The 110,661-nt window shown below is 34.4% G+C and overlaps 6 protein-coding genes across 10 annotated transcripts; 4 read left to right on the forward strand and 2 right to left on the reverse strand.

Annotated features, from left to right (window-relative positions):
* The first annotated feature begins 3,420 nt into the window (after window positions 1–3,420).
* Vhaac39-1 (V-type proton ATPase subunit VhaAC39-1) lies at window positions 3,421–6,091 on the forward strand. Of its 2 annotated transcripts, XM_071718516.1 has the most exons (7): window positions 3,421–3,462; window positions 3,632–3,915; window positions 4,270–4,620; window positions 4,740–4,897; window positions 4,976–5,152; window positions 5,316–5,393; window positions 5,495–6,091. In XM_071718516.1, the coding sequence occupies exons 2-7, from the start codon at window positions 3,795–3,797 to the stop codon at window positions 5,654–5,656; spliced, it is 1,047 nt and encodes a 348-aa protein (XP_071574617.1). In that variant the 5' UTR covers window positions 3,421–3,462; window positions 3,632–3,794; the 3' UTR covers window positions 5,657–6,091. The 2 variants fall into 2 exon arrangements, with proteins under 2 accessions (XP_071574617.1, XP_071574618.1); XM_071718517.1 differs by lacking the exon at window positions 3,421–3,462 and having other exon boundaries at window positions 3,623–3,915.
* Window positions 6,092–9,484: 3,393 nt separating this feature from the next.
* Window positions 9,485–16,701, reverse strand: Thg (tRNA-histidine guanylyltransferase). Its single transcript, XM_071718515.1, has 3 exons — window positions 16,017–16,701; window positions 13,086–13,330; window positions 9,485–9,989 (listed from the first exon to the last, which is right to left on the reverse strand). Exons 1-3 carry the CDS (start codon window positions 16,366–16,368, stop codon window positions 9,534–9,536), a joined length of 1,053 nt encoding a protein of 350 aa, XP_071574616.1. The 5' UTR covers window positions 16,369–16,701; the 3' UTR covers window positions 9,485–9,533.
* Window positions 16,702–21,879: 5,178 nt separating this feature from the next.
* L(2)gd1 (lethal (2) giant discs 1) lies at window positions 21,880–49,989 on the forward strand. 4 transcript variants are annotated; one of them, XM_071718503.1, is made up of 13 exons: window positions 21,880–22,020; window positions 22,093–22,371; window positions 22,607–22,751; window positions 23,559–23,671; window positions 23,758–24,124; window positions 30,947–31,318; window positions 34,419–34,799; window positions 38,747–39,108; window positions 39,289–39,464; window positions 40,190–40,456; window positions 47,729–47,767; window positions 48,195–48,285; window positions 48,365–49,989. In XM_071718503.1, the coding sequence occupies exons 2-13, from the start codon at window positions 22,312–22,314 to the stop codon at window positions 48,482–48,484; spliced, it is 2,493 nt and encodes an 830-aa protein (XP_071574604.1). In that variant the 5' UTR covers window positions 21,880–22,020; window positions 22,093–22,311; the 3' UTR covers window positions 48,485–49,989. The 4 variants fall into 4 exon arrangements, with proteins under 4 accessions (XP_071574604.1, XP_071574606.1, XP_071574603.1 ...); XM_071718502.1 differs by having other exon boundaries at window positions 21,924–22,371; XM_071718505.1 differs by lacking the exon at window positions 48,365–49,989 and having other exon boundaries at window positions 21,923–22,371; window positions 47,715–47,767.
* A 6,436-nt stretch (window positions 49,990–56,425) lies between these two features.
* On the reverse strand, window positions 56,426–57,082 carry LOC139779961 (uncharacterized). Its single transcript, XM_071718495.1, has one exon. The coding sequence runs from the start codon at window positions 57,080–57,082 to the stop codon at window positions 56,426–56,428; it is 657 nt and encodes a 218-aa protein (XP_071574596.1).
* Window positions 57,083–65,018: 7,936 nt separating this feature from the next.
* Window positions 65,019–68,036, forward strand: LOC139779962 (uncharacterized). The gene has a single exon (XM_071718497.1). The coding sequence runs from the start codon at window positions 65,019–65,021 to the stop codon at window positions 68,034–68,036; it is 3,018 nt and encodes a 1,005-aa protein (XP_071574598.1).
* Window positions 68,037–70,423: 2,387 nt separating this feature from the next.
* LOC139779963 (uncharacterized) lies at window positions 70,424–71,341 on the forward strand. The gene has a single exon (XM_071718498.1). It carries the CDS (start codon window positions 70,424–70,426, stop codon window positions 71,339–71,341), a length of 918 nt encoding a protein of 305 aa, XP_071574599.1.
* The last annotated feature ends 39,320 nt before the right edge of the window (window positions 71,342–110,661 follow it).

Genomic DNA, 110,661 nt, shown 5'->3' on the forward strand with positions numbered 1-110,661 from the left:
CAGTTCTAGCATCGTGGACACAAGGCTTTAGGCTGGCAAATCACAGCTATTCCCTTCTTCTGAAGAATGAGTGTGATTGGCTAGTCTAAGAACTACCGGGCCAGAATTCATAGACTGCGTTTACACGGCACCGTTAATCGGGTTTTATAACATCGGTAGTTCTTAGGCCGGTCAATCACAGCTATTCCATTCTTCTGAAGAATGATTACGATTGGTCTTCCTGACAACTACCGATGTTATAAAACCCGATTAACGGTGCCGTGTAAACGGAGTCATAGACGAATCTTGAAAGTCAAGACGGGCTTAAGGTGCGATTTCACGATGACGCTCGACGCTGGATTCGAGCGTCAAACAGCGCCAAAAAGCTAAACTGTGTTTAGCTTTGACACTCGACGCTCGAATTCAGCCAATCCAGTGGTTAGGTTATATTTTGCGTCTCTCTGAATCTATCACGTGACCAGATTTGACGCTCGAATCCAGCGTCGAGCGTCATCGTGAAATCGCACCTTTAAGCTTGTTCTCAAGACTACGATCGCTTCATAGTTCTTGCTTAAGGGGATGCTAAAGCTGTCTGTAATCCCGACACTTGTTTTAACCTCAATTTGCGAAAACATTCGCTTTATATAAAAATTCTACAATGTATTGTTATAAAAAGACTGTGGCATGCCCTGCGGATTACATCCAAAAATACGATACCGTTGTCAGAATTAGGTTTAGACTCTAAACAAAAAAATTTACTGTGAAAAAGCATTATTGCAAACTTACACTTTAAGTGTAAGTTTGCAATAATGCTTTTATTAGTACTTACTAGCTTTTATTAATACTTACACTTAAAGTGTAAGTTTGCAATAATGCTTTTTCACAGTAAATTTTTTTGTTTACAGTCTAAACCTAATTCTGACAACGGTATCGTATTTTTGGATGTAATCCGCAGGGCATGCCACAGTCTTTTTATAACAATACATTGTAGAATTTTTATATAAAGCGAATGTTTTCGCAAGTTGAGGTTAAAACAAGTGTCGGGATTACAGACGGCTTTAGCATCCCTTTAAGACCGACTTTTAAGTTTAAACTTGAGCTCGGTCTTAAGTAATGCTAGGTCTACAATGCGAGTCGCAAAGTCGTGAGTCGCAAGAATTGACCAATCACAATCGAATTTGAGGAGAATAATCGACTGTGATTGGTCAATTCTTGCGACTCACGACTTTGCGACTCCCATTGTAGACCCAGCATAAGCAAATAACGTTGCATAGATAAATCTTAAGGTGGTTCTTGCAGTACTTTGAAGTCACAAAAACAACTATTGTTACATAGTGACAAATATGAATGATTTAGTATGTATAAATCAGCATACATTAAAATTAATTATTCCTTAAGGTTTTTTCTCATTTAACCGTTGCTATAAACTGAAAATATCAGAGCAAAGTCACAAATTTGACTAGAGTTGGTGATACAACCATAAATATGATCACGCCGGTAAAGAATAAAATATACTAAAATAGAAAAAATATACGTCACAATTTCTACAATTCCGCGATAGTGAATATATTCATACAACTGCCGAAAAAGATATGTTATCCTTATAACCTCCATTCGACGGTGGGAGAATGGTAGGACACGTGTCTTGTGCATCAGCTGACGCGTGCGACGTTGCCAAGCAGCCACTCAAGACGGCCACCATGACTCTTGTGTCGTGTCGAAACGTCGAAAGTTTCCGAAAGTTTGTCGAAAGTTTCGCTTTATTTATATACGGTACGGTCAATCAGTTTGGTGTCGCGTCAGTATCTTTAGAAATGTTTGTTGCATCGATTAAACAGTTTTTTATTCTTTCATCTATTCGAGAAGTATGAACGTATTCCATAAATGTGCGATCTGACCCTCCTTTCCCTATTATCACCATGTAAAATTTGCAAAGTTTACGGACATATATCTCCGGAACCAAGCGGTAAAAAAATTCGAAATTTTTCAGACACACTCTAGGAACGTTAACCTTTCATTTAATATCATATTTTCCGGGCTATCTACATTTGACCTAAATGCAAGACCTTCGGAACCACCTTGTAGGGTCCGATTCCCCACCTGGGTGCTGAAAATCTATAGTGCACGTGACGTATATTATAGGATTTTTAGCACTCGGGTGGGAATCCGAACGCAGCCTTAAGGGTGCGGTCACATGGATTGATATTTTCCGCGTAACGCGTATCGCGTAACCAATCAGAAGCGCGAATATGCGTAACCGAAAATGCGAAACGCTTCTAATTGGTTACACGTTACGCGGAAAATACATGCCATGTGACTTCAGCCTAAGGGCCAGTTTCACAAGTGTCGGTTAACTTTTAATCTTAGATTAACTCACTCTTCGTCTCCTTCTAACGTCCCCCTTAGAAAAAGACGAAGAGTGAGTTAATCTAAGGTTAAAAGTTAACCGACACTTGTGAAACTGGGCCTAATGCTGGGTCTACAATGCGAGTCGCAAATTCGTGAGTCGCAAGAATTGACCAATCACAGTCGAATTTGAGGAGAATAATCGACTGTGATTGGTCAATTCTTGCGACTCACGACTTTGCGACTCGCATTGTAGACCCAGCAAAGGTGCGATTTCACGATGACGCTCGACGCTGGATTCGAGCGTCAAATCTGGTCACGTGATTAGATTCAGCCAATCCAGTGGTTAGGTTATATTTCGCGTCCCTCTGAATCTATCACGTGACCAGATTTGACGCTCGAATCCAGCGTCGAGCGTCATCGTAAAATCGCACCTTAAGGGTCGGCAGGAGACACGGTGGAGACCTCTGTCGGGTTGGCTTAGCTGCGACTTGCTGCGAGTCCGTATTTTATTTATTATAAATTTTTAAGAGCAAAAATGCAAAATCGAGCTCTTTACCTCCCTGTATTATTATATAAAGAGTATATAAAAAAAAAATTCACGAATCTATGTAACTTATTTTATGAGAAATCTGGATATTACGAATCCGTAATTCGTAATATCCATATTTCTCATAAAATAAGTTACATAGATTCGTGAATTTTTTTTTATATACTCTTTATATAATAATGCAGGGAGGTAAAGAGCCCGATTTTGCATTTTTTGCTCTTAAAAATTTATAATAAATAAAATAGGAGTTAAAGTGCAGTTTAACGTGCTCTTAGTGCATAAAGTGCACCTGAGTGTACCTGAGTTTGCCTGGGTCTCCTGCCGACCCTTAAAGAGTATAAAGGTTATTCTACATAGAAGTCGTAGTCGTGAGTTGTAAGAAATTGACCAATCACAGATTGAATATTCTCCTGAACTAGGAATGTGATTGGTCAATTTCTTACAACTCACGACTACGACTTCTATGTAGAATAACCTTAATATAATCTCCGCTTACGCGGAGTAAATTATTATAACGATAGAAGTGCAGTTTTAAATGAAGATCGAATGTCGTCGAATATATGTTTTTACGAAATATTAGGATAACGGTAAATCATAACATTAATATTACATTACAATCTAACTATTTAAATTAAATTCTTCACGTAAACATCCATAAGATAGTTGTTAATATAATACCTCGGTAATATAATCAAACATTTCACACAACGTATTTATTGGAAGAAGATTGTATTTAAAAATCGCGCTCGTCTCCAGAATCGAATCGAATTGTGAGTCATATCGCCAGCTGCACGTGAGAACTCGCGGCAAACTTCTGTTCACTCGGTCATATGATTTTGTGGAAAAGGGCGAGTCTGAAGGAGCAGTTTGACACATCGGTCTTTCGTTCGGACATATTTGAGGAGATTCTCGTCGCAAAATGAAGGGGTGTCTATTCAACATCGACGGCGGCTACTTGGAGGGTTTATGCCGTGGTTTCAAATGTGGTATACTTCAACAGAGTGATTACTTGAACCTAGTTCAATGCGAAACACTCGAAGGTACTTGTTCGATTCCCTTTGATCGTTCAACCAGCATAATTTTCCCAAAGCATTTTAAACGCATATTTAATAAAAAAAAAGATATCTCATGTTTTTATAACGTGTAACATCCATTTTTTTACATTTGTAAAAATGTAACTTGAAAATTTAAGAGAAAACTGAAATCTATTTGACGTGCAAAAATTCAGAGTTTTGATTCAATTGTTACTCTTTATAAATCGTAAACTTAATTCTTTCTTCTTAGAGCCAAAACATATAACATTGCGTAACTATATATGACTATCATATGATAGTCATATATCGCTATGCAATGTTATGTGTTTTGGCCCTAAATGTGATCAATTGTGTATTTAGATTTGAAACTACACTTGGCCGGTACAGACTACGGCAGCTTCTTGGCCAATGAGCCGTCTCCGCTTTCTGTCAGCGTGATTGATGACAAATTGAGGGAAAAATTGGTTGTAGAGTTTCAACATATGCGCAATCACTCCGTGGAGCCTCTGTCTCAATTTTTGGATTTCATCACTTACAGTTATATGATTGACAATATTATTTTGTTAATTACCGGTACCTTGCATCAACGGCCTATTTCTGAATTGATTCCAAAGTGTCATCCGCTTGGCAGCTTTGAACAGATGGAAGCAATTCACGTTGCTGCTACACCCGCAGAGTTGTACAATGCTGTACTAGTAGATACACCTTTGGGTATGATCCTGATTGGAATATATTATATTTCTCATTTATATTGTTCTTTATCCCATGTTACATATAAGTATTGCGATATAATTACTTTCTTCAACTGTGCAACAATTATTTTGTTATAGCACCTTTCTTCGTGGATTGCATTTCTGAGCAAGACTTGGATGAAATGAATATTGAGATAATAAGAAACACGCTTTATAAGGCTTATCTGGAAGCATTTTATAAATTCTGCAAAGATCTTGGCGGTACAACTGCAGACACTATGTGTGAAATACTTGCTGTAAGATATTTTGCTCCGTTAAAATAATGAGAATACTTTATCGTACTTCATAAAATTATATCGTTCTTGTGTTTATAGTTTGAAGCAGATAGAAGAGCGATCATTATAACCATTAATTCATTTGGCACTGAATTGGGTAAAGATGATCGTGCAAAATTATATCCTCGTTGTGGACGTTTGAATCCAGATGGATTGGCTGCCTTAGCAAGAGCCGATGATTATGAACAAGTAAAGGCAGTAGCAGAATATTATGCTGTGAGTAAAGTTTTAAAAAATGTATTTGATTAGACTTATGATTAGTTATGCTATTATGTAGCATTAGCATTTTATAAGTTTTCTTTGTCTTATGTGTTCTACTAGGCTACACTTTTTATTACCAGATATTTCTATTACACAATATTTATCAATATTTAAACAGGAATACAGCGCCTTATTTGAAGGAGCGGGTAATAATCCTGGTGATAAGACCTTGGAAGACAAGTTCTTTGAACACGAGGCAAGTACACTTGTAATATAAAAAATAACAATAGCATACAAATATTAGTAATTTGTATATTATATTATCTATATTAAATAATTTTAATTTTTTATACACAGGTTCGTTTAAACGTCCATGCATTCCTTCAACAATTTCATTTTGGAGTATTCTATAGCTACTTGAAATTGAAGGAGCAAGAGTGTCGTAATATCGTATGGATTGCGGAATGCGTTGCTCAAAAGCATCGTGCTAAAATAGATAATTATATCCCCATATTTTAAACCAATTATTTTAAACATATTAAACTCGATTACTTATATTTACTTTTCCAACGATAATCCAATTGTCTTTCACATAGCACAAAATTATGGAGTAATAGTCTAATTGTTATCAGAAAGGCTTTTGGAAGTTGTTTTTGTGGAATAATATTGCCACAAAAATTGATTTTAGAAAATAAAGTAGATATGTGCAAATATATATTGGTCGAATATTGATAGGCTGCATGCATGCATTAATAATTATAATTTAGAATTGTTACAGAAGTTTAGGTGAAGCAACAAAATCTGTATGTGTACATAATGTAATGTATGTGTATCTTATTGTAATCTTCAATGTAAATCATTTTCATGTATTATTCTATATTGTAATTATTAACACGAATATATATATATATATATACACACTATAAAGTAATAAAAATATACTGCATTCCATAAGATTAATAATAAATACAACCAGTAATTCTATAACTTTATACAATAATATATATCATAATTTTAAGTCAGTGATAGGAAAAAATGATTAATGATTATTAACTAATTAACAGCAGCTTAATCAAAGCTGTCAATGATTCTAGTGAAAATTGTTAGTCCTTTACATACTTTTGAAGATACTTCTAATAATATAAAGGATCATTGTTTTAATTTATCATTAAATTCATCAACAAAATCATTTACCAGTCTATTTGTATTTATACTCGATTCTCGTATCTTAATTTTTTAACATATTTCTTATTATGTTGCATTTTTTTAAGGGGATCCTATAGTGGAGGCCGAACTTTCTCGACGTCGGTAATGTCAACATTTCTAATCCTGTTTTCTATTGTTATATATCTATATCTGTCCTTGTCTAAGAGACATCTGTCTTTGTTCGATTGCTGCGCCATCTCTCGCTACACGCAATACTGCTCTTCCATGTCATCAATGCTAGTGCACGTTTGCAATAATGCTTTTTCACAGATAACTTTTTTGTTTAGAGTCTAAACCTAATTCTGACAACGGTATCGTATTTTTGGATGTAATCCGCTGGGCACGCCACAGTCTTTTTGTAACAATACATTGTAGAATTTTTATATAAAGCGAATGTTTTCGTAAGTTGACGCATTGCTATATGCAGTTCCTAAAATTATTTTTATTCTCGGTATAAAATCACGTGGTGTGCCCTTTATTTCCGAATATGCTTCAACTTTGGAGAAGGATTTTTAAATTCGTAAAGCCAAAAAAAAGATATCTGTGCAAAACAAATGTCGGTATTACAGACGACTTTAGGATCCCCTTAATCTTCAAAGATTAAAAAAATATTCTTAAAAGATATTAAAAAGATATCCTTATTATAACACTCTTTTATTGACAAATGTATATTAAGGCTCTGAACAAAGACAAAATTAACTAAATAATGGGCTATAAGAGCCGACGCAAGATCTAATATGCGGGAAAAATTATATTTAACAAATTTTTAGTCAATACATTAAAAACACATTAAAAATCACATTAAAAAATCTGTCTCTGGCTATCACACTCCTACTTAAAAATGGTTATCCATTGGACTTTGTTTTCGCGATAGTTTTGGAAAAGCTTAAATCTCTCTTTAAGGGGATCCTGGAGTGACAGCGACAAGGCATAATCGGTCTAAGCAATATCTTTGAATTGGCTGAACAGAATGGAAAATCCTTTTACACGATTAAAGTACGCACAAAAATGTAGAGGGCTGTACATGATTTTTTCTGATAAACTAAAAAAAAATTTTATTTTTATAAATATTGTCTTCACCTGACGACAATATTTGCTTTATACAAAAATTCTGCAGTTTTTCTATATAAAATAGTGATGCAGCCCTCTACAAAAAACTGTCAGGAATAATATCGTGCAATTAGAAGTAAGATTTGAAGCCTAAAAAAAAAGATATTACTTAGACCAGTGGAAGATGCAAGGTTAGGTGCTATCCTTGTCTATATCCTTGTCTATACAAGGACAGATATAATCGGTGAGCACTTCTTTATCGACGCTGATCAAGTTCGCCTGCGGCTCCAGCATCCCCTTAATAGATCTCCTTCGGGGCCTCCAGACGATGAAGAGCCAACCAGCAGGTCTTATTTGTCTGTCCCGTATGTAAAAAACATTTCAGAGAAGTTTACTCATCTCGCTAGTATTATGGATAAAAAATTGAGTTTATATGGTTTTAACCGACTTAAAGATGTATGTCGCTTATGTCAAAATAAAGGGATAAAGCTGAAATTTACAGAGATTGTGCACTTATATATCCCAAAAACCTGTGTTAAATTTGCGATCGATTGTCCGACCCGTTTCTGAGATATTTGCTTTAAAAGTTACAGAAATTGTATATATATAGATATACAATTTCCCATGCGTAAATATCATAATATGTATCTCTGCTCATGTACGGTAAAAATGAATGAAATTTTTATGGTACACTTCTATGACATCGAGAATTGCAATTACGGTTTTTTAAGATTTTCTGTTTATATTATTTTTTCAATTTTTTAATGATTTATTTAAACAATATCAAGTACAAAAATGGGACAAAATTGCGATTTTTACGCTTTTTCTGTCCCAATGATATCATATTGTTTATGAATAATTTCTGAGATTAGCTCTACACTGTTTAATCAAGAAAACAAAATTATACTACATATAGCTATAGCGACATACATCTTTAAGGGCCTTATTAAAGTACATAAGGACACTGTCGATAGTGCTTCTCAGAGCAACGTTGTGTATCGTATTAATTGCTCTGATTGCGACGCTTCTTATACGGGACAGACGGGTAGACTGCTGGAAACCCGTATCAAGGAGCACAGGCGGGTGGATCCTGGGGGACATTCGGTGGTACAGATGCATTGCGTGGATCGTAATCACACGTTTGATTTCGGGAGTGCTGCAATTCTCGATAAAGAACCGTTCTATGTCAGACGCTTGGTTTCTGAAATGTTGCATATCGGTTTGCAACATAACGGTGTCAATTTACAGACAGACACTGCCTTTTTAGGCGATTCGTATCTCCCGCTAATAAATAAAATAAAACATCGCTCTACTGTTTGAGTAAATCCGTGGATCTCTCTTGGTGCGGCCGTTTGTTTTCGACGATATGTTTGTTTCTTAACCATACGTTCGCGTGTTCTTGAGATCCTCTTTGCTTGAGATCACGGCGTGCGCCGTGCGCCTCACATTCGTAGTTTAGACACCAACGACTACGTATCGCTCTCTCCAGACGGGGAATGGCTATGGACGCCTTCAGAGACGCCTGACCGCGGTTCGCGTAGCACGCAGAAGTCAATTGAATTCTATTTCTTTTTAATGTTCCTAACATTCACGGCATTCTGTAGTTCTGTCGGGCCACAGTTTGCTGCCTTTCGTCTCCTTCTACAATAGAAGACGACATGATTCTCGCTGTAGATTGCTGCGCGGATGCGCGTCGGACATACGCGCCTTAACATTGTCATACTTCCAGAGATATTCGGAACGCGCATCTGACGCTCTTAAAATGCGAACCCTTCCAAGATCTGCGCTTGCGTTTCGCGCCAGCCCGTTGCGATGCCATTATATGCGTGCATAATAATTCTTTGTACACTGTATATATGCATTTTCGACTTATTATCACTGAAGAGGGCCCGATTTAGGGCCAAAACGTTTGATATTTTTAATTTGTTTTTAATGTATTGACTAAGAATTTGTTAAATATAATTTTTCCCGCATATTAGATCTTGCGTCGGCTCTTATAGCCCATTATTTAGTTAATTTTACTCTTTTATTAGTTTCTCAGGATTTTTTCTCTTGGAAAAATTGCAATAGATCCTTACCATCAGATATAGATATAGTTTCAAGTTACTTTTATTGTATAAAAAAAGAACAAGGTACAAACTTATCTCTTACAAATACGTTCGCTTTCACACTGCATTTGATCTCCGTTTGTCTCTCTGCCTCTACTAGGATACACTTCTTCATTAACTAAATTTACATTGGTCACTTGTGAAGATGGAGAAACATTGTTTCCCAGTTTTGTCATGGTAGATGAAGGAGGAGCGGGCACAGGCATTGTATTGTTAATGCTATTCGTTAAGTTTGGTTGTTGATAAGTTGCTAAACTTTTCAAACCAATTACTTCGGGATTCTCTTTCCAGAAACGATCACCAATAATATCGTCTACCAAAGAAACTACAGCAGGTTTCAATCTTCCTGTACCGTCGGACACCAATTTCCGAATAAGCGTTGTACCCTTTCGAAACAGAGGCGGTTCATTATTATAATTTATACCAAATTCTTGAAAAAGCAACTCGTTCTTATGTGATGCCAGCGTGCCTCTAAGTTTTTCATCTGCCTGTAATATCCATAAATAAAAGTATTAAAACAGATAATTCTATTGCATATTTTCAAAAATGATCATACATTATAACTTCCTACTATACATATCTCTGTGTTTTTGTCAAATATCATATTGTATTTTATAAGGACAGAATATAATATAATATTTGCAATATCTTAAAACTGGCAGTCAAGTTCTAAACAAAATTTGTATAAAAATTTATCGCTAGAGATTGCTGAGAAATTAAATTTGCTATTTGTAAATTTAAAAGTAATAACTCTGTTATTGAAAAATAACATAGTTGTCATAAGATGTACTTGATATTGTACAATGATAGTAAGCATATGACAATTGCTATATAAGATTTTTATATATACTTTACACATGATGAAGGATTGCAAAGAGGAGGTAAAAGAACTAAAAGAAGAAGTAGAGAGGTTAAAAGGAAAGGTGTACAGAATGGAGCAGAGTACAGGTAAAAGGAAGAGGGATGAAAGTGAAGAGAGGAAGGATAAAGTATATAGGAGAAAATGGTGGTCCGAGAAATACGAAGGGAGCGAGGATGAAAAGAGAAGGAAGAACCTAATAATTAGAGTCGAGAAAGAAAGATGGCAAGGAAGTGACTCGAACTGGTACAAGGTGAAGCGACTATTTGCAGAAGGACTAAAAGCGAAGACGGAGGTGAAGGAGGTAAACATGATAGGGCAGAGAGGAGACTGGATAACGATATTGGTAAAGATGGGGAGTGAGGAGGATAAATGGAAAGTACTGGAAGCAAGGAGAAAAGAAGGAAACAGAATGAAGGTGAAGATAGATGAAGACAAGTCGGTGGAGAAAAAGATTAGAGAAAGAGAGGAGAAAGAAAGGAGAAAAGAAAGGAGAGAGAGGAGGAATATGGGAGGACAAAGAGATCGGAAGAGGACGAGATTGCGAAAAGAATGGAGGAAAAATTGTTAATGGACACGGACGAGGACGAAGCGGACAAAAGGAAAAAGGAAGGAGTATAAAAAATGATTCTTGGTTTATTTTGTTCTGTGTTGTTATGTTATAAGTGTAGACGGTTATGAATGGAAGAAAGAAAAGACAGGAGACAGTGGAATGGAATGATAGAAAAGGGAAGGAAGGAGAGCAACAAATGAGGAGTCGATGGGAGGACCAAGAAGGAAGGCTGGAGGGAAGTTAAAGGAAGGGGCGGGGAGGGTGTTAGTATGTGAGGTCGCCCAAAGGCCAGATTTTGTCAGATAAATAGCATGTGAAGGTTTGGATACGTTCCTCAAAAACGCCTTGTAAACCCGAGAGGGACACAATAAACGATTGATTGATATATACTTTACACATTATATGAGATGCATTTCAAAAATAAGAACCAGTCTTTTACTTAAAAATCAATTAAGATAAAACAAAAAATATATACAGGATGTTTTAAAAAAGTATCCATATTTTGAGAGTACTTATCAAAATAAGAAAAAAATATCCAATAAATATGGGTCCTAAATCAAATATCTCTTGAGATATGGACCAATCTTTATCGTATACTATAGATGTTCTATATAGTTCCATTCATTGTCACATATTTCAAAGTAAAAAATACATATTTCTACAATGTTTGTACATCGTCGATAGGTGTTGAATACACCAAGGTCTTCAAATGATAAACATTGTCCTCTTCTTACATTAGTTGTGTTATTCTGTAGTACAGTAAGGTTTGACCGCTAGTCATTATCAGGTATCAATAATGTACAAACATTGTAGGAAGTGTATTTCTTTATTTAAAATGTGTGACAATGAATGGGAACCACATAGAACACCTCTTATAGTATACAATAAATATTAGCCCATATCTCTGGGCGGCAGTGTGATCTAGTGGTAGAGCGCCAGACTCGTAATATGAGGAACCAGGTTCGAGTCCACTAGAGCCATGTAGTATGGAAAAAGTTTTTTTCCGAAGAAACTGCGCCCTCCGTGCAAGATAGGATCTTGTGCGGAAAAACTGGGCTCCGTCTTTCGGAAGAGACGTTAAACCGTTGGTCCAAAGGAAAGGGATGAGTGGGATAGGGTTGGGTACGTCCCTTAAAAAACGCCGTAAGATACTAGACTGTAAACCTACGGGGATATACAGTAAATAATAGTTTACGAGAGTTTACGAGTTTTAGTAGCCCATATCTCAAGAGATATTTGATTTAGCACCCATGTTTACTGGACATTTTCTTCTTATTTTGATGAGTACTACCTGTTCTCAAAATATGGAACACTTTTTTTTAAACACTCTGTATATACTCTCTTTACTCTTTTCTATATATCATCTCTTTCCACGTTTGGACCGAGGCATCAGTTTTGTCATGTCTTTTCCAAAAGAATCCTTCGTTTGGATTCTATTTTGCCACTTCTTGAAATAAAGAAAAACGTAGAATTTCAATGTCAGAAATGGTTTACCATTACAACAATACATGCTCACAATACTGTGGCTCGTATAATACAAAACAATTCAACAATTTAAGTGAAATGAAAATTTTTCAAACCTATCTTCCGTTTAGCCTTGAATGTACATTTTCAAACTTTCCTTTATACCAAGAAATTATATCAAGAGATTATAACAAGAAATGCTTTGGTCCTCAATAATTTGAAGAGATTGAAAACAGTAATGCTGAAAGCAGTGGATTTCTATACAGAAGACATAAAAAGGCTAGGACTCTGGTATAAATATTTAGAAAGAAACGATGACTATGTAGAAAAGTAAAGTAGATATATAGATCAATCGAAGAAAAATGGAGCGTTGAGCCGTAACAAGGTGTTGGTGTTCGTATATTCTATACTTAAGTAAAGAAGTAACGTAAGTATATGTACAGTATGTACATTATAATTCGTTACTTCTTTACTTAAGTATAGAATATACGAACACCAACACCTTGTTACGGCTCAACGCTCCATTTTTCTTCGATTGATTTGTAATCTTGTGAGCCTTACTATTATAGATATATAGATGTTTTTTCATCAATAATAAAATTTTTTCATTTAATTTACTCCTTTTTAATGATCAATTAACCCTTACATTTGAAACAATCTTCATGCGTAATTTTTTAAAAACTTAGATCCTTTATTATTTATGTTTACCTGATTCGGAGTTAATTTTCCCTTCTTAATAAGATTCCAAAAGCAAGTATTATACAAGTTATTAACATGTACATCAGCTTGTCGCCAAGCCAGATAATCCCTTAAATTTTTATCGGTTGGATATAATACAACACGAGCGTCAAATGAAGGTGGATAATATAATTTTTTGTCACTGAAAAAACTGGGCCAGTGATAAACGTACGCCGAGGCAAATAACGAATTTACGTTTGACATTAATTTTGACGCTGAAACAAATATAAAAATATTAAGTACAAAAAAGTTTTTGCAGATATGTAGTTACTTGGCAATCAATCATATAAAATTTTAATTATGTACTACCATACAACATTTCCATATCTTACTTTAGAAAAAAGGATGTCACAAATCAAACTAATCAATTTTGAATGAATTGCAGAATTCAATTAATGGCCTATAAAATAACAGTTAATTTACAATTCAATTTTATTATATTGCACTGTTTCATTCAATAACACATCGAACTAATTGTAAGTACAATTTACCTGTACTTTCCAATATTAAATATAATGTTAAATAATCAATTTATTCAATTATTATATATTATATTATCATAAAAAAATATTTGATATTGACTTTCTTTGAAATCTTTAAAGAGATTCTTGTGATTTCTTCTTTCATAATACCGTGTTTATAATACACTAATAATTTACTAAAGTATTATAAAAATAAATGCTTTTAAAATACAACAATGCATTTACGATATCTCAAGATTGACAAGTGGATTAAGTCCTATAAACATATACAATATATGACTTTATTATATCGTTCTTTGAAAATTTTTAATTTTTGACATACAATATATTTTTAATTAATCTACAAATAAATAAATTTTGAAGTAAAAATTATTAAAAATTAAAAGCAATATCTATTTGTTTGAATCTCAAATTTTTAGAAAAATTTTTTACGTTAAATTACTTATTTCAAAAACTATTAATTGCACATTTTTTCTTAAAGAGAAATTAATTCTAGATTATCATCAGAAGTAATCTATATATAAAAAATAGCTTGACAGATAATACTTATTAGTCTAAATATTTAAATCCTCTTAATTTTCTAATCAACTGTGACTAGTTAATAAATTAATTATTGCAGAAAACCTGATAAAAATCCAGTAAATAGAGTTTAAAATTTAATGGAATAGTCTCACGTGAGAAGACAAAAATACAGAGTCTACAAAAAGATTCAAAAAGTACAGCAAAAATATATTGTTTTAATCATAGAACAGTAAACAATTGTACTTAAAATACTTTAAAATTAATATCATAAATTTACAGTACTTAAGGAGGGTGGTTAGTAAAATCAATTTGATAAGAATTAGTTCAAATTTACGGAGAATATTCGTCTATGGGAATCTGTCGTCCATGCCAAAGTTGAAGACAATCGTCTTCATGGTTGTCGAGTAATTAATTATTGAAGTTATACTCTTGTCTCTCTCTTATACACGGGCGACACAGCAGAAATGTTACCTAACCTGTAATGTAACTCTCGAAAACATATTAAAAATGATAAGAATTTAGTGAAAATAGGTGCAAATAACTCTTTACATATTTAGAAAGAACTTTCTCGAAGACTGAAATGATTCGTCTTTATAGTTATCAAGAAATTGTAAAAATAAAACAGGACCACATTTATTATTTCCACATTTCAATGTGGATAATAACGTATTTGGGTTTCAATTGTACAAACAACTCTTTTTAAACCTTAAGGCGTCTCGCTACGTGCTAGTCATGTGACTGTTTGTAGGTTTTCACGTTCAGAAATATATTTCAGGCAATTTTTGCTAAGGGAAAAATAATTTTATGAATTATGGTGTAAAATTTCATACGTGACAAAGTATGTTACTTTTTCCAAATTCTGTGATTTTTCTCATTTGACTCCGTTTTGATCAGCTGATCATGCGAGTCGTCGAGAAAGGTTACAAGTGAGAAAAATAGATTGAATTTTGACAATTACTGAGAAAGGGTTTCAAAACGCATAACAGGGGTGTCAATCACTATCCAATTCGGCTAAGAAAGACGAGCCCCATAACCTGCAACTACAGTGATTAGCCAGCGGCGTTGCCAAGTCTTCCCAACCTCACCTCGACCAAAAAATGTCTGCTCGATTACCGCATTTTCACTAAAATAAACTAAAAAATTAGCAGCGAAATCTCCGGTAAACTATAGTATATATTTTATGGTTGCATTGGATTCTTCGAAATCTAATGTACAAAAAGCAATGTTTTTTCTCACTTCATCTAATCGAAAAATGCGAAAATATGTGATTGAAACCGTGATAGAGCCTTCTTTTTCTGGCCGTCTGTATGAAGTAATGCAAAATTTGTGATTTTCGAGATCGATTTTCTAGAGTAAATAGTCGGTAAGGAGCCACAGAAAAAATCGACTGCAAAGCTGATCATATAATTTGATATAAAATCCGAAATCGAAAACTTTATCTAATACATGCCCTGACGAGACAACTACCTTAAGAAACAGCAATTAAATGCATTCCACATATTTATTTGCTAAAATTCGTTTATTTCACGCGACGAAAATCTAACCTATATGCTTTTCCCCTGCCGCGTGTTACCACTGGGTAGAAGACACCTGACCATCCTCACCCGAGGAAGTTTGAAACCCCCCCCCTGCCGCGCGCCCCTTCCCCACACAGAGAACAAACCAACCTCCTTAATAATTGACTAAAATAATAGTGTTTAATAATACCTAATTGTTTAATACTTAAAAAACTTGAAATTAACTACTAACATTATTGAGATACAAATCCTAAAATAGAGACTAATTATGTAGTTAACATTTAATGCAATAATGCCGTAATTTCATGCATGCAAAAGACGAATCAATTCTATCATTCTGGGTCCGACAAATCTCACTTGTCAAGGCACGTGACAAGTACCTCTGCGTTTGTAAAGCTGCGTGTCTTTTCGGAAGACAAATGAGTATTCGTCGCTCTGGCCAAAACCCAATATAATCTCCTTGAAATCCTCCATAACGGTGATAGCGGCGCGATTCATCAGCTGGAGTGCGGCCACGTCGTTCGGCTTGTCGAACTTATGCGTGTCACAGAACCTTGAGAAATTCCTGCCGTCTATTCGAATCACAATCCAGCAGTTCGGCAGACAATTGTCGTCTCGCTCAAACTCCTTCACGTACTCGAACTTGCTCTTGGCCATCGTCGTCAGGCTCAAATACCGGCGCGAAACCACTCGTTTGGCCCGGCTGACGATCCGCGAGAGAACGCTCTTCATCCGTACTATGCCAGAGGCACATCACCTTCTTCTTCTTCTTCTTCCGTTTAATGGCACTTAAGTTCCGATCGGATAGTAACGGCCATTATTCAAGAGGCACATCACCGTTGAAGCATTGCCGCGTGGCGAGACCGTCGAACGGTCGAACGAATATAATTGAAATCGCAATCGTCTTCCAACCGGAGCTCTCACTTCCGGAACTACGGACAAGCGCTGTGCACTAAATAAAAATAACTTTCAATTATTAGCAATCTTTAAATCTCGGCTACTGTACACGGTCTTAAAACCATGCTATCATCAGAGAGAAGAATGAGAGACGACACGGCCCGGTTTTAGGTGATCCGCGAACGCGATACGCCCTCTGGGAACGACGTATAAAACGTGCACATGAACTACGTAGCCAATGCGCACGTTTGGGCCACGGGGTAACACATATGTGCACGATTTAGGTTGCGTTCCGTGCTAATGTCGGTAACGCAAAGTTATTGATTTTTCGTTATGTGAGCGAGCGAGAAGGTATAAGAGTGAGCGAGATGACAATAAGAGCGAGCGAGACAGTAATTGGAGTGAGCGAGATGAGAATAACACATGCAGAAGGCTCGGGGGTGGGGATCTGATCGAGGATCGAGCATCGAGTCTTTTCCTTGCGCGCCGTTGTTCTTATCTCGCTCACTCCTGTTACTGTCCTACTCGCTCTTATTGACGACTCGCTTACTTTTATACCTTCTCGCTCGCTCACGTAACAGCTGTGTTTTAAGACCGACACGCTTTAGAATTTATGCAAATTATCACATTTAACATTTTTTATATACACCGGGATACACATGTATAATTATATTATAATAAACGATTTACGACAACGAATCGAGAATAATTTTGTTCAATGCAACTCGCTATAACTGTTACTCATTATTACTTATAGTACTACTGTGACACTTAATTATATATTATACTGTTTCTAACGCGACGATGTATGTACACGCAATTTTTTTTTTTTTTTTTTTAGCAGGGAGGGGAAAATGCCTGACGCACACCTGCGTCGGCCGTCCGGCGGGGTAGTGTGGGGCTTGCACCCACTAAAAACCATAATTTTTTAAGGCTATGCTGTATAAACTATTTATATTTAGCTGATGTGCAATTTAAACATAGAACGCATTTTAAAAAAAATTTATCAGAAAACGCAGAAAAAAATTTAAACTTAAAAGTTTTATTTCAATACTTTGTGTTGCTGTTAATGAGCATGACGTAAAGACCACAATTACAGTTGAAATAATTGCATAAATCTTCGACTAACAGGTTTCATCACGGGGAAATATACATAAATGTAGGTTTCCTTTAATAAAAATATCAGTTGTATTTTTGATGTCTTTTTTTCTCATATTTATATTTTACGACGTTTGTTATTGCGAATGATTGATGAAAATCATTGATGTATAGTGCGTGTGTACGTTACTTTTTAGTTTTAGTAGTACTTTTAGTAGTAATACTTTTAATAGTTTAGTTATTATAGTTGTAGAATAACGTGCGCAACACTTAATATGCTTATGTTAATAGCAGCATATAATAAATCTAAATATACTTTTTTAAATCTTTATTATAATTTGCATCTTATTACGCATCATTGATAACAAGAAAATGCATGATTTTACAATTTCGTAGCATGATCACATATTACAACTTTTTATATATTCCGTGATAAGACCTGCTAGTCTACGATTTATGCAATTATTTCAATTGTGATTGCGGTCTTCTATATGAAATTGAAAAATTTATGCTTATTTTTCTCATTACTGGAAATTCATACTCGTTGCAAAGTAACATGACTTGCAAACATATATGCCTCTATTGAGACATAATGGATGCAATGTCATGATACAATGTAGAAAGTATTTCTGTCCATAATGACGGAACGATAAGATGCAATAAAACAATAATAGATTTAAAAAAGTATTGTATTTCATATTTTCTACAAAATTAATATATAAAAAGCATTATTTACATTATATTTTAAAATGATTCTGCGTTCTATGTTATTTTATTGCTTACTTTTTTACGCTTATGTATTGCAGTTTTTTTTATTCTATATCTTGCTACAATCTTGTAATTATTTCTTATTTGTTTAACAAATTACTCATTTTTCTACGGGTATTGCCTTTTTTTATAGCACGATTGTTATATCTCGTGCGAGAGTACAATTTTATCCTTCGTCATAAATCGCAACGCTTGCAGTCGATGATTATTGTAGCACGCATTATTTTTGTCTAGCCATTCACAGTGTTTTTCATTTGTTGCATTTATACATTCATTCGTTATCTTTTCTAGAATTTGCTTTGATGGCCAATAATGTAGCCATACAGTTTCCGTCACGTTGGAAATTCTGTGCCTATTGCCTGTTGCCAACCAATCATAGCATTCGAATTTTTTAGGTTGTAATTAACGATTTTTTGGTTATTTCCTGTTCCTATTGCCTGTTGCCTGGCATTGTGCAAGGGGTTAAACTCTGTATCTATTGCCTGTGTCACTGTTTATTCTGCATTTATACATGATTTCTGATTTCTATTCCCTGTTCCTATTGCCTGTTGCCTGGCATTGTGCAAGGGGCTTAAAGCCTGTGATTAGCCAAGCTTTTGTACGCCATACGCCGGTACGTCATACGTTGGCTCCATGGGACTTCACCCTTACCTCTTACTTCGTGCTTGACATACATTGACAATATTGACATATATGACCGCTGTTATGCTGGGTCTACAATGCGAGTCGCAAAGTCGTGAGTCGCATGAATTGACCAATCACAGTGGGATTTGAGGAGAATAATCGACTGTGATTGGTCAATTCTTGCGACTCACGACTTTGCGACTCGCATTGTAGACCCAGCATTACACGTCGGGTTTAATAACATCGGTAGTTCTTAGGCTGGCAAATCACAGCTATTCCCTTCTTCTGAAGAAAGAGTGTGATTGGCTAGTCTAAGAACTACCGATGTTATTAAACCCGATTAAGGGTCGGCAGGAGACACGGTGGAAACCTCTGTCGGGTTGGGTTAGCTGCGAGTGGCTGCGAGTCCGTATTTTATTTATTATAAATTTTTAAGAGCAAAAATGCAAAATCGGGCTCTTTAGCGTACTACAGATGAGCTTACTGATTAAGAATATCCTAAATTGAATAAGATTCATTCGATATTTTGGCTAAAATCTTGTTATTACGAATTACGGATTCGTAATAACAAGATTTTAGCCAAAATATCGAATGAATCACGAATTACGGATTCGTAATAACAAGATTTTAGCCAAAATATCGAATGAATCTTATTCAATTTAGGATATTCTTAATCAGTAAGCTCATCTGTAGTACCCTAAAGAGCCCGATTTTGCATTTTTGCTCCTAAAAATTTATAATAAATAAAATACGGAGTTAAAGTGCAGTTTAACGTGCACTTAGTGCATAAAGTGCACCTGAGTGCACCTGAGTTTGCCTGGGTCTCCTGCCGACCCTTAAGCCCCGATTTCATTGACGCTAGAAACCAGCGTCAAATATAGTCACGTGAAGGTGCGATTTCACGATGACGCTCGACGCTGGATTCGAGCGTCAAATCTGGTCACGTGATAGATTCAGAGGGACGCGAAATATAACCTAACCACTGGATTGGCTGAATTCGAGCGTCGAGTGTCAAAGCTAAACACAGTTTAGCTTTTTGGCGCTGTTTGACGCTCGAATCCAGCGTCGAGTGTCATCGTGAAATCGCACCTTAAGGATGCCGTCCCATGCAGGACGGAATTTCGGAAAACGGAATCTCGGAATCATTCTGATTGGTTAGCCTCATGGGGCTTGTACTGTGCCCCATGGGGCTAACCAATCAGAATGATTCCGAGATTCCGTTTTCCGAAATTCCGTCCTGCATGGGACGGCACCCTAAGGGTGCTGTCACATGGCAGTCAGAAATTCGGAAAACGGAATCTCGGAAAAGTCCGAAATTTTTGTGACTGGGCTTCCCATAGACTGATATTTCCGGAATAAGTAAAAATTGAAAAAATTATTTTTATTGTTTTAGAAGAAAAAAGATACTTACCGTAGTAGTAGAGTCTATTAAAAAATAAAGCTTCGACGTATTTTTTATTATACTCTAAAATTATATAGAAATTTCTTTAATTTAAAAATATGTTAAGGTTAGAATGCCATTTAGTTTTCCGTAAAAGTCGTTCCATGGGGAGCCCGGCCCTTGAAAAATCGCACCGATCGAGCTGACTCTGATTGGTTGACCCCCTCTCCGTTACTTTTCCGAGATTCCGTTTTCCGAATTTTTGACTGCCATGTGACAGCACCCTAATTTGTATAAATAATTCGTATAAATAATGTAATAAAATTGGATGTTTTGATTGGTCGCGACGGATAACGCGACCAATCAACACATCCCATTTTATTACATTACTTGTGACGGGATCAAAATGGGATGTTTTGATTGGTTAACTCGGATGACGCAACGCGTGACGCGCTCAGTGGAAACTCAGCTTTACGCGTTGTACACATCTTACGTCGCATGAGGAGGCAGCCTAAAGTTAATCGGAGTTTGGTCGAAGTGGCCCTGGAAATCTATAGTATACGTGACCATACGTGACGTAAACTATCTGGGGTCCCATGGAGCGGATTACGCGGAAGCGGAACGAGCGTATCACCAATCACGGCATCATTCTGATAGAACCCTTTCAAAGATTCCGTCGAAACGGTCCCGTGATTGGTGATACGCTCGTTCCGCTTCCGCGTAATCCGCTAAGGGTGCCATTACATGGAGCGCGGAAACGCGGAAACGCGGAAACGCGGAAAGAAAGTAACTAGATTCCGCGTTTCCGTCGCTTCTTTCTATCCCATTTGAGCGGAACAGCGGAGCTTCACGGCTATAGGGCACTTATGCATTAGCGCTTGTTCTACCGAATAGTTTATAACAATTAAATCACTTTTCCAATTTCACGGAGAACTGTCCACAGTATTCTAAGCGGGATAGAATATATTATAAAAATACATAACCTATCTGAGGTATCTGAGTGCAACAGTACAGAGAAAAAGAACGAACATTTGACGCGCTCGTTCCGCAAGTTTATTTCTCCTTATATTACATGGAGCACAATTTGCGCGGAAAAGCGGAACAATATGGTGATAACTAGACATTTATATTCCTTTATTAAATGTGTGTTGACTTAATTTATTGCAATTTGTATTAGTATGCTTATCTTTTCAGTTTATTTATTAAATACAAGCATTTTAATCAATAAATACCGCTAAACATTCTTATTTTATAATTCCCTATTCCGCTTTTCCGCGCAAATTGTGCTCCATGTAAAGGTGCGATTTCACGATGACGCTCGACGCTGGATTCGAGCGTCAAATCTGGTCACGTGATTAGATTCAGAGGGACGCGAAATATAACCTAACCACTGTATTGGCTGAAATCTATCACGTGACCAGATTTGACGCTCGAATCCAGCGTCGAGCGTCATCGTGAAATCGCACCTTAAGGCTGCGTTCGGATTCCCCACCCGAGTGCCAAAAATCCTATAGTATATGTTACGTGCACTATAGATTTTCAGCACCCAGGTGGGGAATCGGAACGCACCCTAATATAAGGCAATCAAATGAACGGAACGGATCGACGGAAATCTAGTAAATTTTGTCTTCCGCGCTTCCGCGTTTCCGCGTTTCCGCGCTCCATGTAATGGCACCCTAAATTTTCAGTACGCAGTGAATTATATCGAAACGCAAGTGATGTCAGTGTGATGTCAGTGACGACTGTATTTGTATGATTTGTGTTTGCGCATATCAGTGCGCGATATCGTATAAGGTACAATACATGCACACATATACAGTAATTGCAGTGAAGTTATTGTGTCTTTAATCCTTTGGTTTCTGCCAATATTGCTAAATATTTGCATCACACTGCGAGTAACGAGTAAAATGTTTGGTAAGAAAAAAGAACAGCCGAAACAGCCTAGGCCAGTTGGTGGCTTAGAACAGGTATTGCTTTAGTCTTTTTTAATAAGTATATTGTGCAAGATTTCTTCTTTCTGATTCTTTTTTTGGGAACTTACAGTTTACATTACATTTCGGGTTATAAGTTTAGTTTCTATGGTTAGAAATATGTAAACGTGATACATCTTTATTTTATGATTTTGGTTTTTATATGTATATGGTATTTTATGACGGATTTATTATTTATCCTTTTCACTTATAATGGTCATGCTTTATATAGTACGGCATTTTTGAAGTACCTGATATAAATATTGGCAATATTAATGATAACGTGATGGAAGATGACGACAATGACGAAAGTTTGGAAGCTGAATTAGCTGCTTTGGCGGCTGGCAATGATACAGGTTACAAAAGCAGACGCAGCGGTAAGTTAGCTTTACAAATCGTGTATTTTATAGGTGTTTCTTGAGAGAAGTCTACAAGATTTCAAAATATATTATTCAATGATATTATGAATGTACAAACAATATAATTTAAGTAATATTATTATATTACTTATATTATTAATTATATTAGACACAGCAATTTTGAACAATTAGTTTTGGAAAAATGGATCTGAAAGCATCTAGGGATATATATCAATAACAGACAAATAATAAAAGATTAAAAGATTAAAATTCTTCCTGAGTCATTATGATGTCTAAAAATATAAAATGATACCCTTACAATTTTTGTACGGTCTTGATTGATTTCTTTTTATACATACAAATTCTAATTATAAAGGCAAGAAAAGTATCTTTCAGATTATCTAAAGAAGTATAAAATTAAATAACAAAAGTTTGCTCTCTAATAATAGTTGCAACTTTACAAAAGTCATAGATGTAATCTCTATATTCACATCTTTTTTTCATTGGAAATATTTCAAACAATATAAATATATTGTCAAATTCCTCTTGAGATATATATTTTAAAGTGGAGAGCATAGACTTCTGCATAGTGTATAATGCATGACACATAAGGAAATGACCTCATCCTTTATTTTTATCTCCACTATAGAAAAGAAGGTCTCTGATTGGTTCATTTCCTTATGTGTTATACATTATGCAGAAGTCTGTGTTCTCCACTTAACTCTTGGATTAAAAGTAGCATAATCTGTATTCTGTATTACATATTCGTAAATTATATATATATATATATATATATATAATATAAACGTATAAATAAAATTACAGTTGCACGCAAAGCTATTAATGATGTAAACTTGGATGAAATGGTAGCTGATTGTATGAAAGATACAAATTCTGATGAAGAACCATCTGAAGGAAATGATGATCCTGCATTATTGGTACGTCATGTAATACCTAGTAATATTATATTACTATTGATATAATATAAGGTTTAATTATATTTAAATCTATTTCTTTGGTTTAGAAAGAGTTGCAGATGCTCACAGGAAATGAAACTGCAACAGAAAGGACGGAGACGCCAGAATTAATCAAAGAAGAAGAAGAAGAAAAAGCAGAACACGGTGAACATGAATCTACTGAAACTAAAGAGGAAAATAATTCTATGCAAGAATTGATCCAATTATTGCAAGAGAGACTAAAAATTTATGAAATAGCTGAGGAAAAGGCCAAAAGAAAAGATGAGACTGGTAGAGCTAGAAGGTATAACAGAGGTGTAAAAATACTGAAGGAGATGTTGGTTTCTGTTCAATCAGGTAGAAACATAAACGAAGCTGACATTCCTCCAGCTTTGTCTCCTTCAGCTATCGCTGAACCTACTGTTAAAAATATAGGTAGTATATATTCCGTTATGCTTGTTTTCTTATCGATATCTTATCTTTCTTATTTGATTATCTGTAATTGGGCTTATAAACTCCTTACAAAAATTAGAGGAACACTAAATTTTTCTTTAAAAATAGGCAAAATTCAAGCAACTGTAACTTCGTTAAAAATGAACGAAATTAAGTTAAACAAACGCTTCGCGTATACTTGGCGCGAGACACTGCCGTGTCTCTTGATATAGAAAACTACGAGCTGGACAAAATGGAAAATTTTCTTTTCACGTTGTGGACCTGTTACGTGCACAAAAAAATCTGCGAAAATTTTCGACTTTTTAACGTAAAAGCTTGAAGTTTTTCTTGCAAAATCTTTTTTCAAAAATGTTTCAACGATTTTTCGTTACTGAGTTATCGCGGGTTGAATAAGAAATGAGCATTTTGACTTTGATTGCTCATAACTCCGTTAAAAATCATCGTACTGCAATTAAAAAAGCATTTGGGGAGACGGCTGGTCTAGCGGATAGAGCGCCAGATTCGTAATCCGGGGAACCGGGTTCGAATCCCGCTAGGCCGCTGAGAATTTTTCTCAGCCTTAAGCCTTGTGTACACGATACTAGAAATCGGTCCGAGTTTCGGTTTAAGCCAATCAACTTGCAGCTCTTACAGAAAAGCAGCAGTTTCATTGGCTTAAACTGAAACTCGGACCGATTTCTAGTATCGTGTACACAAGGCTTTACAAACGCTGCCCCCCCCATCTGGCGGATAGATCCAAAGGATACAGTATCCCTAGATGGTAAGCTGGGCTCCGTCTTTCGGAAGAGACGTTAAACCGTTGGTCCAAAAGAGGAAATAGGAATGGAGGAATAGAATGGGATGGAGTAGTGAATAGGGTTGGGTACGTCCCTTCAAAACGCCCTTTAAGGCCCCTTAGGGGTAAATAAAGTATATATCTTTATCCTTTTTATCCTTTAATTAAAAAAGCATTTTCTTAAAGCTGAAACTTTGCTCTATCGAATGGTATAATTGCCAAATTGTTTTAAATAACATGTAGATATGATACAAAGGGATGAAAATAATGTAATGTAAATTAGAAATTTTTTCCTTTTTTGACCCAGAAAACAATTGTGCAGAACAACACAAATTTATTCTTTACGTTTTTTTGTACTTTTAAGTACCCTATTTTAAAAAAATTTGCCAAATAGCTATGAAATTTTTTTTCAGGGTATGCAAAATTGAGGTTTCTGGAACTGTTAGGGGAACGAATAAATCTTATGTATTCTTACGTACTTTGAGTCGTAGAATCCGAAAATGGCCATAAAAATTACGTCTGTAGCGAGAAAAATGTGAAAAGTAAAGGAAAATAGAAAAAAACATGAAATTGTTTAAATCCCCAGACGTAATTTTCTTACGTTTTTTAATGTATTTTGAGTCTTCCCAGATAGCTGGCTCAAGATTTTGAGCAAAGTTTTAGCTTTAAGAATTTGTTTTTGGAATTGCGGTATAATGATTTTTAACGGAGTTATGAGCAAATAAAGTCAAAAAGCTAATTTCTTATTCAACCCGCGATAACTCGATAACAAAAAATCATAGGAACATTTTAAGAAAATATTTTGTAGGGAAAACTTTAAGCTTTCACGTTAGAAAGTCGAAAATTTTCACAGATTTTTTTTGTGCATGTGACAAAAAGTAAGAAGAAAATTTTCTATTTTGTCCAGTTCGTAGTTTTCTATATGTAAAAATTATGTAACTCACAGAAACTAAAAGAATAATAGTGACTTTTTGAAAGTAGAGATTTTAAGCTTTAAAATCCTTTTTTAAACTTAAATTTTGTTCATTTTGCTTCCTTATAGAGGAAGCTTTGTTTTCGTAAACCTCGTGTATGGACCTTTGATCGCGTATAAAGCTAGGTTTAATCAACCAAATTTTAAAGAATTATATATGAAATAGGGGTAGAAAAAACCGAAGAAAAAATTGTTTTTTTAGTTTTTGATTCCAATGTGTTCTGAATGTTCTACGTCACGAAAATTGCTTTAAAAAAAAAAGTCTATGTGTGTATGTATGTACACATTTTTATCCATTACTCAAGAACTAATCTACCAAATCTTAATGTATTATATATGAAATAGGGATAGAAGAGACTAAAGAATATAATAGAATTAGAAAAATTGCTTATAATATAAAGGGGTTACCGATTTCTATTTAAAAAAAATCTACGTGATTGCTCTAATTCCTGCAAATTTTGAGATATCAAGCTAAATTTTTTTTATGGATAGAGTTTTGGCAAAGATCGGTGAAGAAGTTACCGATTTTTGCCTAAAAAGTGTAAGTTATATATCTAATTTTATATAAAGTATCATTAAAGAAAGTCATTTAAGGAAGGTTGGTATTGAATTTGGCGAGGATCGGTGAAGGGATTACCGATTTTTTGCCTATGTAGCCTGAACTCCTAAAGTCGACATCGATTTGACACTGCGTCGATTGTAAAACCCCACTTGTGCTACTAAGCTAACCTTCTATTAATTCATAAAAAGATTAAATTTAAAATTAAAAAAAGTGCAAATTAGAAACTTGCACATTGCTTCCTCCTCATTACAGATCGCTACCATTGCTCCTATTTTATTTCGCTCATAAAGCTTTTTCTATGAGGAAGCCAAACTAATAAATACTAATAATTATGCATCGAATAAAATACAAGCTTCCTCATAAGAGGACCTTTGTGAGCGAAATAAAATAGGAGCAATGGTAGCGATCTGTAATGAGGAGGAAGCAATGTGCAAGTTTCTAATTTGCACACTTTTTTTTAATTTTAAATTTAATCTTTTTATGAATTAATAGAGGGTTAGCTTATAGTAGCACAAGTAGGGTTTTACAATCGACGCAGTGTCAAATCGATGTTGACTTTAGGAGTTCAGGCTACATGGTCCATATATGGACTTCGCATATGGACCTTTAATCGCGTATAAAGTTGGGTCTAATCAACCAAATTTTAAAGAATTATATATGAAATAGGGGTAGAAAAGACTGAAGAATATAATAGAATTATAAATAGTCCGATATCTCAAAATCGGCGGAAGTTAGAGCAACCACGAACATTTCTCAAAAAATTCAAAATTTTATAAAGAAAGAACCTTTTTACTGATTATCGCCAAATTCAATACCAACTTTTTTTTAATGATACTCTATATAAAATTACATGTATAACTTATACATGTAACTTTTTAAGCAAAAATCGGTAACTCCTTTTCACCGATCCTCGCCAAATTCAATACCTTCCTTAAATGATATTTTATCCATCAAAAACTTATACTTACACATTTTTTAAGCAGAAATCGGTAACTCTTTCACCGATTCTCGCAAAATTCAAAACAACCTTCCTTTAATGATACTCTATATAAAATTACATGTACACCTTATACGGTTTTTAAGCAGAAATCGATAATCCCTTCACCAATCTTCGTCAAATTCAATAACAATCTTCCTTTAATGATACTGTGTCCATGAAATAACTTAGGGTAGACCGATGCAAATCGAATCAATATAAGTTTTAAGACAGTTTTCGTTAGTGTTTTGTTTTAAACGAGCTGTTTTATCGTGCTAATTAGTAATTCGATTCGCCTCGGTCTACCCTATACATTTTTTAGGCAGAAATCGGTAACCCTTTCACCAATCTTCGCCAAATTCAAAACAACCTTCCTTTAATGATACTCTATATATGAGATTATATGTATAACATGTACACGTTTTAGGCAAAAATCGGTAACCTCTTTACCGATCATTGCCAAATTCAACACCAATCTACCTTTAATGATACTCTATCCATAAAAAAAAAATTAAGCTCGATATCTCAAAATTTGCGGAAATTAGAGTAATTATGTAGATTTTTTTTAGATAGAAATTGGTAACCCCGTTATTATTAGCACTTTTTCTAATTCTATTATATTCTTCAGTTTTTTCTACCCCTATTTCATATAAAATTCTTTAAGATTTGGTTAATCAGTTCTTGAGTTATAGAAATTTCAGTAAATTTGACACACGCACACACACACACACGCACACACACACACGCACACGCACGCGCGCACACACACACACACACACACACACACACACACACACACACACACACACACACACACACACACACACACGGACATTTTTTAAAATTACGATTTTCCGACGTTTTAGAACATTCTGAACACATTGGCATCGAAAACTAAAAACACGATTTTTTTCGGTCTTTTCTACCCCTATTTTATATATAATTCTTTAAAATTTGGTTGATTAGACCTAGCTTTATATGCGATCAAAGGTCCATATACGAAGTTTATGAAGATCCTCTATGAGGAAGCAAAAGAGTGTGCAAAATTAAGAAAATTTTGTGTTCAAAATCAATCGTTATGAAACTTGACACGGACATAATATGAGGTAAAATATGAAGAAATTTAACCAAAATCGAATGGCTAAATCCTGGGACATCCCCACTACTTTTACCGTATGCTATCGAGGCCGCTTTCTGGGATCACTGATTCAGCCTGTTAAGGGGATCCTGGACAGGGGACAATTACCGACAAAAACAGTCAGAGCTCGGTCTTTGAAACGGCTTTATAGATCGCAAAATCCTTTTACAGGAGTAAAGTATAGGTACTAATGAAGAGTGGGAATATAAAAAATTAGTGATAATTGAAAAAAAATGTAAAAATGCTGTCACCTCATAACCATATTTTCTAATATAAACAGTTGTATAAGTTATATGTACGAAATGAAATGTTCCCACTCTTCAGAATACGTGCACAAACAATAACGTACCGTTGAAATTGAGATTAAAAGCATAGAAAAAAAATTAGAGCTTCGAAGAAATCGTGTATATTTTCCACAAAAATATACATGCAGGCTAGTAAGCAGAGATGGCGCAGCAATCGAACAAAGACAGATGTCATTTCGTTAGACAAAGACAGATATAGGAAAAACAAAATTAGAAATGTTGACATTATCGACATCGAGGAAGTTCGGCCGTCACTCCAGCATCCCCTTAAGGGAATTCTAATTTTGTTTTTCCTATATCTGTCTTTGTCTAACGAAATGACATCTGTCTTTGTTCGATTGCTGCGCCATCTCTGCTTACTAGCCTGCGTGAATATTTTTGTGGAAAATATACACGATCTCTTCGAAGCTCTCACTTTTATTCCAGGCTTTCAATCTCAATTTCAAAGGTACGTAATTGTTTGTGCACGTCTTCTGAAGAGTGGAAACATTTCATTTCGTACATATTACTTATACAACTGTTTATATTAGAAAATAAGGTTATGAGGTGACAGCATTTAAAATTTTTTTTAAATTATTACTAATTATTTTACAATCCCACTCTTCATTAGTATCTATACTTTACTCCTGTAAAAGGATTTTGCGATCTATAAAGCCGTTTCAAAATAGGAGCTTTGACTGTTTTTGTCGGTAATTGTCCCCTGTCCAGGATCCCCTTAAGGGGATCCTAAATACCGACAATTACAGTCAAAGCTCGTTCTTTGAAACGGCTTTATAGATCGCAAAATCCTTTTACAGGAGTAAAGTATAGGTACTAATGAAGAGTGGGATTATAAAAAATTAGTAATAATTGAAAAAAATGTAAAAATGCTGTCACCTCATTTTCTAATATAAACAGTTGTATAAGTAATATGTACGAAATGAAATGTTCCCACTCTTCAGAAGACGTGCACAAACAATAACGTACCTTTGAAATTGAGATTGAAAGCCAGGAATAAAAATGAGAGCTTCGAAGAAATTATAACCTACAACCATGTCTATCCTTGTCTATCATCATTGTCTATACAAGGACAGATATAGAATTTGGTCGGTAATACAGACGGCTTTAGGATCCCCTTAAGGGGATCCTATAGTGGCAGTAATTACCGACATTTAGTTCAAACAAAACCACTTTTAATTGGCTTTACGGAATTGCAAAAATTTGGTCTAGAATTAAAGTACGCACAAAAATGTAGAGGGCTAGATCGGTTTTAACTTCCAAAAAAAAAAAAAATTAAAAATTTGGGCACATAGAGCTGTCACTGACCACAATATTTGGTTATACAAAAATACTGCACTTTATATATACAAAATGAGAATCTAGTCCTCTAGGGAAAACATTGAAGAACAATATCGTGCAATTACAACTACGATAGAAGTCTAGAAAAAAAGTGTCATTGTTTTAACTTTTATACATGCAAATATACGTGCGGAATGACAAGAAGAGCAGTATGACGTGTAGCGAGAGATGGCGCAGCAATCAAAACAAGGACAGATGCCTCTCGTTCGACAAGGGCAGATATAGGCCGGTAATATAGAAAATGATAGAAAACGAATTAGAACGGAATTAAAAATGTTCGACATTATCGACATCGAGGAAGTTCGGCCTTCACTATAGGATCCCCTTAATTGCCAACGGTTATTTAGTGGGTCATTCACGAACAATGTTATTCTATTGCCAAAGTGAGATTGTATGAATGGCAAATGAACACTGTCGTCAATGCCGCCACCGGACCCATTTTCTGGTTTTTGACCAAGATCCACTCATTTTGCCATTCGATTTTGGTTAGATTTCTTCATATTTTACTTCATACTATGTCTATGTCAAGTTTCATGACAATTGATTTTGTACCACAAAATTTTTTCAATTTTGCATACTCCTTTGATGAGAATATGGAACATGACGTTTTGTATTTTAATAGTTTCATTCGTGAACAAATTATTAATAGGTTTATTATTATCCAGCTTTCTAAATGTTAATTGGAGATTTGCGATATTGATTTTTATTTCACCAATACTATTTTGTCTACTTTGTAGAAGAAAAAACACCATCACCAATGGAAGTTAGTGAAGCAGTTGCAACATCGAATGTAATCTCAAATGATGATAATAACCCTTCTGAACCACTGGCAGACGTCACAGTTGATCAAGAAGCTTTGGATAAATTAAAAGTACAGCAACAAAAATATAAGACTGCAGCAATTGCTTGGAAGAAAGCGGGCAACAAAGAACAAGCGCTACAATATGTAAAAACTGTAAAACAATTTGAAATAGTTATTGCTGCAATTGCTGCAGGTGAAAAGCTTGATTTATCAGATATGCCACCTACTCCAATTCTACCTTCTCCAACTAATACTACAACACCAGCTGCAAAAGAAGAAAATGAAATTCAACAGCAAGCTTCTGCAGGTAAGAGGTAGAAATTCGTTAGATTGCAAAACCTTTTAAAAATTGTCGCATATTAGTAATATTATGATGCGTGGATATGTATTATTATTGATTTCTGCTTCTGTAATGAAAAAATATAGTAAAAATGTATTTACGAATTTATTTAAACTCTTGATAATTATTTACATTAGGGAATACCTTTCCAATAACTTTGATCTTGATATATACTTGGTAGGGATACTGATTAACATTATGTCTTAATTAGCGGTTACATACAGTTCTCTACATTTATTGAGATATACCTATTATTTACATAAGTGTTAAAAATTTAAATTTTCCATTATATAAATTAATATATCATAAATATTTCTGATAATATATTATCAAAATTGCCATTTTGAGTATGTTACAATTTGTCTTGTGTATTGTTGATTTATTAAAAAATTATGAAAGAAATGAAAAAAAAATTCTAAACTAATGGAAATATTGTATATTATAATTAACCCTCCGTCTGTAGTCGTTTTTTTTGCCTCGGTGTGTAAACGTGGGTCTGTCATGTTTGACGCTATTTTTTTTCTATCTTAAAGTATTTTAAAAAATCTGAAAAAATTCACAAAACATCTGTCCACATTGCAGTTGATGATTTTATAGTTATTTTGATAAACATCGTTTATTTAATATTTTCTGGCAGGCTTGCAGTTTTACAGTTATAAGCAGATTTCATTTTGGCTCGAATGCCGTAGACCCATATTTATAGACGGAAGGTTAATTTATTCTGAGAAAGATATACAAACCTTTATTTAAAATATTTAATGTCATCACAAAAATGTCATGAAAAGCGAACGTGTAGTTGTGGAAAAACTCACCTTTTTCTCTACATACATCTGTTCTTAAAAACTCAGATTAGATTAGGTTAGGTTAGGTTAGGGTCATGTTAGGTTAGGTTAAATTAGGTTAGGCTAGAGTTTTTGGAGGATTGGAAATGGATATGGTGGAAACAGGTCAAAATCTTTCCTGTATGTTTATTTTTCAGTTTTTATCTATATGTTTACTTTTTATCTATACATTTACTTTTCAATTTTTGACATCTAATGGAAGCTTCCCAGCAAGTGACACAAGTCGACACAAACGTCGTTCTATCTTTCTTTTTTGGCAATGAGTAACAAAGATAAAACGACATTAGTGTCGACTTGTGTCGCTTGCTGGAAAGCTCCCGGTGTAATCTAACTCGATCTGACCTGACTTAACTCAATTTAATCTCTGACCTATTTATATTTGATGAATTATTGCATCTATTACTTGATTGCAAAACTAACAAAAGTGTGTTTGTTAATAATTTTTTCACGAAGAACGAGCGTTTTTGTTATAGCACTAAAGACCGTGGCCTTGATGACATACAAGATAAAAATTAGGAATACTTACGGGTGTAGTTCCGAATGACCCCTGCTCCCGATCGACCTAAAGTTTTACACATAAGTTGTTTTCGACGTGAAAAATAAAATCTGCGTGTCCCAACTTCGGGAAATAAAAAACAAATTTTTTTTATGATAGCACTTATCGACTAAAATTAATTCTATATGATATATTTGTTACTGTAAAAGTGATAAATTCGATAATTATATGTAATTACCGGTTTTTATGCATAATCTTCAAGATACGGTGGTAAATGTGATAAATTATAGCAAATTTATCAATTTTACCGGTAATTATAACCAAAACTTTTTGTAAAAGTAATAAATCTTTCATTAATTTTGTTGTGGGTAGGAAAGAGTGAATCTATTGTATTCACGCATATACCATCCATACAACAATTGGGTTGGGTTAGGTTAGTTTTTTTGGAGGTGGAGCCCCCCGTAGGGGGGGGGGGCGGAACCTACTGCCTCCACGCATACACTTTCCACGCGAAACGAGGTGCCACATGGGTTTACAACTTTTCACGCGTGGGAAGTCCACGCATGTACTTTGCAAGGCACACTATGTGTCTAGTTTAACGGTAGTGGAGCCCTCCGCAGGGGAGCGAAACCTACTGCCTCCACGCATACACTTTCCACGCGAAATGAGGTGTCACATGGGTTTACAACTTTTCACGCGTGGAAAGTCCACGCATGTACTTTGCAAGGCACACTATGTGTCTAGTTTAACGGTAGTGGAGCCCTCCGCAGGGGAGCGAAACCTACTGCCTCCACGCATACACTTTCCACGCAAAACGAGGTGCCACATGGGTTTACAACTTTTCACGCGTGGAAAGTCCACGCATGTACTTTGCAAGGCACACTATGTGTCTATAGTTTAACGGTAGTGGAGCCCCCCGCAGGGCAGCGGAACGTACTGCCTCCACGCATACACTTTCCACGCGAAACGAGGTGCCACATGGGTTTCCAACTTTTCACGCGTGGAAAGTCCACGCATGTACTTTGCAAGATACACTATGTGTCTAGTTTAACGATAGTGGAGCCCCCCGCAGAGGTGCGGAACCTACTGCCTCCACGCATACACTTTCCACGTGAAATGAGGTGCCACATTGGTTTACAACTTTTCACGCGTGGAAAGTTCACGCATGTACTTTGCAAGGCACACTATGTGTCTGGTTTAACGGTAGTGGAGCCCCCCGCAGGGGAGCGAAACCTTACTGCCTCCACGCATACACTTTCCACGCGAAATGAGGTGCCACATGGGTTTACAACTTTCCACGCGTGCTATATACATATATTATATATGCTATATATGTTATATTTTTTATATGTCGTATATATCATATAGAATCAATTTTATTAGTCGATAAGTGCTCATAAATTTTTTTTTAATTTCCCGAAGTTGGGACCACGCGTACTTTATTTCTCACATCGAAAACAATTTATGTGTAAAACTTTAGGTCGATCGGGAGCAGGGGTCATTCGGAACTATATCCCATTTGTTTTTAAATATCCAGTTTTTATATTATTGAGATATTAAGATAGAAATGTTAAGATACACTTAGTTTCTGTATTTCTTATTATACAGCAATAAATAGATTACATACACAAATTCATATTTATGATACGTGATAAATAAGCTACATAATATTCAAATTTTAATTGAAAAAAAATCGTGATAATATGAATACGAATTACTGTGTTAAAAGTTGGTCCAGCAAAATGTGGTCCCGAGAACATTGAAGGTGCTCTTAAGGAGCGCCTCGAGGTATATAGAAGAACCAAAGTAGCTGCTGAAGATGAGGGTAACACATCTAAAGCACGGAGATATGGTAGAATTTGCAAACAATTTGAAGATGCCATTAAGTTGTACACGCAGGGAAAGGTAATACCTCTGGATGAGCTTCCCGTTCCGCCTGGTTTTCCACCATTATCGTTGAATTCACAAAATGACGCCATTACCGCGCAATCTGCGTCCGAGCCTGAGACATCTGATAATAATACTGTAAAGAAGCCTGTGCAACCACAAGCGCCTGTGCAACCACAAGCGCCTGTGCAACCAAAAGCGCCTGTTCCTCCTCCTCGAACAGGTAATGAATATTACAATTTTTTCTACATAAAGATATTCACATCATACGCTTATATTTATATTTATATATTAACGTTGTAGTGCATGTATGTATGTACAGTGTACATATATTACATTTTATATAATTTGTAATATATATATATATTAATATATATTTTTTGTACTATATGTTATATATTTATATTTTACATTATATTTTATATATTATATTTCGGTATACTATATAGCTAAGCTGTTTCGTAAAATATGGATATAATTTAAGATGAGTGAAATTATGCTAATTCATTTCATGACCAGAGTTATTGAAACGTAAAAGTGCCTGCAACTCAAATGCCGACAAGATGTAGCAACATTGAATATGCCCCGCGGCCACATGCGCATGCTCCGTGGCCGCACGCACAGCGAAATAGAATTTGTGATTTTCGTTAAAGCAGGGTACACGTGTGTGTGCCCTGCTTTAAGCAGATATTTTGTATTTAACATGCTGTTAAATAATTTAAGTTGTGATTTTTGTTAAAAGCTTTTTTCGAGTCTTTTTTTGAAAAAAATATTGAAAAAAATTAGAAGCAGCGTCAGTCCACTGTAGGCTGTTGCTCAAACATTTTTACATACAACACAGGATTTTTGAGAATTTTTTCAAATTTTTTCGAAGAGATTTTTTAAAATAAAAAAAATTGCGTCGGAAAAATCTGAAAAAATTCTCAAAAATCCTGTGTTATATACAAAAATGTTCAAGCAACAGCCTACAAGGGACTGACGTCTGCTTCTAATTTTTTTCAATATTTTATTCGAAAAAAACTTAAAAAAAACTCGAAAAAAGCTCGAAAAAGTTAGAAGCAAACACCGGCCTACTTTGGGTGAAGGCTTAAAAATTTTGATATCTGACACAGGATTTTTGAGAATTTTTTCAGATTTTTAAATTGTGGCCATCGATATGTCGGTTTAAAAAATTATGACTAAATCAATTTGATAAAAAAAAGCTAAAAAAAATCTGAGTGTATTTTAGAGTTGGAACAATAACAAAAAATCGCCGACCAAATCCGAGAGATCGAGGGTCAAACCCAGGTCGATTTGGCATGGAAATGCCCCCTATGTATAATACTAATAATCTATACATATAATGTTTCATAAAATGTATATTATCAGTATTATACATATACATATATAGTATTGTATTGTATAGTAGGTATGTGTTGCGTATAATCCGTTTAAAAATTTATGTGCAATTATGCAAAACTGCTAGTTATTCTATTTATTTGAAATTAAATTTACTTTGTTTTGAAGGAAATATAAGGGGGTCAGAATATATGTTCTATTCTGGATGAAGTTACTTTGACAGATTTTAAAATTGGTTTTTTTTTACATAGAACCATTGTTGTGTAATATAATAATTGATAATTTTTTAATAATTCTATAAAAGTATTAAGATGAGTTTATCAAAAGATCAAGGTGAGTAATCTACAGAATATTTCATATTTTATCATAATATATTCTGATACAAACATGAAATATTATGTATGTATTTATATTTTAATGATTTAATTTTAACAATTTTGTAGAATAATAAGAGAAAATGCATTAAGGGGATCCTAAACTGACCCAAATTACCGACAATTGCAGTCAAAGCATGTTCTTTGAAACGGCTTTATAGATCGCAAAATCCTTTTACAGGAGTAAAGTATAGGTACTAATGAAGAGTGGGATTATAAAAAATTAGTGATAATTGAAAAAAAATGTAAAAATGCTGTCACCTCATAACCTTATTTTCTAATATAAACAGTTGTATAAGTTATATGTACGAAATGAAATGTTCCCACTCTTCAGAATACGTGCACAAACAATAACGTACCGTTGAAATTGAGGTTGAAAGCCTGGAAAAAAAATTAGAGCTTCGAAGAAATCGTGCATATTTTCCTCAAAAATATACACGCAGGCTAGTAAGCAGAGATGGCGCAGCAATCGAAACAAGGACAGATGCCTCTCGTTAGACAAGGACAGATATAGATATATGACATAGAAAACAGGATTAGAAATGTTGACATTACCGACATCGAGGAAGTTTGGCCTTCGCTTTAGGATCCCCTTAAGAACTTTTTCTTTGTATATAAATATTTGAGATAATATGCATTTGCACTTTTCCTTTTGTAGCTATTTTTTTTACACATGTATTTTGATGAATTTTTGTCATTTTATATAAAAATGATTAAAACAGAATCATCAAAACGCGAATATTTTATGAGATGTGTCATGAGATTCTATATTAGAATGTATCAGGATAAAATATAAAATATCTTATACAAAATATTTAAATTCAAATAAATCTTTATCTTTTTATATGCTGAATGGTGAGAAGAATTGATTTATGTAATAAAAAATATTTATATGATGTTATTAAAAAAGATAGAATGAATTTTAAATCTCAGAAAAGAATGATTTTGTTTAGATTCGATACTTATCTAGAACAAAATCATATTGTCCATAAGACGTCGCCTCGAAATTATGCTGTTATTTGGAACCAAGCCTGTTCTTTGATTGTATCATTGTCTCTGTTATATCAACCATCGCTGCTGGAAAATCATTTCAGTTTCTGTTGTTGTCTCTTCAGTTTGTCAATCTCACGTTCTCTGGACTTGATTTGATGAGTGAATTTTACGTCTCTTTGCCGATTAGTTCCAATTTTTATTTCTAAAATCTGAACATTTTGGAGACTATTTGTAGAATTTTTCTGGTATTTCTGGTATTTCTCTTGAAAATTACACCATCTTTATACATTCAATTTTTAAATATTTACCTTATACTTGTTGGAGAACTTGAGATTAATTTATCTATTACCGCGTTGCTAAAGACTCAAAGTAAAGTCGAGACGTATGATTTATAACTTGTATTAAATTGTAACTTGTATTAATTAAATGTTACATAACATTAATTCACGCACAATTAATTGCGTTTGACTCTCAAAGCCTACTTTTCCTTGTTACTCGTTAAGTTTAGTATTGAGAGTATTTAGTCAATTAATCATTTATATATTCAATTTAAGGTGGTTCTTGCATTTAGGTCAAATGTAGATAGCCCGGAAAATATGATATTAAATGAAAGGTTAACGTTCCTAGAGTGTGTCTGAAAAATTTCGATTTTTTTTACCGCTTGGTTCCGGAGATATATGTCCGTAAACTTTGCCAATTTTACATGGTGATAATAGGGAAAGGAGGGTCAGATCGCACATTTATGGAATACGTTCATACTTCTCGAATAGATGAAAGAATAAAAAACTGTTTAATCGATGCAACAAACATTTCTAAAGATACTGACGCGACACCAAACTGATTGACCGTACCGTATATAAATAAAGCGGAACTTTCGACAAACTTTCGGAAACTTTCGACGTTTCGACACGACACAAGAGTCATGGTGGCCGTCTTGAGTGGCTGCTTGGCAACGTCGCACGCGTCAGCTGACGCACAAGACGCGTGTCCTACCATTCTCCCACCGTCGAATGGAGGTTATAAGGATAACATATCTTTTTCGGCAGTTGTATGAATATATTCACTATCGCGGAATTGTAGAAATTGTGACGTATATTTTTTCTATTTTAGTATATTTTATTCATTCTTTACCGGCGTGATCATATTTATGGTTGTATCACCAACTCTAGTCAAATTTGTGACTTTGCTCTGATATTTTCAGTTTATAGCAACGGTTAAATGAGAAAAAACCTTAAGGAATAATTAATTTTAATGTATGCTGATTTTTACATACTAAATCATTCATATTTGTCACTAGTAACAATAGTTGTTTTTGTGACTTCAAAGTACTGCAAGAACCACCTTAAACCAATTTTGTATATTGTTTTTGTAAATTGTTTTGCGTAAATTTATCTGTTTTTGAGATATTGGTTTAATTCCATTAAAATAGAACACTTTCTATATTTATACTGTATTTTTTTATTAGGACTGAAACTAAATCAGAGAATTACGTCGCGTGCAGAGAAGCAAATGCTACAGTTGCAACTACGGCAACGTGAATTAAAGCAAGCTGCTCTAAATGCAAAGAAAGACGGGGACATGGATTTGGCACGTGACTATCTAAGACAAGCAAAAGGAATACAACCTTTAATCGAAGCTAGCAAAGCTGGCCTGCCCGTCGACATGACTTCGATTCCATTGTCGCCTCTTGAAAAAGTAGAGCTCAGTACATCACAAAAGGATGAAAATTTCATATTGGTATCTTCCGAAGATTTTTTGGAAGGCTTGAACGGAACAGACGATAAAATTTATGAAAATCTTGAAACCCAATTAATTAAACAAATTAAGGTGATAATTATATGATATTGTACAGCTGAAAAGAAAATTTATTGAATATTATGGAAAGATTAACATATATTAACATTTGCATACTTTATTAAACATTATTTTCTAAGCTGTAAGGATTAATTTAAATTAATAATTATACAATTTATCACTCTTTATAATACTAACAATTAATTTTTACAGTGGTGTTTGTCTACGCGAGATCACTCAAAAGCACTGGGAGATGTTCCTGGATATAACAGATGGGAGCGGCTTGCACTGAGCTACACGCGAGATTTAGATATGCTGAGAGTTCGAAAACGTGACTCACTGCCACCACCACAACACCATTATGAAACAAAAACTTATCAAATAGTACAGTTAGTATACATTTATATGTAATTTAGATTTACATACAAGGTTTAGAAAAAAAGAAGATTATAGCATAAAAGTTTTATATTTTTGATTTATACAAAATTCATAAAAATTGTTCGTCTTAACCTTTAGACCGCCGGAAAGCCTAAATATAGGCTCTACGTGTGATCGGAACTTTGTATATGTTATATATAAGATATAAGCACAACAATTTGAGGACTTTCTAAGAGGATTAAAGCTCATCAAATGCCGGCGGTCTAAAGGTTAATAATCTTTGTCTTAATGTATTTTTCTATTTTTTTAAATTTTAAACTTAGAAATATTTTCCATAGTTTTCTCGGAAATATTTCTGAAATGTTTTGTTATATTTCTCTTTCCGTTCTCTGTATTATCTATAAATGTTTTACGATATATCCTAGGTTTCAATTAAAATTTTATTGAATTTGGCTAAAAATTTATCCTTATTTCTTTATATATTTATTTCTTTCATATTTACTGGTAAAAACAATAAAATACATCATAGAACGATATTATTTACCCAATTTTAAAACGTGAATGCTTTTTAAAGTGAGAGACTAGATAACTGTAATTTTGTAATCTTATTATGAAGGAGATATTGTGTACATTAATTGGTTCAATTTTATTGCTTTTCTATCAAATTATTTCTCATTTTTTAAATTTTTTGTTCATATTATAAAGATCGAATATAAAAAGAACTGTATTTTTTCAGGAGTTGCACGGATTTAAACGATAGTGACATAGAAATTTCTATAATTAGAGGAATCAATTATTCTCGGGAAGCAGATACATATGTAATGTGTGAATTTCCATTTCCATTGGATAATCATACTATAGAGAGGACATCGACGATCAAAGATTCTGCCAATCCTGAGTACCAAGCTGTATTTTTGCTGAATGGCATTATAAATCGCACCTCCAGACAATGTCAGAGAGCATTCAAACGACATGCCTTGAAGTGTGAAGTTTGGGCAAAAGGGTAATTTAATGATAGTGTTTAACATTAATCTATGTTAATTTAAACTGGAAATTAATTTGAGCTTTGACTCATACAACGAAATATTTTTAGAGATTACGATTATCTATCTATATATATAAGTACCGGACGTCTGTCTGTCTGTCTGTCTGACCGCGAACTACTCATTCGTTAGTGGACCGAATTTTTACCAAAAGTATATGAAGTAGGGGTAGAATTTCTCGGGGAGTGCCATAAAGTGTATAATTTTTTGTTACCGATTTTTTGGAAACCGGTTCCGAAATTTTTCCAATTTTTCGGGAAATAATTGACCAAATCTTAAAGAATTATGTATGAAATAGGGGTAGAAAGAACTAAAGAATGTAATAGAATTAGAAAAATTGCTAATAGTAAAGGGGTTTCCGATTTCTGTTTAAAAAAAGTATGCTCCAATTTCCGCAAACTTTGAGATATCAAACTGAAATTTTTTTTATGGATAATTTTTCGTTACCGATTTTTTGGAAACCGGTTTGGAAATTATTCAAATTTCGAGAAATAATAAGTATTAATTAACCGATTTTCTTGAAACCAGTGCCAAATTTTTTTTTAATTTTTGAAGGATAAGTTTAATTTTTTATTAATGGATAATTTTGCTTCCTCATAAAGGTAGCTTTGTTTTCGTGAAAAAAATTGTTTTCAACTATCTTTGGCAAAGTGTTTAGAATGTTCTAAAACGTCGAAAAATCACTTTTGTACAAAATGTCTGTGTGTGCGTGCGTGCGTGTGTGTGTGTGTGTGTATGTACGCTTTTGCTGTTTGTTTATGCTCTAACTTCCGTAATTTTTGAGATATCGGGATGCATTTGGTTTAAACCGATAGAGTATCATGTAAGGAAGGTTGGGATTGAATTTGGTGATGATCGGTAAAGCGGTTCTTTTTTAATAAAATTTAGAATTTTTGTAGAAAAGTTTGTGGTTGCTTTAATTTCCGCAAATTTTAAGATATCGGTTTATTTCTAATTTTATTATATTTTTCAGTCTTTTCTACCCCTATTTCATATATAATTCTTTAAGATTAGGTTGATTAGACCCAGCTTTATACGCGATTAAAGGTGTATAATTTTTTGAGAAATGCCTATAATAGCTCTAACTTCCGCAAATTTTAAGATATCGGACTGTTTTTAATTTTATTATATTCTTCGGTCTTTTCTACCTCTATTTCATATATAATTCTTTAAGATTTGGTCTATTGGACAAAGGTCCATATGCGAAAGTCCATATATGGACCATGTAGTATAAAAATTAGTAGAGATCATTTTAGTAAAAACATTAATTATTTAATTGGTTTTTGTAATAGTATAACAGATATTAATATAACAGATATTAGCCGCAATAAAGCTTATCACAATAAAAAAAAGTGTGCAAGTAGAAACTTGCACATTGCTTCCTCATAGTTTTTAAGTGTGCAAGTAGAAACTTGCACATTGCTTCCTCATAGTTTTTAAGTGTGCAAGTAAAAACTTGCACATTGCTTTCTCATAGTTTTTAAGGATGTATCACACGTACAATCTTAGACAAAAGTGCATGTTTGAAATACTTGAATATCTACGCCTAACGCATAGTAAATCTAGATGTAAGATACTCAAATGATAGTAGGAGTCTTATTTTTACTCCTACAAAGGTATTTTTTACTTTACAAATGTTTTTTCCAGTATTATTTGCAATTTTTGTAATTTATGAGCCTAAACTTTTGGCAGTGAAAATGCCCTGATTTCAACTTTATAACGTCAAATTATTTCAAAGCGAAAGACATTATTCAGCAGTGCTGATAAACAAATGTGACTTTAATAACGTCAAAAAAGATAAATATGTATCATATAAACGATAATTTTGAATATTATTTATTATAAACATTGTTATGCGACTCTCTATGACTCGATTCACGTAGGTTGGCAGCCTTGCACAGTACCAAAACAGTGCGAGACTTGATGCGAGCTGCGAGGTTATGTCTGTTCGTTTACATTTTTACAATGTCAGACACGAAAAGTTATCGGTGGAAAGGCAAAATAGTGACAAAAGCAGTTTATAAAAAAAGACTCGCTCGACGAAAAGCTATACGTGTAGCGACAGCCACAGCCATAGGTTATGATTCGCTTGCCCAGCTGATTGCGACGTTGCCGCGCTTTCACGAGATGTTCGTGCCGACAGCAAAATTATCTCAAGTTATAATTTATTTCTTTAAAACGGTGTAGTGAAGACAATTGAAACTTGGCAGATATTTTCATCTATTCGTATACTAGATGTACAAAAAAATTCAAAATATTGGTAGCGCTTCTTCAACATTTTTTTAGCTGTTTTATCCGCCAAAATCGTCTCTTCCCATAAGAATACGTGTAAAATCAGTGAAAATTAAAATCGTTATATCTCAGCAACCGTTTAGTGGATTCGTTTCTACTTTTTTGTAGCACATCAGGAAGACTAAAAGAACATTCTCACAAATTTTTATCCACTTGGTAGCGCTTTGAAAATAGGTGCAATACATCCTTAAGTGTGCAAGTAGAAACCTGCACATTGCTTTCTTATAGTTTTTAAGTGTGCAAGTAGAAACCTTCGCTCACAAAGCTTCCTCTATGAGGAAGCCAAAACAAATAAATACTAATAATTATGCATCGAATAAAATACAAGCTTCCTCATAAAGGAGCTTTGTGAGCGAAGGTTTTTACTTGCACACTTAAAAACTATAAGGAAGCAATGTGCAGGTTTCTACTTGCACACTTAAAAACTATAAGAAAGCAATGTTCAAGTTTTTACTTGCACACTTAAAAACTATGAGGAAGCAATGTGCAAGTTTCTACTTGCACACTTTTTTTTATTGTGATAAACTTTATTTTTTATTAATGGATCGATTTTCTTGAAACCGGTGCCAAAATTTTTCTAATTTTTTGTTGATGATTTTGATGAAATTGGTACCAAAAAATTACTAATTTTATGGAGATGGCTACTATGGGGTTGAAAATTAGGTTTTATGGGGTTCTATTGGTGCTCCTAATTAATGAGTGAGTTTGGGGAGAGGGGAATAGATTTTGAGCCCGCGCGAAGCGCGGGCGAAAAATCTAGTACAGTAGATAATTTCGTAATTATCAAGTGAATACGATAGGTTATTTTAATTTTTGAGCATTGATATAAATGAAGATATAATGAAGGCTTATGCACGATTAATTTTATAATTTATTATTATTCTAATATTTTAATCTTACTAAATTACCTTGTCTGACGTTGTTTGTTGTTAATAGGTTTGTTATTTCTATATTGCAAGTTGTGTTGAATTATGACGTCAGAAGCAAGAAAAACTATGTGCGTTTCTTGCAAATTTTAATTGCTAAAAATATGATCAATCTTATAATCTTGTTATTTCATATGCAATAACCTGATACAAAGAGAGGTGCCCAAAATGGCTCTTAAAATCCTCTTTTTGAGCAAAAAAATTTTGAATTGAGTAAGGTACTATTGGAAAGGTTTTTAAAAGCGGATCGTTTTTTGCAAAAAAAAAACTATTACGTTACAACGTCAGAATTAACATCTAGTTTTTAAAATATTCTGGATTAGAGTTCCAGTTAAATTGCCTAATTTGTCAATAGTTTGTTTCTTTGAGTAAAATCGAACATTACAGTCATTTGGTTGCGACTACAATCACAAGTGTGATGTCGAATATTGTAGCTTAGTTGCGTGCATTTTTAAATATAAATCAGTTATTCCTTGTCAGCAGTATATATTCTTTTTTGGAATAATATTAGTGTTTTACCAAAGAAAAAAGAAGAATATAAAATAAAGAAAAAAAGAGAATACAAAAAAAGAAAAAAGTAAAATAAGAAAGAAAAGAAAAGATTTAGATACAAAGTGACGGTTGCAAGGTGACTGTTGCTGTTGCTGATGATGAGTTGAAGGAAGAATAGCTGTAAGAAATAATCGCTCAGAAAATATTTATTGCAATATTTATTGTAGAAATTAATGCAGTTGCAGCCAAAAACTGGAATTTGATTACATAACAAAAGATTGTTGTAGAATTACTCGAGAAATATAAATACAAATTTTTTGGCTTAAAGAGAACGTTTGCACATTGCACTGCAATGTGACAGAGTGTGTGCGTTAAATCGAAATTGATTTTTGAACACTACGTTGGGCGCATCCAAAGTGATTTTAGTTATAAAATAATCAAATTTTATTATTTTATTGATTCAAAACAGTTTGTAATAACGTGATAAACTATTTTGAATGTACTACTTTGAACGTGATAAAAGTATATATATTTGTAATTAGTAAAAAATTAATTTTAATCTGATATTTTAAATATTTTATTTCTGCTCAGAAAGGGGATTTTCTGAATGTCACTCTTTTTTCTTATAATATATGTCTAACACAAAATAAATTGATTTTTTGCATGTGCATTATGTATATTCGATAGTATATATTGGTGATAAATATACCAAAAATTACCTTTTCGGATTCGCGGATTAATAAACAGTTATGTCTCAATAATTAGTATGGAAAGTTAATTTTGACTAAAAATATAAGATACATGTAGATTGAATTTAATGTATTTAATATATTTAATAATACGAGAATAATACGAGAATAATAGAATAATAAGAGAACGGAATGGTTTAAAATATTTTATCAATAAATCTATTGAATGCAAATAATAGTATACACTATGAATTAGATAAAAGGTTAATTTATTTTGATATATAGCAAGGAGAAAAAGATTTGTGTAATTTTTCGTCTATTAACTTATGCAAAGATATAAAATATCTTAGGCTCTAGAAATTTTTTATCTACAGATGTATTGATCAATTTAGAGTTTATTTTTTTCTTTAGCATTCTGGAAATTTATTATTTATAATAATTTTTAACTTTTAACATTAAATATCTTTATACTTGATCTTTGAATTATAAAGAACCTCACCTATTTTATGAAGGGGTTTTGGGCCATAAACGCACATACTTGACTTCTATATGCATTTGTAGAAGAAGTTGACAGAAATAATAATAACACAGTTTCAAGTCTCAAAAAACATAGAGAAAGATATTTTCTGGGGCATGAATTTCGCATATTACCATATGTAATTAGCTAGTTGGCACTAAAAACTTTACACTATTTAACTTAAATATTATAATATTATTAACTTTATATAAAATAATATATTTTATGATATTGTCCAGACTTTTTTGCGTTCAGGGTATTTTCCCACGGTAACGAACAAACTTATTGGCTTGTTCGACTAATTGTAAGTCAGGCCTGTGGCTGGTTTACACTTTTCAGTAAAAAAAAAAAAAAAAACGCAAGAATCAAGTTACCATAAGGGTACATTAAAGATATTTTTATATCATTTTCTGACAATTATAACAGTGAAAATAATAGTGAATACTGAATAGGTATTAAGACTGGTAATTGAATCGATTATAACTTCTTCCATCCATTGTTCCACAACCTAATTTTTCTAAAAATGTACACAACAATACCTACAAAATAGCATATGATTCAATGTTGTACGCCAGTGGCCTATTTTGGACGAGGTTCTTTGTTGATATTTATTTGCTATTTGATTGATAAAATATAAATCTTTATTTATTCTTTTTTAATCTTTGGTTTTAATCTTTGGTTCTATATTTCTGAAGTCTAATTCCTGAAAAGCTTTTAATATTCAATAATTTATAATTTAAAAATTAGAATTACATCCTGTAGCTTTAATTGTCTCTCTTGCTTGAAATAGTTGAGATATAGATATTCTGTTTCTTGTGACTTATTTTGTATATGTAAAATATATGTTTCTTAAGGTTTTATTAAGATAGATTCCAAGCATAAAATGTACTTTTTGAGCTTTTATTAAGAAAGAATCAATTCCAAACAGATACAAAGTTAAAAAAATAAAGGAAATTTTGAAAGAAAAGGTATATTATAAATATTAAAATATAAGAAAAATATACATTAATCTTTAATATAAGTCTCCTCCTCGGTCTACACAAATGGTTCAACGTTTCATTAGTTGATTGATGTCATCAGAATAAAATTTATTTGATTTCAAAATAATCTCCTGATGTGTTGTTTCTTTTTATTTGATCAATATTGCTGATTTTTTTAAATTTTATTTTCAGCAGCTTTGATTAGTTGGTATTATTTATTGTCACACCTTTTTAGTGCAAAGTGTGCCAAAATAAGGCAAAGGAAGCAAGAGCTGAGAGAACAATGAAATCAATTTTATTTTGATGGCATCAATCAGTGAAACGTTGAACCACTTGTATAGAACAAGGAGGATTATATTAAAGATTGATATTTTTTTTCTTGTATTTTAATGCTTAAGGGTCGGTAGGAGACAGGGTGGAGACCTCTGTCGGGTTGGCTTAGCTGCGACTCGCTGCGAGTCCGTATTTTATTTATTATAAATTTTTAAGAGCAAAAATGCAAAATCGGGCTCTGTAGCGGACTGCATTATTATTTAAAGAGTATATGAAAAAAAATTCACGAATCTATGTAACTTATTTTATGAGAAATCTTGTTATTACGAATACGTAATTCGTAATAACAAGATTTCTCATAAAATAAGTTACATAGATTCGTGAATTTTTTTTTATATACTTTTTATATAATAATGCAGTCCGCTACAGAGCCCGATTTTGCATTTTTGCTCTTAAAAATTTATAATAAATAAAATACGGAGTTAAAGTGCAGTTTAACGTGCACTTAGTGCATAAAGTGCACCTGAGTGCACCTGAGTTTGCCTGGGTCTCCTGCCGACCCTTAATATACTTTTTTCAAAAATTTCTTTTCTGAATTACATTTGTAAAAAAAAGAATCTACATAAACGATATTACGATTTAGAATAACACAGTCTAAGATTCCATGTAGAAATATCGTTCTAATTTGTTTAAAAAATGATTTTGTAAAAAGAATTGGGACAATTGTATAATAATTATTTGGAATTTTATTCAATAATTTCCAATGATAATGGTACTTTGTTTGTAAGAATTTATATTTTTTTAAAAAATAAAATTATGTTTCCGGAATAAAAGAATAAGGTTTTTTGATTGATTATCTCTTTAAGATAGATGATAATCAACGCTTCTAATGATAGTAAAAAAGAGTTAGCTTTTTTAATTGTGAAAAATAGATTTGTATTATCTCCTGCTCCTTCTGTTTGGTTTAGGATATCTTATATATATATATATATATTTATTACGTGATAAAACATTAGTCGTACAATGAGAATGTTATACCCAAAAAGTAGAACGTTGTTTGCAGATGCTCGCTGAATCCCATCTTGTGTTGCACTCATCCCAGGTATGACATTCCTATATTTCTGTAGAATATGCGCAGTTATATGTACAGAAAGATTTTGATGTTTTTAATATAATACATATTTTGACATCATGTGTGTCATCTTTTTATTTTTCTATAAAAAAAGTAATAGTATTTATACAAGTAAAAATATCTATGTGAAGATTATTATAATGTTTGTAGAGTTTTGGTGAGTATGTGTGTATGCATGTTTATATATATAACATTATTTTCATATACTAAACGGTGTTATAAATTCTATGATATTACATGAGCAATTTGTAACAACGTATACTTAAATTTCTAAATGTAAAAGCGATTTTTCGATTATAATGTATTTATATGTTTATAATATATTTTATATATTTATTTAATATTATACATATATTTATTTATTTATATTTATATATTAATTTTCTTTATGTTACAGAGGTTTCTTCCGAAGTGATAGCTTGCTTGGTACAGTAATGGTCAAGTTACAACCTCTAGAGTCTCAATGTACTCTACATGATTCTTTTCCGGTAATTAAATAATTAATTTTTTTATACTTACTCTTTCTATGCAAACAATAACAAAAGAACTCATCATGATATATTTTAGCTTATGGATGGCAGGAAAGCAACGGGAGGAAAATTGGAGTTAAAAATCCGTCTCAGGAATCCTATTCTTTTTAAGCAAATTGAAAATATCACAGATAAATGGCTAACTATTGATCAATAATTTAATTTATTGACTCAGCAAAAATTTATGTCTAATTTGCTATTGATTGTATTATGAAGCCTTTGAAAACAACGCATAGAAAATAAAATACTACTTTTCAATAACAAATATTAATGATATTATAAGTAAGATAAAAAAAGCCATGTATATATATCTAAACACAATAATGTAATAAGCAAACATGAAAATATTCTCTATGTAATTATAATAGATGAGCTACACGTACAATTTATATTTAATTTATATATTTAATATAAATACATAAGAGTTTTGACTATTTTGCAAAGTAAAGTGTTCACACCGAATTAATTACATTTTTTATATACAGTGATTTACAAAGTGTATGAAAATTATATTAAAAAATAGAATTATTTTTTAAAAGATTGGAACAAATATTTTAAAACTTTTTTAAACATTGCTAAATCTCAAATATAATTATATAGTTTTGCATAATATAAAATTATATTCTCGTTTCCTTGTATTTTTATGTGTTCTTCATTTTAACATATTATTTTATTTATAAATATACGTATATACTTGGTGAGCTAAATAAAGTGTTAAAATTAACTGTGGAATAGCTTAATGGATTGTATAACCAATTTTATCGGTTGAAAATGAGCTTTCACATGAGCTAAATTTCATATTTCGAGAAAATCTTCTCTTGGAGAGCAGTAGTGATAAACTTTGTTTTTTTAAATGACACCCCATTCAAATTTAAATAATATGCCAAAATGTAAATTGATTCTACGTGAAAAAATAAGTATCTTTTATTTAAACGTTTTTTCTCAAGTAATTTTTTTTAAGTTTAAAAGCATTTAATAATGATGAATGATGATTCTCCGAAGATATGCTTCTAATTGATGAAAAACGATATGATAGTTTTCAATGCCATAACGTTGAGAACATTATGTGCTTGTTGTTTCGACGAGCACTGATAATATATTCATTTTATATCAAATTATAACGTATCGTGAAGTAGTCATTAGAGTATAAGAGAAAATGGAGTAATTTTCCACATTTTTACCGGATTTAAATAAAATAAAGCATTACATTCTCGCTTCCCTTTATCTTTCCCTGTAGTAAACAAAATCATGAAGGTCAGTTAATGAAGTTGGTAGAAGTCAGAATTCTATGAGCTAAATTATTTTAAATACTTTTATTATAGAAAATAATTATTTTAGACAAAAATTTTCAAGTAAAAGTTGCTTATTTTTTCATGTAGAATCGACTCACGTTAAAATTTTGATGGAGTTTAAAAAACAAAATTTACTTCCAAGGTTCTTAAAGAATGAAATTTAGCCCAAGCGTATGAAACCTTATTTCTCTATTCCTCTTATTCCTTTATGTTTTCTATTCCTGTTAGTTCACTTACGAAAGTATTCAGGCAAAATAAAAGAACATATAAAAAACTATACTTTAAATATAATTGTATTAATTTTACTGCACTAATTATAATTACAAATTATAATGTATTACTTAGACTAATACAAACTTATAGGAATATATTTCTATTGAAAAATATTCTTTTTCGTATCCTTATAATTTGTCCTAAAATAATTCTTTGAGTGAATGTACAAAAACAGTTATGCCGAATTGGTGTCAGAAATATTTGAATGTTTAGTCTTCTCATATCCCTGGTAAAAATTACCGTTAGAAACGGATAGAACGTGCATTCTATCCGTTTCTGACTGTTTTACTATGCGTTTCTTTCCCTGCAATTACGGATAGAAGCAGATGAAAAGTGTTGCAGATTCTATAAGACTGTGTACGCAAATACGATGAGGAAGGCTAACTGCATCTAACTGATTCCTAACGGAACGGAACTTCTATCTGAACCTATGCGCAGACGAATTATGAATCCTATCCGTTTTTATACGTAGCCAATTTTGAATGTCTATCCGCATCTGATTGCAAAACCAGGCAGGATATCTATCTGCATTTGCATGCAATTATGATTTGCCCGCTCTATCCGTTTCTAACTGCAAATGCATTTTATTCATTTCTTATTACTGCAAATACATGTACATTGTGGGAGGTTTGTAGTTATCAGGTAGATTCTACCTTTAAACGCCAGGAGAAGGGATTCCTTTAGTTACGACACTGTAATTTTTCTGGTTGTCGCCTGACAGAACGCCTGCTTATATATTATGGCTGGTTGTATTTTAAATGTGAGAAACGCTTTCCATCATGCGCCGCCTAGCGGCGTCGTCGCGAAGATGCAGATGGATGCGGTATCCGCAATTACGGATAGATACCGTCAGCATTTGATGCGTACAGAATGCGGACAGAAACATACAGGATTCGTATCTGTAGTTGCAGACAAATTCCTATAGGTCGACATTGCGTACAGATGCAGATGAATGCGGTATCCGCAATTACGGATAGATACCGTCAGCATCTGATGCGTACAGACTGCGGATAGAAACATACAGGATTCGTATCCGTAGTTGCAGACAAATTCCTATAGGTCGACATTGCGTACAGATGCAGATGGATGCGGTATCCGCAATTACGGATAGATACCGTCAGCATCTGATGCGTACAGAATGCGGACAGAAACAGACATGTTTTTCTATTGCAAAAGCTTATAGATGCTGTATGCCGATAGATTTCCATTAGATACAGTTATACGTTGTTACATTTTCTGTCTGTATTTGCAGATACAATAGTGCTGCTTACAGAAACGGATAGAGCTAGACAAGCTTGCAGTTACAGCGGATAGGATTCCGTTACATACCATCAGAAATTCTATCTGTTTCTAACTGTTTCTAACGGTAATTTTTACCAGGGATGTGGTCTGCCAGACGAGTGCAGCTATGCGAAAAAAAAACTCATTCATGATGTTTTAAATACAATTTAATTAATGAAGAATAAAACAAAAAAGATCTGCTGGGACGATGTTTAGATGGTTTCAATCAAAATAACAAAGTCTCTGTTATATAGAAGATAGCTCTGAGGATAATATTCAGCGGTACCTCTATAATTATAAAAATTACAGTAAAGGTATTTAATGAGATAATCATGTAGAGAGAGATTTTAAAAATCGTGGATATAAATTGGACATAATTTATATAAATATTATGATGAGGAGGTACGCATCATATCCACTATGCTGAGCGCCAGATGCAATTAACACGCTGCATAGAGCTTTAACTAACTTCGCAGAAGATATTTTTTAGGCAAGAGGAAGCTATTACTTCACTGCAGAAAACTTATTACAGAAACAACTGACCGAATATAAAAATAACCTTTGTTATATTTAATAAATAACAGGAATTGAAACTTTAAAACATTTTTCTGGAAATTAGTTTCTTCAACCGTATTGCCAGTACACCTCCTAATAAACTATAATAATGATATCGATATGCAACTCTGCGACAAAATATGCTCAAAAAGATGCTATATTATGTGGTAATCTAAAATATTTTCTATTTCTAGCATAACTTTTATAATTAACAAAAAATATAAAAAATTTTCCTAAAAAATTGAAACCGATTTTTTAAAATTTCAACTTTTTTAAAATAATTCTTTAGACACATTTTTATATAATAAAAAACAATGATAGAAATATTCCTTGTATAAGTTGAAATTAACAATAAAAATAAATATCAGTAATAAATAATAAGATAATATGTAACGGGCGAAATTTCGATTTTTATTTATTTTTAGCAATAAGTGTAAAAACATGTGAATATGTACGTCCATTGTCTTACAGAATGGTTCCAAAAATAGTATAAAAGATTTGAAACGATTTCTTGTATTCTATGAACTAGATGTAGGTACCATGTAATTTACAGAAGGAGAAACAGACTAATACGCGCACTAAAGCTGAATTCACGTTTCTCGAGAACAATATGGCAGGTGAACCTCACTAACAAACTATTGTCCGATAATCGTTCGACTCTGTCTCCATCCAATTCGCTATACCATTAGTTCATTTCCCAAGCTGTACATAGGAATTCTCATTTTAGAAAGATATTTTAGACTCTATATAAAAGTTGCTTTTTATATGCAAAATAAATCGAATTTTGTTTCTATTTTAGTCATTTCTATTTCAAAGTGTATTAAAAGTATATTAAAAGTATATTAAAAAATATTTTTTTTATTTTTATATTTTATAAAAATAAATTTCCTTTCTTATAAATAATTTTTTTTATAAATAGAGTTTTCTGCGTCATTTCTCTGCTAATCTATTTTTGCTTCCTTATAGAGGAAGCTTTGTTTTCATGAAGAAATTTTTTTGGAGTTGCCGCTGCCAATGTGTTTAGAATGTTCTAAAACATCGAAAAATAAACTTTTTAAAAAATGTCTGTTATGACGTCAAATTAAAAAATCAAAAAGTTTTTATTCTCTGAAACGGGAAAAGCTAAGACCTTGAAAAAAATATGGGTAGTAGGATACCTTAGAAGGATTCAAACAAGTATGGTTTAATTTAATTTCGATATCTATAAGGTGTTAAAAAAAAACATTTTAATTTTTAAAACGATATTTTTTTAACACCCGGTAGAGATATCACTATCATATTTTATATGCAACATTACTTACCCATGTATAATATATATTTTACTCAAGGTGATCATAGCGGTATAACATGGTTAAAAACACAACATGGTAAAAAACACAAAAAATAAAAAATATCCTTTCTTTTACACTTGAGTTACAATGAGTTAGGTCCTTTGATTTTTCTTTTTGATTTAATGTTACTATTTTTTGATTTAATTTAGATTTTATGATACTTTTAAAATTGTAAGTGGCACTTACTTAAAAAAAAAAGATATTTTTGGTTTTCTTGTATGTTTTTAACCATGTAGGTACTGCCACGATCATATCGAGTAAAATATAAATCCAAAAATCCAACCTAAGTGGTAGTAGCTTTATTTCTTTTTAACAAAATTATTATATCAGAAAATTGTGTTACTTATTAACTCAATCCAAGTGATATGTATTTTTCAAAAAATCTTTAAATTGCGCCAATTACATTTATATATTACCTCAAAAATAACTATTACACTTTAAAAAAGTGTGCAAATTAGAAACTTGCACATTGCTTTCTCATCATTACAGATTGCTAACATTGTTCCTATTTTATTTCGCTCACAAAGCTCCTCTTATGAGGAAGCTTGTATTTTATTTGATGCATAATTATTGGTATTTATTAGTTTGGCTTCCTCATAGAGGAAACTTTATGAACGAAATAAAATAGGAGCAATGGTAGCGATCTGTAATGATGAAAAAGTAATGTGCACGTTTCTAATTTGCACACTTTTGTTTTTAATTTTAAATTTAATCTTTTTATGACTTGATAGAGGGTCAGCTTAGTAGCACAAGTAGGGTTTTACAATCGACGCAATGTCAAATCGATGTTGACTTTGGGAGTTCAGGCTACATGGTCAGGTCCATATATTTGGCCCCTCATCTACGACAAAATACAAAAATATTAATATATTCGGATTGTACATCGTTTGTACATGAATGTACTATGATTTTTAGTGTTTGTACATTCTTAGTTAATTAAAAAAAAAATAAAAAAGTTTTACTAACAAGACCTCTAAAAGTTAGCCCCTCATTATTTCAAAAATAATGATAAATCACAGTTTATTGTGCTTAATCGTTTGTACATCGTTTGTACATTCTTAATAATTAATTTACTTTTTATTTAAATATATATTTTTTTGTTTAAAATATAAATAAATAATTTTTATTTGAATTCAGCGGGTAAATCTTCGGCCGGTAAGTGCGTTTACATTGAAAAAATATATATGTTATATATATATATATGTTTAATTAAATATATATGTTATAACTGTTAAGAGAAAAAATAAAATAAATAAAGTAATAAATATTTATTAATATACATATAAATATTATAAATATTATAAATATTATAAATATAAATATATAAATATTATACACTAATTAAAATAATTATTATTATCCCTCTACCTGTATACGTGGGTCTACGGCATCGGTGCCAAAACAACATCTGCTTGTAAATCATTTAAAATAAAATATTAAATAATAAACGATGTTTATCAAAATGACTATCAAATCGTCAATTACAATGTAGACAGATGTTTTGTACTACGTTGCGATTGTGACCACAGCCCCCGGTGCCTGGAGTTTTTTCACCAACCAATCAGATATTTTTATTTTAAATCGGCCAATTGATGACGTGGTCAATTGAGTCCCACTCGGGAAGAAAATAACGTCGGACGCGACAGACCCACGTGTACACTATAAAGGTCGCAAAAAAACAACATACAAGTGGAGAGTTATGTTAATTTGTAACAAATTGTACTATTTATTTAGAATTTTATGACTTTTATTCAACAAACAAAATATTGCCGATGACATAACCAAGTCTGTCAAAATAAACTCACGTAAACAATTTCGTAAGTGTTTACGCATTTACATAAAGCGATTTTTTTTCCTTTTAACAGTTGGCTACTGTTTGAGTCTTGACATTGGTAGAATTGACGCCAATGTAAACGCACTTACCAGCCGAAGATTTACCCGCCGAATTCAAATAAAAATTATTTATTTATATTTTAAACAAAGTAATATATATTTAAATAAAAAGTAAATCAATTAATAAGAATGTACAAACGATGTACAAACGATGTACAAACGATGTACAAACGATTAAGCACAATAAACTGTGATTTATCATTATTTTTGAAATAATGAGGGGCTAACTTTTAGAGGTCTTGTTAGTAAAATTTTTTTTTTTTTTTTTAATTAACCAAGAATGTACAAACACTAAAAATCATAGTACATTCATGTACAAACGATGTACAATCCGAATATATTAATATTTTTGTATTTTGTCGTAGATGAGGGGCCAAATATATGGACCTTACATGGTCCATATATGGACTTCGCATATTAGGATAAAAGTAGGTAAGGAAATCTGTAATTCCGTAATTTTTTCTCGTTTTCTATATAAAATCGGAGTTTCCCTGAATCATTGACGTATGTACTGCAATTATGGAGAAGCATTTTTAATTCTGTCAAATTAATACAACGCTACATGAGTAGAAAGAAAATGGTAATTTTATCGGTAAAACAAACGACTCCAGCATCCCCTTAAATTAAGAACCAGCTTCCTATGAAGAGAAATTTTGTGAGCGAATTAAAATATATTTTTTATGGATAGAGTATCATTAAAGGAAGGTTGATATTGAATTTGGCGTCTATCGGTGAAGGGGTTACTGATTTCTGTCTTAACAAATCTCCGTGATTGCTCTAATTTCCGTAAATTTTGAGATATCGAGATTAATTTTTTTGATGGATAGAGTATCATTAAAGGAAGGCAAGGTATTAAATTTGGCGAGGATCGGTGAAGGGGTTACCGATTTATGCCTAAAAAGTGTATAAATTATACATATGTAATCTTATACAGAGTATATCATTAAAGGAAGGTTGGTATTGAATTTGACGAGAATCGGTGAAGGGGTTACTGATTTCTGCAAGAAATTTAAAATTTCAATTTAAATTAAGTTTATTTTTTTTATAAGAAATTAAAACTACGATGATACTACCGCCTTCTACTTCTACTAACATTAATTTAGAATCAGCATAAGTTACTATGAATTGTAGATAGTATTAGATGCTTATAAGTTGTTCGAGCTATGCAGGGATAGGTAACGACCGAGAAAACGAGACGAATGTAAAGCCGAATGTATCTCTTGAGTTTATTAGAAGAATACGATTTACATAAAATGAATAAGACGAAACGATTCGATACAGAGCAGTTCACGTCCGCGTTCGCGATGGAAGAGCGTAGAGAGAGAACTGATACTTCTGGTAAAGAACATGGATGACAATAAGTGGTAGATGGTATACACGACCGCGTGTCGGTAACGCGTGATGGCGCCCCGATATATCGATAGTGACATCGACATCGAGTATGAGAATTTGCGATATCCCTAACACCCTCTCTCAAATTTGAGTGCGTGAGACGGCGATGTCCTTCATTCCAAGTCCATTGGTACAGAACGAATGTTTGCTGCTCGGTAGGGCCTTGGTAAGAACGTCGGCGACCATGTCTTCCGTGGGTGTATAGACGAGGTTGATCCGGTGGTCCGTCAGGGCCTGTCTAATAAAATGACATCTAATGTCAATGTGTTTTGACCTGGAATGAAAGACCGGGTTGACAGCCAGCTTCGCAGCGCCTTGGTTGTCATTATGAAGGGTTACCTTCCCGAGTGATGGTAACCCAATCTCTGAAAGAAGTTTGGATAAATAAATGGCTTCCCTTGCAGCATCGCTAAGGGCGGTATACTCCGCTTCAGTGGATGAGAGAGCCACGGTCCTTTGCTTTCGCGACTCCCACGATATAGCAGCGTTGGCTAGTAGGAAGACGGATCCAGTGTACGACCTGCGATCCAGGCCGCAGTTGCCCCAATCAGCATCTGTATATCCGATAAGGGCCTTTCCACGTTTCGTGTAGTACAATCCGTGATTGATGGTGCCCTTGAGGTATCTGAGTACCCTCTTGGCAGATGTCCAGTGGATTCGTTTAAAAGAGGTGCACCATTGGCTTAGTGCGCTCACTGCGTGAGCGATATCAGGGCGAGTTCCCTGCGCCAGGTACATCAGCGAAGGAGCTCGCGATAGGGTAGTTTTGATTCGTCTACGTCCGTGTCTTCGACAGCATCATGCAGCTTGACACTAGCATCCAGAGGTGTCTTCACTGGCTTACAATCAGTCATGCCGAATTTGCCTAGAACGTCACGGATGTATCCAGCTTGAGATAGATGTATCCCGTTCTTGATCCGAGATATTTCAATCCCGAGACAATATTTGGGGTATCCAAGATCCTTGATTACGAAGACTTAGGCTAGTTCTTCTTTTAAGTGAATGATGCGGGTTTCATCACGAGAAGCTATGATGATATCGTCCACGTAGACCAATACAAGCGTCCGTTTCTCCTTGTCGTAGTACATGCACGGGTCGGCATGGGTTGGAATCAATCCAAGTTTCCTGAGAGCTTCGTCGAGTCGTTCGTACCATTGACGGCCTGCCTGACGAAGGCCGTATATTGCCTTCTCGAGCTTGCATACCTTGTTACCCTTCTTGAGCGCATACAACATCTTTTTAGCCTTCTCGATCAGAACAGCGTCTGATTCAGTCGCGATGATCCTCTCAAGCATCTCCTGTAGCATCTCCGGCGTCTCCATGTATACTAACGTGTCCATTATGCCGTTTAGATAGGCAGTAGCGATGTCAATTTGTGAGATCTGCATGCCTTGCTCTACGGACGTAGCCATAAGCGCCCTCAACGAACTGAGTCTTGCAACCGGGGCGAATGTGTCGTGGAAATCGACGCCAGGACGTTGTGAGAATCCCCTTGCAACTACGCGGGCCTTCCTTCGTTCCAGCTCTCCGTTCGCCTTGTATTTGTTCCTCAGCACGGTTCGGCAGCCGATCACCTTCTCGCCATTGGGTCTGTCAACGAGTGTCCAGGTGTCGTTGCTTACGAGAGACTTAATCTCGGCATACACAGTCTCGCCATTCATCACCGTCTGGACTTGAAACAGCCTGAGAAAGAGATATTTCAGAAGCGGCCATGGCAAACTGCGCGTCGAACCACTCCAGATCTTCGGCCATATTCTCTTCTTCAGGATTTTCCTCAACGGCCGCGGGCCGACTTTGTTGCAAAATCGGTCCTTTCGTGTGGTACTGCTTGGCTGGTCGACCAGGTTTTCCAGTACGAATCTTCCGTGGACGTCCAGGACCTCGTGCAAGCGGTTGATCTTCGTTGACGTGGCCATCTTCATTTGCAGGTGGTGGCGGATCATCATCCTCGTCCTCATCTTCGGCCGTGATATCAGCATCTGCTGGATCTTCGGGTGCTCGACGATGGATCATTTCATCATTGTTTGCGATATCTATCCCTAGGTTTTGAAGTGAGTCATCATCGTCATCGAGAAGCTTTGTCCGACCATTTGTCGTTTCATTACTTATGAAGTCTTCGTAAGTGTTATTCGTGTCGAATCCATCCAGGAATTTCACATCCCTTGCGACAATGACCTTTTGGTCCTTCGGGATCCAGATGCGGTAACCCTTGGAAGTGTCTACGTAACCGACGAAAATGCCTTCGATGGTTCTGGGCTCAAATTTTCCCTTATTCGGATTCTTATTGAGAACGTGTACCTTACAACCGAACGACCGAAGATGACTTATGTCGGGCTTCTCGCCCTTCCATAGTTCGTAAGGAGTACATCCATCCAAACTCTTAGTGATGCAGCGATTCCGTATGTAATTCGCAGTGTTGATAGCTTCTGCCCAAAATTGCGTCGGGAGTCCGGATTGTGCCAGCAGGCAACGAGCGGTTTCAATCAGCGTTCGGTTCTTCCGCTCAGCGACCCCGTTTTGCTCAGGAGTGTGCGGAATGGTTAGGCGTCGTTGAATTCCGGAATCTTTCAATATACGATCCATGGCGGAGTTGCAAAACTCCTTTCCGTTGTCCGAATGAAAAGCTTTCACCTTGAAACCTGTCTGATTTTCGACGAAGTTCTTGAATTCGATGAACTTGCTCGTTGCTTCATCCTTACTCTTCAGAAAGTAGACTTGACACCATCTTGTATGGTCGTCGATGAGCGTCAGGAAGTAGCGCGCGCCTCCCGTTGAACTTACTCGCATTGGTCCGCACAGATCAGAATAAATGATGTCGAGGCGGTGCTGTGATCTGTTAACTCGAGATGAGAATGGAAAACTTGTTAGTTTCTGTGTGATGCATATTTCGCAGTTCGAAACTTCGGAGTTATCCTTCAGCTTGAATCCGGATGCCGCTTGAGTTTTCGACATTAGTAGTAAGTCTCTTAAGTTAAGATGGCCGAGGCGTTGATGCCAGATTTCGGTATCAGAGTATTTCTTCTGCGAGACTGTATTAGCTTGTTCGCCGGATCCTTTCAGAATATATAAGTCACCTTGACGTTCGGCGGTGAGCTTAATATTTCCTTTGATGTCCTTTACGGATGCTTGGTTTGAGCCGAATACGACTTGATAGCCTTTGTCCACAATCTTGGCCACAGATAATAAGTTGGTTCTCAGATCTGGAACATGCAGCGTATTTTCCAGTCGAATCCTTTTAGTTTTATTATTAACGCTCGTGAGAAGCTCTACGTTCCCTTTTGCATCTACTGTGCTTGTTGCGTTGTTGGCTAACCTGATGTCGCTTTGTGTGAATATCGAGTTTGTCAGCATTCGAGCGTCCTTGCATAGATGAGACGTGCATCCGCTGTCGAGACACCACTGACTTGCGTCTTCCTTTTACGGCAGTCAGCGTATTTGTGGCCGGTAATCTTACAGAAAGAACATTTGTATTTAGGACGGAAGGGTGCTTTCGCGTTCTTATCGTTATCTGACTTCGATGCGTTATTCTTGCTGGATTTCGAATTCGGATTGCGTCTGCCGTGAGCGAGCATCGCGCCTGATTCGTTGACGGTGACTTGATTTCGCGCTTCGTATTCCTCTATGATTTTTATTTTTAATTGCGCAGCGTTTGGTAGCGCGTCACGAGATTCTATCGCGCATCTAAAGTTCTCGAAACTGCTAGGTAGGCTATAGAGAAGCATGATCGAGAGAAGATCTCCGTTGATCTGAACGTCCATGGATTCTAGCTTGTCAACGGCATCGAAAAGTTGAGTGATGTGTGTCTTAACGTCCCCGCCTTCCGACATTTTTGTTTGAATAAGGCGTTTGAGTAACGTTGCCTTGCGCGCGGGACCTTTCGAGTCGTATATGGATTTTAATTTATCCCACACATCTTTGGACGTTTTGCAACCACGTACCTGTTTCAACTCAGAGGGATTTATAGCTAGGATTAAGTCGGATTTTGCCTTGCGATCCTCGTTCTCCCACGCTGCGATGGCTGCTCGAGTTGCTGCGTCGTCGGCATCGCCACGAGATTTCGGCATGGCCTCTCGCCACTCACGTAGCACCAGTTATCGTTCTTGACGAGTAACGCTTCCACTTGTATCACCCAAGTATCATAGTTGTCCTTGGTTAGCGTTTCTAATCGCGTAGAGTTAATCGTATTTGTCTGTGCCATCGTCGATTTACTCGCGGAACTCACTTTAACGACGATGGTTTACTTACGACGCGTCACGGTTGATATATCGCGTTTACGACGTATCACGCACGGAAAGAACAAAAAAACTCTCGCGTGGATAGCGAATTTAGATATGAAAAAGTATTTCTTTATTTTGTTGTTGTGGCTCTGGGCCCATAACCTGTTCGAGCTATGCAGGGATAGGGGAGAGTTCCGCTCGAGCCGTCGTGCGAGTCGGACGTGTGCGCTTGGGTCCCCCCCTACTCAGTTTGATTCTCGAGTTTAACGTGGGTGTAGCTATATCGGCTTGCGTGGGGTCGTTCCGCTTGTTCTTTTTTTTTTTGGGAGGGTTTGTTTCTTGCTAATTATTGCTCCCCTCTCGGAGGGGGAGCGGATTGAATAGGCGAGTGACCGGCGATGGAGATATCGAGCCCCGCGTCCACGCAGTTAGCACGTGCGTGCCTGCCCTCGTGCCTCGGACGATGAGACGAAATGCAGCAAAAAAATGAAAACGAGTGTCACAGAAAAGGAATTTAACAGTATTGCAAAGATCATAATGAGCAATAAAGAGCCGGTTTCGGATCGCTCTGTGGTTAAAAATCGTCATAGCCTCTCTTCGAAACAGCAGAGGGATAAAGATCTGTCTAGGAGACGACAGGTTCCCACTGATACAGACGACCTTTTACAGGAGGATAGTATGGAGGTGGACGTAGATAATACGGAAAAATCCGCTGATGGCTTGGGCCGCGAGCTTTTTATAAATAAAGCGTCCCCGCCAGCTAGTCATTCGTATGTAGGTAATTGTAATAAGACGCACACTGAGAGCACGACCATGACACCGGGCGATCACGTGAACACAATAGACGGGCTGAGTGATACCAACGTGGGACTAACGGATCCGCCTTTTGACAAGGAATCATACTCTGTTTATGATTCTACTTTACAGAAATGTATTTCAAATAATAATGTTGACGCGCATCGCTATGCGAGATTTGACGACGACCATACAGGTAAAGCCAAAATTATACTTCGCCTTCCCCCCGATCAATCCACTACTAGAAAGGGTACAAATAGAATTAAAATTTGGATGATCCTTACGGAACATCAAATCTGCCCGTCCTCACTAGATATGATTAATCATTTCTCTGCAGAGGCCGAATTTGAGGACTCTATTGACGCCAACCGGGCGCTTGACATTATCGATAAGATGCATGTACCTAAAGTAAGAGCCCATGTGGAACAGCGCTCGATTATTTGTAAAGGAGTTATTTCAGACTGGCCTTCTACGATCCCTAGCCTGTGGACGGTGATCCAGAATAAGTCAAATATCTTGAAGCTGGAGAGGATGTACCGTCGGAAATGGGATCCTGTAAATCAGAAATCTTCATTGGCTGCCACCGACAACATCATTATCACATTCAAATCAAGCAAGATCCGGGACTTATCAATCTTTAAGAATGGCGTTGGATTAAGAGTAAGACCATATGTGCCTCAAACTAGACAGTGCTTTAATTGCTTTAGATTCGGTCACACTAAGATAGCATGCAAGAGTGAAACTCGATGTATAGTTTGCGGAGATAAATCACATGGGCAATGTGAAAGGTCTGTATGCTGCTATAATTGTGGTGGTCAGCATAAATCGACTTTCAGGGGTTGCCCTGTGCACGAAAAAAACAAAAATATAAATATAGTTATGGCCTATAATAATATCCCTTTCCATAGAGCGCTGCGGATTGTCGAGGGGGAGACCCCGGCTCCGGCGAAACCATATGATAGACTTGTGAACCCGGTGGCGTGGCCTGAGTTACCGGTCCCTTCGGCGGCTTCGTCTGTGGGGGATGGCGGTCGAGAGATGCCGCGGCGTGGCGCGAGAGTGATGCATGACCGGGGTCGAGTGACCCGCCCGAGGACGAGAGATCCTACGCCGTCCGTCGGTATTGGAGATTATTTTGGCCAATTTAATACTCGTGCTGAGGATATCACTAGGGACAGGAGAGGCTTGGCCTTGGCCTCGGCGCGGAATGGCCCTTCGTGGGCACAGATTGTGCGACGGGACTCGGGAGATGCCCGTGCGGTCTCTTCCCGGGGCCCCGCGGGGGACGTTTTGGACAACGTGCTGCAGTTGCTGCAGAGATTCCCGGAGGCCCGGGATTATTTGATCGACGCACTCGCGCACGCTAATTCGCGTGCGCCGCGGGTTGGTCCGCTTCGGAACCATGGGGTTGTGGAGGACACTGTAGCAAGAGGTGAATTACACAGAGATGAGGAAACAGAGCCTGAGACGGTCGGCCCTTTAAGGCCTGACCCCCTCCCATCGACATAATTCCAACTTCTACTTTGGAATTGCCGGGGTTACCGCAGCTGCAAGGAGGAATTGTCTGAGCACGTTTTGGAGTACGACATTGTCGTTTTGACGGAGACTAGATGCTCTGGCTTAAATCGGGTTTCCTTTTCGAATTACAGAACAGTGAGTAGCAAGAACAGACTCGGCAGCGGAGGGGTGTCTGTGTCCCTTCGTAAGCACCTAGAATTTGATGTTATTCCCCTCCCGGGTGCTCTCCCGGTGGGTTATGATGTTGTATGTGTGAAGACTAAAAACCTTACTCGCAATTTCAATATTATTGCTATCTACAGGCACTCTAGCGAGCCTATGGCCAGACGGGATCTGTGGCCTATTTTCGATGCTGTTAGCGGAAGTGACTTGGATACCGTCTTTCTTGGAGACTTTAACGCCCACAACGTTCTGTGGAACTGCCCGACCACTGACGGTAAGGGTGATCTATTGCATGATCTTATGGATGACGAAGGCTTCCTGTGTGTGAATATTGACACGTGCTCCCGGAGTGGCGCCAGGGGTCAGAGAGATTCGAATTTGGATTTGCTATTTGGTACGGACCGTATTGCTGGTGAAATTTCATATCGCCAGCTGGATGACACATGGGATAGTGATCATTATCCCATTTCTTTCTTCTTTGACAATCACCCTATGATTTATAGGAAAGTTACGAATAGACTGTCGACCAAGAGGACGGATTGGGCTCGCTTCAGTGAGCTAGTTGAGAAGGAGGTTATGACCACCCTCTTCCCGTGTCGGAAATTTTTTGGGGAGGACTTCGAAAAATATTACACCCAGTTTATCGACATTATCAAGAATGCGGTTGCGGTTGCCTCTGGTAGGCGAGGGGGCCCCCCCCCCCACTCTAGAGGATCCAAATAAAAGAAAGCGATCGCACAAATGGTGGGATGCCGAGTGCGATGAGGTCATTCAGGATAGGAGAGCTACCTTGGCTGCTTTCAAGAAATCTAAGAGTCTCCATGACTGGTTAGCCTATAAGAAATCTTCTGCTATTGCGAGACGTACTCTTAAACTTAAGAAGAAGGCCAGCTTTGAGAAATTTTGCGCAGACATCAACAGATTCACCAGTCTCTCCTATGTTTGGAAAACAATGCGTGTTCCATGGAACAAAGTCGGCGGTGATCGAACCGTCGCAGGAGCGTCAAAACGCAACTCAATTGTCGCGGCGGTTGAATTTGTTATTAATTAACTAGGCAACGAAAATAATCAATTAATCACGCGAATCCTCTTTGAGTGGACGTTTCATCGCGCCCTTCTTCAAAAACGATTATTTTATTTAGTGATATTATTTCTCGAAAAGAGCCGAGTCTCTAATACGAGTGCGCGATCGAGCCGAGTCTCGAGCACGCGAAAAGAGCCGAGTCTCTTATACGAGTACGCGATCGAGCCGAGTCTCGAGCACGCGAAAGAGCCGAGTCTCTAATATACAAATACGCGATCGAGCCGAGTCTTGATTACGGGGCCCCGTTCGCGATACTCAGTGTCGTTAATTACCTTTATATATACGTATTCTCTAATATTTCACCCAATTGTATACCGCGCAAACTCAGGGGGTTTTTATGCCTTCATAGGCTTTTCCCCCATGAGCCAATAAAGGATTATTTCCCTTGGCTCGAAATTACGAGTTATTTATTTCATTCTTCCCGAAACCTGGAAATTTCTTCATGTTGAAGAGGTTTTCGACGATACAGTTTTTGGTGCCTCCTGTGAGGTACGAACTCACGAAGAAGACATTCAACGCCGATATCGACACGTACATCCACACGCAGAACAGTCGTCTTCAGGGGCCATCCCACTCCGCCCGAGCTAACGCAGAGGACCTTCGAGTTTGAAGAGATAAGTATTCTCAAGTACATACGTTTCATATTCGGTAGATTCATTTTCATTGAATTTGATTTCAACGAGTTTCGTTTTTACGACTACATATATAATATTTATCGACAAAATCGTCGAGCCGCGACTCGCTATTGTTTTCGGACGCCCGGGAAGACCAACGACGCATTATCGATCGTACGCAAGAAACTAGACGCAGCCGTGCTAGTTGAGTCACGTTATATTGTTTTCCGAGTTAACATTAAATTGTTTGACGAATCTTAAGGTCGAGTTTCATTGAATTCATTATGAGTCGTCTAAGATATATCAGTCAGAAGCGTTCAACGCTGAAAGCTCAACTGACCAATTTAGAGAAAGTAATCGCGGAGGATCGATTAGACGAGGCAAACCTAAAGATGCGATTAAGGCGTATAACAGAACTTTTCCACGCGTACGAAGAGTTGCATGACGAGCTCGAATTGCTAGAGCCGGCGGATGAAAATTTAGTCGAATTTAATGACATTCAAGACCGATATTTCGCGATTGCGAGCAAAATCGAAACACTCACCGCCGACATTGAAAAAATGTATAGACAAATTTGGATGCATCACGACGATCGACAGTACCTAAAAATTTTCTGGTTTCACGAGGGTCGCATTCGTACATTTTTATTAAATACTGTGACTTTCGCTCTGTCATCGGCTCCTTTTCTCGCCATTCGGACGATCCAACAGCTCGCGAGTGACGAAAGCACCGATCTCCCCGTCGGCGCTGAAAGTTTGGAACGCGATTTTTATGTTGATAATCTTATAACCGGGGCAAAAACTTTAAAGAAGCTCATACAGATTCGAGACGAAACTATCGAAATTCTAAAACGCGGTGGCTTCAACATAAGACAGTGGGCATCGAATCATCCGCGAGCTCTTGAAAATTTGAACGAAAGAAGCGTAGATGTCGAGTTTCTTATCAATGAAAATCCGATCCTGAATACGCTAGGCATTTCATGGAATGCGCGTCGCGACGAATTACTTTATACAGTCAATCCTATTCAGTTATCTGATAGAGTAACTAAACGTCGTATTTTATCGGAAATAGCCAAGATTTTCGATCCCCTCGGACTACTCGGTCCGATTATTTTAACTTCCAAAGTTTTAATGCAAGAATGTTGGAAAGCGAAAATTTCGTGGGACGAGTCAGTACCCAGCGCGTTATTCTCTTCATGGTCATCATTCGTAAATCAACTCGAATTAATTGATCATCTGGCTATCGATCGACGTTTAATGGTCGACGAGCCTATCGAAATTCAAGTTCACGGTTTTTGTGATGCGAGTAAGGTCGGTTATGGAGCCTGCTTGTACATACGATCCCGCAACGAGCGCGGAGACATACTTGTACGACTCTGTTGCGCCAAAGCGCGCGTGGCTCCTCTCAAAGACGTGACGATGCCTCGACTCGAATTGTTAGGGGCACTTACACTGGCGCGGTTATATCACGAAGCGAGTACAGCATTCACTTTCAAACCGGATGAAACTGTTTTTAGGACGGATTCTATGATTGTCTTACATTGGTTGAAAAAATCTCCGAGTATTCTCAAACCGTTCGAGGCAAATCGTGTCAAGGAAATTCAAGAAATTAGTAAAGAATTAAAATGGCGACACGTTAGATCGGAACACAATCCAGCCGACGCGTTGTCGCGAGGTCAACTTCCGCGAGAATTTTTGAAAAACGAATCTTGGTTCAATGGTCCATCATGGCTTAGACTGTCCGAAGCGAATTGGCCAATATCTCTCGAAACTTCTATTAAGGAATTACCCGGCTTAAAGAAAACCATTTGTCTAATGTCACAGGTTGACTCGGACGACATCTTCAAAAGATTTTCATCTTATACGAGGTTGATTCGTACCATTGCATATTGTTTGCGAATGTTATCCTCCAATCAAAATAGGGGCGCGCTTTCAGTACAAGAAATCTTCGAATCCGAACGGCGAGTGCTTAAGCTTATTCAGAAAGCGCATTTTTTAGACGAGATCAATCGTATCTCAAACTCAGAAAGGGTGAAGGGCAAGAAATTAGCCACGTTAGATCCTATAATCGACGAGTCAGATTTGCTCCGCGTCGGCGGCAGGCTGCAAAATGCAAACATTCCCCTTTCGCAAAAACATCCGATTTTATTGCCTTCACATCATCACGTCACGGATTTAATTATTCGCGAAACACATGAGAAAAATTATCACGCAGGGATTCAGTCCACCCTTTATACGATTCGTCACAAATTTTGGCTTCTTGACGGAAAAAATCAAGTACGTAAAATCATCCGACATTGCGTACGTTGTATTCGATTCCGTGCATCGCCCGTTAAGTATAAAATGGCTAATTTACCGAGATCTAGATTTGGAGAGAACACCGCGTTCTATCACACAGGTATCGATTTTTTTGGACCCATGTTTATCAAGGAGAAAAAGCAGCGAAATCGGGGTCGAGTAAAAGTGTATGGCTGTGTTTTTATTTGCATGTCAACAAAGGCAGTACACATTGAAATCGTTAGTGAATTATCGACAGAAGCATTTCTTGCCGCGTTAAGACGATTCATAGGACGAAGAGCTATTCCGGCAAACGTGTATTCTGATAACGGTACGAATTTCGTCGGTGCCAATAATCAACTTCGCGAATTATACGCTTTAGTCGAATCTAACGAATTTAAAACGCGAGTTGGCGACTTTGCTACAACGAAGAATATTTCTTGGCATTTTAATCCGCCCCTCTCACCTCACTTCGGAGGCTTATGGGAGGCGGCGGTAAAGTCCTTTAAACATCACTTGAAACGAGTAGTAGGCGATCTACTGTTTACATACGAGGAGTTAAACACCTTCGCCATAGAAATCGAAGCCATATTAAATTCGCGACCTTTATGCCCCATATCTACGGATCCGAACGATCCACTCGCATTGACACCCGCTCATTTTCTCGTAGGGAAACCTCTCACAATGCTGCCGGAAGATAATTACATCTTTGTTCCAGAAAATTGTTTGACATCATGGAGATTGATATCCAAGGCCCGTCAAGACTTTTGGCGCAGGTGGCACATCGAATATCTGAATGAACTACAAAAACGACAAAAATGGACTAATTCGGACGCCGGACTCCGGCGAGGTGTTATTGTCATTTTAATAGACAAGAATCAACCATGTATGCGGTGGCCACTCGGACGGGTAGTGGAGGTGCACCCTGGAGACGACGGCGTAGTCAGAGTCGCGACCATCAAAACAGCGCAGGGAATCTTTAAGCGCAATGCGAAGCTAATTTGTCCCTTACCGAACGTGTCTTAGTTTTCGTTTGCACAGAGACGTCGATTAGTATTGTTAATCGTTCTACTCTCAACGGGGGGAGAGTGTTCCATGGAACAAAGTCGGCGGTGATCGAACCGTCGCAGGAGCGTCAAAACGCAACTCAATTGTCGCGGCGGTTGAATTTGTTATTAATTAACTAGGCAACGAAAATAATCAATTAATCACGCGAATCCTCTTTGAGTGGACGTTTCATCGCGCCCTTCTTCAAAAACGATTATTTTATTTAGTGATATTATTTCTCGAAAAGAGCCGAGTCTCTAATACGAGTGCGCGATCGAGCCGAGTCTCGAGCACGCGAAAAGAGCCGAGTCTCTTATACGAGTGCGCGATCGAGCCGAGTCTCGAGCACGCGAAAGAGCCGAGTCTCTAATATACGAATACGCGATCGAGCCGAGTCTTGATTACGGGGCCCCGTTCGCGATACTCAGTGTCGTTAATAACCTTTATATATACGTATTCTCTAATATTTCACCCAATTGTATATCGCGCAAACTCAGGGGGTTTTTATGCCTTCATAGGCTTTTCCCCCATGAGCCAATAAAGGATTATTTCCCTTAGCTCGAAATTACGAGTTATTTATTTCATTCTTCCCGAAACCTGGAAATTTCTTCATGTTGAAGAGGTTTTCGACGATACAATGCGCATTATGAAGAATGCTAAGAAGAACTTGGAGTGGAATGCCTGGCCCACGAAGAACAGAGAGGACGTAATTAGGTCTTCAATCGACAGCTTGGCCCCTCCCTTTGTGGGCGTGGAGCCTGCCACTGAGTTTGGAGAGGGCTGCGGAGACGACGAGTTGGAGATGCCTTTCTCTCGTGCGGAGTTTGACAGGGCTGTTGATATGATTAGGAGGGACTCTGCCCCTGGTCTCGACGGCATGGAATATAAAATGATCAGGGTCCTCCCTGAGGCCGCGAGGGTGTGTCTCTTGGAAATTTTTAACATCGTATGGTCTACTGGTATGCTCCCCCGTGACTGGCTGGATTATCAGGTGATTTTCATCGACAAGATCGGTCGTGAGAAGGTACGCCCGATCTCTCTGTCTTCCTGTATTGGAAAGCTCATGGAGAGAATGATCAACGAGAGATTGATATGGTGGGCCGAGCGGGAGGAGAGGTTTAGTCCATCTCAGAGCGGTTTTCGCAGAGGGAGATCCTGCGCGGATAATCTGGTCAGGATTGTTGCGGACATCAGGGCTGCCATGTGTGTGGGCGAGTATACGCTTGCTGCGTTCCTCGATGTCTCGTCGGCGTACGACTGTGTTGATCATCGAATCATGCTGGACAAGTTGATCGCACTTGATTGCCCTCCCGGTATAGTGAGATTCATTGGTAACTGGCTATACCGCAGAAAGGTACGATTTATCATTAACACCCGCGAGTTTGTGGATCGATACGTTTTCAGAGGGCTCCCGCAGGGTGCTGTCTTGAGCCCGGCTTTGTATTCCTTATTCACACAGGGTCTCTGTGCTGACCTCCCGGAGGGGGTTGAGGCAGTGGAATTCGCTGATGACATCGGGTTATACATACGTGGGCCCAACCGCGAGCGTAATCGACTTCTTCTTCAGCGAACGGTGAATATCATTGCTGAGCGGCTTCGCGAGATGGGCTTGGAACTTGAACCTAAAAAGACTTCTCGTGGAGTTCTCCAGGAGCGGATATATAGACAGACGGTTGGGTATCCGCATCGGCGACTGCGAGGTCTTCAATTGCGGAGCGGCCAAATTTCTGGGCATATGGTTGGATAATAGACTGAGATTCGACCGCCAAGTACAGGAGCTAAGAGGCAAAGTAAACCGTGCCAACTCAATTATTAGATACTTGTGTAGGGTGTCCAAGGGCATGGAGGTGAACACTGCCCTAATGTTATATAAGAGCCTAGTAAGATCCATTACGGACTATGGGAATTTTATCTTTTTTCCCAGAGATTCTCCGTTACAGCTCAAACTGGAGAGAGCCCAGTATATGGGCATTCGTACGGCGCTAGGATACAGGAACTCCACTCCTAATAACGTGATTGTGGCTGAGGCCAAGGTCAGACATTTGAGGGACCGGGCGGTGCTGTTGGGCACGAACTTTGTAAATAAAGCCATTGCTTATAATCGTAATGGATTGTGTGCCAAATTGCAGGGTCTGCTGGAGGGGGAGAATTTTGTTCGTTACAGGCAACCTACCTATAAACCCTCTCTGTTGTCGGAGATTTGGAGGAGGGCTAGTCGGTATAGGCAGCACATTGGGCCGACAAGAAAATTTGAAGTCTTTTAGGGCTCCTTTGGGGCGCACACTTTTAAACCTACTGTTGATCTATCTATCGGCGCAGAAAGAAAAAGTGAGAAGTTCTCGGATCAGACTCTTATCCGTAAAGTCATGGAGTGTTATAATTTGAATCCGGATCCCGAAATTATTTATACTGATGGTTCGTTTAGTAACTCGTCAAGATCTACGGGAGCGGGGATTGTGATCTGTGACCAGGACGTGGCCTATAAGATGAGCCTTCCCCGACTTTGCTCTTCATTTACTGCTGAGGCTTTTGCTGTCTGTGCTGCTCTTCAACTGATGTGGGCCCAACGTGACAGGAGGAATAATGAAATTATCATTCTGTCAGATTGTCAATCGGTCGTCAAATCAATAAATAATAATCACCTCAACGTGCATAAAAATAAGTATATAACGGAAGCTAGAATACTTATTTACAATTTGGAAAGGCATTGTGGTAAGAGAGTTTTACTCGTTTGGATCCCGGCTCATGTGGGAATTGTGGGTAACGAGATGGCCGACGGGATGGCCAAGGAGGCGGCTGAGGAGGGGGCCGACCCCTCCATTTTGGTTCCGGTGGGGGATCTGTTGCTGGGCGCGAGGAGGGAGACGTGGGACGCTACTCAATTGTCGATCATCCGTGACTCGTTGCACAAGGGCACCTTCTATTTTGATCTGTTCTATGACCGTTTGGCTATGAAACCATGGTTTAGTAAAGTTAATGCGGAAAGATACTTTGTCACTCTGATCAATAGGTTGAGAGCCAACCATTATAATTTCGGCTCATCTCTCAAGAGGAAAGGATATATTGACAGCGACAGATGTGAATGTGGTTATGAATGTAAGGATATACATCATGTGCTGCTGAGATGTCATAAGTATGACGATCGGAGAGTCAAAATGGATATGGAATTGAGAGCTGCAGGCTATACGGAGGAAATCGATATTTACCGCCTTATTCAATCTAAAAACTGGGACGTTTTGTACATTATTTTTAATTTCTTAAAGTATACGGGCAAAATGATATAGTGCTTTCGTCGAGTATTAGGTTTAGACTTTCTGTGCCAATTGCCTTCGGGCACAAGGCACCTACTAGTCCTCAGCCGAGGACGCCACGAAAAAACCCCCCCTGCAGGGATAGGTAACGACCGAGAAAACGAGACGAATGTAAAGCCGAATGTATCTCTTGAGTTTATTAGAAGAATACGATTTACATAAAATGAATAAGACGAAACGATTTGATACAGAGCAGTTCACGTCCGCGTTCGCGATGAAAGAGCGTAGAGAGAGAACTGATACTTTTGGTAAAGAACATGGATGACAATAAGTGGTAGATGGTATACGCGACCGCGTGTCGGTAACGCGTGATGGCGCCCCGATATATCGATAGTGACATCGACATCGAGTATGAGAATTTGCGATATCCCTAACATAAGTAAATATAGTAAAATATTTCTTTGATTTTATTTATAAAAAATTTATTTATAAAAAAATTTTATATTTGAAAAAATCAAAGGGGCAAAGTAGCAACTGAGCCGCAACCAACAACGTAGGGCTACGTCAACTGTCCTTCACTGAATACTTTAAAGACGTAGAACTAGTGAGATAGTGCCATGAAACAGTAATGCTGGGTCTACAATGCGAGTCGCAAAGTCGTGAGTGGCAAGAATTGACCAATCACAGTCGATTATTCTCCTCAAATTCGACTGTGATTGGTCAATTCTTGCGATTCACGACTTTGCGACTCGCATTGTAGACCCAGCATTACAGTTGACGTAGTTTTACGTTGTTGGTTGCACATTTGCTACTGTGCCCCTTGTATTAAAAAGTAGTTCAGATCTCAGGATTTAAAGATATTATAGTAATCATTCAGCAGTAAGTCCGGTAAAGAGGAAAAGAATATTAGACATAGAGTTGAGATTTATTTGTAACTTTCAAGCCGATTTTCATAGCTAACTCACTATTTCTCGCCGTTTGTGTTTTAACAACTGGACGGATAAAATTAAAAAGCACGACGTTTTGTTTCAGAAACATAGGAACACATACTTCTTCAAATTCTAATAAGACCTTTGTTAAACTTTCTTACTTTTTAGAAAACTTGATTTTTATCATAAATAAGATAAAAATTCGAAGAAAATAAATGGCATACCATTATTTATTTTTTATTTAAACTGTAATACAGAATAAACACTAAGAATTAGCTCGTTAATTTTATTAGCCCGTTTATTTCCTTCGATTTTTAATCTACTAGCTGAATAATCTAGAACTATAACCTTCATTTGCAAAATAAAAATTATTTAGAAAGGAAAATTTTTATAAAAAAGCCTTGACAATATTCAGAAATATAATTTTACTACACTCTTGATATGGTCATTCTTGAATTGGAATGTTGCGCGTTCAGATCGTTCTTGTTAAAAGGCGGACAGCGACAAAACACAATTAAGGAGAAGTGGAGGCAACGTAGGAAAACACTTGGAAAGTTATCCTTGAAGAGTAAACTTTTTTGGAAAGTATTCTTTTGGGTTTCAGAAAACATGTCCCAAAAGTTTACCAACGTAAACCCTGTGCTAAATGTTTTATTTAACAAAAAAGACTGAAAAAATCGGTTTTTTGAGTATAACTAAAAAAACATTAATTTTATGAAAAAATAAACCATGCCAATCGAAAGAGGAGAAAATTTTACTAAAGAAACATATCTAAAGTTTTCTTAATATTAATATGTGTAGGAGTAATAATTTTTTAATTAACGCTTCAAAGTGCGTCGATGCCGCCCCGTGTGAAGCCGCCTGCAGAGTACGCGGGCGCGCGCGCACTTTTTAAAAAGGGTTGTAACTTTTGATTGGGTCGATAGAATCAAATTTTACAAAAAGCATTCGAAAGTAGACGTAATTTACTAATTTTCAAGTGGTTTAGAAAAATTGAGAAAGCATTTTGAGTATATTTAAATCGAATTTGAAGAGAGGCGATGTGAAATTTTTGACTTATTTTACTAATATCATTGCCATTTATTTAAATTTGCAGATTTTCACTTCTAAACTAAAGCATTATATTCTTAAAATATGTGCTGATAACATGCAATAAGTGAAAAAAATTACAAAAATTTATTTTTTTAAAGTTGGGACCTCGAAATTGATAGTTTTCTTGAAATTTCGTTATTTAAAAATTGATCAACAAGTTTGACTGCAGATATTATTGCTTAGGAAATAGATATTGAAATTTAATAACAGGGTTTTTTAAAGCTGAAAATATGTACTTTAAGATGATACAAGTTTTATTTGAAAAACAAAATATTAAGCAGGTGTATTTTTCAAAAAAGTATATAAAAATAAATGTCGAACTAGAAAATATCGAACTAGAAAATTTCTCTATTTTTAAAGTCGAAAAAGTAATAAAAAAAAAATTTTTTTTGAAAAAATAACTTATGGGATGTTGTAGCTTGGGTCTTAAACTTTAAGACTGTATATCGGAAATATTTTTTTGAAGTATTTTGAACTTATTATTTTAGTCGCTACATATAATTTAGTAAAAAAACTAAAAAAGTCGTATTTACGACAAGAACAGAAGCAAACGAAGAACATAATCGATATTTAAATTACAATATGAATATTGTGACTTAATAACAATGAATATTATATTAATTATGAATATTATATTAATATTATATTATATTATATTAATTATGAATATTATATTAATATTATATTATATTATATTAATAAGTAGGGCCCGGATGTTCAGGCGATTTCTCGGCTCGCGCGCGGAGAACCGCAGCGTGCGAGTTAGTCCATACGCCAGGTCGATTGAGCATTTTTATCGAGGTTGATGGCTTAAGTTAATGTTTTTTTAATGTTTTTTGGGTCGTAGAACAAGAATCTGTAAATAGTTTTTTCGTAAGTCGATGCGATAAAAAGTTATTAACAATTTATTTGTTTAAATTGCCCTAGCGATCAAACTATACATCCTATAAAAAAATGAACTAGAGAAAATTTGTTCCTCTTTTCACGACGAACAAAATGGCGTTTAAATTTTTCCAAAATCTTGATTATTGACGGAAATATGTCAATTTTTAGGTAATTACTGCCTAATATTCACCTACGATCAGCAGCCATACGCGAGGTGTACTGGACTTCCACGCACGTAGGCGCGTTTTTGCAAGTTCAGACAAGTTCAGAGTTTCAATTGTTTTAACGATACAATTGAACGCGAGCACGCACGCCTAGGGTACTCCGCGACGCGTAGGCAGTAATTACCTAAAAATTGACATATTTCCGTCAATAATCAAGATTTTGGAAAAATTTAAACGCCATTTTGTTTGTCGTGAAAAGAGGAACAAATTTTCTCTAGTTCATTTTTTTATAGGATGTATAGTTTGATCGCTAGGGCAATTTAAACAAATAAATTGTTAATAACTTTTATTTACAGATTCTTGTTCTACGACCCAAAAAACATAAAAAAACATTAACTTAAGCCATCAAGCTCGATAAAAATGCTCAATCGAGGCGACGACTAAGTGAGCGGGTGCTCGCTGCAAACAAATGCTACTCTGTCTCCATCCTTTTTCTAGTAACATTCTTTTGTTTTAAGAATCGTTCACATATATTTTTGAGGTTTAACAAAAGGAAATCAATTTGCGAAGCGCCTTCGCCACAGAACAGTCTCCGTAAAAACGCTTAATTTTATGCTTTTTACCCGCCCTTTTGAGTCGCCATTTTATAATATTAAAAATTTTACTTTAGATTTGTATTCAGCAACCTTGAAAACACATTACCTATGAATTTCATGATTATACATTTAACATTTTTTTAATTATAATCACTTTTTCACATTTTTCTTTAAAAAATTGGTTTTTTTCGTTTTTTCCCAAAAATAGGTAAGAGCACATGAAATAAATAGGTAAACTTTTCCATTTAAGGGTAGAAAAACACTTTCCAAAAAGTTTCAAGTGAATTCATTCTTCCTTTCCAAATAACGCATGTTTTTCGCCTACGTTGCCTCCACTACAAAAGTCAATCTAAAAGTTGTAATTAATTCCAGCAACTATGTTTTTTTTACACTAATTGATTTATCTCATAATTTTATCCATAAAAGTATTAAGATATGGTTGTCAAAAAATTATTAATATTCTATGAGATATTTTATATTTCATGTCTTGAAATAAAGCTATGCTAACATAAAGTATAAAATATCTCGTAAATTATTAATTTTTGGAAACTCGATTCTAATACTCTTGTATGCAAAATAACTAGAAAAATAATATTATATTTTTAAAAAATCATATAATTTTATTTAAAAAAATGGTAATAATTTTTACGTGACTTTGAAAAATCGATTTTTTTCGAAAATGATTTTACCGTTATTCATCCCCTCTCCAGACCGTGCAACTTTTGTCTGAAACATCTTTTTGCCTGCTAAGCTCAGTTTTCGAGATATTCAGCTGGATTCTTTAAAATAAAACATCCTATATGTATTAACATGAAAAAGTCATGTATATTTATATTAAAACTTATTGTTCCAAAAACACATCACAATCTCATATACTACAACAATCTCATTCTTTTTAAATCTCATCATTTTTAACTTATTAATCACCCAGACAGCACACAATATTTATGATAAATAATGTTCATAAATATTTTTTACTATATATTTTTTAAAAATATTATATACATATATATTTTATATACTGTAAGAGAAAAAAATCATAAAAACTTTATTTGACATATTATTAAATTATAGAATAAATATTTTATATAATATTTTTATCTAGAATGACAGCTTACGAGCGGCAAATATCCATGTTTAATAAAAGACTCGCGAATCGCGGAAATCACCCATGATTTGACGAAACAAAATATTTTAATATATTGCATTATCATATTAATAAAGGAGTAACTTCAATAAAATAAAAAAATATTTTAAAAAGTTTTTGTTTATTTTTAGCTTTATTGCCTCATTTTATCAAAAACTTAAAAACTTACTATAAATGAAAGTAACAATAGTTGCGTTCAGAAGAAAAAGCAGCTCAGTGAGTGCTCAGTGATTTTTTAATATGAGTGGTTTTTGCTTTTGATTCTTCCTCGGATCTAATAACTTTTTTAACATTTTTTTATATTTTCTGTTTTTATGTCTTATGTACCTATTATTGTACAGTCTATTATTTTGTTTGTGTTGAAAAACCATATAGAAGTGTAAAGTTATAATCATCAAAATCATAACTATGTACGTCAAGATAAACATCATCGCAACATTGTAAGTGTAAAAACCAATCGTAATAGAAAGAATCATTGCGCAGCTTACTGAGCTGCTTTTTCCACTAAATGCAATCTTTAAAAATCTTTATCATAATAATTTAAAAAGTATTTAATAATATTAACCATAATACTTACGATAAATATTTTTTATAATATTTATAATAAATCTTTATGATCTGTTTAATCTAAGATTCCATAAATATTTATGAAATATTTTGATAAATATTTATTAAATATTCAAATAATTATTATTGGGTTTCCAACCGACATGCGTGAAACTTTACTTTATACTTTTCTCTAATTTCCGAAATGTGCGACTTTTCGAATTCATCTTGTTGCGACTTTTTAATTTTTGTACTTCTCTGACTGCTGCAGACCTTGAGTGGAAATGTCCACTATAACCGTGCGTACCAGCTCGCTTGTCACGACATCTTCTCAACAAAGGAGCTTTCTACCTCGAGCTCTGCAGGAATAGAAACTTCCTATCTCAATAAAGGCTGAAGATGGCTCAAAAGAAGAGCCGAAACGTTCATCACACCTGAATACATGGTTTTTTAACTTTTATTTGCGCACCACGTTCCGCGCCCGACTCGCATTCGCCGATTTTAAATTATTGATAATTATTATAAATATTTTGTACATATTTTATAAATATTGTGTGCTGTTTGGGCCAATATAATCTCTCGCTTTTGACATCATATTTAATGGAGGAAACAGAAGTCTTAAGGTTGAGAGCGTCCTTCAGCGTCCTTTGCTCTTTGCTTTTTTCGGTAAATGTCTCGTGCACCCGCACAATACCTATGTACGTATGTGCGGTGACACTCGCAGTGTCAAGTATTTAACTGTATGAATCCATCTTGATTCGTTTAACCGGCAGAAGCGTTTTGAAGTACCCGAATAGGGTTCGCGCCATGCTGAATACTTGAAAGAATATTTGCGTTGAACCAAGTAGTGCGTATTGATCGCACGATCGGAAAACAATGGGATTTATTTGCCAATTAGACAATTAGGTCGGTCAAAGGGGGCGGCCCGTCGACCACGACTGACTGAAAACTCAGCGCCGGTCCGGCGAGCGCGTAGAGAGAGGAGCGCAGACTATTTACCGTGCATACACGGTAACCGCGGTAATGTAAAGGCCGCGGACCCTCCGGCCTTTAGTCGGGGTCGAAGCGGGTTTCCGTGTGCAAATTAACAATGTTTGTTCGCCTAACCCTTTTGCCTCTATCTCGACTCGTGCTGTTCGTCATCTTGTTCTCACCTCATACGTGACGGGAGCCGAAACAGTCTCGCGGTTTTCTTTTGCAAGGCATTTTTCAAAGTTTTCGTTAATCATCCCGTGGTTACGAATAGGTTAGTTTTACCCTACTGATGACCAGTCATTGCGATAGTAATCCTGCTCAGTACGAGAGGAACCGCAGGTTCGGACATTTGGTTCACGCACTCGGTCGAGCGGCCGGTGGTGCGAAGCTACCATCCGTGGGATTATGCCTGAACGCCTCTAAGGCCGTATCCTCTCTAGTCAAAGGTGGCAATGATATCTCTAGGAGTCTCGTGAGTCGAATGGCTCAAAACAATGTGACACACTACTAGGCGGCCGGTCCTCGCGGGCCGGTCGTCGCACGAGCCCGGTTTGCCGTACGGCGCCTCTGCCCGTCGTCGGGATCTCACCGCTTACGACGGCACGACGTCTAACGATCGAACATGAGTTTCGCGAGTTCGATGTCGAGACTCGGAATCGTCTGTAGACGTCAATATGACGACATCAAGACGGTTTTTTTCGTTTAAGCATTCCGCTATATATTTTCGATCATGTCTATATGTTATTTAAAAAAATTTGGCAATTATACCATTTGATAGAGCAAAGTTTAAGAATCTGTTTTTTGAATTGCGGTACAATGATTTTTACCGAAGTTATGAATCAAAGTCAAAATGCTCATTTCTTATTCAATCCGCGATAACTCAGTAACAAAGAATCGTAGAAACATTTGTTTAAAAACGATTTTGTAGGGAAAACTTCAAGCTTTCATGTTAGAAAGTCGAAAATTTTCACAGACTTTTTTTGGGCACGTAACAGGCCCACAAAGTGAGAAAAAATTTTCCATTTTATCCAGCTCGTAGTTTTCTATATGTAAAAATTACCAACTCACAGAAACTAAAAAATAATAGTAACCTTTTGAAAGTAGAGAGATTTTAAGCTTTAAAATCCTTTTTTAAACTTAAATTTCGTTTATTTTTAACGAAGTTACAGCTGCTTAAATTTTGCCTATTTTTTAAGAAAAATTAAGTGTTCCTCTAATTTTTTTGAAGAGTTTATATATGTAATATATGTATATATATGTGGAGACCGGGGCTATAGTTGGTACACTTTTTTCAAGATTTTTTTACACGTAACTAATGAATAGAATACAAGCCGCAACAATTTTTTCAATAGCCGCATGCTTATACAACACAAAAATTATTTTTTTAACTGAATAGTATAATTAATTTTGTTGCACCAATAACAATGATAAGGCGACGACATTTGTAACAACCAGCCCCATATACGGGGTAAGTTGTTACAGTACTGGATTAAGTTGTGAAAGATCAAGTTTTCAAAGTATAATATATTTAATAAAGAGAAATAACAACATGTAACAATATGTGTTATATTACATTTACATTGTTGAGTGCAAAATTATATTGTAATATTTATATTGTAATTATAGATATAATTTAACTGATGTTCATCTGTATTTACTGGTTCTGATACGTAATAAGAGACGTACGTTAACGGTGAAATCTTACATAAGATTAAAATATCTGCCGCTGTGTGTCGTTATGTCAAGGTTATGTGTTACATCGACGGAGTTGGTCGAAATTATAAGTAGAAAAGCAATAACAATCTACCCCGTCACAACCAGTCCCGACCTGCCAAATTTAGATATTTTGATTATTGTAAACAAAAAAATGTTTTAAGACATTACATAACTGGAAGGTATTACGTTTAAAGTAAAGATTTTAAAGACACAGTTAGAATTATGATATGATAACCAGATTTATAAATATAACATTTAATATACATCACTGATTTATTTTACTTTTGGCTATATAAAACTAAAAATATTTTCTGTTTGTGAAAATACGCTACTCAGCCTAAAATAACTAATTGAAATATTATCGCAATGTTTTTGCGGAAATATTATATTTTTTATGCAATACTAGCTGGTTACCCGGGCTTCGCCCCGGAGAACATATGTAATAAGACACACAAATAGTCTCTCTCTCTCTCTCTCTCTCTCTCTCTCTCTCTCTCTCTCTCTCTCTCTCTCTCTCTCTCTCTCTCTCTCTCTCTCTCTCTCTCTCTCTCTCTCTCTCTCTCTCTCTCTCTCTCTCTCTCCTCTCTCTCCTCTCTCCCTCTCCCTCTCCTCTCTCCCTCTCTCCCTCTCCCTCTCCCTCTCTCTCCCCTCTCCCTCTCCCTCTCCCCTCTCCCCCTCTCCTCCCCTCCTTCTCCCCTCTCCCTCTCCCCCTCTCCCCCTCTCCCCCTCTCCCCCTCTCCCCTCTCCCCTCTCCCCCTCTCCCCCTCTCCCCCTCTCCCTCTCTCTCTCTCTCTCTCTCTCTTTTTGAGATTCGATCATATATTTCCCAAAAAATTAAAAAAATTAGAAAAAATCCGGTTTCCAAAAAATCGATAACAAAAAACTATACACATAGTAGCACTCCCCGGAAAATTCTACCCCTATTTCATATACTTTTGGTAAAAATTTGATCAATAATTCTTTGAGATTCGGTGAATTATTTCCCGAAAAATTAGAAAAATAAAAGAAACCGGTTTCCAGGAAATCTGTAACGAAAAACTATACACCCTATAACACTCCCCGGGAAATTCTACCCCTATTTTATATACTTTTGGTAAAAATTCGGTCGAATAGTTCAAGAGTGTATAAAGGACATACATACATACATACATACATACATACATTCTTTTTTATATATATAGCATTATCTTTTGTCACTTTTACAATAATTGCTGTGTACCAACTTGCCCCATGTACTAACTAGCCTCCTAAATATATATACATATATATATACACACACACACACACACACACACACACACACACACACTTTAAAGTAATGTTTAATGCAATATTACGAGTATATATGTATACATGTAGAGGAAGTTGGGATAACGTGAACCACGTAGGCAACTTGAACCATCACGGTATCTAGATTATGAAGTGTTACAACCTAGCGGACAGCAATGAAATTACTAGCTGCTTGCTTCCTAATCTAATGTACAAAGCGGCAGCGTGACACATCGTGTCAAGTTAAAAATTAAAACTGAAGATTTGGTGTGTATCGCTTACAGCGTATGGTTAGTATGTAGGGGAGACCGGGGCGGAGTCGTCACTACAATTATCTCGAAATCTGTATGTTGTGCGAACTCGCCATTAATATTGTAAACACCACTTATGGTGCCCATGTGACCAACGGAGTTTAGTGAGATTATATGCCATGTTGTGATTTTCATTAAGGCAAACGTGTTTTCGGAGGTCAAAAGTAAAATTTTTTGCGCGTTAAAAATTCCAAGTATTTTAAATATTATTTTCTCTCCGAATCTCGAGATAAGTGATTCTGAAGAGTGATGTATGCTGAACACGAATCCAATAAAATTTTTTTACTTTCGTTGATTTCTAATATTTCATGAGCGATCAAACTTAAAATCTGTGTCCGGGGCGAAGTCGTCACGAAGTCATATCATGGAGACTTCGGGCGAAAATCAAAGTCAAAGAAGTAGCAGTGGTCGGATTCGGGCGAGGACTTGGATAATATGTGTTGCGTGTGCTCAGAGATGACAGAATAGAGTTGACGAGAAACAGTGCGTTTCGTGCGAGCGTAGGGCACATAAGTGTGTGCGCTTTTCTTGTAATTATTTTCCGCCATCGTGTTTTTAATTAATGCTTCCATTTTTCTATTAAAAAATGATTAATAAAATGTATCCTATCATTTTTCATGATCGGAATTATGAATTTTCATTTAAAATTCAGTCTGAGAATGAAGTGACGACTCCGCCCCGGCAATTTTGATATTTCACTTTTTGCACCTTTGTCGTTTTCACTCTATACCAGTTGAATAAAGCGAAGTAGACCAAAAATGTTCTTATAAATTTTGTAGCCAAGGGTTCATTCTTTACAACGGTATACAACATTTTACTAAAATGATTTGTTTTGTTGTTAAATATCGGCACCGAAAAAATAGTGACGACTTCGCTCCGGTCTCCCCCTACATAAACTTTTATTTTGCAGTCAACTTCATAGCTTCTTAATTTAGCTTTTTGTTGCATGTAAAACTAAGATAGAACTTTAATGTAATCTATTTAGCAAGTGTCATATGGTGTATGTACATTTCTATTGTGTACGATATAAAAGTAAAAATAGCGATATCGGATAATTTTGAGATAATTTGTATACCTAATACTTTTTACAAGTATTGCATTTTATATTCTATTGTTTTTGTTTTTTAGGAGTAATAATATTATGATAGGTATATGTATATTATAAATATATTATATTATTGCGAGTAAAAGTTTTAAACATGTTATATATACTTGTATTACATTGTTACAAAGAACACAAAAATTAGAGTTTGTAATAAATTAGAATATAATAAATATGTAATCTAATAATGCAAACATTAATAAAAGTGTATTACCTTACCCACCATGGTTCAAATTATCCTACAAAAATCTGTCTTCGAAAAATTTGTTATGATATTAAACTTACTATAAATAAATGAAATTTGTTAGAAACGCGTTGTAGCAAACATTTGGAATTACAACTCAGCGAAAACAACGTTTTCTTTAACATTTCTTAAACATATTTAGTTATCTTTAATAGTTTTCAAGTTATCTTGAAAAAGGCTTAGGGTGGTTCAAATTACCCCAACTTTCTCTCTCTCTCTCTCTCTCTCTCTCTCTCTCTCTCTCTCTCTCTCTCTCTCTATATATATATATATATATATATATATATATATATATATATGTATATATATATATATGGGGCGTTCTCTGTCAAAAAGGCCACCCCCCCTGCCCACTTCAATTTTTGAGATAAAATGCTCCAAAAGGGCTTAAAATTTTCGTTGAAGCGTCTATTTTTCGATGCCGTATGGCGTTTTTGAAAATTCAAAATGGCGGACTCAGAATCGCGATTAGAATGGAAAAAGCCATTAAAAGCACGATAATATTATGCAACAAATTTTAAATTTGGTCGATTACATGAGTGTGAATAGTCATTTTCGATGTATTTTTGCCTGCTGAACACGAATCCGTTGTCTAAATTCGGTTAGCACGTCACAATTTTGAGAAAAATGGCCTCAAAGTTGTAAAAACGGCATTTTTGATGGTTTTCGTGACGTTGTAGCACGGCAGCCAATTTTTTACCTCAATTACATTAATGCCACGCAAAAGTATCAACTTTTAGCTTTAAAATGCTTTGTGTTTTGTTTCGGTATGATTATTTGTTTCTGAGATATAGCTAGAATTAGAAACACCGGTTGCGCGCTGGACTGATTCTGTTTGATGGTCAATCAGCTCCAGACCGACTGACGCATTTTTCCGTGCTTAGCATTATCCAGGATGAACGACGTGGACGTGACGGGGCTTTCATCCCTGAGGGGTGCTTGATTTATGTGAGTCCCCTTGCCTCTCACGCTTGGGGTGCTTGATTTACGTGAGTCCCTTGCCTCTCACGCGCATGCGTGTGTGTGTATGCGTGTGTGTCTGTGGGTGGGTGGGTGTTTCATGAAAAATTTTTTTATTTTAATTCTGTATCCCTTACTTTTTCTCGGGGTCACCGATACAGAATTAAAATAAAAAAAATTTTTCATGAAACACCCACCCACCCACAGACACACACGCATACACACACACACGCATGCGCGTGAGAGGCAAGGGGACTCACGTAAATCAAGCACCCCAAGCGTGAGAGGCAAGGGGACTCACGTAAATCAAGCACTCCAAGCGTGAGAGGCAAGGGGACTCACGTAAATCAAGCACCCCAAGCGTGAGAGGCAAGGGGACTCACATAAATCAAGCACCCCTCAGGGATGAAAGCCCCGTCACGTCCACGTCGTTCATCCTGAATAATGCTACACTGAAAAAAAAATTTGCGTCAGTCGGTCTGGAGCTGATTGACCATCAAACAGAATCAGTCCAGCGCGCAACCGGTGTTTCTAATTCTAGCTATATCTCAGAAACAAATAATCATACCGAAACAAAACACAAAGCATTTTAAAGCTAAAAGTTGGTACTTTCGCGTGGCATTAATGTAATTGAGGTAAAAAATTGGCTGCCGTGCTACAACGTCACGAAAACCATCAAAAATGCCGTTTTTACAACTTTGAGGCCATTTTTCTCAAAATTGTGACGTGCTAACCGAATTTAGACAACGGATTCGTGTTCAGCAGGCAAAAATACATCGAAAATGACTATTCACACTCATGTAATCGACCAAATTTAAAATTTGTTGCATAATATTATCGTGCTTTTAATGGCTTTTTCCATTCTAATCGCGATTCTGAGTCCGCCATTTTGAATTTTCAAAAACGCCATACGGCATCGAAAAATAGACGCTTCAACGAAAATTTTAAGCCCTTTTGGAGCATTTTATCTCAAAAATTGAAGTGGGCAGGGGGGGTGGCCTTTTTGACAGAGAACGCCCCATATATATGTATATACTCTCAGTCCAGTTATAAATAGCTCTCAGATCATAAATTTGAAATTACGAGGAGAAACGACCGTTTATGATAATGTTGTGTATAATGAATGCAAAGAAGTTAGAACATTTTTAAGTCTTCTCAGGATAACCTCTTGATACGTGCAACTATTTATCTGCGCGAATGTGTTACAATGTTCTGATTCGAAGTTCAATGATGACATGTAATCTCACTTGCCGAGATTAAATCACGAATCGATGTTATATTATAGGGGCGATTGAAGACCCGAATTATATAACCAATTCGACCTCACACACGCGCGTATATTAACCGCTGCTATGCTTTTTATAATCCATACCATACGAAGTAAACACGATTAGAACTCCCACGTGCTGCGACTGTTGCATCATATAATACTTAATAATAATAATAATAATAATAATAATAATAATAATAATAATAATAATAATAATAATGCAATAATGTATATGTATTTAATAATACTATTAATATAATAATATAATAATAATTATGAATAATTATCTGTATGCACACTTTCAGAATTCCAGAATATTCTGTAAGATTATTTAATCGCTCTTTACTAAAATAGAGCTTAATAGTATTTTTTTGTGTAAATTTATATACTTTTTTTCACTCAAACTGCGCTACTAAGCATCCTTATTAAAGGTAACTTATTGTTAGTAACATCAAAAGGTGCTTAGTAACATCAAAAAGTTAAGTTGATTATTAATTTAAATATGTTGGATTTACTATTCTAACAAAAAAGTTTGTTCTAAAAAGTTTGTTTTAAAACCGACAAATAATTAATCAGTGCGTAGTTTGAGTGGAAAATAGTATATAAATTTACACAAAAATACTATTAAGTTCTAATTTAATAAAGAGCGATTAAATACTTTTACAGAATATTCTGAAATTCTGAAAAGTACTTTTTAAGACAATTTTTTACTCTAGTTTTGACAAATTTGTTCTTCAAAAGCAATACTTACAAAATAAAACATTTAATTTTTATATTCAGATTCTACGACTTATGACTTTAATTTGAAATCAATTTTTCTGTGACATTTTTCTTTCCCAGGCTTGTTAAGACATTGATGACTTGATTCCCAAATTATAAGTATAAGTGATTGAGTTTTGCTTTTTGTGAACTAACATAAAATTAAAGCAACAAATGTAGATATTTATAACAGAACTATAACTTTTATAGTTTTAGATGAGCGTTACTTTTATAAAGTTTTAACTTGAAATTTTAAAGTTTTAAAATACACTTAAAATATACGGAAGTGTTTTTTCTTCTGATTTTGATGAGCTTGTGATATGTAGAGATTTAGATAAAAATAGAGATTTTTTTCATACGTGATTATATATACTTGTAGGAGGTAAAACTCTTTTGAGAAAAATCGGGTTTTTTCCTTCAGAGCGAATATAACAGTCAAAACTATAAAAAATATTACCCCAGCCATTATTTACTTTTTTTATTTGTAATTCAAAATTTTTTTTCCATTAAATAAAATAGTATTTTATATACGCTTTATATACGCTTTTTATAAATGAAGTTTTATTATACTTCTAGAGAGCATATATATACCCTTTATAACGAAAAAATTAAGAAATTTTTGATTATTATTATATATAAAGTAATCACTACTGTTACTATTGTTGTTATTTACGTTGTTACATATGTATAGTTTACATATCTGTAATAATCGTCATCTTCTCTTATTATGAGAAAGTACAAAGGAAACGTGTAGCGTGGACGTGTTGTGTGAGTAGGCGGCTAGTGGCTATATAGCATGGATAGGTAGCGCGCGTATAAAGATTTTTTTATCTGTTTTTCGATTTGCTATTTTGGAATATGACTTTGTTATATATAATTAATTTCGGCATAAAATACCCTTTTATTTAGTCGAAAAAATTTTTTGGATTGTAAAAAAGAAGTAATAAGGGATGTTAAAAATTATAACATTTTTTTAAGAATCTGAAAACATTATTGTAAAGAACTTTTGAAACACTATTCCATTTTTATTTAACAAAATCTTTGTCCATTTTTTTTATAATTTCGACGATATTCGCTTTGAAAGAAAAAAAATCGATCTTTTTCGATCAAAGAGAAGTTTCATCCCTAAAGATATGTATGGCTACATATCTTCTAGAAAATGAGATGTTTCACCCCTAAAAATGTCTTCTAAAAAAATACATGTCCTCTATTTTAGTCTAGATTTCAACATATATGATATATATATAGTACAAGCTTATCAAAATCGAATGGAGATATTTCCGTGTTTTCCTATTATACATATAATTAAAAATTAGAAAATTTTGATAAATTTTTGATGTGTTTACTAAGAAAAAGTTGATTCTAATTAGTTAGGAAAATTTTTATCATTTTATTAAGATTATGAGGGGATAAATTGGATTTTGGAAAAAATTTAAAATTTACACTGTAATTTTTTAGTAGACAAAATTTTCTTATAATATATCCGTATAGTATGTATTGTTTATATTTATATATTATATTTTTATATATTATGATATTCTCTTGTATTAGAGAAACGTTGCATCTTCCGTTAATTATGATCTTTTATCTAGGTATTGTATTTTCTGTAAATATTTTTGCTAAGAAAAACTGATTTCAAATTAATCAGAGATTTGTTATTAAGTTTGTTAATTTTGACACATACTTTATATTCTGAAAGTGACGTCATAATTGTGTGTGTGTGTGTGTGTGTTTTACATACACACGCTATACATATGCATTATATATTTCTTAACAACAGTATTAGGGACAATAGGGACTATAGATAGTTTGAGAAAATATTTCAAAAGAGCTATAATTATAAGTTGATTATTTTCTTTGTATTAGATAATTTTGAGATTCTTTGGCATTCTTAGTACATTAAGATCGTGTTAAAACAACCTCAACTGTGTACACTCGTGGACAGAAAGGTTGTCCGACTTATACACCCGTATTCATACTATGAATACGGCTCAAAGTCGGACAACCTTTCGGACAACCTTTCTGTCCGCGACTATACCTTTGTTTTTTTTGGCGTTGAAATATGCTCGCGTTCCAACACGACGTATCTCCTGATTTGACACGTGCTTCGTGCCGGTGTATCTCTCCTTTTTTTGAAACGGTTCCCCACGGATAGAGTTCGGTTACGCGATTTCTGCTTATTCGGCACACACGACCGGACGTGACGTCACCGAAGCTACGTGGAGTGTTGATTGTGGATGCCAGATGCGACCTGACACCCGGGGAGCTCTGCCTTCTCGCCGTGATTCACTCGCGTTACCGCGATGTCACTTCATTTTCTGCGCAACAGAAATTTGGATTGGGTGCAAGCGGATCGATGTCGGAGGGCGTCTTCACTGCATATGCGATATACCATGCATAGCATGAGCAAATTCTCAGTTGATTGATTAATTTTAAGCACTTATCTCGACACTTTGATGATTTATGATTTTTATCTCCAAATGTCTTTGAAAACTGGTATTAATAATTATACAAGTAGATCTGGAACTCTGGATAAAATATATATATTTATACATATAATATTATTTATATTATTTATATTTATAAATGTATTTTTTATAGATATATATATGTTTAAATAATATATTTATATATAATTATAAATATATGTGAATAAAATTATATAAATGTTTAAAAAATATAAATGTATATGAAATATGCTTCTAGAGATACCGAATCTCTCTCTGTCTCTCTCTGTGAATCAAATATAAGTAGGTATATACTTAAATACTAATTGCTTTTAATCAATAATTCAAAATTATTTTCGACTAATTAAATTATCTACTGTACAATTCAATAACAACATTACTGGTTTTTTGGGAACTAACAGTTATGATGCGCATTTTTAAACTTTTATTAACATATTAAAGAGAAATTAATACATTTTACATTTTTTAAATAATAAATTAAATACATAATAGTAACTTCTTCAAATGGATTTTATTAAGCACTAAAAAGCATTAAAAAGAACAGAAAATGCAAGAAAATGCAATGCTGTCAATTGCAGCAATTTATTTCAGGCTTTGCTTCAATAAATAATACTCAAAATAGTTATTCCAATGATATCATAATGCTTATAATGTTTTCAACGATGTATGATTGTTACAAAATACAATCTGTTGTGCGTGATATAATTATCGTATCTATGGAGGAATATTCATGTAAAAAGAAGTCCATGATGTTCCACGCTATAACGAAAGTTATGTTGTTGGGGTTTCCCTAAGTCACATCGACTTTATATCTATTTACATGCATGCGAATAACGAGTATGCATATAAAATGGAGTTGCGCCTGTTACTGGCGTTTCTTTTTTTGAGCGCACTAGTGATCCATACGCGTATCGATATTGTTTGGGATCAAAGCGCGTGCTCCCTCTCCTTCTTCTTTTTCCCCTTTGCTCTCTTTCTTTCGCTGCTCCGTCTCCGTTCGCGGGGCGTCAAGAAGAGCGTCGCAAAAATGTCCTCGCGCGTGCAATCTCGGGTGCACGAAGGTCGCCGTTTTCAAGATACCGCGCGGGGCACATCGCCGCGATGCGATCCGACGCGATGCAACGCGATACAGCGCGACGCGATGCGCGCGACGTGATACGTTTCTCGTTGCAGCACCGTGGTCAGCAATTGACTTACAACAGCTCGCGTTGCGAGTACCGGTTATTAATAATTCGTTACCAGGAAACGTTCAGCTCCGACGTGATGCGTGTTGCGAGTAGAATCAATTCGACCAAGCGCGATATCGTTGAAAGGGCAGCAACGTACGTGTCGCTTGCTTGATACCTAACATATCATCGAGACCATCGTCTATCTCGATCGACCAGAGTTGTTTTACACGAGGGGATAATATCACTTTAGCACATTCATATATATATATGTATAAGGTGTCCCACAACCACCGTATATGATTATACTATATAATATACTTTTGGTGCATTTAATGAGCGGCTAAGTAGCAATTTATATAGCAATCAATTAACCTTCCAGTGGGCGCGTGAAAATTTGAGATCTAAAAGGGCGCGTAGGGTGTAAATTACATCCTATATTATTTTTGTTTTTTATTTAATATTATTCATTGTTGCACATATCTTAAAGTATATTAACAGGTCGAAACTTTAATTTTAATGTTTTTTCGATAATAATCGGTTCTGTATTGAAATAAGTTCAGGACACTAATTTTTTTACAAGCTGTTGTGGGATGTAAAATACACATCACGCGCCTACTGGAGGGTTAAATGTGATTGGTTGATGTGGCTTTTTACTTTGGATCGAAATAATTACATTTCATTGTTACTTAAACACTCAGTGAGCGATTGTAGTAGGGAAGACCGGGGATCGTTGGCACAAGAGGCAAGTTGGCAATGCGTTCCGTTTATGTATTTATAGCGAAAAAAACAATGGAAAAGTTATCACAAAATATTTCTTATATGACATAGGTACTTTTCCCAAAGTTTTATTTTAATCAAACAAGTACTACAACAGAAAAAGAGAAAACTCTGATTCAAGAGGTGGCAAGTAAATTTTCGAGCGTTTCAAAATATCGTATTAATGTTCTTCAGCTTGAGAAGTAAATCAAAGTGACGTATCATTAGTTAAAAGAAACGTTTCTGTTACTATACGTCATGTTATTTTGAGGAACAACAGTAATTTATTGTAATAAAATGAGTGAAATCAAACGTATATAGGGATGGGGTATGTTGGCTCATATCAAGACACGCTTAGCTTGACTTGTTGTTGCCGCGCGCGTGAGACCTGTGTGAGTATGTGATTTGCTACCTACAATGCTGATAGAAGCTAGATATATATTTATATTAATATTTTTATGTTGAAGAAAGCTATGTACATCTAAAATAGTTTACAATTGTTTTTCTGCAACAGCATTTTGCTATTCGATCATTACAAAATAACTTTAAAAGATACAATCTTTAATCAAGAGGTACGTATCTGTTACCCGTTTTGTGTTTCTATTACGTTTTCATTAATTTAACATGGACTTTTGTCGCATAGCCAACTTACCCTACTATCGGGGAAAGTTGGCTACAATGCAGCATGTTCGTATTTCACTTATTACAAAGAAACTATACAGTATACAGGAGCATTTCTGGCATAAAAATGTAGAGAAAGGTTCTCTCTATCATATTAGTACTGTTTAATCATGATAATTAGTTGCATAAAAACTCAAATGCCGAAATTGTGAAAACGGTGCCAAGGAGCCCCGGTCTCCCCTACTAAATAATTCCTTTATTAGCGTATTTTAGAGTGTATTATTTCTGATTGCCGATTGCCAGTTACTGTCGCCAAAAAAGTTAAAAGTTCGCCAACTCTTTTTTGACACCCGCAATTGACAAGCGCAACGTGGAAATAACACTTTTCAACTAGCAGTTGCCATCGTTTGCGACGTATTGTAGAACCGGCTTTAGAGTTATAAGCGATCAAGATTGTCTAATGACATCGCGTGCAATTCGCGGGCTCGGGACTTATTATTTGTTATATCTCATTCAACTGACATTAATTTTTATTGTACAGCTGATTTTGTTTCCTAATTTCTCATGTGTGTATTCGTTACACACCTACGCAGTACCTATACATATGTAAGTAATTAGGAAACAAAATGGGAAATAAAAAGTTGTAGAATCAATATCAATTGAACTATAAACATATTAATAACGGGTGATAGATCGGAATAAGTGTAATTTATAGACTTCAGCGCGTGAATTGCACACAATATTACCTATTGGCCAATTTGGATCATTATAACTTAAAAACTATTATATCTTCAAGTAACAAGAAAAAGGGGGCTTTAGAGTTAAACACAGTTAACTGCGCATTGGTTAACATTATGTAATTTAATTATTAATATATGATATATGACTATAATTCGGACGTTTTGACTCTGCTTTGAACTATCTTCAACGAAACACGATAACAGGTAAATAAAATAATTTTACACTCTCCGATGAGAATAGATAAGCACTTCAAGATTGAATGGTCCAAAGACAATAATTTTCACGAGGAAATACGAGTGAAATTTTATTACGTTTATAGTCTGTACACTGTTGGAAAATTTGTGTTAAATATAACATAAATCACTTGTCCCAAATGGTCCACTCAAATTTTCGTGTTAATTTAACACAATATGGATGTGTTAAATAGTAACACCGATACTATGTTAAAATATTTCAACAGAAAGGAAATGTAATTCTGATCATAATTTGAGATTAATTATGTGTACAATTAACATAACTTTTATGTCAAAGTTAAGATTGTAAGATAAAATCAACACTCTTTTTCTGTAAATTTTTATTCCCACTTCTGTTATAGAGTAAAATCAACACTCTTTTTCTGTAAATTTTAACACATTTAATAAATACGTTCAAATTACTTTAACATATTTTTAAAATTATTTTAATAATTTTACATTTTTAATTTGTTAAGTTCAATTAACATAGCAGGCATATGTTAAATCTACACATGTATGTGTTGATTATTTTACACAAAAATTTTAACAAGGACCTTTTTTAACAAAACTACAAAAATTTTCCAACAATGTAATACAATTGAAAACAAAAATAAAAGTTGGACCTAACTGACAAAGAGAAGCAAAGCTGATCAACTCAAACCAGCCCAGAAAATGTGAAAATGACAAACTGAATAAGCCATGGTAAAAATATGGAAAAGTAAGATAATTTTAAAAATGGCTTAAAGCAAAGCCGAAACGTCAGAATTATAACTTGTATATCGTATTAACATATTGTATTAATATCGTGTTAGTAATTGAAGAATAACATTAACTTGCGTAGAATTAACCGCATTTGACGCTCAAAGCTCATCTTTTTCTTGTTATTTGTCAATTTTATTTTTGAGAATTTATAGTTAATTATCCATTTATTTATTATGTTTTCGTTTCTACGTTTTACATTACGATTTTTTATTTTAATCAACTTCTATTAAATATGAGAATACTATTAAATATTGCACGGTGATTGTGGGACATCTTGTATATGTATATGTCACCACATTGAACTATGACGGTTAGAAGCAAAAGATTGTATAAACTTTTTGGTAAATGTCAAGATTAAGGGCGACCTCACCGATTTCAATGACCTTGATATATGTTGCCAAGGTCATGACCCCGAGTGACCTTCAGAAGGTTTTAGCCGTCGCTCGTTATTCGTTAAAAAGTTATTAACAAAAAAAGTTTGGAAAATATAGCAGCTATTTTGAGTATTGGAAGGCATAAATAACTAATATATATGTCGAAATAGTTCACGCATACACTTTCCACGCGAAACGAGGTGCCACATGGGTTCGTGGCGTGCTTTACAAGCTCGTTTATATATATACATACTAGCTTTTGACCTTGATTATTTACATTCTGTAGTATTCGGTCTATTTGGCGTGTTTATGCTCATATTGTATCAGTCATCTTTTGTCAATCGTTGTTGCAAGACTGGTACGTAGGTTAGTGACGCGCTTTAAAAGTATTTAAGTGTTTAAAGCGCGTCAACTAACCTACATAGGTTAGCGCTGACTTAAACGAGCTTGTAAAGCGCGTCACGAACCCATGTGGCACCTCGTTTCGCGTGGAAAGTGTATGCGTGAACTATTTCGACATATATATTAGTTATTTATGCCTTCCAATACTCAAAATAGCTGCTATATTTTCCAAACTTTTTTTGTTAATAACTTTTTAACGAATAACGAGCGACGGCTAAAACCTTCTGAAGGTCACTCGGGGTCATGACCTTGACAACATAGATCAAGGTCATTGAAATCGGTGAGGTCGCCCTTAATCTTGACATTTACCAACTTTTTTCTTGGATTGTACGCGTGGATAAATTACTCCGTATATCACTCCTATTTAGTATAAAGTGGTGAAATACTTTTAGTTGTCCTTTATTATTAATAAACAAAAGTATAATTTAATTTACAAGTATTTTGTATTTTTGAGATAAAACTTGTGCTCGTGTAAAAAAAAAGATTTATAATTTAATTATCTCTTAATCTACGGATTCAAAAGAGATTTTTCGATATATTTCTTCGCAATCTCTATTCCTTAACATTATTTTTGAAAAAAGTGAGAAGAGAAAGAAAAGTTTATAATTTATAACATATAATAAAGGTAATGGATAATAGGTATATTATATAAATAAATATTCGTCAACCTTAGGGAGATTTTTGAAAACTTTATTATTACGGATACGAATATAAAATAGGAATATCGAAATGCTAAAAAGAATATGTTACTCCTTTTTATTCTAAAAAAGTTGAATAAATTTCGCTCTTCTTCCCATCGACCTTGAAAATATATAAAACATATAGGGGAGACCGGGGTTCGTTGGCACAAGAGGCAAATTGGTAATGCGTTCCGTTTATGTATTTATAGCGAAAAAAACAATGAAAAAGTTATCACAAAATATTTCTTATATGACATAGGTACTTTTCCCAAAGTTTTATTTTAATCAAACAAGTACTACAACAGAAAAAGAGAAAACTCTGATTCAAGAGGTGGCAAGTAAATTTTCGAGCGTTTCAAAATATCGTATTAATGTTCTTCAGCTTGAGAAGTAAATCAAAGTGACGTATCATTAGTTAAAAGAAAAGTTTCTGTTACTATACTACATGTTATTTTGACTAACAACAGTAATTTATTGTAATAAAATGACTGAAATAAAACGTATATAGGGATGGGGTATGTTGGCTCATATCAAGACACGTTTAGCTTGACTTGTTGTTACCGCGCGCGTGAGACCTGTTTGAGCATGTGATTTGCTACCTACAATGCTGATAGAAGCTAGATATATATTTATATTAAAATTTTTATGATGAAGAAAGCTACATCTAAAATAGTTTACAATTGTTCTTCTGCAACAGCATTTTGTTATTCGATCATTACAAAATAACTTTAAAAGATACAATCTTTAATCAAGAGGTACGTATCTGTTACCCGTTTTGTGTTTCTATTACGTTTTCATTAATTTAACATGGACTTTTGTCGCATAGCCAACTTACCCTACTATCGTGGCAAGTTGGCTACAATGCAGCATGTTCGTATTTCACTTATTACAAAGAAACTATACAGTATACAGGAGCGTTTCTGGCATGAAAATGTAGAGAAAGGTTCTCTCTATCATATTATTATAGTACTGTTTAATCATGATAATTAGTTGTATAAAAACTCAAATGCCGAAATTGTGAAAACGGTGTCAACGAGCCCCGGTCTCCCCTATATAAAGAATTAAGTTTGATTAAATAATTGGGAAAAATAGAATGCCCGTCATCTTTAATGTGGTTTAATTTACAACTTTTACCTACAAGTTGTAAATTATACACAAACAGACACAATATTCACAACACAATAGACACAATAATCATAAAAATCTTATTAACTTTAATCTTCATAACAAATTCTTTTCCGTCGAAAATTCTAACGACGATGCTTAATTCTAAATAAAATAAAGATTTCTCAACATTATGTGTTTATAGTTGTATATATTAAAATAATAATTTTTTCCAATTTTGACTTAAAATTTTTTTAAATTGTAACGTATTATAATTTGGAAGATTGCAGGAATAATATTTTGCATACAAGACAAGTATAATTTTTTTTCTTGGATTTTAAAAAAGGATTTGAATTTCTTATTGAATTATGTAATAAATTTCCATTTCTATTTTTTTGTCAGTATATGTGCAATTATTTCCGCGGTATATGTGCCGTTTAACGTAAATAAAATCATCTTTCTATTATCATTTACTATTCGCGTTATCGGAATAACTTGTGTGCGATTTAATTGTAATTCATGTGCTGATTTTTGCCTACTGCCTTGCCTTTACCGTTTTAATAACGCGCTTTAATGACATTAATGACATATATATATGTGACGTGTGCTTTAAGAATAATTGTAATACAAGTGCAATAGAACAATATCTCTCAGAATACATTGCCAAAGTCTGCATTAAAATCTTTTACTCTTTAAATAGTTTATATATTATTTACAATTAAAATTACATGTTATTCCGAAGAAAAGAGATTTGTGCGAGGGTAATAAGAGTAAGATTTAATACTCAAGATAATATAATATTCTATCGTACTTGTGATATGATCATTTATATTTATAAGATAAAATGTCGTATCTTTACGACTATTGGTTGCTGAAACGCGAACAGCCAGAGGAGATATGTTATACTTAGTAGTGAGCGTCAATTATAAAAGTCGGTGCGCGTGCACACGGAAATTACAACAAAATTCCATCTCTGTATTAAACGTATCTTGAAATAAGAAGCGCATCCAAGAAGGCTCATCATAAAATCACACGAACTTCCGCATCCCAGTGACTACGAGTGGACCGTTAGACGCGTCGTATATCAAAAGTGAAAAGAGAACGTAAGAAGGAGAAGAAAAGAACGGAAGGAAATGATGGACAGTATGGAATATACTATAGGATCTCGCAAATCGAAAAATGGCAGACCACATTTATGGGAACTGCGGGTTGGAGTAACGACGCATTTAGCGATTTCCGGCCCGCGTCGGAAGTTCCGTCGTATTTGTCACTTGGTCATTATTAATGGTACATTTTTATTGTTTTAGCGGCGAGAGAGGGCAGGGTGATCCGACGCGAAGAACGAGCTTTCGAGGGGAACCGAGCGATTGAGCGCATCTCTTCTACTACTATTAAATTTAATAGCCGTCAAATCGCCAGCGGACAGTGACGCTTTTTATGTCTTTGCTCTCGTATTCGATTCATTCCTGATAAATGTCCCTTTTGGTTGTGGCGACGCTCGTTTTCATAATTCAGCGGCATCAATGCAACGCAAATCGGATTATTGTAAATATATAATATAATAACTTAATATAGTATTTAATATAATAACTATATAAATTACTTAAAAGCAACAAACAATAAAAAATGTTACTTAAAAACGGTAATAGCAATATATTTCGTTCAAAACTGTCAATGTGCAATTATCTTTTAATTGATAGATATGCAGGATGTAGAGATACAAGAAAAGTATAGTTTCTGAAAAAAAGTCATAAAATTTCAATAGCTTTTTTTTATTCAAGTCAGTAATTATGACAAAGAAGAAAATCGCGTGAGCAACGACGGACTAAGGATATCTTGCCGGTAAGATTGATGACGTCTGAACAAAAAGCGTTCGTTATAAATTCATGCTTAATAATCACGAGTATCCGTCGAGTATCCACGTGACCATATGAATTATATGATATTGAATATTTCAGTGATCAAATATCTAGTCGCGGCAACTCGAGAGCCGCAACCCCTATCTTCTCTGTCTTCGTCTCCGACGGATAATCCTCAAGTGATTTGTCCACATGTGTGTGTGTGTGTGTGTGTGTGTGTGTGTGTTCGCTGTTGAGACGATCATTTGTTCCGAGCGCGATGACAGATGACAATGAAGAGATCGTGTCATGTTCAGGAGGGTGCGGAATCTGTTTGCCGTTCGTGCCTCAATTATTCCCGGATCATCGTTGTATATCAGACTCTGGGAGCAATCGAATGCCGTTATCTACGTCGTCGATGATTAAAAACGTTTCCGACTGTAATTAAAGTAACCTGCGTTTAATTACAATTAAGCGTAAAGCTTGCAATTAATTATTTAAGTAGAATTCAAATTAAAACAACACAATTTATTTTGGCTTAGCCACACGATACATTTAATCGTTCAATTTTATTTAATTTTTATCTGTGTTGCGTCAAAATAGACGAAGCGAATTGATCTAATTCTCGTTTATGATAGTGACAAAGCATAAAAGATAAACGAATAAAGCAAGCCTAAAAATAAGCATAAAAATAACGATTTATTTATAATCAACCTTATTAATTTGGATGAAGTGATATATGGTAATTTATTTTTGTTGAATTTTAAATATATTTTCATAATTTTTGTACACGAAAAAGAGTAACTGAATAAAGTAATCTAAATTTTAGATTTTTCCGTATGAAAATTAAATGTCAAAGTAAGAAATCATTTGCTAAAAATATATTTTAGCATTATTTCAATAATTTTAGCGATGTAATTTAACAATTATTTTCAATGTTTGTTCACTATGTTTGTTGTAGTGAAAGAAATGCAAAAACTCGCAAAGCATGATAGCCTTTATATTTCGAATTACGAGCACTATTAACGACATGGTATATTAGATCTATTATTAAAGTTATTTTATAAATTAAAAATTAAATTTTATCTAACTTACTTCCCGGTGCAGCGGGCGTAAGCATGTAACATAATCTGATATAACTTTTGTTACACAGTCAAAAATAATACGTAATTTTAACATTTTTTACATGCCCCAGAAAGTCCACTCTAAATTTTAAGTTAAAATGACTCATTCATTGTGTGTTACTTGTTGACAAATTAGAAACGTTAATTGATTGACACTATACGTTACATTTATATTTGTTCTTTTGACTTTATTTTTCAAGTTATATTAACACATGATATTAATTATTTTACAAATTTTACTTGAATTATGTGTAATAGAAACATTTAATTTTAGTAAATTTAAATATTTTGTGTGTCCAAGTTTACGATTATTTGAAAATTTACTTTAACTTTTGTTTATGTGTTAAAATAACTTTAAGACATGTTGATTTTTTAAAGTAATTGTGTTAAAAGAACTCAAAATAATATTCAATTTCTAAATGATATATATAAAGTGTTGAGTTATCATGTTGACATAAATGTAACACATGAAAATGTTAAGAAAAAAATAACATAGCTGTTGTATGTTATTTTTACATTGAAATAATAATCAAATCTTGGTGACACAAGAAAATTTTAACTTATGGACCGCTATGTACACACGATTTTTTACTGTGTAATATAAATAATTATATGTTATGCATTGAATTAATAATAATATAAAATTAATCGAGTTAATTTTGATTTCAATGTTTGCATCTACATCTCTATATTTTGTCAGCAAGACTTTTCGAGACTAACTAGGCATAACAATATTTGATTTTATTGTATTTTTAACATTTAAAATACTGTTGAAAACTATTCTTATATCTTATAATCAAAAAGTTCTAGATTTTTCTTATATTTTATATCTCTCCTTTCCATTCTACCCATTTCTATTTAATTTTCCTTGTTAATATTTAAATATCTTTTGAATGACGATATGATATAAACACAAACCAGATGTTTAATTATGATGCTTTTAATTTTATAACTTATAATTATTTTTATATAAAATATACCTACATGACAAATTCTTTGTGATGATTATAAAAAACTAAATTTTTTACTAAAATAATTTTTTCTATTAAAATTGAAAAGTAGCAAAAAATTATGAAGTAAATATTTTCTAGTTTTATCGAGATTTAACAAATTTTTTTTTACAAAGAAACAATGTTTTATTAAAAAAATTAATTTAATAGTTCTCTACATATTTTTGCATCTTTTTTTATTATTGTTATCCACCGTAAAAAATTGATACAAGAGATTTAATTGATTAATTAAAATTGATTAAAGGAATCGGCTACTTTTCTATTTCCGTTTTCCGTCCATTCTCGTATTAAGATGGTAATGATATAGGAAATTTAATATGCAATTTAGCAAAAGGAGCAATTGTTGTAACGACTAATAATAATGCTGGGTCGGCAAGCAAGTTGTTTTTCTTGCGATAAACGCGGCTACTATAGCAAAAATTTAACACGTGCTTGGATGCCGTTACCCAGTTTCGCGCCATGACATATGCGCGTATGCAAGGTCGCCGTGGCTGATCAGCGTGAACATTTTCTACTGTGGAAGTAAAAGTAAAGCTCGATTAAGCCGGTTTAAGAGTAGAGATAGTATATTCTATATAATTTCGTACACGGGCGAAGATTACGTAATCATTATTGTATTTTATTAGCGAGGGAGCATATTTTCTAAACTAAAAGAATGTTATTACAAACTGTGATAATGATAAAAACAATTTGTGACACGAATTACATAATAGCGAAAATTTTGAATCGTATCTTGCATGATTCTTAAATATATTAATTTACTACGTACATCATAATGCGTATTATCTACTAAAGGTAGAAGAAAATATATGTATTTTAATTTTACAGATTTAATTCCGATATCGCAAATGTTTTCTATATATTGTTTACGATATACCAAATTGGAAATAAAGTTTTACGACATAGTCTGCAAATTTATAGATCGTCTAAAATAGGCTTAAAAGTTCCATTGCGACAGTGAAGTGTGATAATGTAGCTATCGTACGATAACCTTAGGACTCTTGTGGCATTGCTGCACAAGGTGATCTTCATCACAAAACAGGAAAAAGTATAAGTGAAAAATGGAGGATATCGAAAAATCAATCCGGAAATCGTATTTGCCACGTGTATTTTGTTTAACGTCCTCGACATATGGTGTGATGTAACATAAAGTTCATCTTATAGCAATTTTTTTATTTTAATTTCTGTAAAACTGTCTATACATTAAATAAGATTATTAGTATACACACATATGGACATTTATACAAAGGTTAGCATTTTTTTATTGTATTAAAGTTATAATTTTTAATATTTATTTTTATTTTTACTACAGAAAATTTAATCAATTTAATCAATACTTTAGTCTAATAAATTCTCTTTCTAGCAAAAAATTAATTTACATATTTTTTTTAATAAAAAAGAAATAACTTTATTAAAAAATTATATAACTTTTCTCGTGTGCAATACAATTTTTAATAAAATTATATCATAAAGTTAATTTTTTCTAATATCAATCTTTTTTAAGTTTTCTTTAACCGAAACGTTAAAGCAACGATAATATTTCAATAATTAACGATATAAAATATTAAATAAATATCAAATAAAAAAAATTATAATAAAAATTTATTCGATAAAATATTAAATAAATATATTAGAAATAAATTTCTAATATAAACTAATATAACATATAGGTTGTATCACAAATGTCGTTCGCTTCTTCAGGAGCGTATTCTACTCGGTAGCACGACTAAATATTTACGACTAAATATCTTCGACAAAATAACTCGGGAAAAATATCTCACGTCGAAATATTTCTCCGACACAATATTTTCGACAAAATATCTCAGAAAAACAGAGGGGCGGAACCTGATGCTTCCACGCATACACTTTTCGCGCGAAACGAGATGCCACATGGGTTTACGACTTTCCACGCGTGGAAAGCCAACGCATGTACTTTGAAGGCACACTATGTGTCTAGTTTAACAATAGTGGAGCCCCCCGCAGGGGGGCGGAACCTACTGCCTCCACGCATAGACTTTCCACGCGAAACGAAGTGCCACATGGGTTCACTCATGGGATTTGCAATAAACGCCTTATGTTCAGCTATATTGTTGATATTTGTGAAATTATCTGTCGGCGAGATATTTAGTCGCGAAATACTTTGTCGGTGAGATATTTTGACCAAGATATTTTGTCGAAGATATTTAGTCGGAGATCAATTGTTACGCATCCATTCTACTCATCAAAATGAGCAAAAAAGTTTGCACAAACATATGTCCAAAAATTTGTTTGTGAAAGGGAGAAAAGATCATTAAAAAGACGGACGGAGCAGTGTATTTTGACTAAGGGTGATCACTTTGAACATTTGCTTTAAGATTTATTTTATTTTATTTTTATTTTCTACTGTTTTGTATTGTTGGAAATAAAATAATACGTTTTATAATTATCTCAAGTTTCATCCCAAACATGACTGTAACGTCAAAACGATGCATTTTTGGATATATGAATTTTTTTGCTCATTTTGATGAGTAGAATAAGTTCGCTCCTGAAGTAGTTCATGTTATAATAGGTTAGATTCCGATAACTTTGGCGCCTTAATTTGACGATAGTTTCTGATAGTACTTTTAACGCTGAACAAAAAATTATATAGGTCTTATAATAGGGCTAACCGCTCTGGTTTTCGAGATATACAGTGTTAAAGTTGGTAAAACTTTAGATTAAGGGCGACCTCACCGATTTCAATGACCTTGATATATGTTGTCGATATGCCGAGGTGCCACATGGGTTTACAACTTTTCTACAACTTTTCTACAACTTTTCACGCGTGGAAAGCCCACGCATGTACTTTGGTGTCTAGTTTAACAATAGTGGAGCCCCCCGCAGGGGCTACTGCCTCCACGCATACACTTTCCACGCGAAACGAGGTGCCACGAGGTGCCACTTTTCAATATCCTAACTATTCTCTACTATAACAAATTATTTCTGTTACAGATACTGCTATAGCGAACTGAACATATCTATGCCAAGCACAAATACTGTTGTGCTTCACGTAAAGAATGTAAACAAGAACACGCATACATTTTTCTCTCGAGACAAAAACGTAAACAACGTAAGATATTGCGAGGTCTACCCCCTCCCCTCTGACTTGATTATAGGGCGAAACAAGGTCTATCATTGTCACGGTTCGTGTTTTCCTCTTTCCACGCGAACCGAGGTTCACCCTCACCCTACCTGCTTGCGGGGGAGGGGCGGTAGCCCCTCCCCCGCCTACGTGTGTACTGTTTATACACACACAATTGAAGTAATATTTAAAAATTTATATTATTTATTTTTAACTTTAACACTGTATATCTCGAAAACCAGAGCGGTTAGCCCTATAAAACCTATATAATTTTTTGTTCAGCGTTAAAAGTACTATCAGAAACCATCGTCAAATTAAGACGCCAAAGTTATCGAAATCTTGCCTTATAATATACCCTGTATATGAGTAAATAGCTTAATTAATCTTTATTCTTAATAGTTAACAAATCATCATTTATCTATTTTCTTTGATCAGTTTGAAATTGAAAAAGATTATTCATCACTAGTTTTTAATTCTCAATATTAATTGTTTTTATTTAATTATTATATAAGTTTAATTATTATCAAAGTTTGTCAAAGTTATTTTAAAATTTAACAAGTTATACGAACATTTATGTTACTTATATTTATATTGATTTAGTTAAAAACATCTTTTATTTTCAATTGCTTGTAATTCGAAAATTATTTATTCTGTAATATTTTCATTTTTGTAATATATTTATTTTCGTTAATTCTATACTATAAAGAAATATTTGTATGATATAAAATAAAAATGACACGATATGTCTGTAACGTTGCAATTGAAAAGTTAAGATAAAAAATGGATATTTGGATATTTTCTACGTTAAGAAAAGAATGATCTCAGAGTTGATATATAGAAGAAGATCTAATCTTTGAGAGTGAGCAAATTAAAAAATTGCTTAAAAAGGATATTCAGTAACTTTGGATTGTTTCGTAATATAAAATAAGTAATATTTGCATAAAACATAATATATTGCATATAAATATATGTAAGGGGAGATAAATAATTTATAAGAATTAATATAAATTATATTTTGTGATGTTGGACATTTAATATAAATAAAAGTATGCTTGTATGTTTTTTCCAACATACATAAGAATAAAAAAATAAAATGGTTAATTTTCTTAACAGTGCATGTAGATCAGAGAACGAAGAATATCGCAAAAGAATAGGAATATTATATATGTATAGAAATGTTCCCAGTGGTTTATTCCCATTAAGTATATTCTCAGTATTTGAAGTATAGAAGTATTGAATATTCGAATGATATTATACGCGCTATTAGGTAGTAATTTCGCGAAACGACGTTGATGAATCAATTGAATGACGTGTGAAATTCCAATTGCACTTAAATCAATACGTACAGTAACGCGCTTTTTGCCGGGAAGAAAAATTTCTCTGTCGGCTGTAGAGGTGGGTTTATTGGTAGATAGGTTGGTTTGCCGGCTGACTGGTTGGTATCGATGTGCAGGCTGGCACAAGCGGGCTATGCTGGCTCAGCACTCTCCCTCATACCTCTTCTCTCCTCCCGCGTCCTCCACCACCTTTACTTCCGATTCCGACAGCCGTAGCTATAGCCTTAATCTCGCCTGCGAGCCTCATCTCGAAATTCCTCCTTAAACTTAGCCTTCTTGAAAGCCGCAAAAGCCAGCTACAGTTAATGACTTTTAATTTGCGGGTAAAAAATTATTTTTAAAATTAACATTAAATTAAAACGAATTTATTCCTCGATTTTCACGTACCTTACTCCCCAATCGTCATTTGTTTTTATATAATCGTCCCAGATTTGGTAGATTATTTGTCGCCGAAGAAAAAATGTCGACAGAGCTTATGCGATTGTTAAAATTTTAACGTTAAATACCATTGTTATTAATCCATAAATGATAAAAATATTTATTTAGTAAAATTTAATAAAGAATAAGATTGTACATTGTATTATCCGTTATTCTGTAGCTTTGTAAAACTTTTAAAACTTTATTCTCAATCAATCCCTTATTTTCAATCATTCATAACTTCATGGAAACTATTAGTCTCTTGAGATATTTGGATTACGAAAAAATTAATCTTACATTAAAAAGAGATCTGTAAGAAAAGGTAGTACATTAGGTTTATAATTTTGATAAGTATTTTTTATTATAATATGTACAAAGATTAATATCTATTAATATTAAAATTCGCATCAATTCTCATTATCAGAAATATTATTAATAAAAATTTGTGAGTTACAAGATAATAAAGGACTTTTCACACATAAAATAAGCTTTGAATAAATAAATAATAAAGTATTATTGATTGTTCTATAATCTGGGAACTTAATGTATAAAATGTACAGACAAGAGATGTAACTGAGAGAAAATTTGTATTAATGTTGATTAATAAACTAGTACTGGTACAAAATTATTACATTTGGGAATAGGAATTACCATGGGAATAATATTATAGAAAAGAAACTGGAAGAGCTAATGTTGCACATATAATGTTAATATAATAGAAATAAGAGAATTTTATAAGCTATATGGCTTCTAGAAAATCGGATTCTGTGTTTTCAAGAAGTACTATTACAATCAGGTTGTTGTACTAGAAATTACGACAGTTTTTGTGCCAAGGAAACCACTGCTATTAGCAATTTCAATTATGCGCTTCAACGGGCATAACGAATCGCAGGGTGTACGCACGCGACCGCATTGTAATTAATGGAAGGACCTGATGGTGGAGAGTACAGCGGCACATTGATTGTAGTCAACTAGACCGTTTCATTTCGCTTCGCATCATTATGCTGATCGCGATGTCTATTAATCCGCACTAATTCAACTATTGTATTGCGCAACTCTATTACTAATTATTTTTGAACGTACGTTAAAGACAATATTTTGATTATTTTAAAGATATTACTTTTATACACATATATATCTATATATTTTCTGAGACGCACATTACGTGCGCGCGGGCGCGCGCGCGCACGCGCATGCACACACACAAAAAGAAGGTAAAACAATTTTCCATCAAGTTTTTAAATTGGCGAAAGTTTATCTTTTATATTTTATAAAAAGATGAAAAAAGAATATCGCTGTTATGGTATATTTTCATGCAATTTATGTGATATTTCGTAATAGAAAACATTTATGAGTTTATGGTTTTATATTAACTAATTATAAAAATTTGTAGTTATTATATAAATACTTATTAATTTTTTTATAACATCTACAATGTTTTCGACATTTATATGACGTTTAAATGATGGCTTTGAACATATATTTAGCATTTTAAAGACGCTTGATAGAAAGAAATTGTCATCGATCGGGAAATCGAATGTCTGAAATCGGTATCGGAATTATGATCGGGAGATACAACGCGATGCGACAAAGTCACTCGGAGAAAATCGTAACTTTTTCTGTTTTTAGCTTTCGGATACAATTTGTGTCGTAAATCTCGCCGTAAAGTTTGTTGCACGTGACGCAGCGACAAGCGGCCAGACCAAATCGTGCTGAACACGCGACAGATCGATCTCTCGTCTCGATCTTGCGACATGGAAGAAGAATAATAGCAGTTGGAGCGGACAGTAGTTTTTGCTACGAACGATTATCAGTTTAATGGAGGGAGGGGAGCAAAGATGGTATTTTAAACACGAAGCAATTTTGAGTGACGCTTCTTTTCGAATCGTGTCAAGAATCGTGCTAATGTAGAGTGTAAAGATCTACGTAGTTTACTTATTGTTGTCAAAGTCGGTGTTCATGAATGTGAACGCACGTGTACGTCTATGAATTTCAAAATCGAGGGCGTCAGTAATAAGACAACATTTAAATTATTATTAAAAATACTATATTAGCACATCGTTCGATCAAAATGTTTTTAATGGCATCCGATATATTACAAATAAATTTTTACCAGGAAGAAAGTTACATACTTATAAAATAATATATTTGTAACGATTAAATGTTTTGTCATAATAGTATGATTTCGTTATGTTATCTTGCGAAATTAATCTACTAATATGTAAGAAATGAGAAGGATACGAATATATACACATCTTGAAATATGTAAGTTTTGAAACGTAAATAAAATCTCAATTGTATTTTTTTTTAAATAAATAATAGATTTAAAGAAACAATCAATTCGAGTGTATTTTACACCATTTGTTTCTACCAATCTTTATAAAATCTACGTCTTTCGTACATTATAGACCGGAGCTGGGCATTTAATTGCAACTTTCAGCTCGATTTTGTAATTGCTGCCCGTTATCTTCTCTTTGCTGTTGCGACTCGACCGTACCTGTAAGTACGATAGGATATCATATTCTTCCGAGTACTAACAAGCTCCTCGTTAAAACTTTATTTTTCTTTAAAAAATTTAATTTCATGTAATTATAAATATAATAAAAATTATTTTTCAATTCGTTAATCGTTATGCTTTTTATTTATATTACTTATATAGCATTTTTTAAATAAAAAGAGAAAGCTTGTTCTGTTCTTCTTGTAAAAGAATTATATAATATTTATATATTTATATATTTATAATATTTATATATTTATGTTTATATACGTTAGAAACGAACTTAGAAAAATTTACTGAAGAAATTTGTCAAATATTACATGTAAATTTTATTATTTTATTATTCTAAAGTCTCTATTTTTTAAATACATTATAAAAAATGTGTCAATATTTTGAATACCTTCGTGGAATAGTATATAAATAGTATAAATAGTATGAATTATTTTAAGAAGTATATCCAAATAACATTATCTGATCTAAGTTAAAAAAAAATGGTTTATTAAAATGTCGGTAAAAACATAATTTTATATTTAATTTTATTTACCTAACAGATACAACGGATCTCTTGGCATCGATCAAATTTTGTCAATTTTAGAAAGTATATGTGGCGGTATCGCGCCAAGCACCATGCTCTACGCAACTAGTGCATCTCAGCGAGTGGAAAATTTCCGACACTCGTTATACTGAGAAATCGAGTGGCGCGCGAATATATCGAGTGCGAACGAATGGCCAAGGTAGAACGGGAAGGAAACGGCGGGCAGAGGATGTCGAATTGCAACGTCGACAAATTCCTCGCTCTCAACAAAATGGCCAAAGTTACCGTTACTCGCTCGTCACTATTTCGAGTTCTTGCTCGACGACCCCGTTAATGACGATACGTTGATGACTTTGTCGTCTAGATCGAGACAAGATTCTGTCGAGATTTCGTCATCTTGCTACATTCGGTTAAAGCAGGGATAGACCTTAAAGCTTGAGATCAATTCGTCATCTCGTTCTATTTTCTCTTGAGAAAGTTAACCGTTCAAAGATCTATACATATACATATATGCCATTTTTTACGCATTATTTTTTAATGGTACATTTCTTGGTTAATTAAAATTTTTTTGTAGTAAAGAGTTCGATATTATCAATGATTTTTAATTATAAACGAACGAAGAAAGAACCTCTTTGCAAATTTCAGAGAATCAAGTGTATTACAAAATCATATTCTTTAACTTTATTTTAGGTGGCGTTTACTTTATATTTGCTATTAACGTTGATATTCTTATTCCTTATTTCCGTATCTATACAGTATCTTATTAATGATATAATCTTTATTTTTACTGTCATTTTTATTTATTTATTATTATTTTATTTTATGTTACATGTATATATATATATAAAAGTGTTATATGTATGTTAAATAAATTTAATAATTATTTTTTAATATATAAATATATATATATATATATATATATATATATATATGTATATAAATATTTTTTCTTTTAATATTTTTTTGTAAAAAATGAAAGCATAAGGGTAAGAATACGTCAGAAATATCACGATTTGGACGTGGTTTCCGGATTGATTTGCAAATTGGTGAAATTATAGTATTGGATAAGAGAAATTAAAAGGTCAAAGGATTTTTAAAAATTTTGAAAATTGTAAAAGTTACGCCATGTTGAATTTTTTACTAAGTATTTTTTTAAGTATTAATATTTACGAAACTATTCATCGGATTTTAATAAAATTTAAATATGTCTTGAAATCTACTTGAAATACTTGAAATCATGCCTTTTTAGATTATTGCATTATTGAAAACAAATTTTTTAATTTTGACCAAAAAAAAGTAAAAATATTTTTTGGAATCGTTTTTATTCGAACGGGACCAATTTGTCAGAAATTTTGTAAGATAATAAAATATTCCTTATAGTCTAACCTTTCTTTAAAAAAAAAAAAATTAATGGAGACTCTAATAGGTTCTGAGATATCGCAATTTTCGTGAAAGCGTGCAGCACCGCGCCGCGCCGCGCGGCCCGCCCGTACAGTGCCACACGTAGTACAAGGCGCTTGTTGGAGCTTCGCTAGCGCCTAAGCTATTAACCGTAGAGTAGGGCTCTCACGGACTTTTTTACAGGAAATTTTTTGCTCAACATAGCTTCCTCTTTGTTTTCGTGAATTTCGTATATGAACCTTTGATTGCGTTTAAGTTGGGTTTAGTCTTCAACCAAATTTAAAAAAATTATATATGAAATAGGGGTAGAAGAAACCAACGAAGAGATTGGTTTTTGAGTTTTTTCTGCCAATATGTTAAGATTGTTTTCATATTAACGCCTCCGTATCGAAAACGGTGCACTTTACGACAAAATTGTACTGGACCTTTTTCGTAGAGCATAAAATTTCCTATAAAAAAGTCCGTGAGAGCCCTACTCTACGGTTAATAGCTTAGGCGCTAGCGAAGCTCGAACAAGCGCCTTGTACTACGTGTGGCACTGTACGGGCGGGCCGCGCGGCGCGGCGCGGTGCTGCACGCTTTCACGAAAATTGCGATATCTCAGAACCTATTAGAGTCTCCATTAATTTTTTTTTTTTAAGGAAGGTTACACTATAAGGAATATTTTATTATCTTACAAAATTTCTGACAAATTGGTCCCGTTCGAATAAAAACAATTCTAAAAAATATTTTTACTTTTTTTGGTCAAAATTAAAAAATTTGTTTTCAATAATGCAATAGTCTAAAAAGGCATGATTTCAAGTATAACATATTTAAATTTTATTAAAATCCGATGAATAGTTTCGTAAATATTAATACTTAAAAAAATACTTAGTAAAAAATTCAACATGGCGTAACTTTTACAATTTTCAAAATTTTTAAAAATCCTTTGACCTTTTAATTTCTCTTATCCAATACTATAATTTCACCAATTTGCAAATCAATCCGGAAACCACGTCCAAATCGTGATATTTCTGACGTATTCTTACCCATAAATAAATAAATAAATAAATGCTATGATAGTAAAAATAATTAATAGATTAATAGATATTTTGTGCAACATCTATCTAATTCATTTAATAGAAATATTGTATATTTTTGATTATTTATGATATTAGAAGAATAATGAGAAGAGAAAACAAACACAATTTATGAATTGTTTTGTTTAAGCATTATTCCTTATCTTCAGCGCATTATTAATTAGTAATAATTTGTTATACACTAATAACCTGCAAATAGAATTATTTAAATACGATTACAAGTAGTTGTAAACAATTGAAAGGACATTATTATTATTATTATTAATTATTATTAATTATTATTAATTATATATTAATTGCTTTTTATAGAATGTCAAATAACAATACTTTGTAAACTTCTCATAATTTTGATTTTTTTAATAAATAGATTTATGTAGATGCAAAAGAGGGGTTGCAAAAGTCATTTTTCGCCCTCGGAAACGGGAATCTGTAAAACATGCTTTACTACCTTATTTGAGGTTAAAAGAAGAAGGAAATAATATTCTTTCCACCAGGAAACTGCGGGTAATATTTTAGAAGCGATAATGAATGCCTTTAAAACGTATAAGGACGTGTGTCAAAATAGTTGTGTTTGAGCGGTTTAATAAGAGATGAAAAGTTTTGAAACGCATGAATGATAGTTAATATGCATTTGTGCAAAGTAAATGTTGCATATGTAAGATAATGATTTATATAAAGATGGAATTATTGAATAACAATCTAACACGCTGCGAAGTACGACTTTCTAGTGTATTTCGAAGATTTACACAAACTTTTGTTAAAAAAATACTGTAGAATTAATTCATGAGTCAAATCTCATAACCGCGCTTAGCCTAACCCATCAGAGGCAACAAATAATTTTTATAAAAATAAAAAAAAATAGAGGCAGTAACCGTCACGTCCTTGTTCGTTGCCTCTGATGTTAGGCTATAAGCGCGATTATGAGATCTGACTTATGAATTAATTCTACAGTATTTTTTTAACGAGGGTTTGTGTAAATCTTCGAAATTAACTAGAAAACCCGTATTTCGCAGCGAGTTAGATTGTTATTCAATAATATCATTCTTATATAAATCATTATCTTTCATATGCAACATTTATACTTTACACAAATGCACTTTAACTCTCGTTTATGCGTTTCAAAACTTTTCATCTCTTATTAAACCGCTCAAACACAGCTATTTTGACACACGTTTTAAAGACATTCATTATCGCTTCTAAAATATTTCTCGCAGTTTTTTTGGTAAAAAGAATTATGTTATTTCCTTCTTCTTTCAATCTCAAATAAGGTAGCAAAGTATGTTTTACAGATTTCCGTAGAGGGCGAAAAATGACGACTTTTGCACCCCCTCCTTTGAATTTTTCATTATAGACATTTCATTCAATTTGTATAAAATATCTCAAAAGTGAAATTGTCTCAATTCTTATAGCCTGATGCATATGATTATAATTAAATTCTATGAATTACTAATTTTTACATGTTGAGAGTACAATTTTACTTCTTAAGAGTATATACTTTGATTTTGTAATACTTTTGAACTTCTCCATTTGCTTGTAAGGGAGATTTTTACGCTCATATTTCATGATCAAGCGCACGCGAGTGTGTGTAAAATATATGCAAGACATTAATTTTATATTAACATTAACATATATATTTCATGATTATTAATTGTGTAATAGTTTCATAGCTTTAAAAAAAGAAACGTACATAATTTTAAAATAATATTTTATATATATTATACATTTTGTTTTCATCATATG

This window comes from Temnothorax nylanderi, unplaced genomic scaffold (assembly GCF_030848795.1).
Source record: "Temnothorax nylanderi isolate EJ_2023f unplaced genomic scaffold, tnyl_v1.0 TNYL_tig0252_pilon, whole genome shotgun sequence".
Lineage (NCBI taxonomy): Eukaryota > Metazoa > Arthropoda > Insecta > Hymenoptera > Formicidae > Temnothorax > Temnothorax nylanderi.

What these genes read in the sequence shown, in the direction of transcription:
- LOC139779963 (XM_071718498.1), top strand. Translation starts at nt 70,424, where the DNA reads ATGGAGTGTTATAATTTGAATCCGGATCCCGAAATTATTTATACTGAT.
- LOC139779962 (XM_071718497.1), top strand. Translation starts at nt 65,019, where the DNA reads ATGAGTCGTCTAAGATATATCAGTCAGAAGCGTTCAACGCTGAAAGCT.
- Thg (XM_071718515.1), bottom strand. Translation starts at nt 16,368, where the DNA reads ATGAAGAGCGTTCTCTCGCGGATCGTCAGCCGGGCCAAACGAGTGGTT. An exon ending in GCAGCTTTACAAACGCAGAG is followed by an intron (nt 13,331 to 16,016) that starts GTACTTGTCACG and finishes TATTTGTTTCAG; the next exon opens with CGTCAAAATTAATGTCAAAC. An exon ending in GAAAATTAACTCCGAATCAG is followed by an intron (nt 9,990 to 13,085) that starts GTAAACATAAAT and finishes TGGATATTACAG; the next exon opens with GCAGATGAAAAACTTAGAGG.
- LOC139779961 (XM_071718495.1), bottom strand. Translation starts at nt 57,082, where the DNA reads ATGTACCTGGCGCAGGGAACTCGCCCTGATATCGCTCACGCAGTGAGC.
- Vhaac39-1 (XM_071718516.1), top strand. Translation starts at nt 3,795, where the DNA reads ATGAAGGGGTGTCTATTCAACATCGACGGCGGCTACTTGGAGGGTTTA. An exon ending in ACTAGTAGATACACCTTTGG is followed by an intron (nt 4,621 to 4,739) that starts GTATGATCCTGA and finishes ATTTTGTTATAG; the next exon opens with CACCTTTCTTCGTGGATTGC. An exon ending in CAGTAGCAGAATATTATGCT is followed by an intron (nt 5,153 to 5,315) that starts GTGAGTAAAGTT and finishes ATATTTAAACAG; the next exon opens with GAATACAGCGCCTTATTTGA.